Source organism: Uloborus diversus, chromosome 9 (assembly GCF_026930045.1).
Source record: "Uloborus diversus isolate 005 chromosome 9, Udiv.v.3.1, whole genome shotgun sequence".
Lineage (NCBI taxonomy): Eukaryota > Metazoa > Arthropoda > Arachnida > Araneae > Uloboridae > Uloborus > Uloborus diversus.
The window spans coordinates 77008237-77152415 of NC_072739.1; the positions used below are offsets into that span (position 1 = coordinate 77008237).

The window sequence follows — 144179 nt, forward strand, 5'->3', positions numbered from 1 at the left end:
AATTCAATCGGAGAAAGAGAATGTGCAAGCAGAATTGGAGCGATATCAATCTCAAATGTCCAGATACCATACGACCCAAGAAAAATCTCAAGGTGAATTCGAAAGAATACGAATTGATTTAGAAAAAGTTAAAGACAAATACGAGAAAGCTATGGTAGAGCTAGAGAAAGCTAATGAGCAGAAAGAAGCCGTCGCAGTTGAAATGCAAAAGTTAAAATCTGATATCGAAAAAATTCGACTGGAAAAAGGTGTTACTTTGCAAGAACGTGAGAAGCACAATGCAGAGATTGAGAGGTTGCACATTGAAGTTGAAAAAGCCAAAGATAAATATGAAACAGCAATGACTGAGCTTAAGAAAATACAAGAGCTGAAATTGAAGCAGACTGATATAGAAACGTTGAGAAGGGAAGCTGAGATGGCACAAGCTAGAGTTGAGAAAGTTATTGTGGCTGAGGATAAATCTAAACAAGAAATTGACAGAGACGCCAAAGACATCGAAAGAATGCGTGACAGGTTGGAGCGAGTTCAAGTCGAGTTACTGAAGACTCGAGACGACAAGGAAGCCCTTGAAAAAGAAGTTAGCACCCTAAAGTTGACATTGGATGAAGTTCGTGGTAAAATGGAAGAACATGTGTTCAGTCAAAAGGAAATTGAATTTCACCAAAACGAAACAGCTCGTCTGAAGCAGCTGTTGAGCAAATCGGAAGCAGAAGTGCAACGAACATTGTCTGAAAACAGCCGCTTGCAGATGGAAGTGGAGCGTTTGAAGCAGGACATGGAAGATTCGGAGGGTTACGCGAAGAAGATGAGAGACTGTCAAGAGAAATTGCAAGCGGAACACGACAGAATGAGAACTGACGTAAAGAAGATGCAGGAGAAGCTGGAATTAGCTCAAAAAGAGCTTCGCAAGATATCAGAAGAAAAAGATGCCCTGTTGAGGCAACTCAAGGAATACGAGGCCGAGATCGAACGCACAAAATCAACCGTTGGACAATCGGTCGAATTCCAAGAAGCAACCCGGTCAGAGGCCGAGAAATACCGAAAGGAAGTCAACCGATTGCAAAATGAGTTACAGCGTATCGAAGGACAATTGCAGGAAACTGTGAATGAGAACCAGGACCTACGAACTGAGCTAGAACGGTCCCTGGATGCTCTTGCCACCATACACAAACAGCTAGAAGACACAAATGCGGACTTGGCCAAAGCCAGGGAGCAGAATAAACAACTGAAAACAGAACAGTTAAAATCCCAGAAGCTATCTGGTAAAGCGACAGCAAACGAGAGAGAAATCGAGGCTCTTCGAAACGATTTGGAGAAGCAGAAGAATGAAACACAGCGATTGCAGCAAGAAAACCAACAATTGAAAAAGCAACTGGAGAAGGCTCAAGAGGAAATCAAGATCAAAGCACAAAAAGAGAAGGAAAATGCTCAAGCAGAGTTCGGGGTGGAAAGAGAGCGATTCCAAGCTCAACTAGAGATGCTGGTGCAAGAATTAGAGAAAAGAGAGGTATTATTTTTTTCATGATATGCATTTATTAGCTAATGGTCACTTGTTTCTTAAACTATAAATACTTATTTTACAAGAGCATTCAGGCTTATTAGCTTTTTAACCACTAGTTTATTAAGTACTATTATGTGAAACGGAAAAATAGCCATATGAAAAAGGCATAATTAATATTAATGCTGTCGAAATAAGAAAATAAATTAATGTACGAGGGCTGTTCAATAAGTAATAAGACTAAATTCATAAAAAATACAAAACAACTTCAATCGTCACAATTTACATATTTTTTTTTTATTTTTAAGAATAACTTCTGAGGGACTAAATACATTTATTCCAACGCTCTGTTCACCTCTTAAAAAATTGTGAACGTTAAGTTTGTGAGAGCTTTTTCAAAACTGCCTCCGTAGAGTTTAAACCTGGTTTGTTGCTTTCAAAATGTTTGCCTCGTAATGGTTTCTTAAGTTGAGGAAACAGCCAGAAACCACTGATGGCAAATAATTCTGCGATTCCCCCTGATGATTATAGTAGCAGTGCTAATCATTGTCTCTGTGATGGACGTTGAAGGTTTTCCCTCACGTTCAATATCTTCCATACTTTGCCTTCCTTAAAAGCTTTATGCCAACAAAATGCCTCCAAACATTGCTTCATCGTTGAAAACTTCACGTAACATATCAAAGATCTCCGATGCCATTTTTGCAGACGAAAAAATTTTAATGTCATAACTTTGTTCCAACTACGCTTCTATTTTGACAACTGTCTGCGTCTTGTAGGCGCCTGACAACAGGCTTCTGTTCAATCACGTGATACCCAAGAACATGAGTCTGTATAAGCCAACTATTGGTAGCTTTTGTTAATACAGACAACAGACATTTTTCATGCCACAGAAAGTAACATTCCAGTGAGTGGTTTCGCGACTGTAAAATTAATCTCATTACCAATTAAACAGCCTACGTATTATGCTTGATATAGGACGATAAAATCTAAAAGATCTTTAATTGTTTCTCTCATCGTGAAATATGTACCTAAACATTTCCCATTTACTCGGTGAAAATTTAAATCTTCATACCTATTATTCCATACTAAATAATCGGAAAAGATGAACTTGTTTGCTGCAATAATAATTTTTAAGCATTTTTTTTCCGTCGGGGAAAATAAAGACGTCAGCGAAAGTCCGACTATTTCCGGTGCATTACTGGTGAAAGTCGACTACCTCCATTTTTAGTCTTTCACGGTGACATAACATTTTATTTAAGTAATTCAAGTTTTTACAAGTAATTTTAATCGTTTTCAAAATTATAATCGTCATATCATTATCATAATCGATCACTTCTTCAGGTGAAACTTTTCATGCGAGGGCTTTGAAATTCTGATCCGCAACCTTTTCGTGTGACGTAAGTGACGTCGTTGTTTTTTAATTGTGCCAAAAACAATGAAAAATAATAATAACTACAAAATTTGTTTCGTTAATAAATTTAACAAATTAATTTCAAGACATATATTTATGGATTTTGGGCATTTTAAACTTATCAAATAATGCAGGTTTTCAAAGATTTCTTTGATTCAAGTCATCAGTTTAATAGTAATATACATTGCTTAAGTTTAGTCATGAAATTAGTTTGTTAATTTTTATTAAGAAAACTAACTTTAAAATTACTATTATTTTCCATTGTTTTTTGGTAACAATAAAAAAGCGAATTTCAAGTATTGTTTAGATCTCGTTCTTTTTAATCTATTTTCTTCATTTAAGTATAGAATTTTGTTGTGACTATGCCTAAGTCAGGTGCAGAAAAAGCAAAAACGTGGCGTGAGGGAAAAACGTGCGGACAATTTATAACGTTTAAAAAAAAAAAAACAGATAAAAGTTCATCTTCTATCCTGTGTCGTTACGACACAGAATTTTTTTTCCTGATTACAGTAAAACTTCACGTTATTTTAAGCATGTGTGTGAGTTTTTACCAGTCTACATATATTATTCCGTGTGTTATTAATTTTTCAAAGCCCAAACTTGTTTTTATGATGTAGATAAAGACAGCATCAAAAAAAAAAAAAAAAAATCCGCATAAAAAAAAAAAAAAAATTAAAAAAAAAAACGTTCGAAACTTTACATGTAGCTGCAAAAAGTTGTTTTCACAACACAGTTTAAAAAAAAAAATATGCGGTGGATAGGAACCACATAAAAAAAGTTTCTCGTAGAAAATAACCCAAAAACTTACGAACTAACTACAATGTGCTTCTTTAAACGAAATCAAAATGAACCAAATGACGATAATTTTGCCGAATAGTCAGACGCAATTTCCCGAATAAGAAAAATTTTGGGAGGTCACAGTGACCTCCCATCGGTGTGCCCCTGTCGCTACTGGAAAATACTACAAAAAATCGTAAATTGAGTCCTTATTGGATTAAAAATTTCACATACCGCACAAAAAAAAAATTGCACAAAAAATTGCACAAAAACGGGTTTGAGTGTACTCTTCTGATCACCCAGTTAATATGACATCGGATCGATATATATGTGCATATACTGTCTAACCACGGATTGTATGGAAAGGCAAACATCCGGTTTACACGCGGAAATGGAAGCATCTATTAGTTTTCAGGGATGTCGGATTTTGCAGATGTATGTTAGCCTCTAAATTAAGCAGAGTCTCATTCAAATGAGCGAAACGCGCGCATAAAATTTTTATTTTTCCCCTCATTCAGATGGAGTCGCCTTAACTGGATGTTTGCCAATTCCATACAATCCATGGTCAAACAGTAGCAAGATTCTTTAATGCTCCTTTAACTGTTTGCAGTCCGAACTTCATGCTCTTCAAGGACAGAAAGGAAAGATGGAAGCTCAACAAGATGCGGAACTTTCTGCCTTGCGTAAGCAGCTTGATGAAAAGCAGAGAGCGCAAGAAGAAACAGAGAAAAAGCTTAAAAAAAGGAAAGAGAAATTAGATCAAATGGAACAGCAACTTAAGCAGGTATCGTCCTATATATTGACCGTATGCATTTTGGATTAGCACGGTTTGCACAATGATTTTTCAAGAAGTAATCCTCATATATATAATAGCTAATATCACTGAGTGACGTCACCAGCAATGAAACTGGCGATATAGCATGCGTTACGGTATTATTTGATTGTTGAAGTACCAAAAATTCAGTAAGCTGTTTATAACTTGATAAGATTTTTCGGCAATATTTGACATGCAAGGAAATGTTTTATTTTGACAAGGCTGAACTGGATCTGGTAATATAACAGTTCTACTGGTAAAACTGTCATTTTAGGAGAATGAAGAAACGAAAAAGTGGTCAACAATGAACGCTTTCTACTGGGGTTCCTCGTTAATACACCGGAGTTAGGGTTAAAATTTCAACTATCAACGTATCACCAAACAGGCAACTGCTTCGTTCGAATATAGAAGTAATTTTAACCGTTATACCTTAATGGGCGGTTTTCTAATCCTCAAAGATGACGCTTTAAATTTGCAACTATATGTATCATATTCTTTCCTTAATATTTCCAGGTAGCATAGGTATTGTTTAAACGTTTTCAAGTGCTTTTCACAATATTGATAGGCATTTTACAACATTCATTAAATGAAATTGCTACTTGAGCTCATTATTACTAATTTAATTATTCCAGTTTTTGGTAAAGTGAAGAAGGACGCGGCGGATTGAGAATAGATCGGTTGTAAAAGGTGCACCACTCCGAAAACTGCTCACAAGTTAATATACCGCCGCATTCCGCAAGAATGGGTGAATCCCCTAAAGTATACCGCTGAAAGCGTTGTATACGCAGAGCTGCCAACTTTTGAAAATTTAAAATCGTAGCAGAGTTTTGCAGTGTGGGGGGGGGGGGGCGTGACCGCTGCCACAGATTTAAACAGTGAGGAATTGTCAACAGTATAAAGAACAACAACAAAAAAAAAAGATACTGAACAAATTTCAAATATGATACAGAAAATATTAAAACGGAATAAAAAAAAAAATTGTATTCTTCACAGAATTTTGACAGTTTTTTGACGAAGATTCAACGACTGGATCAGCGTCACGATCTAAAGACCGATCCATCTTTACTCCATGCAACTTTCGAAGAGCGATGCTTGTTGCGCAGAGACCGTCAGCACACGCGTGTAGAAGTTTGATTTTCTGAACTTACCGGTTTAATTTTCATGCTGGTTTTTTTTTTCATTTTGGAATTATAAATTTAAAAAAATAAAAAATCGTAATATTTGGACCCGCTATCGTAGCGTCGTAGTTTAAAGCTGTAATTCGTACAAACTACGATCTTTTCCTAGCAGTTGGCAGCTCTGTGTGTACGAATAAGCAGCAGGCGGCTTAGGCGAGCCGTCCTAGGCGGCGAGACTGAAGTGTCCGCCGTAGTACACCGCCAAAGGCGGTTGTCTGGCCGCCATGGCGACAACTTTAAATTAAGTCTTGACTTTTCCAAAACATTGTGAAAAAACATTCTTTTGTTGGGCTTTTCTCAAAGCAGAATGAAAAAAAAAAGTACTGAACTGTAGTTACTTCGTTGTAGTATTCACCTCTAAATTTCGCACTGCTTCATTAGTAATTATCTCTTCACCCTTCCAGGCGGAATCTATGAAAGGTCGCGCCCCGGCGGGACAGGTGGCCGAACTGCAGAGAAAGAACGAGGAGCTGCAGAAAGAGTTGAACGTTTTGAAGGAGGAATCCAACAGGTCGCAGTCGGAATTAGCAAGATTGCTCCAAATCATGTCCACCTCGGAAGAGGAAAAATTTGCCTTGAACCAACAGATCAGTAACTTGCAGCAGTAAGTATTCCTCCACTCAGATTTTACTTTCGATTCGACAGGCCAAGACCATGACGCACAACCCACAAAATCAATTTGTCACGATAGTACAATAATCTAACATTTATTTTCTTATGGCATTACTTTGAGCTCCTTTGGTAAAGGTTAGGATTTGATTTACCAATAGGCTTAAGGGACCGAACTTCGAAGCCTAACCTCGGAGGGAGTGGGTTAAAATTACTGACCGTATGGAATGTTATAACAAAATATGATTTCAATTTGTTTATTATGATATGAAAAACCAGCAATGATGCATGTAGTACATAGCTATGTGCCTTCAGCATAAAAACAGCCCTTTTTTGGCATGCACTATTTTGTTTAAGTAGTTTACACCCACATCAAATCCTTTGCCGTTGCATATGCAATGCCATAAAAAGTATGGTTGCAGCTCAACAGCATTCTTTCGATCGTACTGTTAAAGGGGGATCCGACCAGGGCTAAAATAACACTCCGCCAGTTCGTGCCCCAGCACAGAGTAAAAATTTTAGGGGCACAAAATTACCAAATCAAAACGAGAAAAATATTATAACCAAGTGCCTGCGAAAAAAAATGTAAAAAGTTCTCCCAGAAATTTTTTAAATACAATAACAACTCAATTATACATAATAATGACTTAATATTTTTCAAAGCAATTCGCCAGTTATAGAAACAAAGGGGGAAGGGCTAGGGGGAGATTTTCTTATCATAATATAATAAAATGTTTCATTGAGCAATTTATGAAGCATCTTTAAAAAAAAAAAAAAATCAACAGTCAAAACTACCTTTTTGTACCTCAAAAGTTGGTTCTTTTTTATTCACTTAAAGCATTGCTGTAGTTCAAAAGGGGAAATAGAAGGCTCCTTCTGCAAATGAAATGCGCGAAACCTCTTTATTTACTCGATAGAAAGTCGTACTCTGAAGCATGACATAAAAGGGGTTAGTTTTCCATGCACTGTTGACTAAATACGGATAATTAAAAATTATTTCAATAGAAGAAGAATAGGATCGTCAACACTCCACTTTTTCTGAAAGGGATCCATCGTTAAACAAAAAGGGTAACAAAAGGAATCCATCATTAAAAAATACCAAAACTTTTTTTCGGTAAAAAGTGAAAAAAAAAAGATGCAAGTTTAAAATAATATTAAGTAATCTATCCGAGAAGCTATGTGTTACTTAGATAAACGAACCAAAAGCCGCTCAGATGCAAGTTTCAAACATTTTTAAACGAAAGAAAAGTTCATTGTTATATTGAAATACAATGAAATCCCGTTACAGCTAACTCCAAGGCACCGATAAAAAATTTCGTTTCAACGGAAACATTCTTTATTTTTGTAAAAGTATTAATCTTTCAAAACTGCACTCTAATATAATTGAATATCCAACATTTACCGTACCTAACGATTTGAAACATAATTTAAAATGTCATTCATTCTGAATTTAAAAAATATATTGAACACTGAACTTTTACTCATTGGTTGTCTTCACAAAAGTGTTATCTTGCACGAGATTTGGTCCCAGGGGACACTATTAAAGATTCAAATTTGTGAACGTCATTTATACTGACCACAAGAGAGGTTGAAAACTTGCTAACCCTCTTGCAAATTGTGCCTTACGTTTAGTGCCAAAGTCTGATTTTTGTTGTCACACATCAACTTACGTTTCAGTATGAACGGATTTCTACTTTGAATGTCTCTATTTCGAAAGTGCAAGTGAAGTTTTTCTATTTTGACTTGTGAAAATTTTTTTTAGTTTCCAAAAACAACTTTAAGAAAAATATTCAAACTGACGTCGCGAAAAACATTTCCTTTTAACGAATTTTGAAAAAAAATCGCTTCGTTGAAACGAGATTTTTTTATACATTATTTTAATAGATTTTAAAACGAGACCGAACATTTTGTTCGTCGTAATGAATATTTTGTTGTATCGGTATTCGTTGTATCAGGATTTCCTTGTATCCGGGGAACTTTAGTGCAAAAAAAAATATGCAAATGGGAAAATAAACATGATAGTTTCTGAGGGAACTGCTGAAATATTTCTATTTCTGTGTTTACTTCTCTTTTAACTTTAAGATAAAATATCTTTATGAAAATATCAGTCAAATGAAGAAAAATATCAGAGACGCTGGGATACGTGTTTCAAACAGAAGTAAAGTTAAAACAAAGAAAAAGAGAGAGTTTGAGAGTTAAAGTATTGTAATGAAAATCCACTCTAGTAATTTTTAAATGGGGCTCAGGTAAAAAAAAAAATCGGAAGTTAAAACAAGATTTTTTTAGGCGAGTCAAGAGGCACAATGATTAAAATAAGACGAAATGGCAAAAATGATCACAGGTACCACAGAAAAAAAATCAGTTCAAAACAAAGAAATTTCTTATTGCCGCTGTAGAAGTTTGAATTCGAATCAATAAAAATATTCGAGTGAAAATTAAAACTTTCAGAAAAAAAAAGCCGGTGAGGATTTACCACATTAAAAAAAAATAAAAATGTAATAGAGAATTAGAGTTAGTCAAAAGAGGAGGAGAGAAATGTTCATCGCACCTAATCCGCTCTTTTTATGTCCCCAAAGAAATCATAATGTTGCACATTTAGAACTTCAATCTAAGAAAAACTCCCCTTTGCTTCTCACTGCCTCATATAAGTATTTTGGTGGAAAAAATTCCAGAGTATGTAATTATGTAAACATATAAAATTATCAGTTTGAATTGTATTTCGTTTTAAAATCCAACATGCTACTACTATAATACCACCATCAAATGAAAAATTTGTATTCTTATTGCGGCATTTAACTGGAAGTACAAGGCTATTCCGGCTATATAGTCCGAAACGTTAGAAATTTCATCTATTACAAAGTTTGTGATTTATAGTTTATGTTTTGTAAAGTTTCCTCTTGGGATTTCATTCACTTCCCTATTTTCGAACTGAAACTACCTGGAAATACATTCTGTGTTTTGAATATTTTGACCGCATTTCGTCACTTTGTTCCAGACAACTGAAGGACGCTCAAGTGAGCAACGTACGAAGAGGACCACAAGGAGGTGGTGGATCTCAAACATTGCCAATGCCGATTCGAAGGCCAGAACCGGACAACAAAGATCCATCAAAACAACCTCAAGTGAGTATAATTGGAGTCATATCATACGCCCTAACATTTACCTTCCCCCCTCCCCCCACGCTTCATATGTTTAACACATTGACTGCGTCGTCGACAGCCTGTATATGGACTCCCTGCGCTAAGCTAATTATTTGAAACAATTTGAAGGAAAACAGTTCTATTTGACTTTTTCATGAATAATACAGCATACAATGAAGGTCTACAGGAGCAGGCTCAGGGTTGGTGAAATTAGTCTCTTCGTTGTCGATCTCCCTGTCGCTGAAGTTGCAACTGTCCCTGTCACTGTCATCATCGTCAACTAGTTCATCATCCGATAAAGTAATATATTTCACTGCATCTTCGAAGGACATATACTTACGTTTGCTCATTTTACTCTTTTATTTACTCACAGACCACAGCATAAAAAACTCGCGCGCTACCTCGTTTGATCGCGTGCACGCCTGCTTGCATCAGAAAATGTTTTCACAGCAAACGCAGTAGTTCTTGTGTTCTCTTTTTGAACCTTGTCTAAATGTTCGTCTATGCGCGGCAGAACACCCAGGAAAGCCAATGGAACCCGCTGAAAAAATATAGCAACGTGTTGGCTGGAAGACGAGTTATCTCGTCCCTAGCGCATACAGCATAATTCTGGAGGACGAGTTATCTCGTTCCTAGCAGTCAATGTGTTAAGGCTAATAGCATGAAAAACATCTAATACATGCAATATCATGAAGTATTTATGTTGATTGGTTTGATTGAGTTTTTTTTTGGCGCAAGAACCTTACTAGGCTATACTGCGCAAGCGATTGTTGAGTAGTTGCTGAAACATGCGTATGCAATTTCCATAACAAGGTTGTGTATAAATTTGGAGGGAGGGGGGAATCCGCTTTTGGTTTTAGAGCGAGTGGGAGGAAAACGTTGTTTGAATAAATTATGATTGAGCTTTTAACTTTTTTTTTTGGTAGCTTCAGACAATTTTTTAAATATAGATTTAGCTGGTTTGATAATTAACTTATGATATACAATGTAGAATTATTTGGTCTAATCATATTAAATAGCTATTTTTCGAAAATTTTAGTGTTTTTAATCACAAGCACCTACGGACACAAATAATAATATTATGAAATATTATTTTGTAATAATATTATAAAATCTATGCAAGTGCTGAGAAAATCGCCAGGAAAAAAGAGCCAAAAAAGTATTTTTTGTTATGGAGCAAAAGACATAAAACTTCAAGAATTTTGAAAAACTAATCAAAACAAACACATAAACGAAGTTTTAAATTTTGAGTGACGAGCCGAAAGGAATAACTGAGAAATAATTTAGAGTAAGATAAAAGAACGTCAGCAAAACAAAAACAAGACATAAACAAGGACATAAGAAACAGCACTAAATCAAAGACAAAAAGTCAGTCTCCTGAAGGAAGGGGAACAATTTGGGATAGGAGAAGTCCCCTAGGAGTTCCTTCAGAGATGAATGGAGCTGAATGAAAAATCTAAAACGAATATGATTGAAAATTTGACAAACGGAGAAGATATGCAACACTGTTTGATTGATATTGCATGTGTTGCATATTGGAGTAGATTCGCGGCAAAAAAGATGTTTGTGGGTGAATCTCGTATGACCAATACGAAGATGGGCTATTACAACTTGTTCTCTTCTGCTGAAATATTTATGATATTGCTGAACAAATACATTTAGCTATAAATTTACATTTTCTCTTGTTTCTATCATCTTTCTATTCATCCTCAATTAAATACGTAAATTTATGAATGCCAACATGCATTATTATTTCTATACCGTTTCATTCTAACCAAATACATATTGTCAGATTCATTCATGATAAGGGTTTTGACCGTTCACTTCATGCTGTTCAAATGTTTTCAAATTCAAACATTTCGGCGAAACATCCACAACTAATCCAAGAATCAAAAGTGAATAGGTAAAGAATAGATAATTATTTAAAAAATTAAAAAAATGTTACCTTTCTACGGCTGTCAGAAAAGTATTTCCGACCAAATTTATTAATTTTTGAATAGTCATAGTTAACAATTTACGCTGTCTGCATCAGATAGAACCAATTCCAAATTATGTATATTTACATTTAACTTTGTTATTCTAAATGACCTAAATGAATTATTTATCTAAAACCAATCTTGTTTTTCAAAATATTTTAATGTACCATTAATACACTCTTAAAAATAAATTTCAGTGCTTCACCCCAAGAACTAGCAAAATTTAACTTTAACCTAGCTATATTTAACCGATTTTTTGGCAAAATATTGAACTTTATTTCAACAATGTAGAAGGAAAATGACATTAAAAAATGCTTTAAAAATATATGTAAGCAATTGGGTTGTTTCCCATCTTACAAAAAAAAAAAAAATCTGAACCGCATGGTCGAAAAAGGGAGGGGGGAGTTACTTTTTTTTCTTAATTTTCACTTATTTTCTCTCTTAAAAAACAGTCTAAACTTTCAGTCGCTGTTTTATTTTCGCTACTGACGTCACAAGTGAACAAGCCACTAGGGTAACCTGAACAAAGTTTCAAGACATTGGCAAACTTCGCGAAATGAAAATTTTATTTTACTAACAGTTCTTGTTCCGCTAATGCTAACAGCGAAAAATCACAAAAAAGCGATATCTTGCCAAAAAAGACAACCACCCGCTCCGATTCAAGATGGCTACCTTCACTTGTGACGTCACACTATAAAACATTTTGTTTAGAACTCTGCATTTTGAAAATTAGAAATTAAACGTTGGGAAAATAAAAGTATTTTCTGGCTCTATGTTATTATTATTATTATTGCTATTTTGCTTATTCTATCAATTTCCCCCGTTGCAAACTTCCGGCTCATTGCAAAAATAATTTTTTAAAATGTTTATTCTTGGCGAAGATTTAAAGTTTGTTGTTTGTGTTCTTTTCAGGGAACGGGACCGACCAGTTTCTTCTCAAGCTTCTTCTGATGCGTGTTGAGTTGCTCTTTGCACAATGGACCATACTTAGTTCCAGCAGACATTATTTTTCATTACCTACGGTACTGCCATGTGAACAGTAGCGGATATCACTCTTCGCCCCTGTTCTGTGTTTTTACTTCTTTGTTATATAATAATATCTCACAGCAAATAAAACACGAGCCGCGCATGTTGGTTGTCAAATCATCGGTGCCTTCTATATTAACGATTCTACTTCTCGAAGATGGCTAGGCATTTTTCCGATTCAGCCCTCCTTTCGTTCCAAAAGCAGCAAAGACTCTCTGTCTGTCTCTCTTTCTCTCTCACTCTGTCTATCTCTCGCTTCTTTACTCCCTCAGTGTTGCCATGTGTCGTAGTGACTCAAGGGGGTCGTCTTCATATCCGGACCATCCTTCGTGTGCCAATTTTGCTCTGTCACCACACTCTTTGTCCAGCTGCGCTGACCACAGCGGGCTGTCGTTCCTAAGGTTCGCTGTCCAAAGGAGGTGAGAATCTGCCTGATGCCCTGCGCTGAGGATACGTTGACATCAGGTGAGCAACAAGTGCTTCGGTTTATTACTATTTACATTTTATTAACCCATTTGTTGACCATCCACAGAACTGAAATTTAACTAGGATAACTAGGGTAACGGCACCAGTAACAGACAGGGTTCAGTAACAGATAGTCGTAAGTTTGGATTCAAATAATAAGAATTTTAGGCGGGTAAAACTAACGTTGCTGCAATCCATGAATACGGTGTAACCTTCTATTGTTATCGGAGTGAATTTTATGAGCCAGGTGGTGTTTAAAGTCAGTGGTAGAAGGTTATGAACAGCCACCACGAGGTCTGCCGGTGTTTCATGTTCATTTGAATTTAATAAGGTTTTAGATCCAAAAATAAAGAACTCTTTTGCACATTTTGAAGAGAAAAGGGAAATTCTGTACATTACTCATCCTTTCCTCATCCTATGTGTTTCTGGGTATTATCAGAATTTTCAGTGTCTGTTACTGGGGATCGGATCTTTTTCCGAAATTGAGCAAATATAAATAGAATTAACTTATTCAGAGGATTCAAAAGCAGCTAAACGTTGGATGAGGTGTAGTTTCATGAGAAAAAAATAGTTTTAAAAGTCTAATGACATAAAAAGGCTAAGAAAATTGAGTTAACCTGAGAGCGACTTCTTAAGCATGTCTGCTAAATACTGGTGCCGTTGCCCTGTAGCATGATTTTAATTTGGGATCTTGTTGGTCTAATCGGTAAAGCGTCGAACTCGTTACCAAAGGTCCTTGGGCTCGATGCTAGCTGGTCGATGCTGGATGGTCATCCGTGTTTGTTAACGGAGACTGGGTCAATTAAAATGTGTCGTAGTCGCAAAGTCCACTTAGTGAATCAATACGTCTGGGGGTGCTGGGCCATGGATTGCTCGCCTTTTGGTTTGGATTAAAAAAACAGAGCTGTCTTCAAGGCCTCGTCCTAACGGTTAAACCACAAATAGTGCTAAAGTCTGACCGCGAAGATTTGGCTCTTGGATCTGATTTGTTTCAGAATTGTCCATTTTCGTGAAGGGGCTATATGGAGAGGAAAGTTGGAACGGAATTTGCAATTGCGTCATTGGTTTCAAATTTTGAATACGTCACTTTGGAATTTAAGAAATTAGCCAAAGTGGTAAAAATTTTAATTTTGTACGGCCAAAGCATATGTCTTATTGAACATGTTACATCCTATGTAAATGGGGGAGTCTTGGTTTTACTCTTTCAGCAGCCATTAGTCAGAGATAACAACGCCTCCTGCAATTCATTTGAATTTAAAATTGGCGAGAGTAGGGTTGCAATAAAGAATGCAAAGCTTGTCATTTTTCCTTTTTCGCCAATTCAATGCAGTCATTGCTGCAATTTAATCCTTTTAGGTCTAAATAATCACATAATGAAAATAAACTAGGAGTATTTTTTTCCCATATAGCCAAACTGGTGCTAAGTTCCAAAATATGGCACGTGTCCTTTCTTCCTTCTGTACCTATTTTAAGGAATGAACTCGTTTTCTCAAATGATTGACAATATCCCTTGTCAATCATATGAGAAAACGAGTATATTCCAGACTGCCACTTAGTTATGTATATCCCAACAAAACATAAATGTGAAAAAGAAGCCAAGTTCGTTCGAAATGAGGTTTGAGGTATAGACGGTGTCACCGACAAAAAATAGTTCAGATCTAAACGGTTACCAAGTTCCATAGCAGTTCCACATATATGTTGGATTTTCCCATGTTCTTCAATTCATTTAGAAAACAATTTTTTACTTTCTTTGATAATGGATTTTAAACTTGCGGCAAGTTCTAGTCATCGCTATTTTTTTTTTTCAAACTTGCCAAGTTTTAAATCCAATATCAAAGAAAGTAAAAAATTGTTTTCTAAATGAATTGAAGAACATGGGAAAATCCAACATCTATGTGGAACTGCTATGGAACTTGGTAACCGTTTAGATCTGAACTATTTTTTGTCTGTGACACCGTCTATACCTCGAACCTCATTTCGACCGAACTTGGCTTCTTTTTCACATTTATGTTTTGTTGGGATATCATTACTTTTTTAGAAGCTAAATCAAAGGTTATGTTCTAATTTAGACGATTATAAATGCAAAAGCGTATAGAACTATATGATTTCCTTTTTTTCCCCTGCTTTTACGGTTCACTGGTTTGCGGTTTCTCTTTATTAGAAGTTTTGAAGATATTTTGATAGCTGGGGACTTGGTGCGATCGCCAATTTTAGGCAGTAATCGTCTGTTTTTCCCATTTATCAGCAAGGTCAAAGTACATTAGTTCTTGGTCTTTGACGTCCTCAGATTTGTCGACAATAAGGAAAATTGCTGACTCATCTCAAAATCTGTCTGGAATTTATTGTTCAGGTGGATAATCATAACGTCGATCGTAAAATATGCAGAATTGGCGAAAATATTTCTCAAATGTTGAAATTATTGCTGCCATTTTTGCTCCTTCTGTAAAATTTTGCATTTAATTGAGATCTAAAAATTTTATAAATTTTAAAGCTGGTTATTTTTTATTTTAAAGGCCTAGCTCTAGATTTGCAATTTTAATTATTTGATGGATCATTTTTCATTTTAGCGGAATTTAAAGTATCGTTTAAAGCCCCATTTTGGTTAGAAATTTAATTGTTAATTTAAAACATCAACAACCTTGTTTTGGCAACGTTTGACGAGCCCTTTTATTTTGATTCATTTGGCGAAATATTTTGTAATCGCGCGGTAAAGTGATTACGCCGTGCTCATAAAAAATAGCGTAATTTTTTGCTACTTTAATGTAGTTTTTTTTTTTTTTTTTGACTTTTTAGATTTTTCCCGGGGATATTTCGATAATTGGGAATTTGGCGCGGCCGTCTCATTTTTGGCGTAAATAATTTCATTTTGCTAACCCTGCTGATTTATAGTAACCCTATGTGAATACATGTTTCCAATCTCTTTGCATAGAAAAATACCTCTCGCGCAGGCGCTGGAGCTCAAAATTGAAGCCAATGAAGAAAGATCGCCAGATTCCCAATTATCGAAATATCCCCCTTTTCCCTTTACATATGCATGAAAATCTATCTTTATGCTAAGTTTCAAGTATGTGAGACACTTGGAAGTTCGTAAACATTTTGATGAGTGAGTGAGTCAGTATTAAAAATGATACTTTTCAGATCTTAATAATTCCATAACTGTAAGAGGTACACTCATGAAATTTAGGATTTTAGGTCTACTATGCAGCTCTATTAGGCATAAAAAATTTCAAGCACGTAGATTTAACAGTTTTTGAGAAATGAGGGGATCAAAAGCAGCTTGAAATGGTTCGTGTAAGATACACACTGGCAGATGTGTCGCCTGATTTCCGAACTTGGCTGACACACTGCCGTGTGTCTAAATATATTTTTGCAGTTGTCTGTATCAGATTTTTTTCTGAAGGCTAAAAGTAATATTAGATATTTTCAACAGCCGATAGCATAAGCACTGTTTATGTAGCCAATCTTGTCCCAATTAATAATTTTGATGCTGCATCACTAGATGAAAATGGCCTTTTAGAGGCTCCGTCGTATATATTGAAAATAAAAGTGGAAAACATAACTTTGGACTACATTAGAAAAATTGCTAAAGGAATCAGTTATTGAGATAAATTGATTTTATTTATTTTACTGAGCACTTCTTTAACTTTACTTTTCTGAGTGTGTTTTCAACTGTTTTCCTGAGAATTTCGTTTCGTTAACTTTACTTTGCTGAATCAAGCAAGCTGTGTGTGTGTGTGTCTGTGAGCGTTTCTATAACTTTACTTTCCTAAACGTTTCTTTAACTTTATTCTCCTGAGCAATTCCGTATTTTTACTTTTCCGAGCGCTTCTATATTTTTATTTTATTGCGCATTTCTTTAACTTTATTTTCCTGAGCGTTTCATTATTCTTACTTTACTTAGCGCTTCTTTAAATTTATTTTTCTGGCCGTTTTTTCAACTGTTTTCCTGAGCATTTAGTTTCGTTAACTTTACCTTGCTGAACGGTTCTATAACTTCACTTTCCTGAGCAATTAGGTATTTATTCATACTTTCCTGAGCTTTTCTTCAACTTAAGTTTTCTGAGAGTTTCTTTAATGAATTGAACTACGTGAATCAAGTTAAAACGAATACCAAAATTATCAACTATTCAGCGCATGATGATTTGATTATTACGAGACGCTCCTTCATCGCTTGCTTTAGCATTATTCAAAAGATTATATATAGAGGGGAATTTTTGTTAAAAATTTATTTGTAAATATCTCGGTATACATCTAAGTACAGCTTTAGGTTTAATGCAAAAATCTATGTAATACAACTAAACAAACTTGTTATGTCTAAAATTTAATGGTTTTTCTTATTTTCTTTCAGGTCGTTCTTTGTACATTATAATGAACTATCCTGTGCTATATTAAGGGAACGAAATACTTGAGAAATTTGGTACCAATACTTGATTTTTCCTGTGCCTATCTATTACATCTTTTTCGTTCCTGCATAAATCAAATTAACATTTGTTGAAAATTTAAAGTTTCTCAGGAATGAATTCAAGAAATGGTTCTGCTAAGTTCTGAAAACATTTGAATTACATTATTTCTTTTGGAAGCAAGTGGAAACTGTTTTAAAGCTATGCCGTTGACAAATGAATTTTACAATTGAATCACCCTCAAAATCAGCTTCAGGAAATCTCAATCTTTCCAGCCAAATGATCTACGTATATTTAAAAATATATTTATTTAATCCTGAGTTTTAAGTTAGTTCTAAACTCTTTAGTAATTTACATTGAAATTTATTTTTGCATCGCCAAACTTTAATATTGTATTATCGGCAGTGTCAAAAAGATTTTTTTGATATTTTTTAAATGTAAAAAAAGTATGCAAACGGCATACTACTATGATAAAACTTTCTTTAAGCAAACTGAAAATTACCCACTTTATTTTTTTAATGTGGGAAGAATAGTGTAAAATGTGGGTAAATTAATACCTCTCAATGAATGAAATACTTTAACCTTGTTTTCTGACTTAAGAATGCACATTAATTTTCTGAAGAATCAGGTTGTAAAAGTGACTATACCAATATGAAATATATAAATATTAACGACTCTATATGTGAATATAATTGTAGATTTCGGTTCAAAAAGTGTTAGCTCCACTTTACGCAGACGACAGAACTCCAATACATTGCAGTGAGCTATACATTAATTGCTCCGAGATAATTAACTTTATTTTGTTATTAAAATGTCACTAAAATTGCTTTCATTCACACAATTTCTAATATAATATTGAATACAAAGAAAAAATCTTTAAAAGACGCTATTATTTTATTTCCTTTCTTCCTTCCTTCCTTCTTCTTCTTCTTCTTCTTCTTTTTTTTTTTTTTTTTTTTTTTTGTGAATCCTGAAAGTTTTTAAAATGGAGCTGCCCGTTCTTACACTGAGTTCTTCAATTACTTTCATATTTAATTCAAATCATCATAAAGTTTTGTTGTGCCCTTTCAAAAAAATGTGTATAAAGTCAAATATTGCCCAACAGCACTGAAACAAGACTTTGTTGATGTCTACAAAAATACAAGGCAATATACTGTCACATTACTATTGCTAATTCAAGGTTGCTAGCAACCGGGGCATGTAGACAGTGTCTTTTACCCACTTTTAAACTAAATTAAAACTCGCCAAATCATGCCTGAGAAATGACGCAGTCGGTTTTAAAGTTTAAGATCCCTTCATGCTTTATTGGGAGATTGGAAATTAATATTTTTGAGGGGGATACTACTGCAACTCCAAAACATATTAAGCCTTTTATGGAGTTTTGAATGCTTTCTTATGAAGTATAGTTAATTTTTAATGATATTTGTTAGCAGAATTATATCAAATTTTATAGTGGTTGAAGTTATTGTATATTATTGACGGAAATTTTATTGCGATCTTATTGCTTTAAGAAAAAGTTCGCAAAAAATACACATTAAGGTACCTTTTACAGGAAAAACTTTTTTCTGGCACATAATGTGGAAAAAATAAAAGCTTTCGAATAAAATTAACAAAAGCAAGATTTCAATAAAATATGGTTTTGTTTTCCGTATTTGATGTAGACACGTACAGCTAATTGCTATTAATATTTATGTTCCATTTTTTAAAAATTATAAGCCATGACATACCACCACATCAGGCTATTTCTAAATATTGAATGGATGAATTAATAATATTCCAATTTCATTGAAAACAGAATGCGTTTCTTCAAACATTAATTAAAGACAAAATTGTATTTCAGCATTCATATATAAGATATATAACTAAATATAGATTATGTGTAAACCAAAATTGAATCTGTTCTGTAAATGGCTTGCATTCTTGTTACTTTAAAACTTTATTTTGCATATGTGGGACCATATAAGAAATTTTGTGAAACTATTTACAAAATATGTTAGTATCTGATTATTGATGATGTCAGATCATTGCAATTCTATGGTAAAAGCTTCATATCTCAATTCCGAAATGTTTTTTTTCTCTCCACTGCTGTATAATTTTTAAGAAAGATATTGAAATCTATTAAAGTTGTATTGTGGATAAATGGTGCTTTATTCTGCCTCGAGTAGGTAAACGGCAGTATCTATTTTTTTTCTATTCTCAAAGATATTGGATTTTGTCATCTAGCTTACTTTTGTTTTATTGTACAAACGTGCATGTTTGCTTTTTTCTAGAAGTAAGAATTTTTAAACTGTATAACTTTAAATCTCAATATTTTATTGATGTTTGTGTGAAATCAAAAACGTGTTTCGTCAAACATCACTAAAACTCATGAAGTTAACCTACCCACGGAGCATTGTTTTAACCACAAGGTGGCAAAAACTGTGCAGCAAAAATGTAATTTTTTTTAAACACGGACAATAGAAAAATATAATCAGAGGAAAATTCAATGTATTGTCTTCATTTTTAATGTCAACTTCTAATATTATTTTGACTCAAAAGACACACGCTATGATGTTTATGCAAATAGGAAACAAAAATTCTTATTATAATGTGAAATAAAAATGCCTTCTTTACCGCTTTGATAAAATTTTCAAAAATTGTGTGACTATGTTTTTTTGGTTAAAAATTACGAATGAGAACCTTAATAATATTATAAAATCATTATAATTATTATTATATATTGTAATAATAGTCATTATTATAACTATATTGATCATAACAATAAAAATATTGAATAAAATTAACTAGTAAACTGAAAAAAAAAAAAAAAAAAAAAAAACAATTCATTGGAAATAACTTTTATTCCTCGAATTTGTTGCATTCTTTTTGCCAATTTGCACGAAAAACTATTTTATAACTTTGTCTTTTCATTGATTTTTTGTTAGATATCTATAAAACTAAGTTTAGTGGTGCAACAGCACATGGGGGCCACGGCCTTCTTTCCTTTTTTTTCAAATTATTATCGTATTACCCCGTATTAGCCGGCATGCCAGAAAAAAGTGAGGTTGACCAGCATGCCGGAAAATTCGAGGTTTATTTTGCAACAAAACTAAAGTAAATTTCCCATTCAGCTCCAGCCAGAAAGCAAACAATTGTACTGCGATTCGTTCATAATTTTTTTAAATAAATTATTTTTGGTCCCTTTTGGAGAGGTAAGTTTAATATTTATTTATTGAATAACTATGGTAAATTCTTTAGCACTTGCTAATGGGTGCTAAGTTACTGCTTAAATGTTTGCTTAGTTTTAATTTCCTTTCATAAAATTATTCGTTATTGAATATATATTTTTCTAGCTAAAATAACAAATGACATTGTTAGTTAATATTTTTACAAAATTGAACTGTCTATTAGTACTAATTAGATATGTATAGAACTTATATTCTTTTTTAAGCTGAACATATATTTTTCACAGTATTTTTTTCCCTAACCTCGATTTTCCGGCATGCCGGAAAGGACCAGGCTGGTGTTATTGAAAATCTGGTGCCCCCCGAATTTTGCGTCATGCCGGTTAATGCGGGGTAATACTGTATTAAATAAGCCATTCTTTTGCACATATTCAGCAATGTTAAATTTTACAAATTATGGAATAACGTACGTGAAAATTTACTAACAACCCACATTGCTAAACATTCAATTTTATTATTTACAGAAGAAAATAATTTTGCTCAATAAGAAAAATATATAAATAAAATGGGGGCCATGGCATATAGTACCCATCTCAGTTTTTGTGACCGAGAACTCTGGGGGGCAAAACAGTTCTTTAGATTAGGTGGTCAGTCGAACAAGGAACTCCCAAGATTTATTTTCCAAGCACGCTTGGTATTCATTTTATCGACCCACCAAAAGAGATGAAAGACTGAGTCGACCGTGCCAAGCCCGGCAAATGAACCCAAGTCTGCGGCACAGAAGCAATTAGCTACTGAGCCGAGATATCTATATACAGAGCTGTCAACTGCTTCGAAAAAAAATCGTAGTTTCTACGAACAAAAGTCTTGAGTTACGAGACTTTTCATCCAAAAGCTCACTTATTTTGCATTGAAAGGGGGGTTTCTTGTAACCTCAAAACATGTAAATGTTGCAATCTGCAATTTTGCGTTGTTATTTCTTATTTTTACTAATTTAGATTTTTAAAAGTTGGCTGCTTTGTCCATATAGAACACAATTCTTTGAGCTCTCTTAAGAGAAATTTACATTGTTTCAACTAAGATATTTATGACAAAGAATTATTAAATTCAAATCAAGTTGTTCTTCTGAGACGAATTTGTCAGCAAATTTTAGCAGGTTAAAAAGTTTAATTGTTGTAAGGAAAATTTCTGAGAAATTTTAAATTTAAAAGAATTACAATCATTTAGCTTCAAACAGCTTAAAGTCTTATTTAACCTTTTAAGCATAGTTTGCTCTAAACGAGAACATTTCGCGTGTAACACCATTGTTTTAATAAAAGTATTGAATACATCACATTCTTAGCAAATTTAAAACGAAAATCTTATCGAATAAAATGGCGAGTACTTAATATGTACAGATTTAACCGGTTTAACACCATAAAAAGCACGTGTTTATTGTACAGAACATAGGAAGTACGTTGTTTCAAAGAAACCACTTCTTTAAAATAAAGCAATATTTTGTATTTGAAACTTATGTTACAGGGTACTAAGCCTAAATTATATCGAATACATATTAAGTAAATTTAATTCGCTTTTCAATGTTTGCCTAAATATGTAGGAAATGTGTGTTATGGTGTTACGTGTACTAGTTTGCATCTTAAAGCCTCGCTAACACGAAATGTTATTCGCAATAGGCGCAATTAATTTTGAATGAAGAAAAAATAGAGCACTATACAAATATATATGGTAGTGATAAGCCAATGTGTTTTTTCAAATCACAGGAGAGATTAGCGCTGAATAAGAGCATTATTTTCATTAATTTCATCAAATTAAATTAGCTCATAAAGGTATAAACCGAGTCCAATTATCACTAAAGACTGTGAAGTTTTCCATGTGTAAATTTTGAGTCCTTGTTCGTGATAAAAATATTTCATTTATCATGTTTGAATGTAAAATTTGTTGTTAACATTACTGTACATTGTTGCATTACACATTTGCTGAACATAGCTGAACTCATGTATCATAATTATTCAAATGAAGAAGATTGTTTGAGTTTTAAACATTTATATTTCTGAATGCATTTTTTCAGTACATTTGATAGCAATAGTTCTGGCAGGTACGGATTGATTGAAACTTTAATTTATACCATTACTTCAAACATACGACTAGGAGCTTACGATATAAGATTCAAGTGCAAAAAATAAATAAATAATTCCTTGGAATTGTTATTGGTATTTTTAAATTAATAATTAATGTAGGGTAAAGCCACTCAATATGACTGCACTTTCTTATATGGGGTACCAATGTATTCATACATATATATATTCATTTGATATTTACGGACAATGCTGGAACTAATTGTGTAATTGGATCCTTTGTGCTGCTATTTAGTGTGAAAAATACCTAAATTATAATCATATCGACTCGCTGGTAATCGAAAGAAAGAAAATTATTTGTTTGAAGTGCAAACAATTGATTTATGAACTGCAACCCATTGTTTTCTAATGTTATTTTTGGGTTACCTCATAATTCTCAACTCCAATAAACTATAGGGGGCGCTGCAGCCATTGTTTCATAGCGGATGAGAAAGGTAAAATAAACAAATACCGCAACTTAAAGCTTGCTTTGAAGCTTAATGAATGAGAGTAATTTTTCACTTTGTTTGTGGGAAGCTTACTTTTGTATTCCTCTGAATTTACATTAGACCATAAACTGTCTGAAGCCTGTAATTTACCCCAAACAAAACACGTGGAACGAAATGTTTTACTTTTTTCAGTTGTATTGTTAATCACCGCAAGTTAACGGTATTCGAGCTCTGGAGTTGTGAATAGGAAACATTCCGTGAAAACAAATCTTTCCCGGATATTTTCAAAATTAAATTCTTTTTATTTTTTATTTATTTTTTCATTTTATTTTTATTTTATTATATATATATATATATATATATATATAATATATTTGGATTGATATGATATTTTGTTTTAAGCTTTTGGACTGATATGATCTGAATCCCAGAATCCTAAATTGTATTTTTCGTTTAATTTAATTATTTTTTCCTTAATCGCCCCAGTTGCAGGTGACAAAAACAAAAGGTACCCTTTATTTGGCACTTTTGCCCCATTGATCAATGTAACTGAAAATGCTTTAGTACATAGTTGACAAGCTGAAGTACATTTGTCGTGTTTTCATGTAAACATTTTTTTAAACATACACTATCGAAAAACATCTGATTGCATTTGTTTAATCAGACATTTAATGTTTATTACTGTATCTGGAGATTTGCCGCTCCAGTTATTTAGTTCTTCAACAGATGGCTCTAATAAAATAAATTGTTCTTTTATAGTTTTAGGGGGGGGGGCAGTTTGCTGGGATTTAAAATTAAAAAATAAAAGCTTGTACATCAATCTGTGCCTGTCGAACTCTTTGTGTACTTTACAAAGACTTCTTGAACAAGTTAACATTCTCTAACTTTTACTATTTTTGCTTGACAACACTATTTACTTTTGCTATTATTAAATAACATCCATGCATACACGAATGAAAATTTATTTTTGTATAAAAAAACAGAAGATTTGCTTTCATACAAATCCTCCCAAAAATAACGGTCGTATTCACTAGATAATTTGAACCTTTGTCACAGACAACCTGTGGAAGCTAACTTCTACTAATCAGCAGGCTTCAATCGGCTGTTCAAGCTTCTGATGGAGGTTCGGCTCGGCTGGTGAACATGGCCGTAAATGTTTCAATACACAATGTAGAACTTAACTATGTTGCGAACGTTAACAATAATATTCTAACTCTCAATGTAACGCATCAAACTATTTCATTTTAATAAGGAAATATTCTCTTAAAGCACGTGTGAATGTCTGCGGAATTGAAATTAAATCTCAAAGTGAAATGATGAAAATTTCAAAGTGTGAGGCGTATTAACAGTCTTGGAGGCAAGCCCGAATACAACTCCTGCTATTCTATGGATTTTAATATAGAGTGCGTGTGATCCTGCCGCCAAGAATTGAATTCAAAGTGCAAAATGAAATGTTATCAAAGTTGAAAAACTATAGACCAATAAATAAATAAAATAAAGTTGATTTTACTTATTAGGTGCGTCGACCATTTTCTTCAAAGCAAAAACTATTGCTAAATAAAGAGGTAGTAATCAAAACCACACATGTCCATTAAGGTGGTTCAAAAATATATAAAAAAAAAGTTTCTCCTAGATAACAGGACGCCCCTCAATATTTTTAGAGTCGTGGATAGCAATATACTGAAAAAATTTTAGCTTCCTATTTCAACAGAAAGAGGGTGTTCAACCCCCTCTTCCAAACTTCATAAGTATAGGGAGAGGGGTTAAAAAAAATTCATTGAACTGAAAAAACAATGCTACATACTATAATATACACGAGTAATATGCATATACACTGCAATAAAATAATTATTCACACAAAAAAAAAACAGCTGGGGAAATTAAATGTTTCTAAATTTGTGATATTTTCTATGCTACGATTAATATTAAATTGAGATGTCATTGTGTGCCCTCTTAAAATTTTAGTAAGAAGCTAAAATTTTTACAACATAATACTATTAGTCTAAAAAAAATAGGGGGTGTCCTGGACTCTAGCTGAAAAAAGTTTTTTTGAACCACCCTAATGTCTGTTATAAACAATTTTGGGGAATTCACGAAAAATGTGTTTCTAAATAACGTTTTATGGAAAAATGTTTTTTTGTACTTATACAGATTAATTTAGTCACATCAATATGCTTAAGAGGAAAACTTTCAAATATAGGCAGACCAATAAAATTGTAATTATTTTTTTTTAATTTAGGACTGGTTTTCATATCATTGGATGTAATCGACATGCTTTTCTTTGATTAAAATCGTAATTTATGTATATGTTTTTAAATGAATTATGAATTTAAAAATTTCAAAAGACACGATTTTCATTGACTGAAACAAACAATACAGTTTTGTGGGAACCATCCTGTATTTGAATCAGAAACTAACTCAATTTTTGTTGAAACTGGACACGTGTGGTTTTGATTAATACTTCCTTCATTGGCAGTCTATCGCGTTTCAGGCGAAATCTTGGTTTTGACGAAAATCTGGTCGACGAAGGAACAATACGTAAGTACCGAATACATTCTTAATAAGGTGGATTATTTGCTATAAGACATAAAGTCCTCTTTTAAATTAACTTTTTAATCATAAGTTCTTCAAAGAACAGCAATTACTTTCTGTAAGGTAAACGCACCAGTAGTGACCAGTGCTTCAGTAGCGGCCACAAGGTGTAAAACGCACTACTATCTGACCACGGATTGTATGGAAAGACAAACATCCGTTTTACAGCCGGAAATGGACAAATCTATTATTTTTAGCGATGTCAGCTTTTGCAGAAGCAGAGTCTCTTTCAAATGAGCGGAATACACGCATCTAATTTTTACTTTTCCCCCTCATTCAGATAGATTCGTCTCATCTGAAAGTTTGAAAATTCCATACAATCCGTGGTTGGACAGTAGTAGTAGCTACAGTGAAGTATATTTTTAAATTGTGGATCCACAATATTAATTATCTAGCTTAAAGCTCAATAAGCGTATTGTAGCCCAAGTCTTTCTTAATTTTCTAAAAATGACAGAATTTCAATTTGTTCATTTTTTTAACCTTTTTTTTCTTCCAAAACTCAAATTTGATCCAGTAGTGCCTACTCCAAAATCTGAAATTTTCAGTAGTGGCCATCTGGCATTCTCTCATCCAAAGAATTTACATTACTTACTTTAAATTCAAATAACTGATGACTAAAATTGATTCAATATGATTGTTACATTTAGTTCCAATACATTAATCACATTATCATTGTTCATTTTTTTCTACAAAGTATATAAGTGGCCTCTACTGAAGCACTATCCACTATTGGTGTATTTACCTTACTGTTTAAACTATTACTGATATTCTACTGTTTGTTTAATACCATTATGAAATTTTATTTTCAAACATGAGTAAAAACAAATTGTAAGCTTCTACCGTTATATATATTTTCTTCTCAATTAGTCAAAATTGTGCGACAAATAAAATTTTATAAATGCATAAGATTCAAAAAGAGGATTAGCTTTGTCAGAACTAAAAATAATATGTCTCGAAAATATGTATATAATGTATAACATAATGTATATTTCAAAGTTCAAAGGAATAATATTTAACAGCAACAAATGCATGCAGAAATACAAGATTTTGTTTTCTGCTTTTGCTTTTTAATTTTATTTTTCTGTATTATTTCCATAATATGCTTTGTGTACTCTTAGTTACTCTTTACAGACTACCATCTTCTAGAACGAAAGATTTATTTACAATTGAAGAAATGTTAATTCCAAGCAATAAAATCATTTTCATGGTTGCTGTAGCAAAATGTATAAATTGTTTGTTGGATGTATGAACTCATCAAAATTAAACATTACGTCACTTAATATGCGAAAAGAAAAAAAGCTGCGATTGTTTTGTCAAAGGAATGCAACTGTTTTCTGCAGTAACCAGCGAGATATCTACATTAATCCAAACAAGAAAATTCTGGTTGAGTAGGCTTAGCTAAGCCTACTACTTCGTCATATCATGTTTTTTGTAGTTCTTACTCAAATTTCATCTGGAATCATTCATTGTCAATGAAATGGAAACTAATCTTGTTCTACATCATTCTGTGTAATAAATATGAAAATAAAATATTCAATGAAAGGTATAATGTTAATTTTAATTATCAAGAGTGTTTAACAGATTTTTTTGTTGTATTAATGATGGGAGGACGAAGTGATATACCATTTGCAAAAACTAAACTTTAGAGTCTTCCACAAATCTGTACATCAGAGCCAGACTGACGCAAGTCCAAAAATTACGAATCTCCTTTTATTAGTGCAGTGTATGTATAATCGAGACATGTGAACGTAATTCTTCAAAAGAAAAAAACCTTTTCGATTTTTTTTTACCTGGGTTAAAAAAACGCGCTTCCCATCCTTTGCATGCGCCAGAAAAAGTTTTTGCTCTCTCCTGTAAAATTACCATAATGTGACTTACGCGCTTACGCCTTTCTGGCTTTGAGGTATAAAAATGATGTCCTCCTCTGAGGTGAGGAGAGAGGTGTCGTGAAATTGTGACAAGGGAAATGGTAACTTGAAGTGTGACATGAAACATTTTGATTGAAACAAAACAATTTTGTAACAATGTGTCAATGTAATATAGATTGATATTTGACAAGGGGAAGGGAGGAGGTAAAGTGAAAAGCCATTTATATACATACAGATTCAACCATAACAATATAGATTTTAAAAACAACATTTATTATCACATTTGCATTGACACTAAATTCTATCACATCTGTACAGTTTTGTTCGATGGACAATTTGATGACACTTCAAGGACAATTTGATCTGTTGCGCCCATTCATGATTCGATTGCAACTACTTTCCTGACATTGTATCTATGACACAACAATTGTGACCATCTTGTACACAGTTTTCTTCTCACTTAGCGTAAAATTCATTTTAGTAGGACCATTCAACCAATGAAAATATAAAGTGCTTATTTTTAATTTTAAAATAGCTTTCATGACGTTACTTTAAGCTAAAAATACAACTATGATTAGCATCAGAATCTAGGGATCTACGTAACTGTACGCCAGTAACATGTAATATGTTTTGTGAATGTCAGGTTACGATACCCAAAATATCTTTTTTGGAAAAGATTAGAGAACTGAGATAGGTCAGACTTTGTCAAATTATTTTTAAAATATTACGTAATTTACCTAATCCATGTACCGTTAAATTCAGCAAGTGATATTTCCTAAGGAATATATCGTAGGTTTGGGACATTAGTAGTATGGTTATTTTTTCACAGAAATTTCCATTTTTTATTTAAAAAAAATATATAACGTAGTTTGTGAACATAAACAAATATTTTTAATCTTGTTTTTCTGTTCTTGCTTCGTGGATCATAAATTAGTTTCTGACTTTTGGCGAAAGTCATACAGAGGTTTTCAAGAAATCTTTGTCTGTTTAGGAAACGGATTTGACAAGAGAAAAAAAGGAAACAGACTTCTATAAAAGCTGTAATGAGAATTTAAGAGATTATAAGGTCCACTTTTACAGGCTCATCGAATATTTGAGTGTTGATACATGTTTTCAACAAAAAGGAAAATGTAAACACATTTCGCCAATAAATATCCGAACATTTTACCTAAAATGGTAACAATCTTGCCCAACCAGAATCTCGGTTAGTCAAACAGGCAAATTTATCGTTTTGAAAAACCCAAAGTTGACAACATTTTGATGCAAATTTGACTGTTTTTTCGCGCGCACACATGTGGTTCACTTTATCTCTTCTCGTTATCGAAACTTATTCATCGAATCAGTGTGTCTTGAAACTAAATCTGAAAGCGCGATCTCACAAATTTTCTCGCTAAGTTCTTTTAAGGCGGTTTCTTCAAACTGTTGAACTTCTTTCCCCGGAGATAGATCGCCGATGCCCATCAGAACGGCCTGTTTCACGTTTTCATATCGTGAGTTACAGTAGTGTCGTTTCCTTCTTGCAGGAATGGTTCTCCAGTTTTGTCGGAATACTCAGCTTCACCGATGAGCACACTAACGCAAGTCTAAAACGAAAAAAAAAAAAAAAAAAAAAGAAAAATGAATTTGAATTTTGACATCTTGAATTAAAATTATGTTTTTCGCAATCACGAGTGTGTGTATGTAGGCGTGTGTGTGGGGGGGGGGTATGTGTATGTGTGTGTAGGCATATGTGTTTGTGTCTGTGTACAGGTAGGAATGTGTGGGTAGTTGTGTGTATGTGTAGGTGTCTGTCTGTATGCGTGTGTGTATGTGTTTGAGTATGTGTGTGTAGGTGTATGCCTGTGTATGTGTTTTTGTGTGTGTGTATGTGTGCGTGTGTGTGTATAGTTGTGTATGTATGCGCGTTTGTGTAGGACATGGATGCAACCTGGAGACGGCTTTCGCTATAGGAGCAGCATCGTGAGGAGCCGGTCGACGGTGATGGTGCGGAGGGTGGCGGTGGGAAAATAAAATGATAGAGCACGCCAAAAACAGTCAAGTGAGAGCAATAAGCAATCGTGATTGCTCAAAAAAAAAAGAACTTGTGCACTTCTCTAAAAAATTCAGTTATTTTTCGCAATCAAGATTAAGATAGGATTATTGGAACATATCCAAAAAAAAGGGGGGGGGGGGGTAAAGTAAAACAAAGAACTTTTGAAGAATAATAAAACTTTGCGCAAATGATTTTACAATCTACTTCAACTGAGTACTCCTTGAATAAATACATCAAAATGGCGTAAATGACGCTTCAAAAATAAAAATAATAAAATTAATAACATTAGGACAAGGACAAAAATCCTTAAAACCCAATTAAATGTTTAAAAATCTCACATTTCAGTTAAACTCATTTCTCTTTCATGTTAATTACCTCGCAGAGACGATAAAATTCTCAGAGAAATCTTTCAGAACTCCGAGCGAAAACATCTAAAACTATAAAATTAACTTGGAAGCTATAAAGAAATACCATCTTACGCAGAAAAACTCGCTTCTTCGATTTGTATAAAAATTCCAACTATATAGGTATGTTTTCTACCCAAAATTTGGGAAAGATTTTTTTTTGAGCTTTTAGTTAATATTTCTGTTTATAACAGTCCTATAATGATGAAACAGAGCTAAATGACCTCCTTCGGAAGTTTTGTATTTTTTGATACCTTTTTTCGTATTAAAAAAAAGCAATAAAAATTATATCAGCAATTTTCAAGAGCAATAATAATAACAATAGTAATAATACTAATAATGTTTAAGCAGCACAGCTTTTAACAAAATATTATTACTAACTCAACTTTAAAAAAAAAGATATTATATTACTAATAACGTTTTAAGACAATATAATGATTGTTTTTTATGTTTTCGTTTCGTTCCTTAAAATTGAACAATATATATTTGTATATTTTTTCGTTTTTAAAACTATGTACAAAATATGGAAACAATATTTTAAACATATTTTATTTCAATATTTCATGATATAGTTAAATTTTAACGCTCGCATGCACAATAAATAAATAAATAATAACAACAATAATAATAATCTTACCCTGTATAAAGTCCCTGGGCTTAGTTCCTGGTTAGCTTTTGTGTCATCCTAGAAAAAATTACACAAATTAATCTCAGTAGTAATGAAGAAGGTTTATTTTGAAGGTTGAAAATATATTATATAACTATAATAATAAAAAATATAACCACCCAAACTACTAAAGGATAAATTATAAGTAAACACATGTATGATGATGAGATTTCTCTTCACCACATTTAATCTGTGTACTCATTTAACTCTCAATACTTTTAATGAACCATTCAATTAGTACTCATAAGTTAAATTTCGGGTAACGTTTTCCAGATCCTTAATAATTGAGTAGTTTCCGAAATTTTAAAAGCATTTTTTTCTGAAAGAGCATGCTTAAAAACATAGGTTCAAAACCATTTTTAAATACTTTGACAAAGTTCAGTATTTTTTGAAAAATATTTTAATTCGCGCGCAGATTCAATTTCATTTTTTACACTTCTGCTCATGACGCCACGAGTGATGAAAGGACATTCACTGATGACATCGGCGCAGAGCGCAATATTTTAGTATTAGATGAAGTTTAAAATATTATAGCTCAATAATACTAATGAATTTTATGTTTGCTTCAGAAAGATCTTCAAACCAAAATTCTCATTATGATTGCTATTAATATTACTGTTTAATGGAAATCATTTTTTTAACAATGCATAAGCATTCCAGGCACCGATGAAGTAGCGCGCTAAAGTACATTACTTCTGACGTCATAAAGACCACGTCTTATTTCTAAAATCGGACATTCACAAAAAAGTAAAAAAATAATAACTATTCGAAAAATAAAAGTTTTTTTCCGTCTCCATGTTTGTTTTTGCTTATTCAAGCAATTTCTGTGACTAAAAGTAATACTTTTGAAAGAATCCTATATATTTATTTTTTTGGAAAGAGAAAGATCGTTTTGCATTTAAAGGTTCTTAAATAACTTCCTGATCGAAAGTGTAAAAATATTTTTTATCGAATAAAAAAGTATAAAATAGGTATGTACTTTTATTTCAAACTTATTTTGAGGCATTAAAGTTCTTAAATATCGTTCCTTAAAATCTAGTCCTTTTTGAAAAAGAAATATAAAATGTCCTTTGAATATCCTTTCTGCAGCCTTTTTAAAAATTTGTTTCATTTCAAAAAAAAAAAAAGAAGAAGAAAATTATCTTTCCTTCTTTCTTTTCTCTCTCTTTCTCTCTTTTTTCTTTTTTCTTCTCTCTCAATCTTCTTCCGTTAAAATATTTTTGTTTGTTTATTTCATAGTTAAACTATGTAGATTTTCTATTTTACTATTTTTGACTAAAGATAATTTTTTACACCTAGGGTTACCTGACTTTGTTCTAAACATAGATCATCAACTTCTTTCATTAAAAAAGTCTTAATGTGCCAACGTATGAGATTAAACAACAGATATTTTTTTCTTCTGAGTTTTGTCAGAAGTCTCTTTAGCTCATATAGTGTTCATCTTTGTTTCGAGACGTCAAAACTAAAAACTTTTAAGCAATCTTAACGATCAAAAACTAAAAGTCTAAAATATTAAAACGACTTTTGAATAAATTAAGAAGGAATTGTTTAAGAAAACGATTAACCTTAATATTTTAGTTCAATTAGAAGCATGAACTATGCAAAAAATCTAAGAGAAAATAAAATGAGGCATTAATTATAATAAATTAAAAATCGGACACTTTTGTTATAAAAGCGGTTCTTAACCTTTTAATACTCGGTACTCAGTTTTCAATCAAAATTTTCATTGCGCTCCTCATAAAATAACAGCACAAATAATAACGTAATTTGAGTATTTTGACGTCACAGATGCACAATGACCTTAGTACACTGTTAAAAAATTCTGAAACTTTACTAACTATTTCCATGGAACATTGCGGGGATTTCACAGGTTTTCACCTACTGCCCCGTAAAATCAAGAATCTTTTCAAAAAAAAGTTTCCTGAATTGCTTCAAGTTGCACAAATGCAGAGTCCTCACTGGTGTGAAAAATATTTTTAGCTACCAGTTTAAAGATTGAATGAGTGTATTTATTAATTGTACCGTCTTTAGTTCGATTGCGGTCCGTTTAGGTTGACTAAACTCTCAATGGGAGCGAATAATTCCCTGGATAGCTGCAAATTGGCAAGTCAAGAACTGCAAGCAAGAGTTCTTACTTGCACTTATGCCTTAGCGCTATGGTCATGGTTGCATTGATGCTTCTGGCGCTTTCTTAGTAGCTCCGGAAGTTCTCTAATCAAATGTATAACAGTGCTGGACAAATTATTAGACCAAAAAGTTTTTTTTTGTTTTTGTTTTTTGTACACTATTTGTACTAAAATACTATTTCTTTTACTGTTAAAGTACAGTACACACTGTACACTGATTATTACGTTATTTTAGCATAATTTAATGTTTGTAGGTGGCAGCACGGTCTGCTTTGTTTATGTTCTTTGTTTATCTACCTACCAGGAACATAACCTCAATCAGCTTAAACACTTCACTAGTTCTTTTTATTAGTGTGTTCTGTTATATTTAAAGTTAGTTTTCGGTAATTAGTGAGTATGTGTATGCGAGTATATATAATAGTGAGTATAAACAATTTTTTACCTACTTTTTTACAAAGTTAAGAAATGGTGTAAACCTTGTGAAAAGTATGCCAAAAAGACTTGAAATGCTCATCAAGAACAAGGGAATGCATACTAAATATTAGATAATTATTTCACTGTTCGTTAATGTGTCCATAATTATGTAATCAATAAAGAATTTGCTTTTGAAACAGTCTTAGTCTAATAATTTTCCCAGCACTGTATACCTACCAAATTTTCCTTGACTGGCTTTAACCGGTGATATCTCTATATTCTTCAGAAAGATTCAAGGATAATTTCTAGAAGGTTACTGATTTTTAGCGGAAAACGTTCCTGGTTTTTGAAAGATATATTGCTGGCAGATATTGGGCACACAGCTGCCTATTAATTTCCAGGAACTTTTCTGAATCGTTTTTACAGTGTAAAACGCGCACTTAAAACTTAATTCCATAAAAAACTAACTTTAAAAAGATGAGATGGAAGATGTAAAGAAAAAAAAAAGATTTGACTATTTTCATTTTTTAACATTTAGAATGTTTTACATTTTGAGTTTAAAAAAAACATAAAAACATTCAAGTGTAATATTATGTAATACCCCATTGTTTTTTTCCGCCATTTTTCCACGATGCTAAATATTTAATCAAAATATGAAAATATTCTTGATTACATTTTTGAGGAGTATTGTCGATTTTTAATGTGTGTCATACGCTTGTAGTGGCGTTGAAAATGTCTTCGATTGCAAGTAAATATTTTACGTAGCTATCTATCGAAAAAATTCTGAATTGTTTAACAACATAAAACATTGATGAAAATTATTTATTTTGCTTGTATAATATTATTTGTTTCATTAGTTTAACTTTTGAGAACAACTATTTAAAAATGTACACAAAAATTAAAAAAAAAAAAAAAGAAAATAATTTAGATCAAAAATATTTTTTAAAAAAGAGTTTAAGGGAAAACAACGCATCTCTCCTCGCCTCAATACCAGCGAAATATTATTTCAATCAATTTCCATCAACGATGAACATGTGTTCAGGAAGATTATGGCTACTAAAAGAATGACCGAACGAAAATGTATCATGAAACCTATCACCGACAACTCGAATGAAAAACAGCCTTCCACATCATTTAGAAAATGAAATGCTCATTTTCAGGATCTAATCAAAAACAGTTCGTTGCGATGAGCTATTTCCGATTTCATTATGACAGTGCTCAGAAGATGAAAATTATTTAATCGTTATCGTTGTGACATCATCTCCCGAAATTTCGATCATTTAATATCTATGAATCTTTTTGTAAGTGCCGTAGAACGTGGAAATGGATGGAATGCAAACGATTTTTTTTTCTTTTTAGTTAATGAAAAAGTTTCTATTTTATTTTGGAGCGAAGATGAATCGTTATTAGACTGCACAAAATGGCGAATCCTAGTTTACCAGTCTACAGACAAATGGGATTGAAAAATATATGTCACTTTATTCTTGTATTAGTGTAAACTCTACATAACGAACTTCTATTTTATGAACTGTTGGAAAAGAACGACTTCTTAGGTAAGATGTTGAGCAAAAGAAGTTTTTTTTCCATGGAAAGGAAAAAAAATCTGCGGCGCTCTGTTTTCTATTTCGACAATTTCCCAACTATTTTATACATTTCTGCTTTAAAATTGAATCATGTGAATAATTTTTTTAACCCATTTTGTCTGGTTCACTTATTTGTTTTATTAGTAAACTAGTGCGCTTTTCAAGGGGGAAAAAAAACAAGACTGAGAAATCATTTAGCCCCATGACAAGTTTAGACCTACCCCTCAAGTTATCTTTGCAATCATTTTCGACCAGGCTACGTGACGAAATTGATATTCGATCAATGAAACGTGTACAGTTTCGTCCACTTGACAGCTCGTAAACGAAAAGGGGAGAAGTTGATCGTTTTTCTATTTTCTAAATACTATTTTTTTATCTCAGAGCACAACTAGCATTAACGCTCAGTAACCGCAATAACTTTTATTTGAACATATTTATGGAAATTGTAAATGACTGGTAAAATCACTTTTAAAAAACCAAAAAGGCATCAATGCTGCCTTAATGCCTACGTTCCCTACCCCTGCCCTATGCATTTCGTTTGAATTCAGGCAGATTAATAACTTGGCAGTATTTGAAATGTTAAGCGTCTTAAACATTCCTCATTTGAGACCTATGTCTGAGTAAAGTATTGGGGCCATGCTCGCGAAAATAGTATAAACAAAGTCACACACTTTTGATTTTTTAAAAATTAACTTTAGTAATCATACTCAACTAATCACATTTTTTATTCATTCTCCATTTATTTGTGTATTATCAAAAAAAAAAATATTTTGCAAATATTTCTTTTTATTTTTCTTAGTTTTAAAAAATATTGGGACCATTCTGTTACATATTAGGTGTAACAGAATAGACAACTAAGCCTTTAAAAAGATTGTTCTGATGCATAAACTTTAAATATTAAATCAATTAATATTCATCCAGAAGTATTAAAATTATTTCTAGCATTGCAATTCATCAGTATAACATATTACGAACTGTAATTGGACAAGAAATTAATACCATTAATAATTTATCCAATTTTCATACACATGCTTTTTCATACACATGCTTTTTCATACACATGCTTTTCATACACATGCATTTTTCAAAGACATATAGAAAGTATTTAAATGTCTAATACCTGTAGCTGTATTAAATATATATTCATACAGTTCATCATCTGAAAAAGAAAAAAAATCAGCTGACAGTCATTAATCATTATTTTACAACCTATATACTCATTATACTAGAAAATTGCGACTATCTCTTTTCCATGTATATTCGAGAAATGAAGTTATTAAAATATTTCACCGTATACATATGCATGTAAAATTAAGAATATGGTCGTTTCCAAAATTTTAAAAGTTTTTTTTTTCTTTTTTCTGAAAGAGCCTGCTTAAAAACATAGGATCTGACCTTTTTTATATAATTTCTTTAAGTTTAATATTTAAAGAAAAAAATACTTAAATCGGTGCGCTTTCATTGTTTTACGCTTTGCCGATGACATCACAAATGATGAAATGCCATTCAGTGTTGCCATTCACAGAGCAAAATATTTAATTCGCATCTTTATTCTCGTGTATTGGCAACGATATGGTTGATAGCAAGCGTAGAGCGCAATTTTAATTCCCTTCTTGATTATCATAACGTGGAAACACGGAAGAAAGATGCGCCAAATAGCGTCATTTGTGGCGTCATCAAAACCACGCCTTGTTTGAAAAATTGGACAGTTTAAAAAATCAATTAAAAATAACTATTGGAAAAATAAAAGTATTTTCTGGGTCCATGTATTTTTTTTTTTTTTTTTTGCTTATTCTATCAATTTTAGTGACTAAAAGTACTACTTTTGACTGAAGGAAACAACCCCATTCTTTTCTCTTTTCACCTCCTCAACGTTTAGCATCACGAAGCAATGCAAATATAAGGTTCTCAATGAAAAACTTGGAAAAAAAAAGAAGAAAATAAAACAAAACAAAACAAAATAAAAACGAAAATCGGTATAAGATTTCTTTTAACAAAAAATATTTTTTAAATTCGCTTTTGCTCATATGTTAATTACATGGGGGAAATGTAAAATAATTATCTAGTTTAAAAAAAATTTTTGTTAAAAATCTGAAGGAAAAAAAAAAGCATAATCGATCCTCCAAATGACGCGCCTGCATTTCATTGCCAATATGGAGATATTCATAGTAGAATTATATCACCGAGAGTTGAAATACGCTCGTGTCGTTTTTGAAGAAACATTTTGCAAGAAAAAATAGAGACATAAGTCCCATATTGTAACAGTTTTTTCTAGGTTTCCGATGAATGTAAATTTCAAGATATTTTAAAAATTTGTTACGGAAAAATATTTTTTAACTTTTTAGACAAAACCAAAATGTTAACATTTTTTTAAGAGCAGAAAAGTATAAATAGAAAAAAAATGGCGACGTAAATAAACACACACACACACACACACATATATATATACATATATATATATATATATATATATATATATATATATATATCTTTACTAATATTATAAAGAGAGAGGACGGATTTTTGTGTGTTTATATGTTCGAGGTAATCTCTGGAACCACCGCACCTACAGTGGCTCCCAAAAGTGTTCGTACACTTTGAAATTTTTTAGTAAAATCAAAATAACGCGAAACTGAATTCGAATATGAAGTCCAATATTTTTTCACATCATTTTTATATGATTCTAAATACAACCTATTGGTTTTTTCAAAATATTGACGGATCTTCTTTTTGAAATGGGTCAGAAAACGAAGATACAGAGAAATAACACGCCACAAAAGTCATCGTACACTCAAATATTTTCGAATAAATTCATGATTAAAATTATCATAAGCCGTTTTATTAATATTTTTGCATTGTGTTGACCCTTTTGAGTCATTTGGCTTTAATTTTTTGTTTATTTATTCCTTAATATTGTGCTTATTAGTGTAAAATGGCTGGTATTCGTAAAAAAAACCGCAAACACCATTCAAAATTTGAATTTTTTTTCCCTGTGAAATGTCTCTAAATTAGTTAATTTATTTGTTTGTATAGTAAAGTGCTTGATAAAACGATTTAAAGAAAGGAATCGGACCGAAAACAAGGTAAGAAAAGGTCAATCGGCAAAGTTGACAAAACGTGATCGGAGATTTAAAGTTAAAAAAAATTATGATAAATACACATTTGAGTGCTGTAAACGTTTCTGCAGAGTTAAATGAAACATATTACACTTAATTTTCACCTAAAATTGTTCGCCAAGTTCTCTGATTAGCTGGATTAAATGGGACGTCTTCCCGCAGAAATTTTCTTGGTCGTGCGAAAAACAGAAAGCTTATACGCTTTTCGTCGCAAAATCAATTATAAATAAGCTAAAAAAGTTTTAGAATCACGTCTTACTTACAGATAAAAATTAATTCAACATTTTTGGTTAAATTGTTGTATAACTGTAAGCAGAAGAAAAAATTAGGCACTTAATCTTAAGAACTTATTTGGATCAGCTAATCAGGACGGTGGAGGTGCTCTAGTGTGAGGGTGCATATCAGCATCAGGACTTGGTAATTTGTAATTTTTTGATGAAATAATGAATCATGCTGTTCTTTTAAATATTTTAAAAATCAATTTTGAACTCTTAGCCAAAAATTTGGTTATTGGAAACAACTTTGTTTTTTATCAAGACAACGATAAGAAGCACACGGTTTTCAACATTTGCATCTAGTGCCACGAAAATTGTCCTAAAGTTTAGAAAATACCCCCTAAATCTCCAGATTTTAACTTAATGTAACGTATTTAGAGATATCTGGAGGCTAGATTAGGAAAATAGGGCTTTAAAACGAAAATAGAGCTAGAAACCGTAAGACTCGAAGTGTGGTAGAACACTTACTCAGAAATTACGCAAAAAAAGAAAGAAAAAGAATGAAATCTATTCCCAGATGTTTAAAAGGTGTTATGAATACTGTATGATATTCTACTAATTAATAACTTAATCAAAAGTTAGATTATTCAATAATATATAGACATTTTATAAAGTGTACGAAGACTTTTGTGAGATAAAATTTCCGGCACTTTTTGATTTTTGATTTTTAAAAAATTAAGTTTCAATATTTTTTAAAAACTTTTCATGTAGTTTTGTTAAAATTGATCATAGATCTTATAATTAAATACCTGCAGCGACCAACCGCCGGACGCAGCGAGAAGAAGCCAAGTCCAGCGAACTGCTACCATTCGGCCGCCAGTTGGCGACGGGGAAAAAAAGGCAAACCCAAGTTTAAACACGGGTGAAAAACGATTTCCCAGAGACCTTGCCGAGATGTGGTAGTTATCAGCTGCGATGAAATTGTGAAGCTGTGACTCGCTTTTAGATTTTACAAGTTTCAATTTTAACCTTTTATCAGTGTTTAGCAATTTAGAATGTTTGAATAAAATGTTTTATTTTTACGTTGTTATTTTATATTCGGAGTGTTACATACCTATTCCGAAATATTAATTCTAACCAATTGATTGGGGCCTATTTCGTTGAAAGTCGTAGGTGTACGAAGACTTTTGGGAGCCACTGTATTTGAAAAATTCTTTCACTATAGTGCTTTCTTACTGAGTAACATAGGCTATAATTCGAAAAAACTCGATTAATAGTTCTAGAGTAAGAGCCCATGGGTGCCAGACATACGTCATAGTATAAAGGCCCAAAATTTTATTGCGTAAGCGCACTGGAGCAGGTATGAAGGGTTCGCTATTAGTTAAGCTGACTCGCGCTGGCTTTGGCGGGCAAGAGGTAGCAAAGGCGCGAAAAAATGGTGAACAAAAACATCATAGTATAACGCGTGATTTTTTAATATTTTATTAGGGGTACTTTTACGAGTTAAACCTTACAAAGCCAGACACTTAGCACGCTGGCTTTGCGCAGCCAGACACTTCAAAGCAGGGAAAAAATGGTGCACAAAAACATCATAGTATAAAGCGCGATTTTTTTATATATTGTAAGGGGTGCTACTAGGAGTTACGCCTTACAATGCCAGACACTTCGCACGCTGGCCTTGCGCAGCCAGACACTTTAAAGTTGGGAAAAATCGTGTCCAAAAACATCATAGTATAAAGCGTGATTTTTTTTATATTTTGTAAGGGGTGCTACTAGGAGCTACGCCTTACAATGCCAGACACTTCGCACGCTGGCCTTGCGCAGCCAGACACTTCAAAGTTGGGAAAAAAGTGAGCAACTTTATGTATTTTTATGAAATGTGATAACACCTTTTATTTCTTGGCACTAATACATTACATATTTAATCCTGTTCTAACTTGCGGGAAGAGTGCAATTACTGAGTATCATTTTTAGTTGTATAGGTACGGGTTCTGCCGTACAGGGTCGTTCCTCAATTTGTCGCAATTTTATTTAGACCTACATAGACTCTTTATCACATTTACGAGGAGCGACTCAGACATGAAAAATCGTATTACTTGTCAACTCCCAGTAGCACCCCTTACAAAATATAAAAAAATCACGCTTTACATTATGATGTTTTTGGACACGATTTTTCCCAACTTTGAAGTGTCTGGCTGCGCAAGGCCAGCGTGCGAAGTGTCTGGCATTGTAAGGCATAACTCCCAGTAGCACCCCTTAAAAATATAAAAAAATCACGCTTTATACTATGATGTTTTTGGATACGATTTTTCCCAACTTTGAAGTGTCTGGCTGCGCAAGGCCAGCGTGCGAAGTGTCTGGCATTGTAAGGCGTAACTCCTAGTAGCACCCCTTACAATATATAAAAAAATCGCGCTTTATACTATGATGTTTTTGTGCACCATTTTTTCCCTGCTTTGAAGTGTCTGGCTGCGCAAAGCCAGCGTGCTAAGTGTCTGGCATTGTAAGGCATAACTCCTAGTAGCACCCCTTACAAAATATAAAAAAATCACGCTTTATACTATGATGTTTTTGGACACGATTTTTCCCAACTTTGAAGTGTCTGGCTGCGCAAGGCCAGCGTGCGAAGTGTCTGGCATTGTAAGGCGTAACTCCTAGTAGCACCCCTTACAAAATATAAAAAAATCACGCTTTATACTATGATGTTTTTGTGCACCATTTTTCCCCTGCTTTGAAATGTCTGGCTGCTCAAAGCCAGCGTGCTAAGTGTCTGGCTTTGTAAGGTTTAACTCGTAATAGTACCCCTAATAAAATATTAAAAAATCACGCGTTATACTATGATGTTTTTGTTCACCATTTTTTCGCGCCTTTGCTACCTCTTGCCCGCCAAAGCCAGCGCGAGTCAGCTTAACTAATAGCGAATCCTTCATACCTGCTCCAGTGCGCTTATGCAGGAAAATTTTGGGCCTTTATACTATGACGTATGTCTGGCTATCATGGGCTCTTGGACTATTCTTTTTCTATTCAAATTTAGGCCCAAATTTCAAGTAAATTGCCTATTATTGGCTATTAAAGGGGTGAAAAATTACTTGCACATATTATTATTATATATCGTTGAAAATTTTAGAATTTTCCGCGTTCTAAACAATTTATTTCAATGCTCTAACTTAATTACGGCGGGAGTAATTTGCGTTTTTAACTCGAACTTTTTTAGGCTTAGCTCAAATTTAGGCACTACTTTTTTCATTATATCTATCAATAAAAAGTGAAGGAATTGTCCCACAGTTTTCTTTTTGACAGCATTGGAAAAAGTGACATTTTTTACTATAGATCTCTCTCGACATTAGGTCGCAAAAATTAGTTTCTATCTTCAAAGGAAAAAAGTTACAAGCAATTTTAAATCAATTTCGAAATATGTCATTTTGATTCAGGTTGTCAACCATTTTATTTTTGCGTTTCCATGGTTACGCTTTTTGAATCCATTGTTTATTTCCTTATTTTGCATCTGATTTCTTAAACTTATTTTATTTCATGTTTCCATGGAAAATCTAGCAAGCCTGCAAGCCTATATATATATATATATAGTTCAGTTCTTAAAAACAACTAAATAATCAAATAAACGAACTTCACGTCAAGAAACCCGAATATAATAATCTTTAAAAAAAAAAAGGTGCATCAATACATCTCTCAAAAACTTCGTAGAAAATCAAAAACTCTTTACGATAAGAAGAAAAAGTAACTTCAACACTTACTTTAACCCACTGTTCTGGTCTTGAACAAACATACTGACGCGTTTTCTCGGCTTCATCTGAGTTTGAAGTAGGCACACAAGTGTTTAAAGCGGACAAAATCTGTAAAAATAAAAATGTGATCGGTTGTGCGGAGAAAATATTTGCCTGCAGTAAAAAGCAAAATCTTAAAATGGAGAAATTTCTGATATAAGCTTTATTGATTTCGGCATGTTTCCTGAAAAGCATTTCAGTACGAGGTCAACATTTTGAAGCAATATTTTGAAATGACACGTAAACAAACTATTTTTTACAAAAATAAAGAAATAGCATCCGAGGTTGAATCAGGATTTACTTTAAATTTCAGAAGTTTCAAAACACAAAGCCTGCTTGAGGAACTAGACCTTTTTATCACTGCTTTTAAGACTTAAACTTCGTCTTTTTCGAACTTTGATAGAACAAGTTTGTCAATTTCGCAACATCTCAATTTTTGACTGCCCCACTCATTTTCTAACAGTGTTTTTCAAAACAAAAAGTCTGTTTGAGGAACTAGACCTTTTTATCACTGCTTTTAAGACGTAAACTTCGTCTTTTCCGAACTTTGATAAAACAATTTTGTCGAATCCGCAACATCTCAATTTTTGACTGCCCTACTCATTTTCTAACAGTGTTATTGCATCGGACTATATTGTATGGAGCTGAAGCAAAATTCTTAAAGTATTGTATTTGTCCAAATCTAAGGAATGACGAATATGAACTTATCCGAATCCTATACATCTTCATTTGCTGCTTTTTCTTTCTTTTTACTTCCATTAACTTCAGGAGAAATATAATTTGATCTTTTTAGCAAATTCGACGTTTGCTATAAATTATGAAAAAAAAAAAAAAAAACAACAACTAAGTTTATGTTAATGTGATTCAATACTCGTAGTTTGTTTACATACTTTTTCAAAAATTAATAAAGGCTAGTGGCATTCTTTTTACACCTGGTTGTGAAAAACCGGATGGTAGACTTCGTACGCAATTCCGAATGAAAAAGTTCTGGCAAAAATTTAGTTTATTTATGAAAGAATTATTCTTAAAAACTAAGACTTCAGGAAATTCTTGAATAACTTCAACTAATGTAAATGAAAATTCTCCACACTTCACTAAAAATTAGTAAGATCTGAAGGTTGCCAAGAATGTCACCAGGTTTGGAGAAATACTGCTTAATTATTTATTTTCACTTTAAAAACAATTTAAAATTCCATTTAATGATAGGCATTTTGCGGCGAAACGACTAAAAATAACGACTAAAATAATTTAATACGTTTTTAGCAGCAAAAAATGAATTAATAAAGTTGAACTCATTGTTTGTTTTAAATTCAAGACTCATAAAGCAATTTACATTAAAATAATTTAATTAGCTTTATCTTCTCAATTGTTATTAAAATTTTATAGATCGTTAAATGCCAAGTCTATCTTTCAAGTTTATATTTCCAATAATCTTATACTAGATACTTGTGGTTATTTTTTTTTATTTCTCAGTTTTTAATCGTTTCTATCAAATCCTCCAACCTCGCTTTTTTTGCCTTACTTTCCTGCAAATTAAAAAAAAAAAGAAGAAAAAACGCATGTAAGAAGGTTTAATGTGTTTTAAAATATTGCTAAAAACAAAAAAAAAATAAAATAAATAAATTAAAGTAATTTAATCAATATCGAAAAATTAAAAATTGTAAAGAAGGTTTTTGATTTGTGGAAAATGTGTGTCGGTAGGTCTGTTGGTCCGTCTAAAAATAATTTAAATAACTACTAAATCGTCGGTACATTTTGCTTTCATCAGTAATGGGGTTGTTTCCTTCAGTTAAAAGTACTTATTATAGTCACTGAAATAAAATGATATAATAGAAAAAAAAATACATGGAGCCTAAAAAAAACTTTTATTTTAATAGAATTGTTTTTTAATTTAATTTTTTAAAATATTCGATTTTGGAAATAAGGCATGGTTTATGACGTCACAAGTGATGTACTTTAGCGCACTACTTCATTGCAGTGCTAAATGTTTCCGCTTTGTAGTCAACCGCGTTGCGAGTTATGATAGTGTATGCTGTGTGCTAATGGCATCAGTGAATGTCATTTCATCATTTGTGATGTCATGTGCAGAAGCGTAAAAAATTGATTTCAATCCGCGCACCAATTGAAATAATTGTTAAAAAAAATTAAAAATTGTCAAATTATTTAAAAAATGGTTAAATCCTATGTTTTTAAGCATGCTCTTTCGGAAAAAAAATACTTTTAAAATTTCGGAAACAATCCCATTGTATACGAAATGAAATCGGGTGAAATGTCGGTCAAGACGTACATAAAATGATATACTTTACTAACTAAACAAAAGACCTTTTTTAATCCAAAAATAAAGCTTTTAATTTAAAATGGAAGTTTAAGTTCAAAAAGAGGAAAATCATATCTTTTGATCCTTTTTGAAGAAAACGACGTGGAACCGCGAAGAGTAAATTACTTTTAAATAAAACTTTTATTCTCTTCTTTACGCTTCGATGCATAATCAACGAAAATGTCAAATAAAACTAAATTTTTCTGAGAAAATGTGCGCATGAAATTGTAAAATCTTCACAGCAGCAAAAATAAACTTTTAGAGGAAATAATCGAACCATAAAAGTTGTAAATAAGATTATTTCACATGCCTAATGTTCCTACCGACATACTTGTACATTGCAAAATTTGAACTGTGTCGAAAGAAAAATGTTCTACGAAATAGCGAAGTGCGCTTTTCATTAAAAAAGTTTTTGTCAACGTATTTTGCGAATAATATGATGAATATTAAAAGGACGAGGGACATCACATCTAAGAGATACAGTTTTTTTAAGTTCTTTGGAGCAAAACTTGGAAATCTTGAACAGTTTTATTCCTCCAAAACCTTTTGCTTTTTTCGAATTCAAATTATCTGCAGCATTAAAATGCTGCAGATAATTTGAATTCTTTTATGCAAAATTAAATAAATATTTTAAGATAGATGTTTTCAACGACAAAAATATTAAATATACGATGCTGATCAAAACAGGACTCTTTATAACTTTTTATTTTAAAATACTTATTGCAAGCAAAGAATTTTTCACAAAACATTTTGAAATGTCCAAATACTTTCATTTTACTACTAGCATATTTCACAATTTTGTTAATTTGATGAAACTATACTAGTGGAAATAAAGCAAAAAAGAGCAAATTGTATAAATAATTTCATTTAAAATTTCAAAATATAATTAAAATCTTTCTTGCATAATATAGAAAGGATTTTTTGACCACCATAATATTACTTCTTTAGTAAAAAAATAAAGCATAAATTAGAACATATGCTAATTTTTCAATTCAAACACAAAATATTTAACAATAGTCAAGTATAAACTTCAAATATAAGAGAAAAATATTTTTTTTTAGAAAAAGATCTGTCAGAATTTTTTACCTCCCTATCTAGCACAACACTGCACTGTATTAAATCTGTCCAAAACTTGGCTCCAATTTCAATTGCTGGAAGAAAAAATAAGAATTTGGTCATAATTAAAAATGGGTAGCTCTTCTCTTGATAAAACTTACATTCACTATACCAGTTTCAATTTAAAATTGGACAAGAACTTTTTAACAAAAATTCTTTTGTTTGAAATCTTATTATTTAAAGAACTTTAGGTATAGGGAAAGAAGAAAAATTGTTGAAGAGGCGAAATTTTTTTTGGAAACATACCTGGCGTAATGGAAGCAAACTACTAATACAATAAAACTTTGCTATATGCACTAATTGCAACTAATAGTCTTGGTTAGATCAAGAATGGCGTAGGTCATCCCAAAGCAGTTTTGAGTAGTTGAAAATTATGTAAAAACATCTGCAAAAATCAGGACTGCATATATTTCAACTTTAGGAGAAAGATTTGTATTTAAACAAGGGTATTTTTTTTTCTTTTTACTATGCATCAACTTTTATGAAAAGTTACTTGTAACTTGGTTTCGAGTAACTTTAATTGACATACATCACTGTCATTCTACATTTAAGATAATTTTACTGAAAAAAAAGTGAACTACATAGAAAGACTTATAATTAAATGATGGGCCTCCACTATTTAGAATGTTCCTGAAATTTTACAGTAAAAAAAAAAGAGCACTGTGTCTAGTTGAACTGAGTAAAAAATAACTCGTGGAGAGTTTGAACCTGGGACCCTTTGAGTTACATACCGATTCCCTAACTTCTATACCAATTGGAGCTCCTCGATAAGTCACGTTTTGTACCGATTGTCGCTGCAATCACTTTCATTTTCCGGAAAGTTTTGCTGTATAAATATTTTATGTGGTCTTAAACACTATATTTTGTAGTAATATTTACCGTAAATTTTTTCTGAATTTTAACAGTGTACGTTTTAAAGATGAGGCTGTTGGGCTAATCAGTGGCATGAAAACTACCTTACGGAGGACTTGACTCTACTGTCAATTGCATCTGAACAGAAATTTCAGTTAGTGGACAATTTTCGTGCGCGTCTAGTGGAAATTACTTCCACGTTAAGGTAATGCGCAATATCTGCAGAAACGGGATTGTGGCGGCACAAAATGACATGCAAATGCGCGAACCAAAGAATAGTGAAGTCAAGTGAAATGAGTAACTTTTAGCTAGAGGTCAAGGAAAAAAGAACGAGCGCCTGATTTAAGCCCCTATCATTCTTACTCGTTCTGTTTCGTCAATTCGGGACATTTTAACTAGACTTTTTTTTTCATACAAGTAATAGTATTTTACGTCACTTGAAATTAATTAGTGTAATCATTTTGTCCGCCGTTACTAGTAAAATTAGGTACTTAAGAAGATTTCACCTGAAAAGCAGCTCTCAGGAAATTGAGAAACATCCTAAGATTAAAACATTTTCTGAAATGATAAAATTAAGTTTATCTCCGAAATCAAATTCAAACACTGAAAACAAACAATGCTCTTTCTACAGTATTCCATTTCAGAAGAAAACATTTTAAAATTTCACTGAAATCGGTGGTTCGGAAATATTCGATGTGACTTTGGCAAGAATTCAACGACATTTCTCCAAACACAGCTTAAAATTTGCGCCATTTGCATCCGAACAAAGGTAGTTTATTCATACATGTTGTATACTATTGTCTTCAATTGAATTTTTAACTGAAAATAGAAAGTTCAACAAAAATGCGTGACAAATACTTTATTTCTGTATCATTTCTGATTTTAATTCTTGAAATTTTTCTCATGTTAGATGAATTAAACATAGTTATTACAAGAGGCTGTGTTGTATGCAAATGCGTATGAATTTCTACTTTTGTTGGTTGAGAAAGGATTATTAATTCGGCATCATGGTCATTGAATATTCAAAATGGGTCGATATTTAAAGGCATAAAGTAAATATGTTTTTGGATTTAGTAAAATAACTTCTTGTATCAGTTGAAAAATGCATTTTATCATCATACAATTTTTTTTATGACAAAGCAAGACGTAATATATTTCCTAATTTCATAATTTTCCCTCAACCCTAGTTATCCAAAATTTGTTGATTCTATGAAATACTTTCAAGCACATCAACAAACTCAAAACTGACACGTTCATTCAGAACAAAACGAGTCTACTTACCCTTATACCATCATCAAAAGTCATTGTAAATCTCTCTCTATTCTAGTTTAGTTTAAGTTTTAAATAATTAAATCACATAGGGTAACGGCATCAATTGCTCTCAGGTTAACTCAATTTTCTGAGCCTTTTAATGTATTTAGACTTTTTAAATTATTTTTCTCTCATGCTACTACATCTCATCCAACGTTTGGCTGCTTCTGGATCCTCTGATTTAGTTAATTCTATATTTATTTGCTAAATTTCGAAAAAAAGGTCCGATCCCCAGTAACAGACACAGAAAAATCTGATGATACTCAGTAACAAATAGGATGAGGAAATGATGAGTAATGGAGAGAATTCCCCTTTTCTCTTCAAAATGTGCAAACGTTCTTTATTTTTAGGTCTAAAACCTTATTGTAATCAAGTGAACATGAAACACCGGCAGATCTCGTGGTAGCTGTTCATAACCTTCCACCACTGCCTTGCAAATACCAACTGGCTCATAAAATTCACTCTGATAACACTAGATGGTTGCATCGTATTCATGGGTCATAGCAACATCAGTTTTACCCGCCTAAAATTCTTATTATTGAAATCCAAACTTATGACTATCTGTTACTGGTGCTGTTACTCTACTTTTAATGGCTAAAAAACACCTTAAAAAAAAGAAAAAACTTAAGAAGTCTTTTTTGCAAAATAGTATAAGATCATTAGCTGTTTTGCAAATGATGGTAGATTTATTTTTCTATGTCAGTTCTGAGGTAGAATTGTGTAACATTAAAATGTCTTCCTAATATAAAAAACTGGTTCAAAATTGGTAAATGAAAAAAAAAAATTATATAATGCACGCAAAAGCTGTCAATTTAGAGCATTATATTAAACTTGTTTAACTTAAAAAAAAAAAAAAAATCAGTTATTCCCAAACCTTTTTTTTTTTCGAAAAAATATGTTGGAGGCTCATTTTGTAATGTGAAAAATAAATATCTTTATATTTACTGAATCAAAACCCCAATCGAAGCGTTCATCAATTATAAGTCAACTGAAAAATGTATTTTAATATTTTTCACTTCCAAACAAAAATAATAAAAATATTTTTAAATTTGGAATAAAAATAAAAATTTTACGTTAGCATAACCATTTTTACATAAAAAAATATAATTGTTCTATTTCTTTAAAAAAAAAAGAATTAAGTGTTAAATAAACAAATTATTTCTACCCTTTTCAATATTTTGTCTACGAAGAGTAATTATCTTTTCTTTTTCTTTCAACATCTCTTGAAACAACTCTAAAAACATTTTCTTAGTCTCTGGCGATTTTCTCAGCACTTGCAAAGATTTTATAATATTATTACAAAATGATATTTCATAATATTATTATTTGTTTCGCAGGTGCTTGTGATTAAAAACACTTAAATTTTCGAAAAATAGCTATTTGATATGATTAAACCAAACAATTATGTGTTGTATATCATGAGTTAATTATCAAACCAGCTAAATATATTTAGAAAACTGTCTGGAGCTCAATTTTTTTTAAAAAGCTCATTATTAATTTGATCCAACAACCTTCCCCCCACGCTCTAAAACAAAAGCGGATCCCCCCCCCCCCCCCCGAATTTAATGCAGAACCATGCTATGGAAATTGCATACGCATGTTTCAGGCTTGCGATGAACCCATTTTTGTTACAGAGACAATTCCTTTCACTGATTAATACTCCATTCTGACTCGTAATTTTGGGGCTGGAGGATGTAAGGGTGTAATTGCCTCCCACAACCGGTTTTTAGGGACTCACCCTATGAATTTTCTGGTTTTTCCTAATAACATGTATGGAGTCGTTGACATCCCTCCCGTAAAGCTTTAAAATGGCGGGACTGATTTCATAAAATTTGTAATACGTGTATATTATTATATTTACCATGGACTAACTTTATTGTCATCATAACAGTAAAGTTCTACAAAACGTATGCCCATTTATTTCACAAAGTATTTTGCTCCTTATTTACATTAACTAATACAAAGGACGAGTGCTAAAAATAAAATAAAGACGATAAAAGTTCTTTCAACTTACTCCACACGGCCCTAAAACCACTTTTCGCGGAAGTTTATAGCCAAAGTTAACATTTGACGCTAAATTACGACAAAACTTTGCCTAAACTGGTTATTGATTTATGACAAGAGTTCCATTACGATACTCTTTTAGGGGGGAAAACCTCAGTGAAATCGTTAAAAAAATCGTTAAATGAAATGGAAATTAAAATAGTAAATTCTAATGAAGAGGAAACTGCAAGCTTGAAATTTGTAAGTTTGGTAGTGTTTTACAGTTCAGGAAACGCTCTTGGAGGGCGGAAAAAACGGGTAATTTTTAGTGCACGTTACTAAATTTCCATTACTTTTTCCTAACTTCAAACTTAGCAATTCGCAATTCAAATAAACTAAATAAGACACCGGACTTAGGACCGAAGGACCTCGGGTTCGATCCTAGCCAGCCGAAGATCTAGCGTCTTCAATAATAGTGACCGGTGGACGTTAAATATGCTCGCGGTCACATAGTTCTCCAAGTGAAACGATACCTCTGCGGATGCTGGACCAGGGATTGATCGATTTCTGGTCTGGATCAAAAAATTTCTGCGGGATTTCTGCAGAGTTCCATCCAACTGGATAAACAGTAAATATTGGTAGGTTCGGGGAGCCCTGGAGTGAAAATTGCTAATGACAGCTGTAAAAGGTAAAATAAAGACCCACTCACTTTGACCAATCCAATGAAACGTCTGCCTTGTCAAAGCAAAACTGAAATGTTTTACCTCTTTGGCTAATTTCTTAAACCGCCGCAACGTAACGTATTCTACCTCTAGAACTGCGAATAGTTCTTGATCATGGAAAGGCATGAAGCATATTATAAAATTTATGCCAGCTCCTTGATTTTTTTATTGATATTTTATCAATGCACATATCGTTCTTCTTAACCATAAAACTTTTAAATCCTCGATAAATCAACTAAAAATTTAAAGTACTATAAATTTTGCGAGAAAAAAAAATCGCGCATCGGAATTTTGTATGTCATTTGGAATTCTATTTGAGAGATACAGCAAAATCCCGGCATACCGGGGGGTTGAGGGACATATTTTTGCTCCCGCGTTATAACATAACTCTAGCTCAGTGAAACTTAAAGGTATACTAACCGCAGTAAAATAACACAGTATCACACAAATAGACCGTAAATTAAATATCAGGTCAGGTAAAGCTTTATTTAAATCATATCACGCTCCATTGCATGCAGAAAAGTTTAAAACAGGTTCGGGGCTTAAATGTAAATATATAAACGAATAATTGCACTAACTACACCGAAGTGAGTAATGCTATGGGATAGAAATATTCAAAAATACCGATGGTAATAGCGAAACGTACAAAACGCATTATATGAAAAGTTCATTGTTACAGTTTTATTTGTACTCAAGGGATAAGTGATTCATGTGAAGTGGTTTCTAGCCTGATTTTGGCCCCACGATGAGAATTAGGCAGACTTAAATCCAATAGATCCAATATTGGTGGTTTGATTTAGACGCGTGGGGGTTTTTTTTTATTTCGGAATTTGTTAAGGAATTTAACATTTTGGGTTCTTAGTGTCAAGAGAATGTTGAAAATACTTAATATCAGGCATAAACTTCCACCATGGGCAACGCAATGACTGACCATATGCTATTAATGACCGAGATTGGCAACACGTGCGTCGAAATGTCACAGTTAATAAACAAGCAACACTTCCTAAAATAACCACAGGAATCAATGTGAGACATACGACGGCCATGTCTGTTAGAAAAGGACAGCAAAATTTATCTTCGATGAGCTATGGCAGCAGAAGACTGACTCGAGTGCCTTCAAAGCCAGCACGACATCCTCTGCTGGGGCGGACTGGCCCATCGGCCTGCGAGCCGATGCGCCCTCCCGCGCCCTCAAGCACCCTTGTGCCCTCAAGTCTGAACACCTTTCAATATTTTGGTGCAATTTGCTTTTTTTTTTTTTTGCGTTTTTGGAGGTCAAAGTTGAGGTCCTCTTGCGGGACCCAGTCTGCATCTGATCCTCTGTAACGCTTCTTCTGGGCTCGTGACCATGTTGGATGGAGCCTGGACTACTGGAAAACCGTAGGTTAGTCAGTGAAGTTCCGATTTCAGCTGATAAGAGCTAAAGGGTAGGATTCAAGTGTTGACGCAGAGCCTATGAAGGCCATGAACCCAAGTTGTCAATAAGGTACTGTGCAACCTGAAGTTGACTCCATAACGGCGCGGGCTTTTTATACATGACATGGGTTGGTTCTTTTTGATCTAATTTAACCCAGAAATGACTGAAAATGGTTATGTTAACTCATTTAAGACCACTTTCAACCATTTATGGACTTCATATATCTAAACAATAATGGAATGTTTAGGGATAGCAATGTGCTCCGTCCCCTTGACACAAGCGATCACAATTGGCTAGAAAAACATTCTGTACAGTTTCAATAAATTATTTGGCTCCAACAAATTATTGACCACCCGACATAAATTTCATCAATAATTTATGGTAAGCCCACTTAAAAGAGGAGCTGACTCATCCGACAGTTTGGTTCCAAATTCGTACGCCTGAAAAGATTATTAACTGTGCAGTAACCACGTTGCAGAAAACTGGTTGCCAAACTATAGATGTGTTGGATAAATGTTTTATTGTCTTAATGAGGAATATATACGTAATTCATATTTAAAACAAAGTAAGGTATAAAAGTGAGGCTCTTACAGGATATATCTGCTGATAAACTGTTATTTAATTTGAGAAAAAATGTTCCTTCTAGATTTACCTAAAAGGACGTTTTAATCAACTTAACATCAATTATTTTACGACGTTGTCAACCCGCGGCTATAATAACGTATTTCCAAACACTTGAAACAAGGCAGGATCCAAAGCTGTCTTGAAACCAAAATGCCGGATAGGTCGGCCTGTCCTCTAAAGGGGACATATTATATAATTTATGGAGCATAAGCAAGAGATCAGTTCGTGGAAAAAATCCTGCAACTGCAGCACTTAGGCAATTAAATGGACATCTATAGCTGCAGCGTGGCTCAATATTTCTGCAGAGAACTACCGACTACTCGATGAGTAAATGGTAATCAACAACGTTTTAACTCACATTAACATAGTACTGCATACACGTGTTTCGGAGCTGCAGGGAACGCCTTTTCAGTGCAAAATAGTGAGCTTTTGGATGCAAAGTTATCCTTCCCATGTTAAATTCTCGCATTTTGCCGAGTCAAAAGAGGTCCGACATGATCTTAGGAGGTATCCCACGATTTTTGTCGCCTTAAAAGTACAGGAACTTTCCTAAAGTAATGGGTAGCTAGTGTGCCTAATTTCCACTAGTAATATAATGTGGCAAAAAAAATGGAAAGTTTCTTGCTAATAGTTGTAATAACCTTCTTGAAATTAATTTAGAATCTTTCTAAAAAATTCTGAAACTTTCCCAATAAAAGCCAGCCATGCTTCTGGAATAAATCAGGGAACCTTCCAAGAAAACTTAGAGATGTCTACAGTAATGGCTCGATATTTTCCTGATACACCAGTAAAGCATATAAAGAAAATACGATCGAAGCTAAGGCAGATTTACGAGCAGAGACCGAAGAGCTTATCAACCTACAATTCTTTCGAAGCTTTAATATCCAGAGACTGCATTTCGCCTTCTTTAGGGGGTTCAGTCAATCTGAAAACGGAACACCTAATAAAGAAGTTAAGTTTATCTTTACACTGGTGGCTATAAATATTTTTCACAACCGCAAGAAATCGGTATTCATGCTAGTTGTAGTGATTTAGAAAACTTCTCGCAAATATACTTGTTTTTCACAGGAAACTGGTGAAAACCCGTGAAGTCCCGGATCGTTTCTCACAAATGATCTGTGGCGATTGGGCACATTCTTACAGTGTGTGATGTGAACTCATATTAGAGGATATCTCGCGTATTTTCTGAGAACGGAAAAAGCTTAGAATAAAATTCAAAAGTTGATATCGAGCATAAAAACGTTGGAGTTGCAAGGTTGCAGGGACTTAATGAATTAACGAAAGCTGGTTTTTTCAATAAAGCATCAAAGGGCACGATGACACCCGAGGTATACGGAAGCTTGGTATAACAGGGTTCAGTACGCTCAAAGACGGAAATGATACAGTTTTATTGCACCTTGTACAGTGTTTTAAATTATTTTCATCTTTCAAATTCAGTGATCGCTCTTGGTCTTGATCATTCAAAAAATTAAACTAGGTTACAAAAATCATTCCGATTTCTCTTGTTGTTTACTCGCTGATGCATGTAGGGTTTGACCAGTAAATGAACACCAAGGCACGATTTGATTTTCAGAAGTTCCTAAAATCGTTGGAAAATGTAGTATTTTGTACATTAAAAACCATTTTATTGATGAGTGTATTTATTAAAAACAAACTGGGAGAATTTTTATGGTTCTGTTTCTGTGCTTAAGGGGACTTAAATGAAAAAATGTGCAGCAACACACTGACTGAACGAAAATGTCAGGGCCTGATTACTGAGTAGGCCAACTAGGCCATCCACGGCTTAGAACCCCCGTTTCTTTGGGACCTTCAAATGTCTAAAATTGTCAGAACCAATGGGTAAAATGTTATGGTTTGACAACGGGGAGCCCCGAAAAAATGTTTCGTGTGGTAAATCAAAAAGTTGTATTGGGCGAGAGGGGGGAGTTCGGATCTCGAAGGGATTTGAATGAAACTAACTGCAGCTCCCAGGGGTTGTGTTGGACTACAATGATGTAGTTAGCATGTGGTAAACGAAATCAGCGAGTTCAAAAATCAGCGAGGATCGCTTAAATGTTAAAATTTGCAAAAAATTGAAAAGCAGTGCTGGAACTCAGCTCTCGGGAGCTCCTGTGCAAATTAAGCCCTCACTATTATTCATTTTTATTTTTGACAACGATTTAAAAACTGCAATTCTCCATCCGCCCACCCTCTCACCAATGACAGAGTAATAAAAGCATATTTAAAAAAATGTACTTACAGCACATATACTTCAATATAGGATCGTTACTGTGGATATATCCTAAAAAGCAAGGAATCACTAACCACCAAGTAAACAAAAATTCTTGTATTCTGTTAAGCCCTATCATGGTACTCAATCCTCGGATCAGAGAGAACTAAGCAGCTCAACTTTAAGGATCAGGGCGGGAAGTTCGAGGAAATCCGCCTTAAATTAGCTATAATCGTATCAAATTGCAGCACAGACATACACATACAAACACATGCGCGCATCGACGTAAGAGTATGTGTTTAATTTAGCGTTTCGTTTACGTTTGCCCCAGTTCTGTACACTAACTTCCCACACAGAGGATATAGAACTTTCGAATAAGATTAGGGCCCGCGTTTATTTTACTTCCAGATGCGTCCAAGCAGATAGGATGAGAATAAGCAATTTCGTATTCGTCTGCCGTTAAAGTTACGGGTAATGTTTGTTTATTTATACGTTTAGTGCGTTAAGTCATGACGCGGCGAAAAGTTTATACTCGGAAGTGTGGGTGGAACTCAGGATGACAGGTGTCTGGCATCGAAGAACAAGAGATTTTTATGATCAGGTTAATCAGCGTACAACTTCTTTCGAAATGGCAACTAGAATAATAAATTGCATCACTAACACGTGCAGAATTGTGACCTTTACTGACGTAAGAGTTTTTGCAGAAGTCTTCATCGTTAGAAAAGAATTGTGCCCCCACATCGACGGCTTTAACAATCTTTAGAAAATTAATTTGTCAAATTAAACGTTAAAAATAATTTGCTTAATTTTAAAAGTTTTTCTGTGGGTCGTTGTCATTTAACAAATCTTAACTGACTTCAGGGGCTCCCCGCAATTAAATTTTTGCGAGGGCGGAGATTCTCTATTTGCCGAATGATAATATAGTGGTATAAACAAACAAGTACGCCTAATGTAAAGGAAGATTCGGGCATTTAAAAATTGCAACATCACAATAATGTCCCCGAATTTGCCAAATCGCCAGAAAAAATTGCAGAATGATGAATTTTTCGGAAGGTCTCTGTGACCTCCCATCCGCTCCTCCCGCTCTTAGCTACGTCTCACCTTTATAAGACTTTAACTACTAAAGATACAAATTAAAAACCTCAAAAATTAGCAGGTTTCACGATTTTGCGAGTGAAAACATATTCTAACACTCACAAGTGCCAATTGAAAGAACGAATTTTTCTGCATCTGACGGAATTTGTTTGGAATTTCCAAGTTATATAGCACTCGAATTATAACCTTTTAAGCAAATTTTAAATGTCATTCTAGGCCTTGTTCAAACGATTGGTAACGATTTCATTGTTGACTGTTATTTTTTCCCTCCATTTTCAGTTTCTATTAATTAACAAATAAAATAGTTTTAATTTAATTTAGTATGTAAGAAAGGTTTTTAAAAGGGTTTTCAATTTTCTTCATTGATCCTGCGTTTGCGACTAGCAAATCTCAGTAGTGTTGATTATCTTTCCTTTTGTGTATTTCGCATATTATCTAGAAACAATTTGAATAGATATAAATTTCATATGTGTTCTGACCTGCTAGGTTAGCGGTTCTCAACCGGTGGTCCGGCGAACCGGTAACGCAGAAAAATTTGATCGGTCCTCAGAGATTTTTGCTTCTCCACATTAAAAATTTTCCTTACTCGGAAAAAAAATGAAAATACAATAATAATAATAATAATAATAATAATAATAATAATAATAATAATAATGATAATAATAATAATAATAATAATAATAATAATAATAATAATAATAATAAGAAGAAGAAGAAGAAGAAGTGTTCTAAAAGGCTTCTTTCACGAATTTTGGGATTAATTTTCGTACTTTGGATTAATAAACTTTGTTGCAGCATTTTTAGTTCTTTGTTCTTCCTTTCTTTTTTTGTTTCCTGTTACATTCATGTTGTAACTGTTCATAATCTGACATTGGAAATAAAAAAAAAATTCGTTCTTTTATCTGAGTTTTCAGCAACATTTATTACTTATGTCTAATTATTATAAAATTACTTATTTTATTTTTAACATCTAAATACTTTTTGTAATAGTTATTTAATACTAAGTAAAGATTTATTTTTTTGTATTTGTTGTTCATTGATTATTATTGCTATTTTGTAGAAAAAGTGGGGGGGGGGACTCTAAGATGTTCGCAAAATGGTTGACGGACGGCCAGTCAGAAAAAAATGTATATATTACTATTATTTTTGTTTATTTGCAAAGAAAAAAAGGGTGGGAGGGGAATCTCAAACAGTCCGTAGCAATCAGATGCTTCTTGTGGTACTTATATATAAATGCAAGTTTTTTTTTTTTTTCCTTTTTTCACAAAAAAAAAAAAAGAAAAGGAGAGGGGAAAAAAAATACCGGGCGACCAATTTTTTAAAACCACTTGCCAGTCTGTGGATCAAAAAAGGTTGAGAAACGCTGTGCTAGATTCATCTTAATTTGAGCTTGGAATTAAGAGTCTTTTTTTTTTTCACATTTTAATTTAATATTAGTTCTTGTAAAAGCAATATGTTGTCATCGCCTTTTTACCTTTAGTTCGACTTCCTTGATTTAAAGGTTTATAATTCGCATATCACAAAATCTACACATTATAATAGGAAGAGTCAGTAAAAAAGAAATCTCGAAACAAACAAATCTGTGCAAAAAAATCCTTGGCTACTGACAAGTTAGTCAAAAAAAATAAGCCTCCTCCTCCTTCTGCAGAAATCTTAAAGACGCTGATGCAGTAGGAAATTCGCATGAAAGCGTCTAACGGAGATCATTAATTCAACTCTTGCGGCGCCGGAAAATAAAACGCTGAACTTCATTGAAAGACCAAAAGAATAACAAACACATAATTAAGTTAATTTACTAACTTTCATTCATGTTAGTGAAGCAATTACCAAACCTGTGTGGATTGAGGCATTAAATCAAACTGTGCTCTACATAGTTCATACATATGTGTAACTAGCAAAAATACCCGACGTTGCCTTGGGCAGTAATAGTAATGAGAAACAATCGCTACTTTCATTCGTTTTCCGCTTGAACTGAAAGAACTCAAAACCAGGCTGTGGAGTCGGAGTCGAAGAGTCGGAGTCGGACTGATTTTGGGATAAAGGATTTGGAGTCGGAGTCGTTAGAAAACATGCCGACTCCGACTCCGGGCTTCTTTTTTTCTTTCTTTTTCACTGACTCTCCTTGCATTTTTTAAAAATTGACTACCAGTTGGTTCGATTACATGTATAAAAAGATACTGATGAGAAAATAACTACCATTATGGCAATCAGTTCGCTTGAGTGCTTACCGAACTTTCAGTAGCCGTCCCCTAGTTTGCTTGCTTTTTAACTTAACTAATAGCAACTGTCAGCAAACGGTTTTGTTGCCTAACATTTTCAAGTAATCACTTTCAAATAAAAATAGAAATATAGTGTTTTGTTAGATCTCAGTTATATAAAATAGTAAAAGAAACGTAACAAATTAGTAAGTCGAGGCCCGTAGCTAAGGTTGAAACGTTTAAGGGTGATCGGCAAATTCAAAGAAGTTCTGGCACGAAAGCAAGAATCCAAACGATTCGATGAATTAATCTAATGTTTTTTTCTTTTTTAAGATTATTTCTGTAAGCTTGGTTATCACTAAAAAGTATGGAACAAAATAAGTGTAAATGATTTCTTGATTATAACACTCAATAATTGCAGTTAATCTTAAAATCTTCATATTAAGGTTAATTCTAAAGCAGCCAATAAAATTTAAATTAAAAATTTAGCGAAGAAGAAATATAGGTATAGTAAAAGCTATTCGTACAAATTTGTACACCGCCGCCTTTTGTGTAAAATTAGCTCCTGACATATATGTGCCCTATTTTCGTTGAAATTTTATTGATGAAATATAATTTAAAATATATTCGTGAAAATTTTCAGAATTAAAGTATTTACATTTTTTATGAACTCTGAAATTAACTTTGGGTGTCATCTACCAGATGGGTATCAACCGGGGCAAACCACCCCCTCTCAAGAACTTGGATTTAGAAAAAAAGCTTTTTTTCTTTCAAGTTGCAACTTTCAAAAATTGAAAGCACACGATTTGATCAAGATCCATTTATTAAACATTAAAGGGGGCAAATTACAGGTAATCCTTTTTAAATTTTTTAAAATTAATTTTTAAGTCATCTCACTCTTTAACTCGTAACTATTGGAAAACTTGATTTTTAAATTGAATTTCTAACGTTGTATGCAACTTGAGTTTACAATAAAAAACGAAATGCGAAATTTTCATAAAAAGGAATAATATTTCAGGGAGTTGAAAAAATACAATTAAAAAAAAATTTAAAAAATCCGGAGTCGGAGTCGGGCGTTTTAAAATCCAGGAGTCGGAGTCGGCCATTTTCCTTCCGACTCCGCAGTCCTGCTCAAAACACCCTGCTTTGACGTGATTAAAAATCGAGCTTCTTCCTTACCCATAAAAGTAAAATGGCAATAAATATGAAGAACAAAATTGTATTATTTTAGAAACGAAAAAAACGATGTTTAAGCGTATGAAAATTTGAGGAATTCCAAAATCCCCAGACGGGTGCCTCCCCCCCCCCCGGGACGCCACTGCTTCTTAATGCACTCAAAAGGAAAAAATAACTTTTCTGGCTCAGAAAGGACGATGGGGTCATTTCCGAAATTTTAAAAGTATTTTTTTTTTTCTGAAGAGCATGCTTAAAAACATGGGATACGACCATTTTTTAAATAATTTGTTTAAGTTCAGTATTTTTAAAATATTACTTAAATCGGTGCACTTTCATTGTTTATGTTTCTGCCCGATGACATCACAAATGATGAAATGCCATTCAGTGTTGCCATTCACAGACCAAAATATTTAATTCGCATCTTTACTCACGTACATTGGCAACGATATGATTGATAGCAAGCGTAGAGCGCAATTTTAATTCGCTTGTTGATTCTCATAACGTGGAACCGTGGTAGAAAGATGCGCCAAAATGCATCATTTGTAACGTCTTTCAAACAAGACCACGCCTTTTTTGAAAAATCGAACATTTAAAAAAATTAATAAAAAAAACAAGTGTTGGGAAAATAAAAATATTTTCTGGGTCTTTGTTTTTTTTTTTTTTTTTTGTTTATTCTATCAATTTCAGCGACTAAAAGTAGTACTTTTGACTGAAGGAAACAACCCCATTTAAGCGTTCCTGCAGTTTTCAATTATTCCAAGAAAATGACACCAACAACGAAGAAAAGTACTGCTCAAGTTATGTAGAGAATTTCTCCTGCTTTTAATCATAAATTTATAAATTTGAGCGCTGAAACATGCTTTTTTTTTGAAGGGAAAGTTTGGTTTGAATTAACTCAAGCTGCACTTTCCTTTGTTTGTGGTGCCATTTTCTTGAAATAATTGAAAACTACAGGAACACATAAATTATCCTTTCTGACTCAGAAAAGTTATTTTGTCCTGCCAGTGCATTATTGAAAGTGCTTAGAATTTTTTAAAAAAATCTTTAATTTTACATTTAAGCAACATTGCGAATCTATATTTAATATTTCGTCAAAGGTGTAATTGAAATTTATGATCAGCGAGACTAAACTTGAATTATTCATTTTCGCTTTCTTTTCAAAATTCTTTACAACTATAATTATGTAAATATCTGAAAATATGTTTCTTTATATTATGCTTTACCCCTATGCAAACTTTCAGGTCTCTATGTAATTTCTAAATATTATTTTGCAAAGTATAAAGCCAGATAGTAGGACAATAAACCAATTCTGGTGACAACAAATTACAAGTTGGTATGCTAACGAGAAAAGGTTTTTGTCAAAATTTAGCACAATTGAAACAAATAATTAAAAAATAAATCTTAAAGCATTACTGCTATACATGGTTGGAATAAATTGTTCATAGGACAAATGCATTCAAAACTACACTCGAAATTAATTTTCACAAAAGGGAAAACGAAGATGGAAATGGAAAAAAAATAAAACATGGTGCACAAAAGTGCACGAAAATGCGATTCACCTCCAGGGGCGTGCAAGGGGGAGAGATAGAGAGAGAAGGGACACCTGTTGGTCCGGAACCGAGTCTGACAGGGGCCCAATATTTTTAAAACTATGGGTTAAATATAGGGGTAAACAATAAGGAGGAGGGCCCGGAAAAGTCATTTGTGACGGGCCCCAAAATTTCTGTGCACTCCCCTGTTCATCTCAACATCTAGTAATGACAATATCATTTTGCAATCTTTCCGCTACTTTTGTTTCATGATTTTCTATTAGTTCGTGCTTTTGAGGCAAAATTTTTACATCAGTAGATTGATTTTGGTTCTGTAGCAATGAAAAAGAAATACACATTTAAAATGTTAGTAGATATTCAATAAGTTAAATTAAAAATTCTTTAATATTGAAGCTATTTATTATTTTCAGCTAATACCGAAAATACCGGTAGTTTACCTCAGCAAATACCGGTATTACAGAATTGCAAAATTGCTCGAAATACCGGTATTTGGTATTCCGGTATACCGGTAGTGCAATTACTAGGTAGAATATATTCTTTTATTTTAAATTAGTGGTACCCGCACAGCTTTGCCAGTAGCAGAAAATGAAAAGATCATTTGGTTCGCCTGTATATTAACAAATAATGGATGATGAGTTTCTCGCGAATTGGTTATATTCATTTGCTTGCAAATGTTACGGTTCCATGTTATGATAATTCCGTAATTTATTCGTCCACGTTGTGATAATTTGCTCTGTAAAATGTTCTTAAAATTGGAATATAAAAAGAACAAAATCGAATCTTCGAAAAATCGCTTCGAGGGGCACACCTTCATGCTATAAACTAATTCTGTGCCAAATTTCATGAAAATCGGTCGTACGGTCTAGGCGCTATGCGCGTCACAGAGATGAGATCCTGACAGACAGAGAGACTTTCAGATTTATTATTAGTAAAGATATTTATTTCAAAATTCTAATAATGATTGAAAATTTGAAAAAACTAAGCAAACTAAAGTTGACGTGTATCAGTATTTTTCTAAAAATATTATTCATAGGGAAAAACCATCATTCGCAATTTTACCCCGTCGCGCAGCTAATTGCCGATGAGCAATTCCAAGTCATAAATCACCTTCTTAACCTCAACGTTGTCGATTTGAAAAAAAAAAAAAAAAAATGGCATGAAGGACGCATATGACAAGGTAAATATCCCTGCCAATTTTTAGATTTCTACTGAATCTATTTTGAAAATTTTTCGAAATATAGGGGGCCTGTAAAAAAACTCGAAATTTGTGAAAAAAATTAAAAGTGTGTTATTACAAATGACTGTAACTTCTCTCCTAATAATAGTAGAATGAAAAATCAAAAAATATTGTAAAGCTAAAAAACAGCTATTGATATATAACATGACTTTCTTACGATAGATTTAATTTTCGGGGTCATTCACCGTGACGGGATAATATTGCGAAGAATAGTTTACCCCTATAAACAGTATTTTCAGAAAAATCCCTGAAGCACGTCAACTTTAGTTTGTCTAGTTTTTTTTAATTTTCAATCATGATTCGAAGTTTTCTAAGTAAAATTTAAAATTAAAATAAACGAATATATTCTACCTTTAATAGCGTCTAACATTAGGGGACAAATTTCATACCGTTAAAGTTGTTTGTTGCCGATAATAATAAAAAAATAAAAAAATAAATAAATTAATTAATTAAAAAAACACGCGTTCGAAAATTTTAAGTGTTCTGTTGATGTGCAAAGCTTTATTCAAAGCGGTGTTTCACACTTGGGTAGGGTTACTTGTTAGGGGGTAAAGTTACGTACCCAAGCAATGACAAATTTATGAGAAAAATTTAGGAGGTTTAATAACACTGGATACATTGAGGAACAAAGGAGGAGGCAGCTTTCCTTTAAGAAGATGCCAGAAAGAAACTCCAGCTAATTGAAAACATCCAAACATATCTGTTCGTTTCACAGACATGGTAATTTTTATAAACGACTAGCTGTACCCGACGCGCGTTGCTACGCCAACAAAAAATACATCATTATACTGATTTTCATGACAATTGGTTGAACGGGGCAGAAGTTGCTACTCTGCAGTGCCACCTGGTGGCGAGTGGCTTCAATGAGCATATTATGCACCTTCTCCGTGGACAAATACATATATATAGCAATTTTCATAATAATCGGTCCAGGTATCAAGTGAAGCCGTGACTATACTCAAATTTTGTACTCACGCAGTTTGCAAGATCAATCAATCGCTAAAAATATCAAAGAGAAAAAGTTTTAAATCCCCCCGTTGTATGAAAAGCCATAAAACAATAAAGAAAGAATTTATTTGTTCAAACTCAAGAAAAATGGCAACAGCTAACTTCTTATCAATGAGATCTTTCACGCGAATTAATTTCTGCAGCCGATAATTTTATTCATATTTATCCAATGGATTGTGACTTAAATTGGAATAAAAAAGGAACTATCGATCGGATTTTTTTCGAACTGGTCTATAAACATTCCCAGTACCAAAAATAACAAACGGTGAAAGTTTCAGCCAAATCTGCCAGTAGTTTTTGAGTTCATGGATGGCATACAGACAAACATTCATTTTTATATATATAGATGAACGATTGAATACACTGAAAAACAAATGTTAACGAATTTTCTCTTCCTCATTGTACTTTATTGGGTATTTCTTACAGATTTCAAGGAGCTGAAAAAGAATATGTTTGCAAAAATTTTCTATCACCCTCCAATTTTAAGAAATTTCACTTATACTCGTTGAATTATATAGGCTGGCTTATTCGGAACTCCAGCGCTCGAATACGCTACCTTGCGGTGATTTACAAAACTGCCGAATGAACTAAAACATTGCCACGTTTTAGTTCCATGTGTGTCTGTTGACGTAAACACAGGCAGTTTGTTTTGAGTATTTATCAACGCAATCGATGTGTCTTAGTTTGCTTTCAGCTACAGAAATTAATTCGTCCCCTATGAGTATTCTCGAGCTTCTCAAAATAATGTTAGTTTTCCTTATTTCTTTCAAAAAAGTATTAAATGGTGGACGCGTAAACAAGAAAACTCTGGATTAACAAAATTGGATAACGTTATACCAGGTAAAATTTTTTATTGTATGAATTTGTAAGAATATGAGCTTTTTTTAATCTTAAATTAATTTAACTAATCATATTTTAGAGCAGCATTTAGTTGGAATGGACAGTATGCAAAATATTTTCTTGGATTTATTATCGTAGAACAAAATGAAAAATGTTTAACCTAGAAAGAATTTACTTTATTCCTTTTATTCTCAGCTGAAAGGTTTCGCCAAATTTGTTTAGGGTTATAATTTTGGTATTGTGCGAGCAAAGTAGCCTTGGCGAGATTTCGCGTTTTTAGTTAAACCATTTTTAATTTTTATCATGAGTGGAATAAAATGGTAGTAAGATTACAGAATTCGATAAGTGAAAAGAAATAATGGTCAATCAACTGAAAAGAAAACTACCACCATATATCCGTGAGAATTTTGTTGATGATTTGCATAACATGACACAATTAAATCGTAACTCAGAAATTAGAAAAATCGAAACAGAAAATTTTTAAATGAACCGATTAGGGAATTCGAGAGAAATAACTCAGCTACAAATGGAAAAAAAATAAGCGCTAACCAAGCAAGGCAAAGAAGTATCATCTTCTTTCGATAATAATTTGTAATGTCATATTGAATTTTCTAGCATTAATTGTTGTTCTTGTCAGGCCACAATTATTATTTAGTTTTATCAAGAATTGATAAATATCGAATTCAACATCATGGAAATAGCTGCTTAGAACTACGAACTACGTAGTTTGCATTAATCTTTGACGTTTAGTAATGCTTCTTGAATTCTCATTTCTTTCTACGTGGGCCAGAATATCCACAAGACTTTGAAAATTAATTTAAAAAGAATAAAGCGAAAAAATCATACGTACGAACAAAAATCACAACACTTTTAGCATTTTCTTCGTTACCATGTGCGTTTGTTTTAGTTTTCAATTCCGCCATTAGACAGTGACTTCAGTGCCCCCTATAGTTCGTTGGAGTTGCGAATAGCAGTTTTAAGTATATTTCTTTTTCCTTTTAGATGCATTTGATCCATCGACACATATTTTTTACTCATTACAGCAATAAAATATGTAACAAGAGAGTAGAAACCAAATTCACTTTGATAAGTTTTATGTTTGTGACTTTGAGCAGAGTTGCTAGGCGTTCCATATCATTTCGGTTTCACGTAAGATCACGGCAGTTAAAATTGACTTTCGGCGCGTGAAAATGCCCTGCCATCGGTTCCCATAACTTATTTTTGGATTTTGAAACAATATTACGAAAATATGAACATATTGCTTCAAGAAATTGACTACTCGCATCATATTGGGAGCATATGTAAAGTTTTTAAAGTAATTGCCATTCTCATTGGTCTGCAAATCGATTCTACAAAATATTGCTATTTTCTGTGCAAGTGGGACAGAAGGGCAAAACATGAACATTGCATCAAAAAGAAATGGTCATAACGGAAACAATATATTGCGGGTGAAAAAAAATCCAAAACGGGTCTCTAATTGATTTAAAAAAATATTCTCCCACTTTCACACATAAAGTTGGGATTAATGAAGAATTCCGTTAAAAGCAATGGATAAAATAGGGTGTAGGTTTCAATATTTGCAGGAACAATTCCCTTCACTTACTTACGCAAAAACTAAGGAAGTTATTTTCATTGACCCACAAATAAGAATGCTTATGAAGGGCGAAAATTTTGAAGCTATTATAAGTGATTTAGGAAAAACAGCATAGCTTGATTTTTAAAATGTCGTGACACAATTCTTAGGCAATAATAAAAGTCCTAAATGTGGAAAAGTAATTAAAGACTTGTTAAAAAATTATAGAAAATTAGGTGTTTAATGTCAGTGATTTTTTTTTTGAGCAATCACGATTGCTAATTGTTTTTATTTGACCGTCCTTGGCGTTGTGGTTCCTTTTTCAGCCTGGACCGAGAGCCTCTGCAGCACGACCGCCTACCGGCCTCTGCAGGCGCGCCTGCTCTGGTCCTGAGCACTGTTCCCCGAAATCTGCTTCTCCTGGGCGGTGGTATCCATGTCCCCCCCCCACACACACGCTCATACACTCACACATACACACACACTTTTACACACATACATGCCTATGTGCATACACATAGTAGGGTGCGTCTTATTTTTGAAGATGTTATTTTTTCATGAGGCACCCTCTCATTTTGTTCCTTTGGATGAAAAAAAAATTCACGTATCATAAAAATAAAAATTGAATGAAATTTAGAGGTTGCTACCATTGCTGCAAAATTTGAAATCTTTTTTTTTTTTTTTTGCATTGATTATTATAATATTTATTTATGTTTTATTTTTGTCATTAATTTTAATTAGTAATAAATTAGATTGTTACTGACTTTGAAATTATTTCATATTTTATTAAATCATGTTAATTAACTGTAGCCACAATTCGCAACTCCAACGAACTATAGGGGGCACTGAAGTCACTGTCTAATGGCGGACTTAAAAACCAAAACAAACGCACATGGTAACGAAGAAAATGCTAAAAGTGTTGTGATTTTTGTTCGTACGTATGATTTTTTCGCTTTATTCTTTTTAAATAAATTTTTAAAGTCTTGTGGATATTCTGGCCCACGTAGAAAGAAATGAGAATTCAAGAAGCATTACTAAACGTCAAAGATTAATGCAAACTACGTAGTTCGCAGTTCTAAGCAGCTATTTCCACGATGTTGAATTCGATATTTATCAATTCTTGATAAAACTAAATAATAATTGTGGCCTGACAAAAATAACAATTAATGCTAGAAAATTCAATATGACATTACAAATTGTTATCGAAAGAAGATGATACTTTTTTGCCTTACTTGGATAGCGCTTATTGTTTTCCATTTGTAGCTGAGTTATTTCTCTCGAATTCCCGAATCGGTTAATTTAAAAATTTTCTGTTTCGATTTTTCTAATTTCTGAGTTACGATTTAATTGTGTCATGTTATGCAAATCATCAACAAAATTCTCACGGATATATGGTGGTAGTGTTCTTTTCAGTTGATTGACCATTATTTCTTTTCACTTATCGAATTCTGTAATCTTACTACCATTTTATTCCACTCATGATAAAAATTAAAAATGGTTTAACTAAAAACGCGAAATCTCGCCAAGGCTACTTTGCTCGCACTATACTAAAACTATAACCCTAAACAAATTTGGCGAAACCTTTCAGCTGAGAATAAAAGGAATAAAGTAAATTCTTTCTCGGTTATTCATTTTGTTCTACGATAATATATTCAAGAAAATATTTTGCGTACTGTTCATTCCAACTAAATGCTGCTGTAAAATATGGTAAGTTTAATTAATTTAAGATTAAAAAAAAACCCCACATTCTTATAAATTCATACAAACAATAAAATTTTTTACCTTGTATAACGTTATCCAAGTTTGTTAATCCAGAATTTTCGCTGTTAATTTCTGTAGCTGAAAGCAAACTAAGACACATCGATTGCGTTAATAAATACTCAGAACAAACTGCCTGTGTTTACATCAACAGACACACGTAGAACGCAACGTGGCAATGTTTTAGTTTCATTTGCAGTTTTGTAAATCACCGCAAGGTAGCGTATTCGAGCGCTGGAGTTCCGAATTAACTCTCAACCTCTTAACTAACTGTTGGTTAACAACTCAAAGAAACACAAGCTGTCAGTTAAGAACTCAAAAAGAAAATTAAAAGAGTTCTATTCGCAACTCCAATAAACTATAGGGGGCGCTGCAGCCTCTGTCTAATGACGGATGAAAAAGGTAAAACAAACAAATGTCGCAACTTATAACTTGCTTTGACGCTTAGTGAATGACAGTAATTTTTCATCGTGTTTGTGGGAAGCTTTCTTTTCTATTTTTCTGAAATTACATTACACCATAAACTGTCTGAAGCCTGTAATTTACCCCACAGAAAACACATGGAATAGAATGTTTTACCTTTTTCTTTAGTATTGTTAATCACCGCAAGGTGGTGGTTTAAAGTGGTTTTGTGAATGTCAGTAAAGCAATTTTTCAGGTTAAAAAAATAATAATAAAGAGGAATAATAAAAATAGGGTTTATTTGAAGAGATAATTATTGGGTGGCCTTGACTCCAGAAGGGTTCAGTGTCTTCTTTCGCAAAGCACATATACTCGATACCATGATATTTGCGTAAAGAGAGGTCGGAGCTAAAATTGAGATCAAAATTGAATTTGTTACAACTCAATATGGCGAATAACTGTCTAATGATTATATTACCACATACTTCAGATGAGCCAATTTGTATCAAGTGGAAGGTATCCAATACAATTTGATTTACCACAGTAACATTTACGATTCGATTTGTTTACAGCAACTTCGCGCTGAGATTCATTCAGCATCGTCTCATTGAAATCAAACTGTTCAGCATAGTTATAAGTAAGTTCCTGAGAAGGTTCTATGTCTTCTTTCGCAAAGAAGCATATCCTTGGTACCATGCTATTTGCACGAACAGGAACCGGAACCAAATTTGGGGAGCAGGAATGGTTCAGGTATCGCCCAACATTACCAATGAATGTAGGATCAATGATAGTAAGTACGCTATTGCAAGAAGAATGCTCTTTAAGCACAAACACATAATTAGGTTCTTGCGAAGTCCTACATTTCATTCTTTCTCGCAATTCCGCAACGTCAATTATTTCACCAGCATATTCGCACACAAAGGCTAACTTCGGTATAAATTCCAACGTCCGCACACCAAAACCTTTTGATGGAGTCTTGAACACTTGTAACTGGTACGTAATACCTTTCTGTACGACAGCGCTTCTGCAAGCAGCATTGCAAGTACAAAACTTGGAACATTCAATTATGGGTACAGTCTTGGGATTCAGGTATTTTTCAGCTAAGATGCCATGGTTGTATGCTATGTTACCACCTAAGGCACAAGAGCAACTTGATTCGCATTCGTTGGGACAGGCACATGGTGCGGGATAACTTTCGAAGTCTTCAGCACATGACTCGCTACTCAAAGTACAGCAGGACTTGTACTAAAAAAAGAAAAAAATACTCGGTATAGTATACAGTATTCAAATTTAGCATAACTTTTTATCATTTCCTGATATTTAGAACATCTATAGAAATAAAACGAAGAACATATATATGTATGTGTGTATGTATGATTCTTATAGAACACAAATCCAGTTTACGTCGGATCTCGACTAAATTTGGCAGGAAGGTACTTGGACACTCGAGAAGGAACGTAGGGGAGTTTTCGAACGCTAAAAAAGTACCGAACCGTTCGAATTTAAATTTTAGGACCCGAAAAAATGGCACTAAATGGCTCTTTTTACCCGAAAACAGTATCCAATCTGTTCAATTTTAGTTTCATTCGAAAGCCCGCAAAAAATACCCCTTAAGAAGATTTTTCTTTCGTGGAAATGAAGCTACAAAGTCACTAAAATTACCAACAGGAAAGTTATAAGCATTTTTAAACAAGGGAAAATCAACTTTGAATTGGAAAATTATCGTCTGCATATAATTAGCGTGAATAAAATCACTAAGAAAAAAGATCTGTTGCCATTTTTTTTCTCGACTGTGAACAAATAAAATTCTTGCTTTTATTTTGACTATTTTCTTACAATCGGGGGATTTAAAAAATTTCCTTTTGGTTATTTTTCCGCGATCTGTCGGGAAATTAAAAAAAAAAAAATTGTTCAAGCCTGATTGTTGAACACGCGTCACTAGACATAAGTTTCATTTTCGAGGTAGACCGTGCAAAGCCGAGCGAAGCAGCTAGTTAAAAATAAATGACTTTATTTTGTTCCTTATTTTGATTCATAATTTCATATTTATAATCAAATTCCAAAAAGCAAAGGAAAAATTGCAGTTTTTGTACGGGAAAACATTTTTTCGTGGACACAAAAAGTGAAGTTCTGTAGGAAAAGTGGTTCTATGTAACAACTTCAAATCAAGTGTATGCAATTGTACTTTTATTTTATGTTTCCAACGTTCATTTTTGGTTTAAGCATAAAAAAAAATAAGTCAATCAAAAGTAGCTTTGTCTCCTACTAAATGCACAGTTAGAAAAAATAAAAGTAAAACGTTTACATTTGTGTGATTAAAAAATAAAAAAAAAACTCGAAAGCAAAGTAAAGTGTGCGTAAGCAAACACCGTGAATGCATTTCTTTTGGATTGAAAAGGGGATTCTTTGTACATCTGAAACACGTGTCTGAAATTCTTAATATTATATTTGCATGCTGTCCTCTTTATTAAGCTTTTCTGCACCAAGTGTTGTTTGACATTAAAGGGACGAATCGTGATTGCCAAACACGCAGAGGGCAGTTGGTATCAATCAAGTTCATTAAATCACATTCGCTTATTAAACCACGTTCATTTAATCATGCAACTTCAATCAATTACGTTCATTCAATTACGTTAGTTCAATCAATCACGTTCATTCCATCAGTTACGTCCATTTGATCAATCAACCAATCGCGTTCATTAAATAAATAAATCGCGTTTAATCAAGCAATCAATGAAGCTCATTTAGTAAGTCTAGTTAATCGCGTTCATTCAATCAATCACTTTCATTTGATCAGTCATGTATACAATCAATGACGTTTATTTAATTAATAATATTTAATGAATCACGTTAATTTTCTCAATCTGTTGTTGAATTAATTAACGAACGTTAATTTATTCAACCAGTCAGTGATGTTTGTTCAATAAATAAAATTTCTTTCAGTCAATTTATGACGTTCGTTCAATCGACCAAATTGCCTTTTTATTAAGTCATTTATCTTCTGAATTGCCCAATCATAAGTATTAATAATTAGGAATAATAATTATTATTATTAGATTTTCTTTAACACTTCAAAAAAAATATTATTAGTTAATAACATGATTATTGTAAATTTAGTTCTAGCATTAAAACATTTTTACAGGTTTATTTTGTAGGATATACATTAAAAAGCTTGATGTTTCAATACATCGATGTTTTTGGGGTCGCACTACGCAAAACAGCAATAACCACGCCCAGGTACATGTAAATATATTAGTGTAATCCCATAATTTGTAACTAAAATACATGTAGATGAATACACCTACATGTATGTAGGGGAGACTGTTGTACCTTGACCATGGTGTACCTTGCGCCATGCACTCTAATCAGCTAGCTCTTTTACCTAGTGAGGAATCACTGTACTATGTCAGCCATGACAGTCTCTCCACCTGCCAGAGTGAGTTGTAGGTTGAAACTCCGACTTTTATGTGGACAGTAATTGTTCTGTGATTTGTGCAAACAAAAGTAAATAATTCCAGTGTTACTTAAATGAAATTGGACTTTTAAAGAGTAGTGTAACCTAATTGATTGATCATTATATCCATTGCCTACCTCTCAGTAAGTGTATTCAACATTTATTCTTTACTTTTTACGCAGCTGTTAGATAAGGTAGCCACTTTTGTATAAACAGGAACCCTTATGTACCTTAAAACCAAGCTCCATCTTTTACCTTGAGCCAGTGGTTCAAGGTACAATAGGTATAATCGGTTGAAGTGATTGTTTTTTTTTTAAGTTGGATTTCATCATGTCTCGAAGTCAAACTGGAATCAAGAGGGATCCAGTAGATGTTGAGGCATTGCAAAATGCTATTGAAGCAGTAAGAAGTAATGATCCTATCCTGACAAAAAATTACTTTTAGAGTGGCCGAAAAAGTATTCAAAGTGAGCAGGTCAACCATTACTAGGCATTTAAGAAAGTTGAATGAAAGTGGGTCCAATAAACTTGAATACAACGTAAGTTATGCAGTTAAGCAAGTACAAGAGGTCTGTCTCAAGGTACACGAGCATTATGTACCATGGACCAAATTACATAAAATTTGTGAAAAATATACAAAAACAGAAAAATAATTTTTTATAATCCGAAATATTTTTTTACTTATGCGAAAAGGCTTGAAGTTAAGTTTTAAAAACTAAAAACCATAAAAATCACATTATTTTTTTTGAAAACCAAAAAATTTTAGAAGTGGTCCAAGATACAACAGTCTTCCCTAATGTCTAGTTTTGAGCAGAAAAAGTTTCAGTTGCTGTATAATTTCTGCAAGAAATCTTCAGATTTAAATCTGAAAAATTCAAGTGACCTTTTTAAAGATATTTTAATGGTTTTAGGTTAAACCTTTAAAATATGAGCAGATTTTTTACAGAAGTCTACAGAAGACTTCTGCAGACAGCTCGCGTTTTTTGACTGCACAACCACTCCCTTACCCGTCCTTGCAGACCGAGCGATAAATATTTGCTTATGTATAAGTACCCTTCTCATCAAAAATTTTTTAAAGCACCACATGATCGCTTTTTTTTAGCCAGCTCCTGGTATATCACCATATTTGCATTCCCCAAGATCTTGTCTCCATTAGCGCACCTCTATCATAATTAGTAGCGCACACAAGGGGAGGGCCCAGAGGGTCCGCACCCCTCCCATAACTATTGAGGATTTTCTGATTGACTATAATCCTATGTATGTAGTACGAAAAAAAATTCCAAGCAAAGGTAACAATAATTTCAGAATCTTTACTAATAATAAAGCTGAAAGTCTCTCTGTCCGGATCTCTCTCTGTCTGTCAGGATATCTCTCTGTCCGGATCTCTGTGACGCGCATAGCGACTAGACCGTTCGGCCGATTTTCATGAAATGTGGCACAAAGTTAGTTTGTTGCATGGGGGTGTGCACCTCGAAGCGATTTTTCGAAAATTCGATGTGGTTTTTCTTCTATTCCAACTTTAAGATCAAAATTATCATAAGATGGACGAGTAAATTATGAAATAATCATAACGTGGAACTGTAATATGGGTACAAGCCAATTTGCGAGAAAATTCACCATATTATATTTGTAAATATACAGGCGAACCAAAAGACCTTTTAATATTCTATTACGGGCAAAGCCGTGCGGGTACCACTAGTTATTAAATAAATGAACAAAATTAAATTTATTTTCTCTCTTTCTTCCCCTGCAAAATTGAACTCTATGTGAACATAAATTACATAAATTGTTCTGTAACAATGACTTTGCTTCGTTGTTTTTATTTTTAATTATGAGAAAAGTAAATACATCCACTCAAGAGCTTTTTGGTATTTTAATTAAATATTTGTTATTAAGAAATTTATTTTATTTTATTATTGCTAAGTAATTATTTAATAATTCTTTTAATGTTTTTAATCTCGACAATCGATAAAATCTAAAGAATTTCTTTAGATCCGTATTTGATTATGTTATGAAAATAGTGGACCTTCGATTATGGATCCCCCCCCCCCCCCCCGCGAATTAAAAAAATTCCTGTGTGAGCCACTGGTCATAATCTAAGATCATAAAGCACCTCTATCTACTATAGGGTGAATAGCCATTCCCATTGGCATTCTGAGGCTCCACGAGATAGAGGCAACCTGGGCTATTTCGATGCTAGAGAGCACTAGGAATTTAATTTTGTCAAGAGTGCTTAAAGCCAAATGAATACTCACGGAATCTTTTACATGCCATGGAGTATGACATAGAATGTACCATGCATTCCTAACTGATTTTATTGTGTTCTGTCACTAACTGATAGGTCTACAATGGTCAAACATTGGATTATGATCATTCAGATCAATTCTGTTATTTAAAAAGAACAAACTGGTATTTACATTATCAGTTTAATTTATCCACAGTGTCAGTTTGATACCATAGTTTTTAAGACACACATTTTTCTTGTTAGAAACAAAATTTCTACAATTTTATCAAAGAACTTTTCCAGAACTGGTAATAGATCGAGGCTGACTTCTTCCAAAATATTTTTTAAACAATTTCTGTTGTTTCCCTTCTTTTAAAATACGTTGAAAGTAATTTTTGATCAAGTTTTTCCCTCCTCATATTAAAGAACATCTTGTTCTGATTTCATTAAATTACAAACAAATTACAAATGACTTTAGTAAAAAAGAAAAATTGTGCCCCCTTAAATATTTGCAATGCATGCTTTGTCCTCTATACTTTGACACGGGCTGTCATTTAGTTTATGAGGCAATCAAAGGATCAAATGTACCTCCTCCTGCCTCCTCTTCCCGTTTAAAAAACAGAATATAATTGAGTAATTTTGCATGTGTATTTCGATGTCTTTTCCCAAAATGCATATCGAGTACGATCATAACGAGAGTACCCCGGGAAACTTTTGCTACCGGACCTGCTTTGATAAATATCTTAGCCGTCCTAAACAAAAACTGAAGATACAGAATTTCAAAAATGGAAAGAAATAAATGGATACATCAAAATAAAGTATAAGACATCGCGCAAAAATGTAAATATGAAGAAATAATCCGAGGCTGCTTCACGGATATAAGGTGAATTAATTCCTTTTCCTTCTCTAATGCATTCAAAAACAAACGCTCACCTTGACAAGCGAGGAAACTTTCGATTCATCACAGTCATTTATGAATGATATTTTAAGAGATTCTGTTCCATCACTAATATCTTCTACATAAATTTGTATTTTCGCCATGTCCATGGCCATGTCAAAACCGTCAAAACCTCCATTTGTTTACAAACATTGTCCTACATGCCCCTCTTGTTGCCAGTCAACGAAAGACGAATTTTGTCTCAGGCTTCGCAATCTAGCTTAAACTTGTAAAATTATTGTTAACTTTTGGTTGATATTTCTCGCTTGCAGCAAACCATCATTCATTAGTCACATATTTTTATTTTCAAACTTGACAAAAATCCATAAAAGAAATTGTACTTAAGTACTGAAGTGAAACAAGATTATTTTCGTTCCGCCAATGAGATTGCTTTCCGTAAGCATAGTGTTTTGAGTTTCTATATCCAATGGTTTGTTTGGCAGTTCTCCCATTAGCCATTGTTGCGTCATGAAATTAGTCCGTGTCAGCTCAGATGTTACGTTCGTAGGAAAGGTGTGGAAAGAATATTTTTGACCTTCCAAGACTTCCAAATTCCTCAATAATCACTCAGCTGCACACAGGAAATAATTTCCCAAAATTTTTCACAGGTATTATTATTACATTGAATCAGAGCATCTTATATTGATTTTCTTTAAAACAGTTAGATACAGAGAATTTTAAGAGGAAATTTTAGTGATATGTTCCCAGTGATTTCGATTTGAAATAAAGTTTACATGCTTCTTTAAGGAATAACTATTAACAGCACGTTTGTGATCATAAGATCGATCTCCTTCCCCCACCTTTTTTAACTGAGGAGTGTGAATAAACTTCAGTATATGGTTTTTATTTCTTCTTTTCACTCCATCGTGTAAATATTTAAGCAAATAGTTGATATCACGTAATTATGTAAAGGGGAAATGAAGATGTTTGCACAAAATGCCAATTATTGTTATTATTTTTGCAATAATCAGACCCTGTAGCCAGCCTAAATTAAATGATTAACTGAACGAGTCATTATTATGAGGGTAACAGGCTTACAGAACTAAAATATTACTGCAACACTGCCCTTTCAGATAAGGCTATATTTTATGGTTTCTATCTTTTGGAAAAGAAAGTTTGTAATCTATTCTTTTACCTTACTGAACTAGTTGTATTTTTTGTCACAACTTTTCAATGAAAAAGTATTGAGTTTGAAAATTTTACACTTATTATGCTAGGATGAATCATTTTATACAAAATATACGGAAGATTTCGATAATTGGGAATCTGGCGATCTTCCTTCACTGGCGTCGATTTTTGGCTCCAGCATCTGCACGAGAGGTATTTTTCTAAACAAAGCGAAAGGAAACATCTGTTCACATAGGGTTACTTTAAATCAGCAGGGTTACCAAAATAAAATTATTTACGCCAAAAATAAGAGGACCGCGCCAGATTCCCAATTATCGAAACATCCCCCAAAATATACAAAACGGGAGGTCCGGGGGTTCTCTCCAGTAAAATTTTTGAAACTTGTCGCTTTAAAAACACAATTTTCGACTTAGTTCGCTGATGTTAGGGGAACGAAACACGCAGGGTTCTCAGCGGTAATTTGTAGAATTTAAAGCATTAAACACGTGATTGAAGGCCATATTTATCGACGTTAGGGTAAGGGATGGAGCTTAGGAACTGTCCACAATCTTTTTTTTTTTTGGTCGAAACAAATTCATCCTCCCCCCTGTAAGTTTTTGAAATTGAAGTTTCAAAAATGTAATTTTAGACAATTGTTGAAGATTTTATGCGAAGAAGGTCCTGAAGCTCTTCTCTGGTAAAATTTTCAAAATTAAAGTGCAAAAAAATAAAGCAATGTTTTATAGTCAGACGCTATTCCACTTAAAATTTTCGTAAGTATAGTTTACGAAACCCAATTGGAAAAAGGCGGTATAGGGACCCTTGTTCGACTATTTTCTGAAATTCAAGTCTTAAAAACCCGATTGTAAGGCCATATTTTGTAATATTAGGACCAGTAATTTTTCGAAATTAAAGCTCTAAAAACGCAATTTTCGATGTTGTTTGGAAATTGAGGGCTTTCCCCTGGAAAATTTGCGAAATTGAAGACCTGAAAACAAAATTTCAGATATTCCATATGCTTCTGGTGTGTGAGGTAGGGTGGATGAGGGGGGGAGTCTTCGGAGAAGCAGCATTTTCCTATTTTCCAACGAACTAGAAAAAAAAGGGGGAGAAATGGGACATGTGGGAGGGGGGGGATTAGCTAATCAATAAGTTGTAACTGTTAAATATTTTTGATTCAAAGATTTATTTTTGAAAGAAATTAAGATTTCCCCTAACATTACTATTAATTTATAAAAATCATTTTGTTTTCCAAAGACATATTCTTATTTTCTCATTAATAATAAAGAATACTTTTGAAAAACATTCAACTTGGCATTCTGGAGGGGGGAGGGGACGAGCCCCATGGGCCCCCTTTCAGGTTGTGCCATTGTTCTGTTTTGACCCGCCTATTACATGGTTGTAACTTAATTCATGTGAGCCTCCAGTTAAACTATTAAAAGTAAATTTCGCTTTAAGAAAAACTTTGGAAATGCAGCAACATTTCGGCTTTTTCTCGAAAACACTCATTTTTTTGCATGTAATCAGAGTTTATTGCTTAAATTTAGTCAACTATGATTACAATATTTTAGTAAACTAGGCCTATATATATTGGGAGGGGAGGGGGTCATCACTTTGGGATCAGGTACGCGGGCCTCTTCTGGGCTTCTGATTGTGGCTGCTGTGGTGCAGTTGAAAAACAGATAAACTATGGGTTGAGAAATTATTGGTGGTTGACTACACGGATACAACTTTTGCATATAAATCATTACAATGGCATCAGTAATATACAAATTAAATTTTACTATCATTTGAAAATAAGGTATAGATCATTTGAAAAACAATTTTAAAAAATCTTTTGCTTAAAAACTAGGGGGGGGGGGGGGGGCAAATAATAACTCTGCCCATGACTCAAAAAAAAAAGTAGCGGGGCACTTGACTCCCTAGTTTACGCCTACGTTTGGTTTAAACAAATTGGTTGTTTAAAAAAAAAACCATTGCAGTTTTTTTTTTTCAAAATTATTATTATTATTATTTTTTTTTTTTTTTGAAAAACAAAATCATTTTCTCCTAAATGTTTTCATAAATTTTACATATGATTGGAAGATGTAAAATCCACTAAATGCAAATTAACCAGCAAATCTTTAGAAATAAGTTATAGATTCATATTTTTTTTAAATGTAACACAAATTTGTTAAATAGTTCTTCTTTTCTTTCTGAAATCAACAGACGTTTCTTATTATGTACTTAAACCTATGGCCGACAAACAATGTTTTTCTAAAGTTAGATAGAGAAAAAAATCTAAGTAGTTTGTTGTCTTTCTTCGTTTATTTTTCATTCATTTCTCTTTTAAATTTCAAAATAACCCAAAAAGCAGATTTCAACTAAAACTTCATCTTACTACCAAATTTGTTAAATTAAGATTCAAAGAATCATGTATCATTTAAGCAATATGTAGAATATAAACTACATAGAATATTTCAATGGCAAGAGAAAAAAAAACTTTGTTCACTTTTTGGCATCCACAATAAACAATGCAATCAGAGCAAGAAAAAAAAAAGTATAAAATTTTGAAAACAGAAAATTTCCGTGTAACTGTGTGCTTTTGTAAAAAAATTATATCAAATTTTCATTTTTAAGAACTTATTTAATCCCAACATAATAAAAGAATGATTTATGAATAGTTTAAGAATAAATAAACATTAATTTTTAATATTACAATGTCTTTTTAATTGATGTGTGATAAAAGAATAGTTTCATTATTTGGATTTTTACTGTAAAAAATAAGGAATACATTAAGATTGGAAAAAAAAGTTCAGGACTTGTCTTTTCATTTGAGACTTTTAGTTAAAAGGATTTTTTAAAGAAAGAAATTGCATTCCTAAACGAATTAAACCAGGAGAAATAATGTCTACAATGGCAAACATAATGGTTTTTCTAAAGCCCATTTGTCCTATTTGCATAAGTCTTCGCAATGATACGTTACGTAAATTAGATGAGCTGCGACTTTTTTTTTTTTTAAATCTTTAAACAAAACATGTGTTGATCTTTTTATTTTTAAAATTGTGAAATGTACGTCAGACTTGTGATTCATTTGTAGATACTGCAAAATACTTTCCATGCTCAGAATACTTGATTTTACTTTCACCTTTTTCTGTATATTTTTTGTAGATTTAGCTATAATTATGAGGAAATTATTTCCAAGATTTTATTCTTGGTTACTTATAATTATGTCTTAACTCTCACAGTAATGTATTTCTTTGATTATTCATTTACTACCAAGGTCTATTTATTAAATTTATGGGTTTTTTTAGTAGTTACAGATTTTCAAACAATATTTTTCCAATAGAAAGCTCAACCCATGAAGAAATGAAATTACGAGATTGTACTTTTCAGGGGTCGGTCCAGGATTTTTCACAGGGTCTGTTTTTTGTGAAAAATTAAATAATTTTGTGAAAAATGAATAAATTTTGTGAAAAATAATTAATTTCGCAAAGAAAAAAAAAAGAATTTTTTTTTTGTTAAAACGAAATTTTATAATTTAGAGATGGCACAAACTGCATCAATTAAACTTGAAGTTGAGTGTTTTCCTCTTCTATGTCGAGAATATCATTCTGGAGTGTTTTTCTGATATTTGGCGGGGGGGGGGGGGGGTATATTTATCTACCATTCTACATTTTGTTAAATTATACTACAAATATTTCTGTCCAGTATTTAAAATAATTGTAACAATAAATAAATAAATAAATAAAATTCAGAATAGGGTTCAGCATTTAACTTTGTGACCCAAGACACTCTTAAAAAGCACAGAATTTCGTTTAAAACGTATAAATTCCGTGATTTTAACAAAAATAAAAAGTTATTTTAATTGTTTACCTCTTAACAAAGTGTAATAAACATCAAAAATTCGAAAAATCGGATTCCGATAGCGGATGCAAAGAGATCGCAATTCTCAAAGTGAAGGCATCAAAAGTATAAAAACGACTTGTAAAAGAAATATTTTTGATAAAATTATTTTAAAATTGCATTTTAGAGTCCTATGATAAACATTTCATTAACATCTGTGGACACAGTTGAAGCAAAAAGAAAAAATAAATAAATAAATAAATGAAATAAACCATCTATTCAGCATTTTAATTTTTGACTCATAACAGAAAATGGAATTTTGCTTTAAAAACTTGAAATGAGAGTTCTAACAGAAATAAAGAGACTTTTCATTTATTTGCATCCTAATAAAGCGAAGTTAGCACAAAAAAAGAACAAAATATGACTCTCATATCAGATTTAAAGGATTGCATTTTTCAAAATGTAGACATCTAAAGAAAAAAAAAAAGGTAATTAAAAGAGTTTATTTAATGTTGGGAAATGTCAAATGCTACATTTAGGGCATGGAAATAAGTGTACAGGGTTCGTACGGGTCATGGAAATCCTGGAAAGTCATGGAAAAAAAATTAACAGAATTTCAGACCTGGAAAAGTCATGGAAAATTGAAATTTTCATTGAAAGTCATGGAATTTTTTTTCAAATCATGGAAAAATGTCCTGGACAAAGAGAAAGGAACAGTAGCTAAAGGAGCATTAGAAATCTTGAGTGATTTAACAGTATAGCACATAAAAGCTATTAAAAATGGAAAACTGAACGTTTCAAAAATCAAATCTGAATTTTCTAATCTCATTGCATCCACTTCTGTCGCAGCCGCTTGTCATTTTTTGCGATGTGATTTTACTGCCTGGACATCACTTATTTTGAATTTTGTGTTATTTTCAACACTTCTTATGTTTCATATTCTGTAGTAGCAAAATTTCACGTTCTTAGTTTCGCCACGCCCACTCAAAAAAAAAAAAAGTAATTGCATGCAAGTTCGATTCCATCACTCGTAAAGACTTTATTATTAAATTTATCAGATTTTATCTTAATTTGTTGAATGTTTTAGAAAATAAAGATCTATAAGTCGGCGATAGAATACAGAAAAAGAGGAATTCTAATGCTCTAAAACAGTAGTGCCCAACATACGGCACGCAAAACTAATCCATGCGACCCACTACTACGTTCAATGTCGGGAATTACAAGTGTTCTGGAATTTCTGAACCTATTAATTTATATGCATATGAAAATATGCAAATTTGTAAACAAAACAAATATACTTTTGAAGCAGAAGATTGATTCATTACTGAATGTTTTTTTTAAAAAAAAGATCTGGTTTAGAAACATAAAGAACTAAACTATGTGGCTTTACTTTTGAGAACCAAAATACTGTCAAGTTACGTGGATGATTAAAGGCACTGTTGACACTAAAAGGAATCTTTTGAAGCAAATTTTTTGAAACTTAGTGAAGACTCATTCAACCTTTGTCCCATTCAATATCATTCTGCCTGTTTAAAAAAAAAACATTTAAGCATCATCATATTTGTTTCTCTGCATTTTTACTTTACGAAAATTTATATGTTGAAGACAAATAAGAATAGTTTTTTAAGTGTGCACTTATATTTTTTCCATTACGAGTAAGTGCTTCAATGAGGCTGTAGCATTCATATAGACATTTTGCTAATGCTCATTTCCAAAATATTACCAAGTTTGAGATTAAATAGTGCTATTTTCTTCGTGTAACGAGGTCATGGAAATTTTCATTGAAGTCATGAAAAAGTCTTGGAAAAGTCATGGAATTTTTTCATCCAAATAGGGTATGAACCCTGAGTGTACAAGTTATTATTTGCAAGGTTCAGGTCATTAGTCAGGCAGACAAAGTTACTGATCTGGGGGTCTTAATAAGTCAGGATTTAAAGTTTAGCCAACAGTGCAGCATTGCTAGTAACAAGGCCAATAAGATGCTTGGGTTTATCAATAGATCTATTTCAAACAAATCTAAAGAAGTTCTTCTGCCCTTATATAGAAGTTTGGTAAGACCTCATTTGGAGTATGCTGTTCAGTTTTGGTCTCCTTATCTTAAGAAAGACATTAATGTATTGGAAAGGGTTCAAAGGCGAGCTACAAGGCTAATAAATGGACTTTCTCACTTGGACTATGATTCCAGGCTTAGAAGGTTAAAAATGTACAGTCTTGAGCAAAGAAGAGACCGAGGCGACATGATTCAGTTGTTTAAATTTATTAAAATGAAAGATGTTACGGGGCTGAAGTTTAGCACTGAAAACAGGACAAGGGGTCATTGTTTTAAGCTATTTAAATCCCAGGCTAACATGGATATTAGGAAAAATTATTATTATAGCAGGGTAGTGGAACCTTGGAACAGTTTACCGGAAGAGGTGGTAATGAGCAAGGGAGTAGATAGTTTTAAGAGGGCCATTGATCTTCACTGGGGATTGTAAATTGACTAGGAACCAGTCTAGCTGGGCCCAGAGCCTGTTGCTGGTCGTCACTTTTGTATTTGTATTTAAAGTTAATCATCCTTGTTAGCATCGAAAAATCAAAACCCATATAATTTTCTCCCAAAATAACAATTAAACATCGCACCCACCTCACTGTAAAAATGTAAATATTGACAAGCTAGTAAAATTATAATATTTTCCAATCAAGTCATTATAAAGGTTCAACGCCAGATGCTAAGTGGTGATAATTTTGAAGTTGGTAACCCTATCTGAAGCGATCATATTTTTTCCCCACCCTTACTATCCTTTTGCAGTTCTAAGTTCATTTCGCAGATATGAGCGGGGGGGGGGGAGAAAAGTGCTTACCAATGCCTTTTCAGAAAAGTTTACAACAACACCGCTGCTAATTAGCTGTGATAAAACAAACAAACAACCATTATATTTATTTGGCAGTAGCAATTATTTATCGCTTGCAGGAGCATAGCAAGAGTGCCGATTTTTTTCTTTCAAAATTAGCCGATTTTGTATAAGCTGATCCCTCTAATTTGACTTCAAAAAAGGTTCCAAAAATTATCGGTTTATACACAGAAATATGCATTGTTTTGCTTTCAGATTTGCTCTTTCAATTAACAATTTCTGAAAGATCCGATCTTGTTTATCAGAATTTTGTGAAGGGTCCGTTCTGTTTGATCGGGATTTTGTGAAAGGTCCGTTTTGTTTGATTGGGATTTTGTGAAAGGTCCGTTTTGGTTGATCAGATTTTTGTGAAGGGTCCGTTAACGGACCCAAATATCCTCTGGCCAGACCCCTGCTTTTAATTACTTAATATTTACCCTATCCACATTACTAGTCTCAAGGAAAAAGATATGATTTGCTTATAACCATCTGCACAATCTCCATAATGCTTCTCTGCATGAGCAAATTATGCACAGTTAAATTATATGATAGTTTTATTAAGGTTGAACAATATTGCCCTGATTTCAAAAATCAATCACGGAATTCTACTTTTAAGAGCTGAAATATAATTTGAACTTGGTATGGGAATCTACAGGTTTGGAGGCCTGTCACAGTGCAGTTTTGGGGACCCTTTGTATGTTACAGACCTGTCAAACATTTATCATTATGTACTTTTGTATCCCATTTGGGACCCTATATTCTTGGAGGCCCCTCAAAATTGGAACAATCTGACAGGTTGAAGTGTTTTAAAATAGCTCTCAAAATAACCAGCAACTTTAAAATAAATCCATAATATAGGCATCCCAAATGTATTTTTTTCAACATCATTTCATGCTTTTTAATCTACCTTTGTCTTAGAAGATATTTCAATGTCTACAAAACTGTTTAACATATACAGCAGTATGAAAATTTAAAAACCTATTAGCAACATAACATCATACAAATAAGAATTCTTATTGCTGTTATTCTAATTACTACTTGTAAATCTTTCATGTTGTTAAATTAATTTTTAACTTCAGGCCCATCATCTGGCCCATCAAGAAGGGTCAATCGCCCCCCCCCCCCCCCAGATATCAAAAACATCGTGTAAATTTCCTTTTTTGGACATACAGTCATGCGTGCCCATATGCAAAATTTTAAGGGGGGGGGGGTTCTCAGACATTTTCCCCATGGTTTAGCACAATATTTTCCCCCATAAAAACTGATTTCAGTACAGATTAGGGTTATTAAAATTTGACATTTGTGATAACTTATTCATTAATTGCTGGAGAAGAAATGTTTTTAAATTTTTACAAAGAAAAAAGTTCTAAAAGCAAGAAAGTTCTAATTTCTAAGGGGGCTTGAAACCCCACTTGCCAGTGGCGGATTTACTAGGGGCTGGTGGGGGCGACCGCCCTCTCTATGCCGTCATTTTCCGAAAACAATAATATGAAATTGAAGAATATATTAGCAATTGCTATTATTTTAATCAAGTGAATTCTATAAATTTGGTTTAAATTAGTTTTAGATAGTAGTTTAGTCTAGGATGGACAGCGTTAAACACCACTGCTCGGCAAACAAAAAGGGAAAAAAAAATCAAAATGCTTTTGACTAATGCTTGCTGATTCTTTGATTCTTACATAAAAAGACCTCCTCAATCCAAATCAGACTGCAGTTTTCCCCCCTATACATCCCACTTTTTGGAAATGGCACCCACCAATTAAAATTTCAGTTTTTGACAGTTTCATAGCCATTATTTTTATTTGGATTGAAAGAGAGCATTATATTAGTCATTAACACTCTTCTGAGGGACTAGAGAGATACAAAGTTCAAAGCATGAACATTTGGAGCAAGTTGGGAGACTCATGAAAGCTATTCCATAAATATTTAAAAAATCAACGAAACCTATTTTTGTTTTCCAGGGGCTCTTTTTACAATGGTCTCACTTATTTTTGGCATAAATTCAGAGTATAGGACTCACTCCTATGAGCCCTATGTCCGAAAATATGTTCACGTTGTAAAAAATATATAGAAAATATTTGAAGCATCCTATTTTGCATAGCAAAAACCATGCTCACTAATATATATAACATTAGTTTTCAAAGCCCTACTGAATGGGTTAGGGAAGCAACTGCTCCCTGACCTTCCTCCCTACAAAAAGGGTCAGGGGGAGGAGGATTTTACAGCTTTCAACCGCCAACCCCCTTGAACAGACTATAAATCCGCCTCTGCACTTGCCCCCTATATGGACACCCATGCATACAGTATAACTTTGATTTAACGATTTCTTCAATTCAATGATACATTTCACTGGTCCAGATTTGACTGCATTGAATATCTATACTCCTCGATTTAACAGTGACTTTTTCCAGTCACTTGACAATCATTAAACCAGGTTTAAACTGTATTTTGGTGTTTTTTTCCCTATAAAATGCAATGAGTATTATACCCTTTGCCTACCAAAAATCTTTGAAATGACGTCCCATAACTTAACATTCAAAGGTAAACATTTTATTTGTATAGATAGAATAACTATCATATTCAATGTTCAGAAAATTTCCACTAATTTCTTGTGCATTAAAAATGAAATGTTATTAACTAGATATGTTTTACATAGTGCAAATATTACAAATTCATACATATTTGCTCTTTTTTATTTTCAGGTGAACAACAAATTTGAAGTAATGAAACTTAGTTTACAGTTCCTGTGCAATATTTGTGCACTTTCATGTTTGATTTTAATTATGTGCTTAAATGTTGCTATTTGTGGAAGAGATTATTATGATATTCTAGGAGTCAATAAAAGAGCTAGTAGTAGAGATATTAAAAAGGCATTTAGAAAACTAGCTATGCAATATCATCCAGACAAGAATAAAGATCCACAGGCAGAAGATAAGTTTCGAGAAATCGCTGAAGGTATGACAACTTTCTTTGTATAGAGCTATTAAAATAATATTTGTAAACTTTTTATTACACAGACGTATTCATAAGGGCTCATTGCGCAGAGTGTGTCTTTGAATTTTTTTAGGGGTTTCTCTTTTTTTTGGTGGGGGAGGGGAGAAGTGTACTTAGAAGGTCCTTTGTTGCATTGGAACCCTGTGCACCATCATTCATGGAGCATGAGCTTTTCAGCTTTGAAAAATTTTTTCTTATTCATTTATTGTATATTTTTAGTTCTTGATATTTCATCAAGTTTTAAAAATTATTAAAGTTGGCCGATATCCTTTTAGAGACATTATTTATGAACAGGCATCAAAACAAGTGTCCCACTCTTCTGTTGGCTTTAAAGACTGTCCTTTGCCAAATAATGTTGGCAATGCAAAATTTTTCAAGAGTGAGACATTAAGATTAAAACAACTGATGTATTTTAAGTTGGTAAAATTTATGCATTTAGGAGATGATATGTTAAACTAGGTTAAGGTGTATACTTTATAATAAGTTTAAAACACAAGCGTACACACCTTGTATTTTACTTTTTCTCTAAATTCTTAGAGAGAGTGTTGTCTCTTTTCAGAAAATTAGTACAAAAATTTGTGCTGTGTTTTAAATTCTTCAGGAATAATCCTATCAGTGTTAATCCTTTTGGAATGTGTTGCATATTTTTTTATATAAGAAGGTATGCATTTAAAATTGAAATGTATCTAAAAACTAAAAAAATATAGTTTCAAATTATTTGTGAACATTATACATCGGAATATGCAATTGGTTTAATAATGCTTCTAAATAGGATTTTTTTTTTTAAATAATTTCAACTGTCTTCTACCTTATTTTTGTCTTTTGTTATAAACCATAACACCATCTCACAGGATAAACAAAATATGTATTAGATACCAAACTTTTTGTGCACAATAAAGCCTAAAAAATCAGTAAGCAAATAAGCATTGGGGAAATATTTCATGATATGAGTATGTTTCCTAATTGAGCAACCGCAGTATAGTTTTAAAATACATTTTGAAATTATTCTGCATTTCTTTAAATTATTGATTTTACTACCCTAGTCTTAAATTTTTTTAATGTCATTATTTCGTGATTTCTGATTAGTGGTAGTCAATCCTCCTTACTGCCTTACATTATTAAAGATTAGGCTTGCCAGACGTCCTGCTTTTCAGACAAAACCCGGTGTTCCGACCTGTTTACTTCACATCCCGGAAAAAGATAAATTTGCTTGCAAATGACCAAAGAAGTCTAAAAACAATTAACTGTGAAGGATTGTTTAGGATAATTACTTTATCATTTGTAACATTGACTTGTAAAACTAATACTGGATTAGTTTGTGAGGATTTTTATGACAATATTAAAACCAAAAAAAGTCCTATAAAATAGAAAATTATAGTTTCTCATTCAAGGTGTTTTTTTAAACTAAAATAAATGTTTTAATATTTACATGTGCAGCATTGTGCAGTCCAATGTGCAGCATTGCTAGTAACAAAGCCAATAAGATGCTTGGGTTTATCAATAGATCTATTTCAAACAAACCTAAAGAAGTTCTTCTGCCCTTATATAGAAGTTTGGTAAGACTCCATTTGGAGTATGCTGTTCAGTTTTGGTCTCCTTATCTTAAGAAAGACATTAATGTATTGGAAAGGGTTCAAAGGCGGGCTACAAGGCTAATAAATGGACTTTCCCACTTAGATTATGATTCCAGGCTTAGAAGGCTAAAAATGTACAGTCTTGAGCAAAGAAGAGACTGAGGGGACATGATTCAGTTGTTTAAATTTATTAAAATGAAAGATGTTACGGGGCTGAAGTTTAGCACTGAAAACAGGACAAGGGGTCATTGTTTTAAGCTATTTAAATCTCAGGCTAACATTGATATTAGGAAAGATTATTATTTTAGCAGGGTTGTGGAACCTTGGAACAGCTTATCGGAAGAAGTGGTAATGAGCAAGGGAGTAGATAGTTTTAAGAGGGCCATTGATCTTTACTGGGGATTGTAAATTGACTAGGACCAGTCTAGCTGGGCCCAGAGCCTGTTGCTGGTCGTCACTTTTGTATTTGTACATCTAAGAAGTGAAATGTTCAAATTTTATCTGCTTATGTGGTTTTTTATTACCTCTGTTTAAGGTTCATAATTAGTAACCAATTATATTCATAACATTGAGAATAAACTGCTTTATAAAACACTCCAAAAATCAGCCACGGGTGTGTACCCTTTTGAGTACTTGCAACGATGGGGGGGGAGGTTGGGCATTCCTGTGGCCCGGAAGAAATCTGGCAAGGCTATTAAAGATCGATTTTTAAGCTTTTATAGTGTGATGTAAAAGCTTTTGTGAAAGGGTGGAACTTTTATATGAACTGAAAACCAATAAACTTTGATCATATTTATTATTATAAAATAATTCACACTTTCAAATAGTCCGGACTAGTCCTTAAAAAACCCATTTATACTTTTAATAAAACTTTCTGTTTTTGTTCAAACCATGGAAAGGATATCTTTTATCCTTTAAGCGTTTCCTTTTTGCATTAATTTTTAAATCAGCAAGTGCTTTCAGGTAAAAGTTCCATATTTTAAAAATTGTTGAAAGTACTTTGAGATACACTAAATTTCAAGGCCTTCTTTGCTGTACCAGAATTGGCTTCTTTAAGCTAACTTTCTTGCAAGCTTAAAACTTTAGGTTTCTCTTAGTCATTTTTAAAGTTCTATCCCAACCATTCAGGAAACCATGAAACAGCATCATCACAAATGCTTTTTATAACAGTGCAAGAAAAACTCGTCTTGGAAGGAAATCCCAAAAGTAACCCTTCCTTCAAGTTCCACTCCCCTCATCAATGCCCCCCCCCACACACACTTATTTAGTGTAGTTATTCTACAATTCCAAATATGTGCCCTTTCCCATATTTTTCCCATTCCATTTTCGGTCGCACTAAATCAAAGCTTTGGTTTCCTTTCGGACAGGTTTTCCTTTTCTGTGAAAAGAAATGAAGCTACAATTTTGAAAAGGAAAAAAAAAAAAAATTGCAAAATCATTTATTAGAACCCCTTTGTCTTGACTCTTTTTTAGGCAATGGGGCTTTTGTTTGCTCCAGGAGCAGATTTATAGTCAAGGGGGTAGCGGTTGAAAACTGTAAAAGCCATCCCCCCCCCTCAGACCCATCATGTAGGGTGCCTGTCTTTTAAACAGTAATTGCCCATCACGAATTTATTGCCCTCTTGAAGTGCCAAATTGCCCCTTTTGAGGCAATCACCTTCAGGGTTGGAAATCACTGTTCGAAATCATAGCAATGATTTGTCTAATCATACCAGTATAGTGTAGTCTTGGAATAAAAAGTTGAAAGACATATATAGAAATATAAAAATCATTAAAGTTCAAACAAGGAGGGAGGGGCGAGCTTTGGTTCAAATTAAAAAGCGAGTAACACTGTCCATTCTCGACTACACTAAGTGTCTAAAATTAATCTAAAGCAAATTTGTGGAATATACTTGATCAAAATTAGTAGTGATTGCTAGTAATTTCTTCAATTCTATATCATTGGTTTTAGAAAATGACAGTCAATTTCTGGGGGCGGGCGCCCCCACCTCCCCCTAGTTAATCCGCCATTGGTTTGCTCATACTATTGGTGAAAAGAAACTATATTTCAACTTATGGAGTTACGTTAGCATGAAGAATTTGACGACAATCATGAAATAAAATTTCTCTTATAGTACATTTTGACTAAAAAAAATACAACAAATTCTCGATTTAGTTTGTGGAAAGTAAATATTCACTTAGGCTCTTTGAAATTCGACTTACCGAAGCTTCACTGTAAATATACTGAACTTTCATGCATGTATAAATATTTAATACACACTTAATCATTATTACCCTTACTTTATAATGCAATTTGTGACACTAATGATTTTGTTGCATTTTCTGTATCCCGAAATATAATGCTGTAAAAATGCTACGATGATCCCTGGTTTCATGACTTGTATTTTCTAACACTATGAAAACCTTGAACTTTTTTTTTTAATAAAATCTTTCTCTACTTCTAAAAATATTTTTTATAATTTCAGCATATGAAGTGTTGTCAGATGAAGATAAAAGAAAGCAATATGACAAGTTTGGAAAGTCTGCCTTTGAGAGCAACAACGGTGGAGGATTTCATCAAGGTTTTCAGTTTAATTTCAATGACTTTTATAAGCAGTTTGATGACTTTGCTGGTTTCCACTTCAAAACAAGTGGCTCTAGAGGCAATCGTAGAAAACATGGATTCAGTTTTTTTGATTTTGATGATTTATTTTCGGATTTTGAACCAGAAGAAGAAAGTGACTTTCAAGGCTTTGGCGGATTTCAAGACTTTTTTGGGAGTCAAGATAGCTTCTTCGGAACACATTTTCGGGGGGATGTGTCAAACAGTCATCATACTCAGACAAGAGCTTTTAGTTCAACAAGTAAGAATATTTTCATTTCCATTTCCTCTCAATTGGTGCTTAGGTGAATTTTGCTCCCACATGAAAATACAGCTGTTCAAAATACTGTTATTAACATATTCAAACATGAATTGTTTTAAAAAAAAAAAAACAGAATAACTAGTTAAACAAGAATTTCCATCTGGAACTAAACGAGCCTACTTTCCCATATACCAATAGTATACCATCTAGCATCTGATCATTATTCTCGAAAATAGCTAAAATTGCAAATTGTTTCAAACATAATTTTTAAATATATAAGCTGATTTCTAGGAATAAAATATGCCTCCCTCATCTAAAGAATTATGAGTAAAAAGAAAAAAAAATAAATAAAATAAAATAGCAGTACCTTTTAAACAAAGCAGCTAATACACTTTTTTCCATTAAAAAAAAGTTCTTGAACCACTTTCAAAAAGAAAAAAAATTCTCCTGTTGCCAAAAAATAATTTTTCTGATGAATTAATGTACTTTCCAAAACAAATAAAAACAATAAAATGTCAACAAAAGGAATAATTTTCATTGTCAAAAGAAAAAAAAATCGTCTGTGCATATCTTTATGTAGAAACATAAAGGACTCCGAGTTTATCCCCCGAAAACTGAATATATAAATTAAAAATGTAGAGTGAAAATAAAAACAAATCATATTAGGAATAATTATTTCTTGGTAAAAACCATGGCTGTGGAGTCTATCTCATTTTGGGACAAAAGAGTCGAATTCAGGAGCTGAAGGTTTTTAAGTCTAAGGCTCGGAGTTGGAATCGGTCATTTTCCCTTAAAGTCCCAATTCTGCCAATGTTTGGGGAGCTGGAGTCTGACTTATTTTGGGATAAAGGAGTCGGAGTTGAATTTTCAAGAGTCGGAATTGGTCATTTTCCCTCCGTGTATAAATTTTTGCCAAAGCCATGAAGTCAGAGTTGAAGTCATGGAGTCGGAGCTAGGGTTTCCAATCCCGAATCCTGATCCCGATTCCTGCGAGATCCTGCATGATATTTAGCGAGATTAATCCGACGGGATAGAGAGCCAAATCCCGTGGGATTTTCAATCCCGCAAGTTTTTTCCATACAACCAACTTTTGCTGCTCATAAAATTACTATTTTCTCAAGCATCATCTGAAGTTGGAAGAACTTTCCTCTTATATTTGCAAGACAAGCAAGAAACACTTTGTGTCTCATATGATGAATGGTGGACTTACCATTTAAGAACACAATAAAAATTTACTTTATTTTTCTGAGATTGAATTGTTATTCTCAGTTGAGAATTTAGTTTTCATACGTTGAGCAATTGAGAAAATGTGTATAATTTAAAAACATTTTCAAAAACCGTCACTAAAATTTAAAATTTAGAAAATTACGCTTTTGCACCATGGCCCTACGAAATTTGCTGTTGATTTTGTTTGTACAGATTATATTACAGATTGCAAAACCCACTGGGGTAGCCTCAATTCAATATTGGAGAACTTCTGTAAGCTTAAGGAATGCACTCAAAACCTTTAAATTAAAGGGCACACTATTTTTCTATAAAGAAGAAAGCACCTGCCATTATTTATATATTCGGCACGACTCTAAAAGAGGGGACATAAACTTGGATGAAACATAGGATGACTCGCATGACAGTGCAGTAAGTTAAGCTGTTCAAGTTTTTGAATGTATCTTTCAAGTGAGAGGTAAAAGTAGTGAAATTATCCAAAAACTTTTACTGAGCCTACGACTTGGTGAAACCAAGTAGCACTCTCCCCTTGCAGTAATGAACCAAATGCAGATTCAATGACCAACGTTTATGAAAACGGGTAATCTTTATGCAAGTTAAACTGAATACAGAAAACATACACAGCCATAATTTTTATCCAAAATTTGCAGTTCTTGGGCAAAAACAAAGCATAAGAGTAGAAAAATCTACTTCAGAAGATGAAGATTATGGGGATCTTTTGCAAAAGTGGAGCCTCAGTGGAGCCACAGCACATGTTTTCGCCAAGCGCATTATTTTTTGAGCAAAAATACTTTCTCATCCTGTGCTAGCGATGCTTTGTAAAGATGCATTGAACTTTTTAAAGGCACGTGGTTAATGTTTGGTAAGCGGGTTTTGTGTACAAAAGGTTATTGGAATTAGACTTTGTAGTGCTCTTCAATTGGTGTACAGAATTTAAAAAAAATACTAATTCAAGTGACAAAAGCAGTCCTTCCTAAAAAGCACCAACATTTTCTATTTTTAGGAGAATAAAGTCAATCCCACGGGACTAGCTCCTTACAATCCCAAAATCGTGTGGGACTGGGAACCCTAGTCGGAGCCCAACTAAATTTGGGGAACAGGAGTCGGAGTCAACAGTCCCAAAACTCTCGGAGTCGGGAGTTGTTTGTCAAGAGCTATTTCCGGCAAAAGTTGTTTGAAGTAAATCCGCCTTTAAATTTGGAATCTATATTGACCCCCAGTTCAGGGTGATCTTGTAGGCGCTAATGTTAAGGGATTTGAATTGTTCAAAATTGAGCAGAAAATTGTTCAAACCAAAAAGATATTTTCTATACATGTTCTTCATCGAAAGCTTTTTCTTACAACGTGTTTTGAAGCAAAATCGCCTATAAGTTCGGGATTGCCTTGAATTTACTTGCAGGCGCTAATGTTAAGTTTTTTTTGAACTGTTCAAAATGGAACGAAAAATTTTTCAAATCAAAAAGTGAAACATAGGATGATAAAAGTGATATAGGTGTCTTCGCCAAGATCTTTCGAACAAAAAAAAAAAGTTTGAATCGGACTATTTACTCAAAAGTTATTGGGGGGGGGGGGCAGACAGATAGAGACATTTTCCCCCGTTTCAACACCCTACTTTCCAATAGTTAATTTTTCGATATCTATTTATTAATTGTTTTTTTTTTTTTTTTTTTTTTGCACTTTTTTTAAGATGCCTTTTTTAAGCCTGCTATCATGCTTTTTTCTTTGACTTTTACTGGGAAAGTAGGCTAAAAAGGGAATTTTTATAAACTAGTTTCTTTCAATTTTCTCTTTATCATTCACAAGTTTTACAAAATAATACCATATGCACTTGCGTGTAAGTGGAACTCCCCCCCCCCCGTAAAATGAAGTTACAAATTTCTCAAACGCATGAGAATCTGATTATAGTCTTACCCTTTTAATTAAACATTTAAGAATTTAATGCTGATAGGTTCAGAAACTATTTATTCTATTCGACTGTTAATTTAAGACAAAAATGCAGTAGAAGCTTGACTATTCAAAGACACAAGAAAAGCAGTTTTCCATATATTCACGTGAAAGCTTAAACTTATGACCTTGTCTATTTTTTCATTATAACTTGAAAGATAAAAAACATATATTACATAATAATAATAATATAAAGTTTTAGCCCTTCAAACTCTTTTTAATATGAAATACAAATGTTAAATATTTTGTGCTAGCTAAGTTGATTCTCACTTTTTGCGATTTTCTTTCAGATAATGGCCGATGCAAAACTGTTACGCAAAGAGTTGGGAACATGGTAACGACATACACGCAATGTTCTTAATGTTGGTAGACTTGTAAATATGAACAATTTTCCCCTAAAGTACATGCTGGCAGTTTAATGGGCCAAAAATTTTGAAAAGTTTTATGCATTTTATTGTGCCATTGCATGGAGACTTATTGTTTGCATAAGGTTTGTGAAGCCAAAAATGCTCCAATACAATTTTATTTTGTTTGAACATATCAGGTTGATTTTTTTCTCATATTTTAAACTACTGTTGTGATATGTACAAAATGTATGTTATTAAAGTATTAGATTTCAAATAATTATGTATCTTTCATTTATTTTTATCTTTCATAAATTTTAATCAAATTATATTTTCATACAGTAACCCCCCCCCCCCCCCCATTATATTGTGTTTTGTTATATCGCTCATTTGGAATCACACCTTTGGAATTCACCTTAGAATCGCATCTCCAGAAAAAATCCTTTTTTTTAAATGTTGCTTACATTTGACACCACAGGGAAAAAAAAAAAAAAAAAACAGGGAAAGTTTTCTTTTGTTAGTCAATGAAAAAAACTGGAATGTTTTCCGTAGACTTAATTCGTTGCAGTTTAATTTGCAACTTTTGTTTAGTTTTCCACCAAAAAACAATAAAAATATTCTCAATTATTTTTTCTTAGTAAAGAAAAAAATTGGTAGACAAATTTTCTTTTGTTTTTATGAAGAAAGTAATACCTATAAAAATAACTAATATTTTTGTAGGTGCAAATGTCATCAAACTTATGTGTTAATTGAATTGTTACTTTTTATGACCTCAGTTATATCACGTTTTTTGACATATTGCGTTTTTTTTGTCTCCCAACAAACGTAATACAACAAGAGGTTACATTGTTTTGTTGTTGTTGTTGTTTTTAATCTCCTTTTGGTCTGACGGAGTCAGACCAAATCGATGAAGCCGTTGACCCTTATGAAATCTGACACTAGCAGTAGACTGTCGAATATGTCGTTCCAGTCCAATCCCAGGCAGCTCAAGATATGCTGTGGTGATGCCTGGTCTTGTTGGCATTTAGGGCAGATGGGGAACCTCTTGGCGCTTCCAGAGAAAGTGAGACTTTTCAGATGTCCACTGGCGAGGCGAGACAGAAGGGTGTTAGTCTGCCTGTCACAGGGAAGGGCAGGAGATTGTCCTGGCCTTTTGCCTTTGTACCAATTGTGAGATGGAGGTATTAACCATTTTTCTTTATTATTGGCTTTTTGCTTGGAGAACAATTCTAGATAGGTGAGCTCCGAGGTAAAAGGTATTGGATGGGCAAGACTCTCTTTGGCAAGAGTATCAGCCAGCTCGTTACCATAGATATCAACATGGGAAGGGATCCATTGAAAGTGGACCTTATGCTGAAGAGCTATGAGCTTTCCTTTATGTAGGATTGATAGGCTAGTTTTGTCTTCTATGAGGGACCAGTTTCTGAGGTGTTGTATTGAACTTTTACTGTCAGAAAGTATCCAAAGGTCTCCGAAGTTGTTTTAGCACATAATTTTCTCCAGTCCTATGTGAATAGCAATTAATTCACTTCGGAAAACTGAACAAAAATCTGGATTTCGTTGCTTTAGGAAGACGTTCTCTTGAGGAGTTTTAATGTAAGTTCCACTACCTGCTTGAATATTCATTTTGCTGCCATCTGAATATATTGTAATATCATTTGGAGAGATTTTATTGATGACTTCCAGGGCCAGTTGTCTAAGAAGTTCAGGAACACATTCTTTCTAATTGAGGGTGGTAAGGAGACCATCACAAAACTCAACATTGGAGAGGTCTGTACAAGTATTTAAGTTACAATGAATATAGTGAGGTTCCACATTTGATGCAATTAGTTGTTGTGATTTTATCAGTGAAAATGGGCTGTTTCTCTTTAGTCTTTTATTGCTTGTCCAACTGTTTAGGTAGCAAGCAGTTTTGTTTCCATGATCTATACTAGAAAGTTTATTGAAGTATTTGACTAAACTGGCTTGGCATCTCATGGAAAGAGGCTGTAGATCTGCCTCAAAGAGGACGATTTCGGAAGGACAGCTGCATTTCATTCCAGTAATAATGCGAGCAGCACTCAACTGGACCTTTTCCAGTTGATTCAAGTTGGTTTCAGATGTACAACAATAAATGGGATATCCATATTCTAAGATTGGCCTAATAAGAGCCTGGTAGGAAGTCTTAAGAGTTTTTGCATCTGCTCCCCAGTTTCGACCTGTAATGTGTTTCAAAATGTTGAGGCGCTTCCTGGCTTTCTGGACTAAGAAATCAATATGTTTATTACATAAAAATTCTGGATCAAGGATGAAGCCCAGGTATTTTGGGTGCTTCTCGTAGGTGAGTTTCTAGTTTTTGAGCATCAAAGAAGGTTGATAGTTATAAAGCTTTTTATTGGTGGTAAAGAAAGTGGTTATTGATTTAACTGGGTTGAAGTTCATTTTATGTTCATCTGCAAACTTTGAGATGGCGTCCAAGGTACTATTGAGTTCTGATTCAATTTCATCGATTGCTCTGCCTGAGCTCCAGATAGCAATATCGTCTGCAAACATTCCAACAAGAGTCCTCGGGGAAACGGATTTTTCAATTCCGGCCATATACAGTTGGGCTGAGAACAGTTCCCTGGGGAACACCCTGGCCTAGACTAAAAGTATCGGAGAGGGTTCTATTGAACTTAACTCTAATTGTTCTCTATTTAAGGTAATCAGAAATCCATGCTAAAGTGTTTCCCCGGATTTTAAAGACATCGTACAGTTTTATTATAAGTTTATCCTTCCAAACTCTATCAAAAGCCTTCGTAAGGTCCAGCAGAGCTGCAACACTGTGTTGGGTTGGCCTAGAGTTTTGGGCATCTCTGATGGTTTGGGCAAAATACAGTACTTGATCAATCGTGCTGTGGCCTCCCCGAAAACCAAATTGTTCTCTAGGGAGTAAATTATTTTTGCTCAAGAAGTATTGGAGTCTGATCAAGACCATTTTCTTCATGATTTTGCTTATGGTACATGTCAATGCTATAGGTTTGTAATCACCAGAAGAACAGGTATTATTATTTGGCTTCTTTATTGGTATAATAGTGGCCCTTTTCCACTCTTGAGGTAATCGTCCATTTCTCCAAGAAAAGTTGAAAAGTTCTAGTAACTTTTGTTTTCCAATGCCTCCAAGATTTTCAATCATATGACCGTGTATTCCGTCTGGGCCTGGTGATTTGCTAAGGTCAAGAAGGTACAAAGCGAGCAAAAGTTCTTGGTTGTTAAACTGAGTAGTCATTGTTATATTGTTTTGTTAAATTTATATGAAGATAATTTTTTTCTTTAAAACACTTTTTTTTTTTTTTTAGAGAAAGATGGCTTAGATGGTTAAATGAAGGGAAACATAATTTATTACTTTAAGATGTAAAATATTAATATGAGAAAACAAGTAAAAGCATTTGTTATTGGTTACCAAATCTACTTTGTTTTTGCGCATCTCAGTAAAATTTGATTCACTAAATAAGTTTATACTGACTCAATAGGTTTGGAGGTTAAATAAAAAAAGCCATTTTTTCAATCATTGTTTAAAATTTTGGATATGAATGTAGTTGTATTTCTCAAAAAGTAGTTATCTAACTGAAGTTAGATCAGAGGCGGCCCAATGTTTAATATATGCTGCAATAGATGACTGTTAATGGAGCAATCTTGCATATATATATATATATGCTTAATAAACTTAAAAACAATGAAAAAAAAAGCCCTTGGAATAAAATTTTATATTAAAAATAAATAAAATATTAAACAATTGAATGCTTAGTCCTTTATATGATTAAGGTGAAAAAACAACATAAATAAAGCACAAATATTGGAGAAAATACAGCATATAGCTATTTCAAGGCTACAATGGAGCCTCTTCATCAGTGCAGAAAGCTTACCAACACAACCAGTAGTTGCGAGAGAACAGACAACAACCAGGTGGACACCGGTATTTATACCAAACAGGGCCAACCGATAAGAATACAGGAACAAGACATCAAACCACCAATCAGCGAACAGCATGTACACTCCGGGCTCAAAGCAAGGGGAGAGACAACCAATCAGAAGCCAGGAGACAAAAAGAGTGTGAGACACCAAAGAAACAGGAAAGGCAATTATAGAAATTGCTTCCAAATATCATGAAAAAATGGAGCACTGGAAAAATCATTGACAAGAGAATGAGAATTTTTCCAAATATAGTAAGCTTCCTAGAAATCAAGGTCATAAACCGAAGAACATTTACAAATAATCTTCGCAGATGAACAAAACAGTGACCAGAGGTCCAACAATGCTGAGCGATAGAGAACGAGCAAGTTCTTTATGTTTAACATAGTTATCGTGCTCTTTCAGACGGTGCTTGAGTGCACGTTTAGTTCGTCCAACATAACCAAGTCCACACTTGCAGGTGATGCTATAAATATCCCAGTTGCTATGGCAATCAATGGGGTCCTTTAAGTTTGTATATTTTATCTTATTAACTGGAGAAAAAGCTATATCGAAACCAAATTTCTTCAAAATCTTTGCAACTTGATGACTAACTTTTGGATAATAAGGCAAAACAATAGTATACGAAGCATTGGAAGCAGAAACATTTTCAGAATGAGAGGGCTTAGTTAACATATTATAAATTGAATCAATGAGATGCTAGGAGAATAACCACGATTGAAAGCCACAGCTTTAAGATAAGAAAGCTCAGCATTTAAAGAATTGGAGGAAGAACAGATGTTCAAAGCACGAAACACAAAAGCCTTGAATGAGGCCAACTTTTGGTTTGGAGGATGAGAAGAACATTTGTGAGGAGGTAGTGTAACAGTAAAAGGCTTACGAAACACCGAAGTCATAAATTCATCATTACTTTTAGTAACAAAGACGTCCAAAAATGAAAGAGAACTATCAATTTCCATTTCAATAGTGAATTGGATGCAAGGATCAATAGAATTTAAGAGTAGAAAGTAAAAGTTCATTATCAACTTGGTTTTGGCCAAGCAAAACAAAGCAATCGTCAACATAACGAACATAGAACGGAAACGTTATGGTTTCAAAAAGTTTAGTCTCAAAATAGTGCATATATAAATGTCACTTAAAATAGGACTCAAAGGATTACCCATTGCTAAACCTTCAGACATGCGAAAGTAAGTACCATTGAACACAAAAGTATTCTACTCAAGACAAACACGAGTAAGTGAAACAAGTTCATCAATCTCAAAACTAGAAAAATGATGCTCTTGGAGTCTCAATTTAAAACAATCCAATGCCCCAATAACCGGTACATTAGTGAAAAGTGATTTCACGTCAAAAGAAGCCATCGTTAAACCATGAGGCTTAAAATAACGTAACTTCTGAACAAAATGAACTGAATTTCTGACAGTAAAAGAGTTGCTAACCAAAAGAGACGAGAAAATAGACACTAAATGCTTAGCAAGTTTATATGAAGCGATACCAATGTTCGAAACAGTAGGCCTAAGAGGAATGTCGGGTTTATGGACCTTTGGTAGAGCATAAAACCTGGCATAGTGTGCAACAGAAGGAGTTAAAAGACCTTTTTGAAGACTCGCTGATGATAGGAGAAGTTTTAATAAGATTAACCTCTCTAATACTAGGGTCTTTGTGAAGTGTCACATAAGGACCAACCTCAATTAGCTCATTACATTTATCTAAATATGAACTTTTGTCAAGAATAACAATTTGGCCACCTTTGTCAGCCTTAGTAACAACTAGATCAGGATCAAAACACAAACCTTTGATGGAAGAATTAGCATGCTTGCTAAAAGTACTCGAAGTCAATTTGGAATTAAAATCCACAGTATTGGCAATGATATGCCTAATAGAGTCCTTTTGAGAAGCAGTGAGAGCACTTAATCTAAAGGTTTTCTCAATTGGAGCAACCAACTTGGGAAAAGAAGGTTTTGAACAAGAAGCAAAATTGTTATTAAGTTTGAGAGCATTAAGCTGATCTGAAGTCAAGTGTTAGTAAGAAAGATGAAGAACAGCATTCTGAATCACCTGAGGGAAAACATCAGAAACATTATCAGCATTATTTGCTAAAAGGGATTCCAACTTCTTATGAAGAATAAACCTATGCTTAGAATCTTTCTTCCAAACACTTGACTTCAGATTCAACTCCAGGAAAGGTACACATCTGCATTTGTTTCAAATTCGGATGCATAGATTCTATCGCTTTAGAAGTTTCTCTTTTTCTTTTATCATTGACAGAGCACTTGTCACTCTGTCTCTCAGAAACTTATCAGCAATGATCGAACTAAAGAATGAAGGCGAACGCCTTTTAACTTAGGTCAGCCTTTGACTAAAGGCATAATCGGTTGACTTGACAGCTTAAGCAAATTTGTGGTCCAGCAACATATCAAAGTGTAAACAGTACAGTACAACAAAAGAAAACAACCTAGCTCATTTCCACACCTGTAACTCCTTAATAGCATACTGGCACAACAGGTGCTCTTCTTGCTTCAGAGGTCTATTGTGCAAGGATTGCAAGTGAAGGTGAAATAATCTTTCCCGCATAGTCACTTCTTTCCCTTTTTTTTTCGTTCGTTCGGAATAAATTTCGAGTCATCTTGAAAAAAGCTTCTAGTTAAAGGTAGTTTAAGTTCTAGATATCGAGAATTAATAGCATGGCAATAAAGATGAAGGGAGTCGGGACTTTATAAAAACTTCGAGTTGTAGTAATATTCGAGTTATCGCGAATTGACTGCATATATATTCCTGATTTGTGACAATCTACTAAATTTAAGTAGGAAAATTTAATAGGTCGGGGTGAATAAGATTCTTAAATTAATAACAATATACAGAAGCTGAAATGATATTTTCATTTTTAGTCAACTGATATTAAATTAAAAAAGGCACAATCTAACAGAAGAACACAATTACAAAGTCATCTTGATTACAAAAAGAGTGACAAAGAAAAAAGGAATTAATCAAAATGCAAAGTATCAGTCTGTTAGAAATAAGAATTTAAATTCAGGTACCATCCTGTACCGAAACATCATTGCTAAGAGACAGAAAATATTTTAATACAGGTCACAGTTAAAATAATTGCTTTTTGTTTCTATTCATTGCATCAAAACATTTTTAACTCTAATCTTTTCGAACTCAAATTGAAAAATAGGCTTTAAATCTACATTTTTGTTTTTCTGATATTTAGTTTATAGTTTGTTTTGATTAAGTACAATAATGAAGCAGGATTAAATACAATAATGGAGCAGCTGCAACTTTTGAAACACACCTTTCTTCACCAAGACAAAAGGCAAGCTTGGTAAATTTTCTCATATGGTATTCTAGTAGTTTATCACCACAATATCTAGCACTTCTAGAACTTCACGGACTTGTAAAAACATACCAACATACAAAAAGCAGAATAAGATTCAAAACAAGTAATTTAAACATAAAATATCTTTAATGTTTTATTATTAATAATACTATAACCTAACAATAAATGTTCAAAACATGATTATACACATTGCAAATTTTGGATATGTTTAATGTCAATTGTAAACATAAAACTATACAGTTTAATTTACTTATGCTTCTTTCTTTTTTTGTGCTTATGCCGAGATTTCTTTTTCCGTTTTCTTTTTCTTTTTTCACTTTCTGAATCTAAATCAGAGGATGAACTTGAACTTGAACTATCTGATGAGGCCAACAGAGCTCGCAACTGTTCTACCCTAAATTTGAGAAATACATTTGCACAATTAATTTTCTCTTGTGACATACATAAGGTGACTTCTTGTAAAAAACTCTGAAAATCTTTTTTTTTTATTGTACTGTTAGCAGAAAATAGTCAAGGATTTTAGTTGAATTTATAGGGGGTTTAGGTTTGGCGTTAACATTATGAAGGTTTTTTTTTTTAATAAGAAATTTTACAGTATTTTTGTCCCTCTCCCCATTATTGAACGCAAGTCACTTGATGTACTTTGTATTTTTGAGGTAGACCATTCAAAGCCGGGCGTATAGATATTAAGGTGTTAATCTATAGCAACAGAAATCTTTGATTTCTAATAAATTCAATTTAGTTCTGTGTTACAAAAATGCATCGTCGCATTAGAGCAACACTAAGACATCTAATCCCAGGAATAACACCAAGATATCCTACTGTTACTCTGAGGCAACAACATACCAAGACTGATGACCAAAACAATAATACAGGAAAAATTGTAATTTATTGCATAGACATGTTTTAGGGTTACAACAAAACATAGGCTTTTTTCAATGCTCAAGACATCAGCTTAAGCAAAGAACTATCAACAGAGGCATAACAATTTTGTGTTGGTCCGATTTTTGAAATGTTTAATTTTTGTGTATATTTCTTTAATCATTTTATTTTCAAGGTATGTTCTAAGGTATTGCTTAACTATTTAAATTGTCACAGGTTACCTCATTATTAATGTACAGGTGTCATACCTGTATATATACTGTCGGCCTCGCTTAATTGAATATCATTGGCTCCAAGAAAAATTATTCTATAAAGCGGGGTATTTGATTAAGCGGTGAAATTTTATTTACCTTTCTAAATTGACAACATTTGTCTTAAAATGTAATAATAATAAATCAGTAGCTATATAAAGGAAATAATTAATGTTATTACTAAAAAGTTTTTGAAATAAGCTAAATAAACAACAAAATAGTTCAATAATTAGTATATATATTACAAGTATGTATGCAAATTATAAAAAGTAACCTACAACTTGAGTTATGAAACCTTTGTTTTGGCATCTTTTTTTATTACTTTATTTTTTGAAAACTTGATTAAAAAGGACTGCTTGTTCAAGGTTTTTTGGAACACTTTTCTGATCCCCTCCCCCCCCCCCCCCTGAACACATGTCATTCCTCATAAAGTGTAACTTTTTGGTCACATGCCTTTTAGGAACCATTCATTTAACAATGCTTACTAATTTCACAAAAATATATCTATTTAAACCTGCCAACAATTTTTTAATAATAATTTTTATTTTAGTATATTTTTGGTTCGCAACATGTGAATTCTAACCTCCGTGGCGCGTCACACATCTTGTGTGACTGTTTATGTTGCTTAATAAGTTGTTTAATTAAAAGTACACTTATTTATTATTCCTTTCACAAGTGTCTCAAATACTAATTATTTCAGTATATTTAACTTTTTAATATTGTATTTCAGTTCGTTTTAGTAGGATAAGGAGTCATGAGACACAATAAACCCTCACCTCCGTTATCTAAACGGAAAATGCCATTGCTCATTAACACGTGGCAGTAATGACATCAAATTTTTTTTCCCCATGACACAATGGAGCCCCCTTGTTTATTTTGAACGATAAAGGAGGTGTGAGATTTTTGTCGAAAAACAAGAAGATAGATTTTGCTTTAAAAAGTTAGTGTGGTTATTCCGACTTCTCACCTCTGTGAACTTGAATTTAAGAGATGCAAATTAATGTAAAAAAAGAAGTGAACATTTTTCATATGCTTAACATGTACAGATTGTAGTAACAAAGAAAAAAAAAAGATTTCCCTGAAAAATGTATCCATTAGGCCTATATTAATGGGAAACTTCGCAGCTCCGTGAATCTCACCTCCGTGACAGAAATTATCAATGTCATTATTTCGGAGGTGAAAATAAATGATGGAGGGGAAATACATTAATCTTACGCATTTTACCAAAGTTCTAAATTGCCAGTATATTCTCAAATTTACTAAATACTATTTTTTAACACACATTTGAATTGCAAAGATAACTACTAATTAAGTCTACTTTAATTAAGAAAGCCTAATATTAGATTTCCACTAATCATTAAAATAGCTCATTGTATGCACCAATCAACGAAATTACTACTTTGATATTAAATTAGCCTTGATTTTTAAACGTTACAGGTTTTTTTTTTTTTTTTTCATTTCTGTGAACAAGAAATTTTTTAATTGTTTTTACTTATGAGTAAAATAATTGGAACTTAGCTGGGCCATTGTTTATGGTTGCTTCTAGTAGGTAACACTTTCATGCAAGAATAAAAAAATAGGCAGGTCTGGCATTTTTTAGAAAAAGTCCCCCCCCCCCTCAAAACCCTGAAAGTAAGAGCATTAAAAACCTTTAATTTAAATAAAAGATACTGGGTACATAATTTAGTTAAATTTTATAAGTATATAATTTCAATAAAAATGTTAATCAAGACATCATGATTAATAATATAAACTCAGCTTGTTCATAGAAGTTGGGAGTAAAATATTTTTAAAGATTTACCTTTCCAACTTTTCAGCCTTTTGTTTTTCAGAAATGAAATTATGCATTGGGTCTTCATGAATCTGGAAACAGAAAAAGTTCACATCTACATTAGATATAATATTAAGTTAAAGTCTGTTATTTCTATCTTAAAGCCTCTCCCCCCCCCTCCCCAAGTTTTCTAGAATGAATAGTTGTCATGTCTTAGACTGACCAAATGAGTCAGTGAGAAGCAAAGGGATATAAGTGGACTTTTTAAACTTTCGAGTAAAATATGTTTGAAGTTCAGATCCCAGGTTGGTTTTTGTTGATGTTATTTTTCTAAATCATGCTGTCTAAGAACACCCATCAGGGCTACTATAACTATCTCTTTAGCTAACACAGAGGAGAGGTTCTCCTACCATTTTTAAAATTATCTCCAAATTTTTAATTTTGACACAAACATCCCTTTGCCTCTCACTGCCTCATATATTTGGGTTAGATGTTTAACAAATATGATTAAAACAAGGTTGTAAATTAAAACATTAAATCTCAACACATTACAGCAAATTACGTGTAAAATCAATTTCCTTACTTCGCTGACCAGCGATGAAAATCTAGTGAGAAAATGCTATATTAAAATTACTCTTCAAAAATGACTTAACCCCTTAAAATAATAACCTTATTTATCAAGCCTACAATTTCATCTTTAATATCCATTCAGGATTGTTTAGCACCAGTCCTTTTAGGTAAACAACTTCTTCAAGACCACTAGATTCATGCTGTTCTTTCTTCCCAGTATATTGAGAAATATTTACATCCATATAGTAGTTTTGATCTAAAAATAAATAGATTGTTCTCATTTGGGCAAAAAGTATCTTTTACCATAATGTAAATGCTTCTGCGTGCAACGCTTAAGGGTTTTGGCTATTAGCTTTGCCAAGCAACCCTAAAGTCCCCTTTTCGGAGAGGTGAGTGAAAATACCCCCCCTCGTGAGATGCTCTTCCAACGTCAGCGAAAGGGGTCATAGCATAGTAGAGCCTAAAGCAGGCTGATTTTACAACCGTTTTCAGTACCTTTACAAAAATCTTATTTTGAAATCGGTAGTTTCATAAAAATCAAGCAATAAAATCAGCAGCTTCACAAAATTAACTTTGAAAATTGGTAGTCAGAAAACAATATTAAAAACTTGAAAGTTTCACAAAAATCCTCATTTTGCAATCGAAAACTTGTTTTTCTGTTTAACGCTGGAACAATCACTTAGGTAACAACTTATTCATAGTATTTTAACTCATCTTTAGCTGTTTTTTGCCAAGTTTCATTTACACTTTTAATTTACCTCAAAAAGAGAAAAGGAAGAAAAAATGCTGCTTACAAAACGAAATTTTTCGATCTCTTTATTTCCAGTAACAAACAAAGGACATTCTCTGTCACCGGTTCTATGACCATAGGTTTTGCATCTCCAACCTGGAATAAAAATATATGTTTGAAACATTGCATAAACACTTACACCTAACAGAATTTGTTATTGACACTACAACTTTCAAATGATCAAGTTATCTCCCATGTACATAAAATATACATGTACACATCAGGAGTGAATTTGGGTAGGAACCACATACAGAGACAAAATTTGGGTAGGAACAAACATACCAGAACGTCATTCTGGTACTGCTTTTCTGTAAGAAAATGTAAATTTCCCTTTCACATAAAATTAGTCACAACTCACGACACAATAATTTCTCACTTTGTCCCGACACTGAAAAATTTACAAATTCACCCTTAAAACACACTCATCTACTTCTATGTTCAAAACCAAAAGTGAATAACAGTTGGGGCTGAAAATTAACAATGTCAATGCATACATACTTTTTAAAAATTCTCATTCAAACAGGGTTCATACTCTATTTGGATGAAAAAATTCCATGACTTTTCCAAGACTTTTTCATGACTTCAATTGAAATTTTCATGACCTTGTTTCACGAAGAGAATAGCACTATTTAATCTCAAACTTGGTAATATTTGGAAATGAGCATTAGCAAAACGTTCCACAGCCTCATTGAAGCACTTACTTGTTGTGGAAAAAATATAAGTGCACACTTAAAAAACTAAACTATTCTTATTTGTCTTTATCATATAAATTTAAGTAAAGTAAAAATGCAGTGAAGCAAATATGATGATGCTTAAATGTATGATTAAAAAAAAAAAAAACAGGCAGAATGATGTTGAATGGGACAAAGTTGAATGAGTCATCATTAAGTTTCAATAAATTTGCTTCAAAAGTTACCTTTTAGTGTCAACAGTGCCTTTAATCATCCACATAACTTGACAGTATTTTGGTTCTTTAAAGTAAAGCCACATAGTTTAGTTCTTTATGTTTCCAAACCAGATCTTTTTTTGAAAATACCATTCAGTAATGAATCAATCTTCTGATTCAAAAGTATATTTGTTTTGTTTACAAATTTGCATTTTCAAATGCATATAAATTAATAGGTACAGAAATTTCAGAACACGTTTAATTCCCGACATTGAACGTAGCAGTGAGTCACATGGATTAGTTTTGCATGCCGTATGTTGGGCACTACTGTTTTAGAGCATTCGAATTCCGCTTTTTCTGTATTCTGTCGCCTCACTTAATATCTATATTTTCTAAAACATTCAACAAATTAAGATAAACTCTGAAAAATTTAATAATAAAGTTCTTACACGTGATGGAATCGAACTCGCATGCAACTGAATTGCTTTTTTTGAGTGGGCGTGGCAAAACTAAGAACGTGAAATTTTTCTACCACAGAATATGAAACATAAGAAGTGTTGAAAATAACAGAAAATTCAAAATAAATGATGTCCAGGCAGTAAAATCACATCGCAAAAAATGGCAAGCAAGTGGATGCAATGAGATTTCAAAATTCAGATTTGATTTTTGGATCGTTCAATTTTCCACTTTTAATAGCTTTTATGTGCTATACTGTTAAATCACTCAAGATTTCTAATGCTCCTTTAGTTACTGTTCCTTTCTCTTTGTCCAGGACATTTTTTCATGACTTGAAATAAGGGTCATTCCACGTCAATTCAACCAAGCCATGACACCCACCGACTCAGATTTTGATGAAACTTGGTGAGTTTAGTCCTTTAATGTAGAAAAGTATCCACATCAATTTTTTCTTCTCAATCTGCTTTAGTTTTCATTTTACAGCCAGTCAAAATTTTGAATTTTTCGTATTTTCCAAACTATGACGATTCTGCGCGTTGATTGAAAATAATTTCTATTTCATTTATTTTTCAGCCAATTTTTATGAAAATTTACAGTAACATTAATGAAAGTATGAGGATTTCAGAAAAAAATATAAAAAAATTCTAAGTAATATTTTAAAAGTAGAAAAAAATTATTTTCATAATTTTTTTTTCTAAATGTATGAAATACGTTAAAGTCAATATCAACCAAAGGGAATATGATAATCAAAAAAATTCTATTTTCCTGATAATCTTAGATGTGTGTTCTGTCATTAAAAGAAATAAAATTAATGGCTTTTTCAGTTCTTTATATTTTTAGCTTAAAAATAGATCTGCTTCATTGGTTTTCTTTTTCTTTTTTTTTTTAAATTTTATTTATTTATTTATTTTCCCACACTACTATCAAAAAATGAATGTATTTAAAAATATAAATATCTCAATAATTTGCACATGAAATACCCTTAATTTTTATTTTAATCACAAAAATGCTATTTTTTTTACAAATTTCATTACATAGTACACTAGTGCAGCCAGAAATACCTTCTGGAGGGGGTTTTTGGACCAAAAATACCTACTGGAAGGGGTTTTTGAACCAAAAATACCTTCTGAAAGGGGTTTTTTGATTAACAATACCTTCTGAAGGCGATTTCTTGATCAAAAATATCCTCTGAAAGGGGATTTTTTCATCAAAACAGTCCTTTCATATGCAGAAGCTACTGTATTAGAATACACATATATGTTAAAACCAATGCCTTTGAAAGAATCTTAAAAGTGTGTTCTGCCATTTAAAAAAATAAAATTAATGGCTATTACATTTCTTTTTAGGGATGTATATATTTAAAACAAAATATTTTCGAAAAATTTTCATTAGCCAGTTTGTTTACATAGCTGTATTATTTGCTAAATAAAGAGCCTACAAACAATTTTTAATGTATTATTTTATTAAATATTCAGCATCTATCAAATCAGCCTGTTATTCCTATTATTTAAAAGATATTTTTTTATTTACTTTTTCTCTGAAATATTGATTCCACTTAAGTGTTTTTCCAACTTCTTTATGAAGTATGATGATTAATATTTTATTACCTTTTGCAGAAATTCAAACTTTTTCAGAAATATTTTTTGATGCAGACAAATAGTTTGAATTCTTGTTCTGATTCAGTTCGTAGCTTTAGGAAAATTTGTTCATCTTCAGACAAATCATTAACATTTTTTATAAATTGTGTGCTCCATGACTAAATTTGTGACAGTGAGTTAATGTCAACTCTCCCACACTACATTTATCTTTCATTTAGGTAAACATAAGCAGCTCTAAGCACACAGAACATCTAAATGCAACTTACTGCAGTAGTTGTGGAAGTAAAGTATCTCAAAGTTTGACTCGAATATCTGTCAGTTTCAGTCTTTATGTTCAGCATTTAATTTGCTTCTCTGTGTGTGGGAAAATCCTTTTGCTCCTTGAAACATTGATCAAAAGGGAATATCAAATTTTAAGAAAAAGTTTTTTTCTGACTCAACAGTATACTTATTTGTAACGTTGAATCAGATGGCAATTAAGGAATAGTTTCAGAAAATACCCTTTAGAAACTTTCAGTTTAACAATATGATCCTTTTTCTTGCAATAAAACTAGAACAGTCTTTAAATTTATAACTTCTTGTACAGGATTATGAGTCTAGCTGTTTGGTAGGAATATACGGTGCATAATTATCATTTGACTGCAATTTCAAGTTTGAGTGCTTACGAATTTTCTTTTATTTTTGAAAAACAATAGAACTGCTTTAATAACCAGATATTTTGAAAAAAGGGTATTTTGTATCAACAAACATATTTGTATGCCCACTTGTTAAGAGAAACTCAATCTAAACAAATTTCATGAACTCCTTTTTACATACACCACAAAGCAAGTTGCGTAGTTTATTCCTTTGATTTTTTTTTTTTTTTTAACTGTGTAATTCACACTGTAGCAAGTTTCACGCAGAAAATTGATCTTAAGTAAAACTATTTTCCCCCATCCCTGATGTATTTTTGGGTTGCCAATCATTCCTTCTCTTTTTCATCACTAAAAGGTCACAGGAAATTGTTGCTAATAAACACAGCAACTCCTTGTCCCACTTTAATAGTGAAGCAGGCGTTCGCATATGCTCTTTGTACTGTTTCCATTAAGTTTAATCGAATTTTCCAATCAAAAGCAACTGAGAAAATGGAAGTATTTATATGCTTTCAACTTCATATACCCTGTACCCATAAGTTTAACTTCTTCAGCACTCTATGGAACTTGGCCTTGCAAGAGACAAATGAATAAATGATGAGTAAACAGTACATGAATTATAAACTTCCGCCATTACAATAGTATTTTTGAGAGCCCCCGTTCTACCCCTCAGCCCTCACGAACCCCTAGGGGTTCGCAAACCGCTGGTTGGGAAACGTGTAGATGAAGAATTTGTGTTTCACTTTTGAAGTAGCAGAACATTTCACAGGCTGGAAGAAAGATGAGAAGAGAGCACTTTTAAATAGGCTACTATGTCAGTGCAGCAGCGAAGGGGGGGGGGGTGAACCCCCAAGGCATCGGTTTTAACATACATGCATATTCTAATAGTACAATGCATATGAAAGGACTGTTTTGATGAAAAAATCCCCTTTCAGAAGATACTTTTGATCAAGAAATCCCCTTCAGAAAGTATTGTTGATCAAAAAAACCCCTCCAGAAGATATTACCGATCCAAAAAAAAACCCTTCCAGTAGGGATTTGTGGTCCAAAAATTCCCTCCAGAAGGTATTTCTGGTTGCACTAGTGTACTATGTAATGAAATTTGTAAAAAAATAGCATTTTTGTGATTAAAATAAAAATTAAGAGTGTTTCATGTGCAAATTATTGAGATATTTATATTTTTGAATACATTCATTTTTTGATAATAGTGTGGGAAAATAAATAAAAAAATAAAATTGAAAAAAAAAAAAAAATGAAGCAGATATATTTTTAAGCTAAAAATATAAAGAACTGAAAAAGCCATTAATTTTATTTTTTTTAATGGCAGAACACACATCTAAGATCATCAGGAAAAAAGAACTTTTTTGATTATCATATTCCCTTTGGTTGATATTGACTTTAACGTATTTCATACTTTTAGAAAAAAAAAATTACGAAAATAATTTTTTTCTACTTTTAAAATATTACTTAGAACTTTTTTATATTTTTTTCTGAAATCCTCATATTTTCATTAATATTACTGTAAATTTTCATAAAAATTGGCTGAAAAATAAATGAAATACAAATTATTTTCAATCCACGCGCAGAATCGTTATAGTTTGGAAAAGACGAAAAATTCAAAATTTTGACAGGCTGTAAAATGAAAACTAAAGCAGATTGAGAAGAAAAAATTGATGTGGATACTTTTCTACATTAAAGGACTAAACTCACCAAGTTTTATCAAAATCCGTGTCGGTGGGTGTCAAAATGCCACTTTTTTGGTTGAATTGACACGGAATGACCCATAAATTTCCATGACTTTCAATGAAAATTTCAATTTTCCATGACTTTTCCAGGTCTGAAATTCTGTTATTTTTTTTTCCATGACTTTCCAGGATTTCCATAACCCGTACGAACCCTGTTCAAATGAAAATGCATACTTTAAAAAATTCTAATATTGTATTGAAAAATATAAAATTTACTTACATTTCATAACTTTAACTTCCTTTCCTAGAGGCATCCACAGACCCTTAGTTGGAGCTCTCGAAAGGAACTCTCTTGCATCTTTGTTTTCCGGTAAATCAGGAATGCAATCCTCAGGACGCTCTTCTTCCTCTTTGACTAGTCCAGGTGGAGCTTGACTATAACTGAAAGTATTTAAAAGTATGACCAAGCATACTAACACATAGGCAGAACAGTAAGGGGGGGGAAGGAGGATTGTACATTTTTATTTTTCAACTTTTGTTCAAAATGTTAAAACATTTTAAAATGGTGGATAATAAATTTTATAAAATACGTGACTCATCCAAAATGCTTTAAAAAAAGACATGATTTAAGTTCTGAAAACACAAGGATAGCAAAGGAAGGGGTCTTATCAGATGACCCTCATTAAGTCATAAAACTAAAGTAAACATACACATGTGTAAATATATATGTGCGCACAGCAAATTGAACGAAAAAGAAAAAAATCTCTCACCCCCCATCTTAAGCCAGAGTCACCAAACTACTGATCATGATTGAAAAGTACAGATTTTAACTTACAATGTGTCATAATGTTTTAAAACTTGTACGCGGTCTTCGTCACGCCCTTTCTTTTTCTTTTTAGAACTTTTTCTCTCCTTACTGCAACTAGCCATAACCTGTACTTCACATAATCGAGACTTCTGTCTAAACCATCTTTAAACTATCGGATTTAAAAGGAATATCTTGCCTTTCCTGTAATGTCTCAATTCCGTAAGTAAACCAAAATATAAATGCAACTGAAATGCATTCAATAGAGAAACACTCTGTGGCAAAATGTGAGGTAAACCTATGTTTTGGTCAATCTCTCACATGTCGCCAATAACACCAGTCATGAACTTGATTCCTCATCTGGTGCTTGTTTTCACGTGTTTCATGTTTCTCTGGGCTTGTTCACAAATGAGAACCATCTGATTTAGAAGATTTTTGGTTTTACAATGATTTTTCATTCTCTTGAAAAAATTATGCTTTGATTTTAAAATAAGGATGAAGTCTTGACCTTAGTAGCCCATTTTACACCATATAGCCAATCAGATGGGTAGGATTTATGAATTCTTCCTCTGAGGAAAGTCATGTCAAATGCAGTTAACTTTTCCGAGTTTTACTTCTGCGATAGCATTTATTTATCAACATATAATGCTTGAAGTTTTAGTATTATATTATCTCTATTGAGAAGAAAGTAATTATAATGATTAAAACAAATGTAATTTTGAGAAAACATCTTTCGACTCAACAAAAGGCGGCTCAGCCTCAGCTGGGTGCGAAGTGAAGAAATCACTCACTTCCAATTTTTGTTTGTTTGTCGTTTTGTTTGTGATCAAATTTGAAAGAAAAAGCTTAAATTGTTTTTCCTGTTTTGAGTTATGCATTGATGGAGTCTCACAATTCGGTTCATGTTGAGTGATCGATCAGATTATCTACTGAATATTGTTATTTCGCACTTAACTACAATTCAGGTGAGCTTCCTTTTTAAAACGCTAGAATAGAAAAAGCTGTTTGATTGTATACTACAATTAGCGTTAACTAATTTGACCAGAATTTTCAAACTAAAAATCAGTACATATCTATATGCCTCTGACAAGAGGATTGGAGAATGTGATTTTTTTTTTTCAAAGTCCCAATATGTCACGAATTGAAGATTTTCCTATCTCACATGAGAAATAATCTTTTTAATCTAATTAAGCTCCCCCCCCCCCCGCCCCTGCTATATGCCGATAAAATCATAAAAATTAATCTTAAACATTGAAATTTGGGCACCACCTAATAAATCAGATGTTGTGCAGACATACCTATGAAGAACTCAAGTTCAAAAGCAACTGAATATGGTGTCAATAACAGAAACTCACAGTGAATTCATACCTAAAATAATGTTAAATTTACTCTTTAAAGTTAATGATCAATGTACGCGAAAGTGTTGAAAAATCTAGTTTATGTTTTCCCCTACTGAGGGGAACTGAGACAGAAAAGCAGAACATTTAGCCAGAGGGACTGTGAGATAAAAAGCTGGACAGTTCAGCAAATCTAGTCTGACCCCCATTTAACGAACCTCTATTTAACAACTTTTGCGATTTAGTGAACTTTTTTTCCCCCCACTAAAATGAAGGCAAAAACCCCAATGTACTGATTAATAAACCCCGAATTAACAAATATTTTAACAGCCAAATTTTTTTTTTTTTGTTAATTTGAGTTAGGAAATATTGGATTGATTCCCAAATGATATATCTATCTTTTTCGAATCAGAAAAAGACTTTACTTGGAATCAGCAATTTTTGATGAGGGGGGGGGGGGAGGCAACCAATGAAAGCAGTAATGAAACTCCCATTAAAACCGTTACTTTTTCTTATGCTTTACATATGACCTGGAAACTAAAATCATCTATCATGTAGCAGGCTGTGGATGACACAGTATTTTCCTTTCTCAATAAAGTCGAAAGAGAACTTTTTGAGTCAAGTATCAAGGAAATTGTTATACACCTATTACCAGTCTTAAATAAATAGGCGAACGGCATTCGCAGAAAATTTTTGGCTCTGTAGAAATTTTTTTCTAACTGCTAACGTTAATTTAAAAAAAAAAAAAAGGTAATTTTTTTAAAAAAAGAAACCGAGTTTATTTCTGTTGAAGCCTTTTCCCAAAAGCTTTTTAAAGCACATGTGTGAAAAACAAAATGGTTTGGGTTGGTTTCAGTTGGTGAAAAAAGCAAACTATATGTTATTGTTAAAAAAATGAAACGATTTAAAGCACTTTTCTTTTGACCTCTTTCATATTTGAATATAAATTTAATTCTTTATTAAAGGGTGAGTTAGGCAAAATAATTACTCGCAGAAAATTTTCCAGCTAGGATTTGTGTTCGCAGAAAGCTTTTCATTTTATCTACGTCTGCCTATTACTCAGTACTTTAAATTTTCAAATTATCTAGTGCGTAAAAGTCACGGAATGCTGAATGAAAAGTCTACACATTCTAATCATGGATATTTTTGTGTGGTTGCTTATTGGGGCTTTCAGATAAGTTAAACACATTTTTTTAGCATCACGATATTACGAATGACCCCGATTTAACGTATAAAAGTTTCAGTTCCAATGAATTCGTTAAATTGAGGTCCGACTATCGGGATGTCTGGTCTGGTCTAATTTGGCGTTAACAAATGAAAGTTTACTTTTAGGATTGTAAAGCATTAAAGCTTTTTTTCCTTTTGCATCAATACATTACTTTGCAAAAATTTTAATAAAATATTGAAAGCAAAAACAAAGCACATACATTTTATATCCATTTAATTGAATCATTATTAAAATGTGACTGGCTATTATGCAAGATTTTTCTAATTTCATGAAGCATAAGTAAGTATAAATTGTTACTGTTAGGGATTTAAGTAAAATATTAACGAATTAAATTGAAGATTGTCCTAATACTCGTTAATAAAAACATTTTGAAAGTAAAATGTAGTCAAGATAGCAATATTAATTTAACTCATTAGATTTTTTTTCTTTCAAAAAATTAATGTAATCCTTGTACATAAAAGAATCATTACCATTGAAGTCTGATTCTTCTTACAAAACTTCTTTTTGTGAAATGTTCTGCATTACAAATCAGTCTCATTTACTAGAAAATTGATATCTCTTTCAAATTACTCCCCCCCCCCCCCCCCCGCACTTTCTTTGACCCCTGACTTTTTTGGCAGGCCACCCGCCTGTGACCAGCAGGACTTGATTACTGAATAGGCCAACTACGCTGTGGCGTAGTGCCTCCACTTTTTTCTTCAGTTAAAACAAAACTCTTGTTAGAAATAAATTTCTAATATGTAAAATTATGGATCTTCTTCTTCTCTCACTTCAGCCTGTTGCTGGCCAAGACCGTCTCTCCAAGTTTTCCCCACCCAAAACCTCTCCCGTGCAATGGCCCTCTATCAGTTCACTCCTATTACTTTCAAGTCCTTTTCTATCTCATCCAGCCATCTGACTGGGGTCTTACTCTTCGTCGTTTTCCTTCAAGGTTGGAGAAGGTGCTCTTTTTTGTGGGGAACGCATTCTTATTGAAATATGTGGCCCAGCCATTTAATGCGAGATGCCTTTATAACCTTTAAGGTGTTAGGTTAAGGTGTATACTTTTTATAAATTTCATGGTTATAAGCCATTCTCCAACAGTTGCCTTGCTTTATTGGTCCAAAAATTTTTCTTTCAAAAATCAATAAAAGGTCTTCTTCTGTCGTCCTCATTTCTTAAATAACATTTACACTATCCCGCTTTTCACTAGAACATGCCTTTTAAAATGAGATTTTATATCCATTTCTAAATAAATTAATTGCTCAAAAATTTAAAACTTTATTTCCAAAATTTTTGTTTTTCTCCAATTTTGTTTTCTAGACCGCATAAATTTTTGAGTAACTCACTTAATTCTTCTGTTGAGTTTAGATATTAAAACATCTTTCTATTGTTTAAGGTATTTAACTTCTGTTGTTATAATCTCATCAAATTATATATTCGTTCTTTTGATACATTCTTTTAATAAAACTTAATTTTCTGTTTTAGGATGTCAGACACTTGGAGTGATATACAAGCTTTCAAGTCTAAACAAAGCAGTCTGCGTGAAAAGTTTCAAAGACGAAAGAAAGAGAGAGAAGACTTAGTTTTAAACATCGCTAAAGAATTAAGCACAGGTAGTCCAAGAAGTGATAGTCCAATTCCAAATATAAATGCTGCTAAAGAGGGAACCGTTACGATTACGGAAATAAAAGCTGATCCTGTTGTTGAATACAAATTATTACTTTGCCTGTGTGATGCTATTAATTTGCCTACTGATTCTAGGAATTTAGTCTCAACTATCATAAAATCATTGAATAAAGATGTGCCACATGTTGTTGTCGAAAATTTGCTACAAAAATTTGCAGCTCAAGAATTGATAACAGTTGCAGAAAGTTTTACACCAGAAGGAAAGAAGTGTTTAGTTGTATCCTCTGCAGAACATACAAAGCTACAAGCTGTAGCTAATGATTTGTGCTTAGAAGATCCCAACTTAAGTAAAATGCATGGGAGTGAGAAAAGGAAAAGTGAAGTTGTTCTAGATCAAGAACCTAAAGCAAAATTAGTTTGCAAGAGCAAAGATGCTTTCAAAAGCAACAGAAATTCTGATACAATTGAAAGTTTATTATCTTTACCATCAGCAAGAGAGAAAGAAACCAAAAAACTTGGCGAAGAGATTTTGGATTTGCTTAGCAAGCCAACTGCCAAAGAAAGATCATTAGTTGAGCAATTCCGTTCTCAAGGGGGTGCACAAGTGCAGGAATTTTGCCCTCATGGTACAAAAGAAGAATGCACTAAAGTTTCTGATGCAAATCAACCTTGTAATAAATTGCATTTTAAGAAGATTATTCAAAAACATACTGATGAATCATTAGGAGACTGTTCGTTTCTAAATACTTGCTTTCATATGGATACTTGTAAATATGTTCATTATGAAGTTGACTATTCAACTGTTGCTCAAGTGTCAAAAATACAGAAAAGTGAAAATTCAGATACAAATTTATCTCATGATGGCATCAAGCCAGTACTGTTTCCGCCACAATGGATTCAATCGGATTTGCGCTATTTTGACATGACAATATTGGGCAAATTTGCCGTTGTGATGGCTGATCCTCCGTGGGACATCCATATGGAACTTCCTTATGGAACAATGTCAGATGATGAAATGAGACATTTGAACATCCCAAGTCTACAAGATGAAGGTTTAATTTTTCTTTGGGTAACAGGACGGGCTATGGAACTAGGACGAGAATGTTTACAACTCTGGGGTTATGAAAGATGTGATGAAATAATTTGGGTAAAAACTAACCAACTGCAGAGAATTATTAGAACAGGAAGGACAGGCCATTGGTTGAACCATGGAAAAGAACATTGTCTTGTTGGTGTTAAAGGCAACCCAAAAGGTATCAACAGAGGCTTAGACTGTGATGTCATAGTAGCTGAAGTTAGAGCGACTAGTCACAAACCGGATGAAATTTATGGAATCATTGAAAGACTTTCACCTGGCACAAGAAAAATAGAGTTATTTGGACGGCCTCACAATGTTCAACCTAATTGGATAACTTTGGGTAATCAAGTCGAAGGTGTCCGTTTAATAGATCCCACTTTAATTGAAGTTTTTAGAAAAATGTATCCTGATGGAAACTGTATGAAAAAGCCTGAACCATGATCTTAATACAGTTAGAATAAAGTATTTTAATTCTAAATTATTGTTCTAAAAATTTCCAAACATTCTGTTGAGGGGGGGGGGGGGAGGAGGGCTATGCATATGTAAATTTAAAAAACTTGTATAAAATGCAGCATGATGTAATTAAAAGGGGTTAAATTTAAAAAATAATAAGTAAATTGCATAAGCGTAAATAAATTATAAAGCGTAAGTAAATTACATAAGCGTATAATGAAGCAATAAAATGATGGTTTAAAACTTTTATTTTTTCGATCTAGTAAATGATCTGTGTATATATATATATATATTCTATTTAAAATATGTATATAAAAAAAAGATTATCGAAAGCATAAAATTTTGAGCGGTTGTCAATAAACTAATACCAAGTTCCTATCTGTGATATATTGAAAAGATAATTTAACTAGAATAACCTAAATTAAAACTAACTTAGTAAATCATCTTCAAAACCTCATTAAGTGGAGCCCAATGCCACTGTTGGTTTGTTAGTACTGTTGGCTTGTTGTAGGTTGTTTTATTAAATTGCAGGGCAATATATTGGGTGGGAAAACTTTTGATGTATATTTTAGAACACTGCTTAAATAATAGATATTTACTAAATGACTACAATATTGAAGTTATTAAAAAACTCAAAATTGATGGCAACTTCGTTGCTCCCAAAAAGTTATTCTAACTTGGAAACTGATTTTCTCAAATTCACTTTTTGTCATGTGACATGCTCTTCCAAAGCTGTTCATTTATTATTGTAGGTAAAGTGAAAGGGGTGATCAAATGAAAAGGTTCAAAATGACATGCTGGGTACAAATGTAGAACTTATTCAAAATATACACCACAGGCCTGAGCAAGACGATCCCACTGATGAACAAGCTGCAAGATTCCTTGTTCTCTGAATTCCTGTGGCTGTGACGAGACCCAGTCCTTCAGTGTCCTTGAATATGTCATCCGAGTTGAAGTGCTTCCCTTTCAGGTGTTTCTTCAGTGGACCAAACACATGGAAATCACAGGGAGATATGTCTGAGCTACAGGATGAATGGTTACGAAGTTCCCACTTGAACTTGGTCAGTGCTGCCTGGGTCTCCCTGGAGACGTGTGAGCACGCGTCATTGAGGAGCCAGAACGAATCTTAGTGAGCTGTCTCTGATCCTTTATTTCTGGTGAACCTGCGTAGGCTCTGGAGTAACTCACAGTACACATCAGAGTTAATGTTTCTCTTGTGCTCAAGGAATTCACCAAGTAACAAGCACACCTCGCATGTCAAAAATACGGTCAATTGGATGGCACTCTTTGTAAGAGCCTCTGATCTCACCTGCGCATGTGGGCGCTCGCGCATGCTCCGATCCCAGTCAGAGCCTCCAATGGCATCCCAAGATGTCTCGCTACATTCTCCCATCGCGGAATATGCAAATTATTTAACTGTTTCGTTTATATGTTGCTCCATACCTTTTCATTTGATCACCCCTTGTATTAATAGGGTTGCCACGAAAGTTCAAAAATTAAATTCCCTGGCATTTCTAGTCAATTTTAGAAAAAATTCCAGGTTAACCAATGTTGACTTACAGTATTTAATAGCAGTACAATATAATGTTAACTGTGAATAAACCTACTTTATAAACCAAATGCTTTAAAACATTACCAATAATTATTATCAAAATTTGGGTTAAATTAAGACAAACTTAAAATTAAATAACAAATGCTTTCCAGATTGCTCGACCATATATTTCCAATTAGTGATACTTTTATTTTTAAATCTCTGCAATTGCATTGCGCAAAAGTTTGTTTCCCTTTTAATGCAATCATTCTATTTTACTTAAAACTTTTTCTAAGCTTTTTTTTTTTTTTTTTTCATCTTTTTCTTAATTTGCAACATTTTCCTATGGTAAGATGATATCTGTTGGGGACCATTCTAGCCTAACTGAGCATATTGTAAGAAATCTTATTTGATTTAAGTCTCCCTTGAATAACAGCATTCTATCAGCCATTAATGCTAACAAGACTTTTCTTTCAAAATGTTGACCAACATGCTATTGTTGATACTGCACTCTCAACTAGTGGTGCGACATCTATAAAAAAACATTGATGTTAAAAAAAAATAGATGTTCATAATTAAAATATCTATGTTTTTACAAATACCACAAAGTTTCCAAACCATCAACATCTATTCTCAACTGTAACACAAACATGTGAAAAAATTATCAGCAATGTAATAAAGAGATAAAATCCTAACAAATCTTTCTTAGGAAAGCAAGGATCCATAATAATCATAGTTCATTCTGTGTCAAAAAAAAAACACTGAATATTTTCTGCAATAATGATGAATTTTAAAATTTATATTCTTAATACATAAGAATATAGCAAATTATTACACTATTCTTCTGTTTTTAATTTAAAAAGATTTTTTACAAATCCTTAGCTTTAAAGCTAAGGATAAATTAAAAAATTAAATGTTCATTTTTTTTAAAATTTAGAATTTTCACAAAAATATATATGTAATTGCTAATTAACTCTGTGACAGTTAACAGTTATTTACTTAACTGTTCAGTAGTAACTGTAACAGACTGTTAACAACAGTCTGTAACAGTTTATTTTTGCAGACTGTTAACAGTCTGCAAAAGAAGTCTGGTTAAAAGCGTTTTAATCCAGAATTTATTAAAATAACTTCCAAACATTGAAATAATGGAAAAGTTTGAAGAATGCATAAGGACTGAAATCGCAAAAACAAAGTAATTTTCGGCGAAGTCACCTTCAATGTTGGCATGTTTCCAAAAAAACTAAGTTTTAATCTATAAAAGTTAGAATTTTGAAACTTTAAATTTATATAATAATTAATTTTCTAAAAAGCTAGAAAGAAAAAAAATATTGAATAAAGGCTATTAAAATACTAGTCAGACCACACAATCTATGCAGAAAATACTAGTAATTTCCAGCTAAGCATAACTTGTTTGTTTTTTTTTTCTTCAAAAAAAGCAAAATAATATGATTCTCATTTTTTTTTTTTTTTTAAATTTAGCTTTCTAACATTCAGTACTTAAAAATGACCTTAAATTTTCTTCCTCTCATTTATCAAGAAAATCTGTTCATTTGGAATGCGACATTTACCTCATTTTTGCGCAGCAGTTTCACCCATCAGATGCAAAAATTGGGAATTCCCTGACATCTCCAGAAATTTCAATGATTTGCGACTTTCCCCTGACATTTCCAGGTTTTCAGTATTTTTCAGGTGCATGGCAACCCTGATTATTAAGTGTAAGATCACTCATCAAAAGAATACAATCAATTTTTTTCTACTTCTCATTTCATATATACAGGCAAATCTTGCTTCAGCTATATGTCACATGAAAATCTTATTTTAGTGAAAACTTTGGTAATCTCAAACTCAAATTGTATGGGCAACAATGTCAACATTTGTAATATCAGTATAGCAAAACGATTTCACTGGTCCCTTGAACTTCGTTAAAACAGCATTCAACTTGAACATGAAATTTATTGAATATAGTTTAATAGAGTGTTTTCTACGATTTTATTTCTTTTCCCCACTTTGAATAGTGAAAAACAGAAATTGTGAAGCCACTACATGTAAACATTTTTAAAGTGAATGGGTCAAGGTATACAAAACATAGCATTGCACATAAGGCTTAAGTCTCCTTTGTTCAGACAGTGGAAATATGCTATTGATAATTAATTTTATAAAATTCAACCATTACAGCAGCTTCTTTTTTTCTCTTTTTAACACCAAAACTTGACTAAGTTTGAGGATTCCAAATGTACGAATACATTTTTTAAAAAATCTCTTCGTTAAAGCATATAATGTGTATTTTTTAAGCATGAGATTTTTCACTCTTCACTAATAATAATTCCCAATGAAAGTTCAACTTCTTTAGACACTAACTACAGAAAACTTTTCATAAACACAACCAATTTTTACAAAAAATTTTAATTATAAAGCATCAACAAAACATGAAAAAAAAAAAAAGTCATCTCCTGTACATTAGTAAAGATTTTCTTTCATCATCCCATCATTAATCCATTCTTATGATATTTGCTAATTTTCTTAAATTTTCAAAAGTGCCCCACTCATGAGGGAAATATGAGACATATTCAGAAGTGATTAAATTATTCAACATTTAACTGCAATGTATTTTTTGAATAATGAGTTAAGACATGCTTTTTCTAAGCATATGCATGTCCATGTATGAATAAGTAAGGAAAAAACAAATCCCCCTCATTTCCCAAGTAAAATTACACCAACTCTTACTTTTGCTAAAGATGGAACTTCTAAAATTTGAAGTCATACATAAACAGGGTTCATACTCATTTTTAAAAGTGAAAATTAAGGACTCATTGGAAATAATAAGATCATTTTAGGCACACCATTTCAAAGTTTCCCAGGGGGAAAAGTACTTGATACATATTTATATACACATACACAAATGCATAACATTGTTCCCAAACTGCAGGAAAAGGCACAATTGACTGATGCCCCATCATCAGTGAATTATATTTTAGAATGTCATACATCACAGGGATGAGCATGCAGAAAAGAGATGAGATCAAAATAGCCCTTGAAGTCCATGACATTCCAAAATTGAACAAAAAATGGCAAATTTACCAAATTGAAAGATAACACGAACTTTTCCCTTTTTAATTATCTTTGAAATAATTGGGTAGAGATTAATACAATACACGGCACATTGTTTTTAAAGCAATGTATTTATATCTCAAATTTTAGTTATAAAAAAGATCAGGAAAATGAGGATAAGTGTAGAAAATTATTTGTATATTAAAGCATTATTTTTTTAGCATACCTTATCGGAGTGAGAGGGAAATTGAAAAAAAAAAAGAACTAAAATCTTTTTTCAAGGTATTCAAACTATGGTTTATTATTACTTTGCATTTGTTATTGTTATTAACATCTCATTTTGTACAAATTTGCTGCATAGCAACAATCCTTGCAAGTTTGTTTATTTCGATATAAATTTAAATTTTGAAAGAGAGGCAGCAATTTCTAGCCCCCCCCCCCCCCCAAGTCCTGAAATAAAGGGTTGAGGGAGCTAGAGTTCAATCTTGGCTGTATCACTAAATAATATCGATTTTTCATATTTTTTTAGAGAAAAATATATTTTTTTAACTAAAAACATTTGAATTTAAGGTATAGAAAATTAGATCATAAATTTTAAAATTAGGTTTATTTGTAAAGTAAAAATTTACAACAGAATAAAAATCTAGGTTTTCCTTATCTGGTAGAACATATTTTCACAGCGAGAATTGAAAATAAATAAACATATATAAATATAAATAATTGGTTAACCTTTTCTCTTGTATTGGAATTTATAATTTGGTTTTAAAAAAAAACTTCATAACCCTATTTTAGGATCAAAATAACTACTTCAAATTGCTTCATTTAATCATGAATTTCCAAAAAAAACTCACAGGCTGCAAAAGCGTAAACCATTAGAGATTCCCCATAAAAATTTAGAAGGTTTTCTTAAAATACATAAAAAAGTGAGTTTTGCATTTTTTCTAAAATAAATTTAAGAAAAAAGTATTATTGAAATAATGAATAAAATACGTAGGTATAAAGTAGCCTATGGTGAAAAAACCTTCCAACATCAAAAATGATTGAAATATTTGCAGGATGCAAAAAGACTGAAATCTCAAACAACACATGCAATTTTCGGCGAAACACGTGTTTGACATCGTTGGTATGTTTCCCAAACATACGTTTTCGGCAGGAAACGCGGAGGATGAAGATTTGAAGGGAGAAAATAAAAAAACTAAGAAAAGGGGACCAAACTTAATATAGTTTTGAAAGAGTTAAGGAAATTTTCAGAAAATTAAGGACTTTTTAAGGGTTTTTTAGGGACCTTAATTTTGCTTGATGAAAATAAGGGTTTCTTATACTTAAGGAAGTACGAACCCTGATAAATTCAAAGGGGATTTTGCTCATTTTGGATTTTTGCTCAAGAAGAGTGCCACAGTACAAAGAAATGAAATAGAAAAATTTATATCAAGAAAAGTAACTTTGCTGTGCTCTCCTTTAAAGGCCTTTGAATGAAAAAAAGAAAATTAAAAATTTCGTATTGTGGCACTCTTTTTCTAAATGAAGGATATAGTGATATGTATGTGGTCAGGAAAAAAAGTATTAACTGCCTCTCATCACACAATTATAAAGCAATCAAAAATTATTACAAAACATTTTATTTACTGAATTTTTGACAAAAGGTAAAATATGTGACACACAGTCTGTTTACACCATTTTCTCATCTAAGTACTTGTAATGTAAATCAGTGCAATCTTCTTCACTTATTTTCTTCCAACCAGTTTCTTGCATATGATAAACTATGAAGGTAAAAAAGAGAAAGAATATTAGTTTATCTAAAAAAGTGATAAAGATATGAATTTTAACATACATATCTAATTTTTAATGAGTTTTGGTGGCCAGATTGGAGATTGAAAACTCAAAATTTTGCATTACAGTACAGATTTGTTGTAAAACGGGTTTATTTTACACAGTTCAAGACTCGACAATTCAGAACGAGGTGGAAGAAGTGCTCTTACGAGTGACAAAGGAGCACAAAACCAATGAGGATACCTACATTGGTGACATACTACCGAAAATGTTCACATTGAAAATTTTGAGCCATTCCTCGACAATAGCAAATAACCTTTGATTTTTTAGTGAAAGATGATCTCACCATAAGAAGTGATGCAAATGCATTAATGCTCTGGAAAGAAATACAGGGAAAAATTCTTAATGACTGCTCTCAACCCCTAAGACTATCATAACCAGCTCCTTTTCATAAACATTAAATGAATTTATGTGTTCTTTATGCATATGTATTGATGTAAAGTACACATTATTAAACTAATTTATAATGAGTCATCACTAGAATGAAGTATTTTTTTACCTATGGAAAATAACCCCTATTTTAACACTACTATTAAGTCTTAATTTAAGCAGCATTTATCTATGCAGCCTTTCCGTGGAACATAACCCCTATGTAAAACGAGAGTCTACTGTATTTTCTCCACCTCTGCATTCACCAGAATGCTGGTAAAATTGAAGGAAATAAAAGTTCTGGTAGTCTTTTTGACTCTCAATATTCTCAATTTACGGAAAAAAAACTTTGTGTGCAAACTATATAAATTCATTCAAGGTCTTGAAAACTTAATCTCAATTCTCAATATTAAAATAAGAAAAATTAGTGACATTTGCGAAAATAAAATACAATCCCTGGATGAAAAACAACTTACTTCTACAGTAGGCACCGCTTAATGTGATCATGGTTAATGTTATCAGAATCACAAAGTCCCGGAGCACTTGTATAATAACGTGTTTTAAAAAATTGGATATTGTAATCATCGTCTTTGTTTATTGTTGTCACTTTTTCATAAACTTTAAAGCAACACCCTCCTTAATACTAAATGCCTATCACATTTGCCTCAAAAAGTAAACTGCAATACATGATAACAACCCAGTAGACACCACCACTTAGCTCCCATTTAACGATGGCATTGCTATGTAGATCCAAACAATTGTTAATTGGTTGATTTCTAAATTATCTATTATTAGGCTCCAATATCTCCAATAGATAGCAGTAGGAACAACACATTTTTAAGTTTGTTTTCTTCTAATATTAAATATGAGAAAGTGATTAGCACTTAATATTAGAAGGGTGTTGGTTAAAGCTACATAAATTTAGAGCATTGTCTCAAAATGTTATACCTCTAACAATGCCACCACTGTAAGCATCTCGATGAGTAGCATGATAAATTGCTCTACGTCCCAGTTCATAGGCTTCTTCATCATCCATTTTATACTTATATCCACTATCCAGCACACCATATGCATACGTTCCACCTGAACCAACAGCAAATATATTTCCTGGGAAACGATTACCTTCACTGTCAACATAATACAGTCCAGGACCCTAAGGAAAAAAAAAACATTTTATCAAGAAGTTTTCCTTGAATACTTTACAAAACCAAAATTAAGTTTTTAGGGAGTGAATCTGACTTTAAATACTTTAAGACATAATTATCAAGAAAGCTCTCATAAATATAAGAAATACTGAAGAATACTCAGGAAGAATTAATGCAAAATTGAAATTTTGAAAAAAATTGAAGTATTTAAAAATTTTATATCCAAACTTTACAGTTCAAATGAAATGGCACATTTGTTTCAGTGGAAATGCAGTAGAACCTTGTTTATCTGAATCACATTTGAAGAACTTTTAAAAAATTATAATTTAAAAATATGATTGAACTATTAGTATGCCAAATGTGCGCTCTTTATTTTGATTAAATGTATACATGCAATAAATTACAGGAATGTAACAAACATCATGGCATACTTGGAGTGTCAGTTCAACAACATTGCAGCTGAACTATAAATAATAAAGTGTTTGGGCAAAACAACCCTATGTAATTTTGTTACTAAGCCCCACTTTTTAACTAAGCATAATACTGAACTCTCCAATTGCAAAATACTGAACGTGGAAGCACATGACTGAGCTGGTGGTGTATTTCACGTATGAAAAAGTGTTTTGTTTATTAGCTATATTCCATCTGGTGAGAGAATCTAAATGGGATAAGTTGGCGATTGCCCATTGTTTAGTGTGTTAAACTTTTACGCCAATGCGTGTATTTTAGCTTATTGAGTGAAAATGAAAACACCTCAAGCTGTTGCATTTGCAGAAGCTATTGTTCCACAGTTAATCTTCCACATAAAACTGAAAAGGGAATCTCAAAAAATTTGTCTTGTTACTCATTCTATTCACAATCATTTAGTGTGACATTGTGGGACACAAAAATATTTTGCAACTTAAACCACTCAGGAAACTGACCCATTATCAAGGTTAATATTTATTATCAAGGATAATAATTGGGGAGCATAATACTGAACTCTCCAATTGCAAAATACTGAACGTGGAAGCACATACCAGTGCAAATAAAATTGATAACTCTACAGTTTATGAATTTTTAATGCATTTAGAATAATTAAATCCTATTAAACCTTGCATAAAATATGAAAATATTGAAGAATATAACTAAAAACGATTAGTAAAGTAATGTTTCACAGCAGCTTAATAACATAGCAGAAGATAATAGCAGACAAGTTGGTTTTGTTTTCTTCTCTCTTGAAAGTGCCTTTCCCCATTTCCAAAACAGATGTTCCTTTATCCGGTTTGCTTTTGGTCCCAGTTTGTCAGAATAACGAGATTGTACAGTACTGTGAAACCTTAATAGCTTGACACCCTATGAGAACATGTCAAGTCAAGTGGGTGTCAACTTACTGAGATTCCCTAATTTGAATGCTTAAAGAGTTTTCTGTATCCTTTATTTTTCATTTTTGACAGTAAATTTGTACCTCCAAAGAAAGAAAAAAGGTGGAAATTTTTCACTTCTTATTTTCACGAGGCAAAGTGAAAAACAAATTATTTTGATCAAATAAATGAGAAAATAAAAGAATGAATGAATAAAAAAAAAAAATGAAACATCAAATATGAATGGTACACAATTCACATCATAAAAGTCAATATCAATAAACATTCTTTTTTTTTCTTGAAAAGTAGGGGAATGTGGGGCAAAGTGAAATAGTTAAGGTAACTTACTTTTTTCAAAATCAACAAGTTAAGTATTCATTCTGAAAATTACAGTACAGAAAGAAAGAACAACCTATTTTATAATAAAACTAGCATTGAAACATTATTTTTCATTTTTGACAGAAAATTTGTACCCCCCCCCCCCCCCCAAAAAAAAGGTGGAATTTTTTCACTTCTTTCATTTATGGGGCAAAGTGAAAAATAATACTTTCAAATTATGTTGCATTCGATTATAAAAGATATTTTTGATCAAATAATCAAGTAAATAAAAGAATGAATGAATAAATATAAAGGAAAGAATATATAAATTAATTTCGGAGAAAAAATAAATGAGTGAGTAAAGTAGTGAACAAATAAGAAAATTAGTACAGGAATAATTAAATGAGGGAATGCTAATGAAATAATTTATAAATGAATATGTAAGTATTTTGATAAAAGATTGAATTAGTAAATGAAATAAACTATCTCATTTAAAATACAAATAAGCGTAATCTCTATATATTAAAACAAAAGTAACGTCAATGAAATTGTGAAAGTATGGCAGGCCTGGGTCCAAAAAACCTCATAGCACCTACAGCCTTGGAATTTTGTACAAAATTACTTCGTACCCCGAAAATATGCACATGGAGTTGTATGTTTTAAATTTCGTATAAGTTTTTTTCTAATTAATTTTTAAGCTAAACGTTCATATAAATTGCTTATTGAAGGGATGAAAAACTTCAGTCAAAAGATCTATTTATAGTCCTTAGAATCCTACCTTGTTGCTCCAAGTTTAAAGCTACCGGTTACAAAGCCTAGAGCACAGAAACCTAGTCGACACCAGGTCTTTCTCCGACTCACTGGTTTTGCATGACTTTTTCCTTTTTCCGAGAAAACTGTTGCTAGTAGTGTGAAACATCCTGCCTCCCACTAATTCATTATTTGCAAAAAAAACAAAAAAAAAAAAAAACAAAAAAAAAAAAAAAAACAAATCTCATTTTACTAAAAGGCAAAGGGAAAAAGACTGAGCTGATGCAACACAAGTTTGAAAAAGGTTACTAAGGGTAAGGCTTGATTCATTCAAGCAACATATTTGATTCAAATATTGGACAGTTTTTTAATGTTAAAGCTGGATTTCAATGTTTTTGAGGATTTGATTCATTAAGCAGCTGCTTCAGTAATCCAACGTTCACTGTATCTTAACCCTTATCTGAGTTGTGCAGATTATTACCGTGAAGTGATACTTAAAAAAGGTCATAAAATTTGGTTTAAAAACAAAGAAAAAAAAGCAAGCTTCAAAACAGCAATAACATTTTTGAGTTATTTGAGTGTAGTTCAAAAATATCTACACACAGGAACTAAATCATTTTTCTACCTTTCAAGGACTTATGGGTAATGCTAAGGTAGGGAGTCGGGGACGAAAGCACCGGGGAAAACTAATTAAAAGACTTCTTTAAAAGTACAGAATTTAAGCATTTATGAAAGGTCAAAATAAAACATTTTCACAAAAAATGTATACATACTCTCTTATCCCAGCCACAAATCATCACACCCTACAAAAAAAAAATGAATGTTAAAGAATACATTTAATCAATAACATTATAAATAATTAGGCATTACACAAAACAGCAAAAAAAATTTTTTTTAATACTTACCAAAGACAAGCCCATTCCTTTATAATTAAACATAACATTTGCCAGCAATTTAGATGCAGCAGCAACAGATATTCGTTCTCGATTTCTAAGTTCGTATATCCTAAAATGAAAGAGGAATCGGTTTTTAACAGTTTTCCATCATAAATAATAAAATCAAGAAAACTTCAACATTTTGATTCCAGAATAAAATATAGCAAAACATAGAAAACTTTTAAAAACAAATTATATACATAGAAATGCATTAATGGGATCCAATAATCAACAAGAGTACAGCTAGGACAGGGGTGCAAGTGGAGTCAAGTAAAATTTTCTAAAGACTGAAATTTTCGGAAGCTCCCCCCCCCCCTCATCCGTAAAAAAACTCTTCAAATATGCATACACAAATCATTTAAATCATTCAAAAACCATTTTAAAAGCTCTTTTTTTTTTTAAATAATTCTTCAGTTTAGAATTGCAAAACCAAAATTTTCAGAAATGGCAGAACAAAATTTTCCAAAACGTCAGAAGTTTTGGATCACAATCACCCTTGAGCGAAGAGCACATTTCCCTATAATTGTGTGCTATGGTGAAATACCAAATTTTACAAGCCATCAGCGATGTTAGTGACAATTTCAGTCTTTGCCAACAATAATGCTGTCATACCATTAAAAGATAAGAATTAGTAGTTCTTTTTTTGCATTCATTCTAAAATTAGAGTCTGAAAAGCAAAGGGGACTAAAAAAATCACAAAGTAAGCATATTTTAAAAATAATTACACAATTCCTTCAATCTACCAAACTTGTGCATCCATGATTTTATGCTGCAAGTTAAAAGGAAATCTTAGAAAATAGGAATTTTGATTAATTTAGTAATAAAAATGAGAGGGGAACCTTTTATCTACTCACAGAGTAAAATGCCACAATTGACGATCATGAAGCTATAATACTGGTCTAGATTAAAATGATAAAATAGACTATAAGGCTAATTCCATAAAATTAGCTGAAACACTTTCACAACTCTGGGGTAGAAAATGAAAAATTGAAAAACCATTTATTTGCTGCCAAACAGAGACTGTTCTTCTCTGCATATGGGTACGTCCACCAAAAATGAACCTTTTTGATAAAAAATATTTTTTAGCTTAAATATAAGTGTGATACATCTTTTTAATCATCAAGAGTCCATACATATAAATTTCTATATTTCAATTTCATAGGATCAAATCTAAAGCAATAGTGAGCAGGGAAACAAGAGCTTTCCGTTTGATTTCATTTCAGATTAAAATATAGCACTTTTTGAATCGTGTTATTTCCTACTTTTTGTCATAGAAAAAAATTATTAAATATTGAAATTAATAATTTGCTATTTATTATTTCAATCCACACAGTTAAAAATTTAAATGTACTTTTATTTACAGTTTTATCTATACCTGAAAAAATATTATTTTATGGTCACAAGAGTAACGCAAAACATATAAAAGTTATTCTAAAAAAAAAAACTATGTATAATTTTTGTTTTAAATTTTTTATTCTATGCCTTAATAACATATGATATATTTTACAATAATTTTTTTGTTTATATTATGAGGATAATTGGCTCTAGACTGTTGTCACAAGAGTAACAAAATGCATGTGTCACAAGAGTAACACATGATGCCTTTACTACAATTAAGCATGAAACTGCTAAAACATAAACACAAACCAACTTTTTTAGAGTTTAGTTGTTTCTTTTCTTATTAGAAAACTTCTTCAACTAGCTTAAAGCTCACTACAACTAACATTTGTAATTTTAAACTTCAATTATGTGCAATTAACCAATTTATTTATGAAATTGAAATATTTTTAACAAAGGAAATATCTATCAATATTTTTTTTAAATTTGTTTTACAGTTAGAAACACTAATAAAAACAGATTATACATAATAAACAACTAAACTTTTCTTATTCTAATGTTAGTGTGAAGCACATGGTTGTTTTTCAAACTATTATTGAGTTATAAATGAATTGTTCAAAAAGTTTGCAATTTTATTTTCTTCAATTAATCAATTCCATTATTTTTTGCTAATGGATGAAACTACTTTAAAAAGAAAAAGTGCTGCTAAGCGCCAAAAATTGTGGAGAGAAACTCACAAGAATGAGACAGATTACTTGGATAGGCGAAAAATACAAAACAAATCATATTATGACAAAGTCAAAATGATGTCGTCTGAATCAGCAAAAGCCTTAGCGAGAGAAAAAGCAAAATTAAGAAAAAGAAAAAGTAGAGAAATGGCAAAGCTTAAGAATAATAAAGAAGGCAAAAAATCTCTAACTCCACAGGCTATGGGAAGAATGATGAAACGAATTGAAAGCAAACTGCCCACATCACCTACAAAAAAGTTAATAGTAATTGAACAATTAGCTGAAAATGCTGGAATTACACAGAAGAGTAAGAACTCTCATAAAGATAAGAAGGGCATTAATGATGAAACTAAGAAGATTGTTACTGACTTTTATCTTCGTGATGACATTAGTCGGCCAGATCCAACAGCTAAAGTCGCATATGTCAGGCGCAAGAAAAAGGATACTACTGCCCTTATTAATTGTAGAAGACATTTACTGTTTACAATTTCTGAAGCCTACTCTTTATTTAAAGAAACTTTTCCAGGCGTCAAAATTGGAAAATCATCGTTTGCCGCATTAAAACCAAGTTACATCCTGCCATATAAAGATATCCCACAGAATGTCTGCATATGCAGATACCACGAAAACTTTGAAACACTCCTTAAAGTTGTAGGTAATGTGCTGTCTGCATTTGACATATCTGCAAAGGATTTAATAAACACTATATGCTGTTATAGTTCTTCGTATGAATGCATGAATTCACAATGTGCAATTTGTGATGATACAATTGAGGCACTGTTTGATGTAAATATTGACAATCCAGATATCATATTAAGCTATTACCAATGGAAAACAGTTGAAACTGCCTGGGGAAAACGCTTCGACAGAGTTCTTGTGGAAGATACCATCTCTAATTCATTAGTTGATCTTAAGAAACAGCTAAAACAATTCCTGCTGCACACATTTGTTCAAACTTGTACACAAGACTACTTCAATTTTTCAAAGCATAACACAGATTCTGAAAACATTGTTATGCAAGTTGATTTCGCTGAAAATTACACTTGCCTATATCAAGATGAGATACAATCAGCACATTGGTCAAATCCACAAGTAACTGTTTTTACTGCTGTCATTTGGCACGATAAAGACAAAGTTACATCATATGCTGTCATTTCTGATAATATTACACATGATCGGTTTAGTGTAAATGCATTTCTACGCAAGATATTAGCAGTGCATTTGCAAGAAAATCCATCAGTAAAAAATGTTTCGATATTTTCTGATGGTTGTGCTGGTCAATTTAAGCAGAAATATAACTTTGCCAACATGATATCATTAAAATCACATTTCAACCTCGAAAAGTGTAATTGGACATTCTTTGCAACAGCACATGGGAAAGGAGCCGTTGACGGAATCGGGGCTGTAACAAAACGATTTGTTTGGAATGAAGTTAGAGCTAAAAGGGTAACTGTAAGAAATGCTTTTGATTTTGTGAAAACTGTTAAAGGAAAAACGAAAATAAATATTCTTCATGTTTCCAATGAAGATATTGAAAATTGCAGCGAGATTGTGTCAACATTGTGGCAAAATTTAAGCAGCATTAAAGGTACTCAAAAAATTCATCATGTTGAGGCCAAGAACAATGGCATTTGCTACAGGCCATATCCACAACACGATTCTTTTAAAGAGTTTTCATTTAATGAGCAGAATTACAGAGATAACTCTGATAATACTGAAATTCATAATGACACCTCGAATTCAACCGATGTTGAGAAATTCCAACCTGGACAGTGGGTCATTGTAACCTATGACGAGAAACAATTTCATGGCATAATTACTGACGCAATTGATGATGATTTCAAAATACACTGCTTAATACACACAAAAGTGAAAGGAATGTATAAATTTGAAGAAGAAAATAAGTGTATTTGGTACAAGAGACACCAAATTGTAGCCAATACTGATGCTCCAAATTTGATAAATTCTCGTGGATTTTATAAATTTGCATAATTTTAATTTTCCATTTCATATTCATTATTATATTTTATCAAGAGAGAATTTGTTGTAAAGTCTTCATTAATAATAAATGTCTTTAAACCTATTTAATTGTCTTTATTGAGTATAATTGATGTGCACGTTTAGGGGAAATTTCATTATGAACAAAATGTCACAAGAGTAACGTCACAAGAGTAACGGTTAGCCTTTTTCAAAAACAGCTATAATTAATGGAAATGCTGTTAAATATTTTCAATTTTTACATTTTTCTAAAGTTAAATAACCATATTTTAGGAATATGAACAGTTTTTTCCAGTATTCTTGTATAATTCACAGAAATCTAATTTTAAACACAATTTTGCAAACGCAATGTTTTTATTGGTCACAAGAGTAACAAAAATGTTATTTGCAATGTAGGTAAGAAAAATACTTTCTTCTATGAATTTTATATTTTTTTATAAAGAAAAATTAATGTATGTTTCATAAATAATTATCAATTTTATCTTAGAAAAATTTTGAACTGCGGAAATAGGAAGTTTTTATGAAAATTTGCTCTGATGGTCACAAGAGTAACAATGGATGTACCCATATGTGACTTTTGTCACCAATGGTGAATCAAAGAACAAATCAGATTTTGTTATTTCGTTCTTAAGGATTGTGTGGCCTCAAGAAACAGAAAAAAAACCCTGAAAAATTAAAAATTACAACTTTTACATTGATTTTTCAAAAGGGTCAAGTATAAAATCCTTTTTTTCTCTTCTTTAACTAATGGCAAATTTCAATTAAAAAATAATCCACAAAACTGAAGAAAACTAATTAACAAATATGCATTTCAATAGCTTGAATTCACAATAGGTAACTAATAATTCTTGAGAAATTTCAATTAATCACTGCTCATAAATTTGTGGATAAACATGTTCAGGTAATCTTAGATTAGTTTTTGCTTTTTTTTTTTTGCACTGACCTTACTTTTTCACTGATTTTTTTTATAGGGGATCGACTTCTTTTAGTATTATTTTACCACAAAATGACACCATCTTTTTTCTTTAAATAAGGCATTTAACTGGAGCTAAAGCTCCATAGGAATTCACCTTCTTTGCACCTCTTACCTTCTTCATCACTCTTAAAAAATTCATATCGAACACATAGACACAGATATCTAACACATTACATCTTATTCATGAGTTACATGCTAGAAGCCAGGATCATTTTAATAATCAATCCACTTGATATCATCTGATTGACATTTTCTCTACCAGACTTAATTAAATCATGAAGGAAAACTTCCTCTTTTATTTCCGATTCTGTCAAAGATTTTTCCGTGTTCAAATGAAATTTGCTCAATAAAAAGGGTTGAAAACTTATCCAGCATGACAGAAATATGTTCCATTGAAAAGATGAGAATGGAAGAAAAGAGACTTTAAGCAAGTGATAATCAGCAACGTGGATAACTTGCTCCTGGATAATCAGGAGTCGATTATCCTCATCCCATATTAAAAAGATGAGATTACGCTAAACAATTATGGTACAATCAGATTTTCCAATTTTCTGTGAATGGTTTTCCAGTTCTGTAGACACTCTGCCTCATTAATTACATAGCAAATTTATAAAAATTAATTAAATCAGGGAAAATAAATAAATGTAGACCAGTTTTTTTTTTGAAAAAATTGCTTTGATTTATTTTTCTATGATTTTTAATGTGTTTGGGGGAAAAAAGGGGGGGGGGAGAGAACCTCACTGGTGAACTTCTTGATTCAACAACATGTATAACATTTCTCTCAGCTGCTTTACAAACTTTATTTTTGACACTTGTTTATAATTCTGTAAACATCGTTGCTTTTTTGTCCTCGTGCATCATTAATAGGTAAATCAAAATTTTATTTCTTCCCTATGATTACATCTTAATGTCAAAATTCTCATAAAACAGAATAAAACTGAAATCATGCTCTGTTGGGATACATTTTAAGTAGAATTAAACCATAAGATGAGAACTTAAATAAACCTAACACTAAAGTATGTTTTTCCTATACGGAAAAAAAATAGAACAAAAAAAAAGTTTTAAGATGCAAGTAGAACGATGTTGAGACAAACCTGCATCTTTCAGCAAGTATTCGTTCCCAATAGACACAATCAGCCGCTCCTCCAGCCATGGTGCCAAGTAAGTAGTCATTTATTTCAATAACTTTCTTTACTTCATTAGATCCTAAAATATAACATGTTTTTTGTTAGAAAACTTGTAGAGATTAAATGCAACTTATTCCTTTTGAATTTGGAATGCAAATTTGATAATGCAATTTAAAAATGACATATAAATGATGGAGTATTTGTTATTTTTTTAAAACCAATAAATACTCCATCAGTTGTTACAATTTGTTAAATATGACACAAGTTTTATATACAGTCTGACCCCGTTTTAACGATTTTCGCGATTTAATGAATTTTTCTTCCCCCCCTAATGAAGATAAAAACCTCTATTTACCAAATAATAAACCCCGAAATAAAAAATTATTTTAAACAGCCAAAAAAAAATTTTCTTTTGTTAATTTAAGTTAGACTATGTAATATATTGGATTGTTTTCTAAATGTTACATCCATATATCCAAGAAGACTTTTTTTTTTAATCAACAATTTTTTCAAGAGGGAGTGGCAACCAACAAATAGTTATTCTGATGCTGAAAGCGATAGTGAAACTTCCCTTAAAACTGTTACTTTTTCAAATGCTTTACATGGCCTGGGAATTGTAAAAACATATCTCATGCAGAAGGCTGCAAATGACACAGTAATTTTCTCTCTCCATTAAGTCAAAAGAGAACTATTTCAAGTCAAGTTTCAAGGAAATTGTCCAAACATCTATTACTCAGCAGTTTTAAATTTCAAATTAGTGTGTAATAAGTCATAGAATGCTGAATAAAAAGAATAAACTTTCTAATTATGAATATTTTTGCGCAGTTGCTTATTAAGGATTTAGATAAGGTAAGTACATTTTTTTCACACACCCCATATTACGAATAACCCTGATTTAACGTATAAAAGTTTTGGTCCAGAAGAATTGGTTAAATTGGGGTCCGACTGTACTACATTAATGTTCAACCAATAACATTTCTTGTTGGTATAAATCGAAAAGGAAGGAATATAATTTCCTAAATGAAACTTAACGAAAAAAATATGTGAGCTTTTCACAAGGTCACAACCGATCATTTCGTCTCATGTTGAAGCACAAAAATTTTGACTAGGCTAAAACTTTGTTAAGATGTGTGTTGACACGTTTCCAAGATCATGGGTGCTCTTTGCTGCTGATTGTAATGCTTGGCTATTTCAGAAAGAGAACAATCACTGTGAGGGTCCCTGTTCAACATTGACCACAGAGTCAAAGGCAATAAAACCGTAAATTTGGAGGGAAAATCTTGGATTTGGCAAAGGTCTTCATGAATGGAAAATTCTTAGAAATGTCCACTAAAACTGAAAAAAGTTTTCCCCTTGATTCTCAACTATTATCAGTTCTGCAAGAAAAAAACAATAAATTTGAAACTCAATGCCTTATGAATTGTTATTTTGTGTTAATATCACTAACATATACGCGAAAATTTAAAATATAAGCTCTTATATTTTATAAAACTATTCCTTTGTTTTCTACAAAAAGTTAAAACTCACAATTAAAATTAGTTTTGTCTTTGGTTAAGATCTTTTAGAATTAGGCAAACTTGTTAGCCAGCATATTGAAATCCCTAGCGCAAGCCTTATCCGTGATGTCCTAGGTCCCGTCTGACATGCTTGGCCCAATGGATTGAAATTCTAAGTGAACAATAGATTTTTTTTATTGGTCCCCAACTTTATTGCTTGGTAGTTTCAGACTGGACTTGATATTTGGTGGATCCAATTGATGATTTTGCAGTCCCAGACTAGTGGACTACTGTTAACTTTGAGCCTTATACTTAATGTTTTTGCATTAACTCTCAAGGAAGAAAGGAAGAATAAGTAAAATAATGTGGGTTTACATGCCTATAATCCCTCCCCCTCACTTTTTTTAAAGCTAATTATTTCATTTAAAAAACAAAGTGTTACAATATACTTTGCTTTTTATGCTTGAAAGGAATGAGTAGGTATGGTCACTGAACATAAATTTTAATAAAAATATATATTTATATATAAAGAATACTATTTGAATTCCACACCCCCCTCTATGTTTCCCATAATGGCAAAAACGAGAAAAACAAGGTTCTCCCAAGGCGATAAAAACCATCTGATAATAAATGCCATGCCAACCTTGTATAGAAGGAGATATAAAAAGAGTTTTAAAAATCTGATGTTGCTCAGTCCCAATATCACAACGTAAGGGGTCTTTGAACACATCCATCGCAAGCAAGTCAAGGCTCCAATGTGAGGAAATTCAAATATGAGGAGCAAAAAGCAACAACCTTTTTACAATGGTGTGCTTTCCCACCAATTTGGCATATGATAACTAGTCCCAAAAAGTTGTATAAAATCTAGGAATTTGATAAGAATTTTGTTTATCGATGGAATGCCCCACTTAATTCTGCATGAAATAGTTATCTGACAGAAAACAGTAAATGTGGAATACTCTTAACTTTTAGAATACACAAGGAATGAAAAATATATTTGTCTCACCAATGTATGAGCCTCCTGTTGCCCTGGAATCTACAGCAATAATTACACCTCCATTGTACTTAAAACCTAGAGTAGTGGTGCCTTTGTTAAACTGAATAGCAACACGATTTCCATATTCATCCTTATGAAAAACATTCGCTGCAGTAGATATCTAAATGCAAAAGAAAAGAGAAATTAAACAAGCTTAAAGTGAGGTAGGTATACGTAACAACTGGCTCCAAATCAAAATACTTACATCGTTAAAGGGAGGCAATGCAAGTTGTGAATGAATACTCAGATTTCCGCAGCTTTTCTGAATAAAGTTATTGATGTCATTTTCGGATTCAGTCTTTTTACCAAACCCGAAATTATGAGAAATTCCGCACAAAGCTTCTAACGCCATGATGACAGACGGATTTTTTTTGTCTACAATTTACACGTCGGTCAATGCAGGAACGATCCTGGGTCCATGGTTACCATATTGGCGACTTCATCTATTTCGAGGCGAGTTCTTATCAACATGACGAACATGATGCCAAAAAAAAGTGCAATACCATAAGCAATACAGTTACAGTTTATTTTTCCTTTTTGGAAACACTTCCTGAAGGAGTATATTCTTTCCGATTTTAAGTGTACTTTTTTACATGTATTTGGTATTTTCAAGATTGGTAAGCATCATTTAATGCAAATTAGTTTAAGAAAATAAACCGGTTCGTTCTGTATTCCAAAGTTATATATTTTGAATTTTAATAAAACAAACTGAATGACGTTACAGTTTTTCCGCATTTTTTATGAAATTCCATTTGCATCAGAAAAAATCTTTCCTAAATCAGAGATGCTCCTCCTCCCCCTCAAAAACAATGACGTACCCTCCCCTCAAATGCATCCCCAAAATGAGATGCCCTAAAAAAAGCAAAGACAACTTTTAGCAAACCCTCCTCTCCCTAAAAATTTCAATCACGCTGTGTGCTCTGAAGTCCCTCTCGTTGCACTTTATTTATCTATTTATTTAGAAGCTAAGCAGCTTCACATAGATAGAGGACTGCGTGCCAAGTGCCTTGCCTCCGGACACACACAGGAAAGATTTACAACAATAGAGAAGGAAATAACACTCAGGGCACAGGCGGGAATAGAACCCACGATCTCCGGCTTGGAAGACAAAGTTTCTACCACAGAGCTACGGAGGCCCCCTCGTTGTACTAACTACCTTAATTGTGATAACATATTAATTGACCCACTTGAGCGCCCACCCAAGGGGGATCGTGGCACGAACTGTACCATAGAAATTTTAAAGGGTATCCTGAGTGCTGCTCCCGATTGGGGGGGGGGGGGGTAACTACGAAAAACGTAGATGCAGAGGGGTGCCCACCTTGGGGAGGTCATGGCGCACTGCACCATCGAAACTGTTACGGGGGGGGGGGGGTGTATTTCGAGTGGTATTTTCCCTGTAATGGGGATCTTATTTTGGAGGGGGTGCACCCTTGCTCTTAAAGAGAGGGGGAAAACCCTAGATGCAGTAATTAAATGAATGCAGTATGAAAATACGAAGATTGCTAATGAACCACTAGTAAGTCCGTCGTCATTTATGGGGTGGGGTATGGGCGCCCATAAGCAAAATTTTAAGGGGGGAGGAGGTCAGATATTTTCCCCATGGTTTAGCAAGATACTTTCCGCATAGAAACCGATTTCAGTACAGATTAGAGTTATTAAAATTTGACATTTTTAATAACTAATTCATTAATGGGTGGAGAAATGTTTTTACTTTCTTGCTAGAAAAAAAAAAGCACTAAAAGCAAGGAAGTTCTAATTTTCAAGCCCCCCCCCCTCATGTGGACGAAAGGGAGGAAGGTCGAAAGTCCCCCTTGCTTTGGAAAAAGTAATGCTTTTTATTAGTTATAAGTGGCAAGCGGGCGTGTTTTTCGGTGTTTCCCCGATTCAATTCCCATTGAGTGCACCCCCCCCCCCACCTTCATGTCAAATTTCAAAATGAAGGACCGCAGAAAAATATTTCTGGTTGTGCTGCCCCCTAATAGGGAATATGTTGGAATTTTTTCCCCCTTCCACTTCAAAGAAATAGCAAACCTACCTGGACTTAAGGCTACCCACCGATTTGTTACGTTAAACTATTTATTAATTTATTGCAGCGAAAAGGTAAGAAGCAAGTTACTAACTACTTCATTAAGTTATTTACTTAGCCCAATTTATATAATATGTGCATATAAGTATACAAAGGGCAAATGTATGTTCAAACTAACAAACTAAAAAACTTCCTATTCTCTCCTACTCCATGATTAACAGACATTAAATTAACGTGATTAGGTGCGCACCCCCCGCCCCCCCTTAGTTTAAAAATTCCCTACTCTTGATTTTCTCCTGCAATAGAAACTGAGTATTTTCCGCATCGTTCCCTTGGTTTTTTTTGAAATGACGAGCCTGTCAGGTGTTTGTACACTCAAAACAGCCTTCATTAAAAAAAAAAAACTATTTATGACTTTTTAGTAATTTAAAAAAAAAAAGTTTAATACAGAAAAATGTTCATATAAGCAAACGGATTAAGGAGAAGAAAAAAAAAACGATAACACTTGCTTAAAATAGAAAAGAATTTTCCAAGTAATGTGTTTCATATGATATACATGATAGAATTCTGAATAGATTAAAATTTGACAAACTCTTAATAAAACTCGATGTGAAACATAAGGTTAAATAACAATTCTTAATAAAACTATGTAATATATAAAGCTGAATAATTTTCTTGTAAATATACAGGCGTCTCTCGTATTCGTTCCGTGTAGTATCGAAATCGTGTTATACGACACTTTTTTAAACTTATTAACATATTTTTTACACTAATTAATCATGTACATAGTAAAAATAATGTAAATATGTATCGCGTTGTACCGAAACCGTGTTATATGAGACTTAGAAATAATGTAAATCAAAGCATGTCTATCGTGTTATATCGAAACCAAGTTTCATGAAAAACAAAGTAAAACATCGAGTTATCAAACATTTACAGAATGTATTAAAGAAAAAAGAAATTTCTTCTTTATTAACGATAACTTTCGTGTTATATCAAAACTATGAAGTATTAAATTGAAGTTCCGTACCGTGTAATATCGAAACCGTGCTGTGCAAGTAGTGTTATACGAGGGACGAATGTACTACAGTAAATTTGTTAAAATCGAAGGTCAATTACATTGATTGTATTATAAAATAAAACCTGTTAAGTGTGAAGCATATGCAAAATATAATGCTGTGGTTTTATTTTAATTTAGAAGCAAAATTACCCACTTATAATTGTAATGTGTGTTGTTAAAATGCTAACACTAAAAAAGAGAGCAAAAAGGAAATAATTCATTTATTTTAATGTAAGATATAGCTCACATTGAAAGACAATTATTAGAAAGCCTGCAATTACAGCATATAACCAAATCCAGAATAAAACATTCTTAAAAATTTGTTAGTGTGATAAATTGAGGAATGTCTCCACATGGTTTTCAGCACTTACATTCAACATGGTGCGAATATTTTTAATGCTCTTGCTCAAATGTTCTTGACATTGAAATATGAATATAGCTTAAAATTACTCCTCTGTTAATTTGAAAGAATGATATTTTTAAAACCCCCACGGAAAATACATGCCGAAATGACTGTCATGCTAAACATGTTACCAAACTATGTAGTATATTATTTTCACGATTACTACTAATATAGTGCTTTTGTAAAAAACAATCTAAGTACAAGAAAAATATATTTGACCCAAAGAAAGACAATCATTTTCTTTTTTAAGAATATCTCTGAAATGTAATATTAAGTACATAATTGAAAGAACTATATATGTCATTGCTTTGATGGGATTTTTGAAACATATCAATAACATAAGCATATATACCACTACTAATATACACTTAAGTTTTGCTGATACCTTTTATTTAAAATGCAATGTTGATTCAATTCTCATTTTCTTTTGATTCCCCTCACTTGAATACTTTGCTTAATTCCAGCATGCCAAAGAACGTTTTGTAAATGTTTTCTTTTGACATTGATGAAACTTTTGCACCAGGAAAAACTTCAGACTACTGAGCTAACTACAGAAATAGCTTAGAGAAGCGTATTCATTCTTGGTGTGATAAAAGCAAGAATTTGTTTTAAAATAGAATAATACAGTTTTTTTTTAAAAGCGGCTGTGTTACAATTCTAAGCAAAATAATTGTACCAGAAACCAGAAATAAAATATATCTGCGATCGAGTAAAAATGTTCAAACCAAACTTTTTATCTCGAGGGAAAATTAGTTTTAAAAATGTTAGCATTCATAAAGAGGGTTTTAGTCATAAATTAAGTGACAACATCCCTTTATATTAATTCCGTAAATGCTTTTTATTACATCAGCCACAGGAATCATATATTTACAGTCTACACTATACTATGAATGATGTTGAATGCACTTGAATTTGAACAAGTCGGTTTTAAAGCATAATTGCCAGCAAAATTAAGACTTCACAGCAGACTTTAATAAAGTAACTGCCATGCAAGGTCTAAATTAAACTAGTATTGTGCCTTAAGTTTCCATAAAATCATCCATCTTTTCGCCATTCATGATCAAACAATTGACATCTTGGTAAACTAACATGGAGGAACCCTTCTGAAAAATAGATACAATAAGCAAAAAATGTATTCATAATTCACAGTACAAATTGGACATTCAACTTTGGGCACATTGAAATAATTATTTTTAGACTTATATCCACAGGAAGTTCGTGCATCAGATGAGCTTAAAAACTGATTTCTGACTGCAAAGCATAGACCCACCATTTCAAAGATTCTAATGGTTGTTCTTGCTCTTTGAAAGGTCCAGTTAAGGCATTATTACCAGCAAAATTAGGACTTTGCAGCAGACTTTAATAAAGTAACTGTCATGCAAGGTCTAAATTCAACTAGTATTGTGCCTTAAGTTTCCATGAAATCATTCATCTTCTCGCCATTCAGGATCAAACAATTGACATCTTGGTAAACTAACATGGAGGAACCCTTCTGAAAAATAGATACAATAAGCAAAAAATGTATTCATAATTCACAGTACAAATTGGACATTCAATTTTGGGCACATTGAAATAATTATTTTTAGACTTATATCCACAGGAAGTTTGTGCATCAGATGAGCTTAAAAACTGATTTCTGACTGCAAAGCATAGACCCAGCATTTCAAAGATTCTAATGGTTGTTCTTGTTCATTGAAAGGTCAGGTCAGTTAAAGCATTATTACCAGCAAAATTAAGACTTTGCAGCAGACTTTAATAAAGTAACTGTCATGCAAAGTCTAAATTCAACTAGTGTCATGCTTTAAGTTTCCATGAAATCATCCATCTTCTCGTTATTCAGGATCAAACAATTGCCATCTTGGTAAACTAACATGGAGGAACCCTTCTGAAAAATATACAATAAGCAAAAAATGTATTCATAGTTCACAATACAAATTGAACATTCAACTTTGGGCACATTGAAATAATTATTTTTATACTTATCCCACAGGAAGTTTGTGCATCAGATGAACTTAATACTGATTTCTGACTGCAAAGCATAGACCCACCATTTCAAAGATTCTAATGGTTGTTCTTGTTCATTGAAAGGTCCAGTTAAAGCATTATTACCAGCAAAATTAAGACTTTGCAGCAGACTTTAATAAAGTAACTGTCATGCAAAGTCTAAATTCAACTAGCGTTGTGCTTTAAGTTTCCTTGAAATCATCCATCTTCTAGCTATTCAGGATCAAACAATTGACATCTTGGTAAACTAACATGGAGGAACCCTTCTGAAAAATATACAATAAGCGAAAAATGTATTCATAATACAAATAGAACATTAAACTTTGGGCACACTGAAATAAAGCATTTTTATACACATGTCCGCAGGAATTTGGTGCATCAGATGAACTTGGAACTGATGACTGACCAGTGAAAAACCCACAATCTCAAAGATTTCAATCATTGCTCTAACAATGACTGCTCACTGAAAGGTGAACTCATACTTCAGGTTCTATTGACAAATGTACCAGGTGCCCTACTTATTTAATAGAATAGTGTTTCATGCTTAAATAATTTAGCTCTTAGCAAACTACAAAAATCTTTCATTTGTTGCTAGACAAAGTTAAAGTTCAGTAGAAATTAAAAATCTGGCATATAATTTTAAGTAATGAATTAAGCAGCTAAATAGTTTAATTATGTACGGATTAGGAAATAAGTATTTTACTCATGATAAACACCTATTTGTTACACATCTATAATGCTGGATAAGAATAATACCTAAAATGCATGAATTTTGACAGTAAATTAAACAGCATACTGATTTCTGACACCAAGAATATGAAAATTAATAAATGTTCATTTTTGGAACACCCGGGAAGGCTAATAGGGAGAATATTCAACAAGAATGATGGTTGAAGGGAAGGGGACTTAACAGGAAGAATCTTTACAGAGTTAATTTTTGAAGGAAATATTTTGCCGGGAAATTGAACAGTTAAAGGGCTATTCCACGGAAAACGGTAATTTTTTCCTGCACGTGACGCTTCATATATTTCATAAAAAATAATAATTTAAAAGGGTAATGAACAAAATTTTGTTGCTTAAGACATCACAAACGCATGTGTGACTTCTTTAGCAAAACTTTCTTCAAAAATTATTTCTTTTTTATGAAATACAGAAACCGTCACGTGTGGGACAAAATGACCATTTTCAATGGAATAGGCATAGACATATTTTTTTTTCAATGGTTTAAATAATTATTTCTAAACTTATGAGATATGTTTCCTTTACATTGGAACCATAGCTTTCAAAATCTGCAGTTTGTTTCATCATTGCTGTATTAAGCATTGCTGTATTAATAGAGCAAAAAAAATTAGATTATCCACAAGCAAGTTACCAGAGGTTGACTTTAGATGTCACGCACGTGACGCATGTAAATAAATTTTAATTTAAATAACAAAATTGTTTCAGAAGTATCTTTGTATCAAATTTAAAGATTAAAAAAATTGCTTACCCCAGTTTCATTAAAATATTAAGAGATATAACGAAATGTTAATGAAATTTAAGCGTATTTTTGTCCCACATGTGACGGAAGAATGGCCCTAAATAGTTTCAACTATGCAACAGAAAAAGAAAATAAATGTCAGAATGAAGTTATTTGATGCTCAACTACACAGGAGACAGAAAGAATCCTTACTTAAGACTTGATATCTGAAAGAAAGTTAATTTTGGCAGAAAATTAAATTTGCTGCTAAATATTCCTAATTGTTCAAGGAACAAAAATGCTTTACAGTACAATTTTCAATAGCGTTCATTAGAAACACATCTTTGCACGCTAATGGCTAACAGGAGGAATCTGCCCTTAAGAATAGATGACAGGAATAAATTTAATTCTGGCAGTAATTAAATTAATTATACATCAAAATGGTTTTACTAAATGAAGGAAATTAAACAATTTACTCACGATAACAGATTTCTAGTTGACGCAGATCTACGCACGCTAAAGGCTGACAGGAACAATTCTGACAAAAGTCAACACGTCTGAGAAAAATGATTGTTAATTTTGGATAATTAAGTAACTCAGTAGCTTTAATTATGCAAGGAAAAGGAAACATCTGAATGTTTCACAAAGGATAAACGTTTAATGATGTGAATACATGCACGCTTACAGGAAGAATCCTTAAGGACGTCTTAAAGAAATGTACGTTAATTTAGGCGGGAAATTAAAAGAAGCCTAATAGTTTCGATTATTCAAGGGGGGGGGGGGAAGCAAAAATCTCAAGCACACGAGAAACGTTTATTTAATGCACACTTATGCAAGCTAACGACTAACCAACAATTCCCATATTATATTAGATATCTGAAAGACGTCTAATTATGGCATAAATAAATATAAATTTTGTCCGGATAGAAAGTACAGATGCACAGAATGATAATCTAGAAAAAAAACCTAAGGCCTAGCCATAATAAATCTTAATACATGCTTTTAATTTCATGACCGTTGTACTGTCCAACTACAGATTGCATGGAATTTTCAAACGTCCAGATCAACGAATCTATGTGAATAAGGGGGAAAAGTAAAAATTTGATGCGCGTATTCCGCTCATTTGAATGAGACTCTGCTTCTGCAAAAGCTGACATCGGTAAAAAAATAATAAATTTATCCATTTCCGGCTGTAAAACGGTGTTTGTCATTCCATACAATCCGTAGTCAGACAGTAAGCATAAATAAAGGAACATGTTCTTTTTCAAAATAAAAAAAAACAAAAAGATACAACTTACTATAGTCACATCCAAGAAAATGTTTCACTTACTTTCATGCATATTTAATTGTAAAAATCTCATCATAATAAATACATTAACACATTACTCATTACTACATTCTTCAAGCCA

The 144179-nt window shown here is 32.6% G+C and overlaps 7 protein-coding genes across 7 annotated transcripts in view; 3 read left to right on the forward strand and 4 right to left on the reverse strand.

The window, feature by feature from the left end:
* Positions 1-12415, forward strand: part of LOC129229658 (trichohyalin-like) — a 131213-nt gene extending 118798 nt beyond the window's left edge. Inside the window, exons 12-16 of the mRNA XM_054864017.1 lie at positions 1-1507; positions 4297-4470; positions 6083-6282; positions 9283-9409; positions 12316-12415. The exon at positions 1-1507 is cut by the window's left edge and continues 1418 nt beyond it. Of these exons, the coding sequence (XP_054719992.1) occupies positions 1-1507; positions 4297-4470; positions 6083-6282; positions 9283-9409; positions 12316-12354 (2047 nt within the window). The 3' untranslated portion in view covers positions 12355-12415. The remainder of the gene's footprint in view (positions 1508-4296; positions 4471-6082; positions 6283-9282; positions 9410-12315) is intronic.
* Positions 12416-27816: 15401 nt separating this feature from the next.
* Positions 27817-54689, reverse strand: LOC129229659 (uncharacterized). The gene is made up of 6 exons (XM_054864018.1): positions 54402-54689; positions 45224-45288; positions 41791-41889; positions 35828-35866; positions 30555-30602; positions 27817-29064 (listed from the first exon to the last, which is right to left on the reverse strand). Exons 1-6 carry the CDS (start codon positions 54508-54510, stop codon positions 28957-28959), a joined length of 468 nt encoding a protein of 155 aa, XP_054719993.1. The 5' UTR covers positions 54511-54689; the 3' UTR covers positions 27817-28956.
* Positions 54690-67470: 12781 nt separating this feature from the next.
* Positions 67471-73965, reverse strand: LOC129229660 (histone-lysine N-methyltransferase SETMAR-like). Its single transcript, XM_054864019.1, has 2 exons — positions 73819-73965; positions 67471-68453 (listed from the first exon to the last, which is right to left on the reverse strand). The coding sequence occupies exons 1-2, from the start codon at positions 73936-73938 to the stop codon at positions 67695-67697; spliced, it is 879 nt and encodes a 292-aa protein (XP_054719994.1). The 5' UTR covers positions 73939-73965; the 3' UTR covers positions 67471-67694.
* Positions 73966-74273: 308 nt separating this feature from the next.
* On the forward strand, positions 74274-92830 carry LOC129229661 (dnaJ homolog subfamily B member 9-like). Its single transcript, XM_054864020.1, has 4 exons — positions 74274-74430; positions 84330-84582; positions 88661-89038; positions 92497-92830. The coding sequence occupies exons 2-4, from the start codon at positions 84351-84353 to the stop codon at positions 92565-92567; spliced, it is 681 nt and encodes a 226-aa protein (XP_054719995.1). The 5' UTR covers positions 74274-74430; positions 84330-84350; the 3' UTR covers positions 92568-92830.
* A 7112-nt stretch (positions 92831-99942) lies between these two features.
* On the reverse strand, positions 99943-110552 carry LOC129229662 (retinitis pigmentosa 9 protein homolog). Its single transcript, XM_054864021.1, has 5 exons — positions 110177-110552; positions 109622-109782; positions 104089-104180; positions 102755-102816; positions 99943-100214 (listed from the first exon to the last, which is right to left on the reverse strand). The coding sequence occupies exons 1-5, from the start codon at positions 110269-110271 to the stop codon at positions 100067-100069; spliced, it is 558 nt and encodes a 185-aa protein (XP_054719996.1). The 5' UTR covers positions 110272-110552; the 3' UTR covers positions 99943-100066.
* A 419-nt stretch (positions 110553-110971) lies between these two features.
* On the forward strand, positions 110972-115843 carry LOC129229663 (N6-adenosine-methyltransferase subunit METTL3-like). Its single transcript, XM_054864022.1, has 2 exons — positions 110972-111111; positions 114179-115843. Exon 2 carries the CDS (start codon positions 114180-114182, stop codon positions 115836-115838), a length of 1659 nt encoding a protein of 552 aa, XP_054719997.1. The 5' UTR covers positions 110972-111111; position 114179; the 3' UTR covers positions 115839-115843.
* A 6191-nt stretch (positions 115844-122034) lies between these two features.
* Positions 122035-136196, reverse strand: LOC129229664 (proteasome subunit beta type-5-like). The gene is made up of 7 exons (XM_054864023.1): positions 136024-136196; positions 135789-135939; positions 133254-133365; positions 127090-127189; positions 126958-126987; positions 123577-123781; positions 122035-122189 (listed from the first exon to the last, which is right to left on the reverse strand). The coding sequence occupies exons 1-7, from the start codon at positions 136168-136170 to the stop codon at positions 122098-122100; spliced, it is 837 nt and encodes a 278-aa protein (XP_054719998.1). The 5' UTR covers positions 136171-136196; the 3' UTR covers positions 122035-122097.
* Between the last annotated feature and the right edge of the window lie 7983 nt (positions 136197-144179).

Bases quoted from the DNA above. Each gene is read 5' to 3' on its own strand.
- LOC129229659 (XM_054864018.1), bottom strand. From the start codon at position 54,510: ATGATAGGGCTTAACAGAATACAAGAATTTTTGTTTACTTGGTGGTTA. The intron at 30,603-35,827 runs GTATTAGACATT...AATTTTTTCTAG, and splicing joins TATATTTAATACAGCTACAG to GATGACACAAAAGCTAACCA. The intron at 29,065-30,554 runs GTAAGATTATTA...TTTTCGTTTTAG, and splicing joins GCCCAGGGACTTTATACAGG to ACTTGCGTTAGTGTGCTCAT.
- LOC129229663 (XM_054864022.1), top strand. From the start codon at position 114,180: ATGTCAGACACTTGGAGTGATATACAAGCTTTCAAGTCTAAACAAAGC.
- LOC129229661 (XM_054864020.1), top strand. From the start codon at position 84,351: ATGAAACTTAGTTTACAGTTCCTGTGCAATATTTGTGCACTTTCATGT. The intron at 84,583-88,660 runs GTATGACAACTT...TTATAATTTCAG, and splicing joins GTTTCGAGAAATCGCTGAAG to CATATGAAGTGTTGTCAGAT. The intron at 89,039-92,496 runs GTAAGAATATTT...ATTTTCTTTCAG, and splicing joins AAGAGCTTTTAGTTCAACAA to ATAATGGCCGATGCAAAACT.
- LOC129229662 (XM_054864021.1), bottom strand. From the start codon at position 110,271: ATGGCTAGTTGCAGTAAGGAGAGAAAAAGTTCTAAAAAGAAAAAGAAA. The intron at 104,181-109,621 runs GTAAGTAAATTT...TTTTTATTCCAG, and splicing joins GGAAGTTAAAGTTATGAAAT to GTTGGAGATGCAAAACCTAT. The intron at 100,215-102,754 runs GTAAATCTTTAA...TCTCAAATTTAG, and splicing joins AAGGCTGAAAAGTTGGAAAG to GGTAGAACAGTTGCGAGCTC.
- LOC129229664 (XM_054864023.1), bottom strand. From the start codon at position 136,170: ATGGCGTTAGAAGCTTTGTGCGGAATTTCTCATAATTTCGGGTTTGGT. The intron at 123,782-126,957 runs GTATGTATACAT...TTTTTTCCTTAG, and splicing joins TTTGTGGCTGGGATAAGAGA to GGTCCTGGACTGTATTATGT. The intron at 122,190-123,576 runs GTATAACATTTT...TTACCTTCATAG, and splicing joins CAGTGGTGGCATTGTTAGAG to TTTATCATATGCAAGAAACT.
- LOC129229660 (XM_054864019.1), bottom strand. From the start codon at position 73,938: ATGGCCATGGACATGGCGAAAATACAAATTTATGTAGAAGATATTAGT. The intron at 68,454-73,818 runs GTGAGCGTTTGT...TTCTTTTTTTAG, and splicing joins AAGTTTCCTCGCTTGTCAAG to TACAAGTCCTGCTGTACTTT.